This window comes from Micrasema longulum, unplaced genomic scaffold (genome assembly GCF_059751315.1).
Source record: "Micrasema longulum isolate JH-2025_06_02 unplaced genomic scaffold, ASM5975131v1 h1tg000808l, whole genome shotgun sequence".
Taxonomy (NCBI): Eukaryota; Metazoa; Arthropoda; class Insecta; order Trichoptera; family Brachycentridae; genus Micrasema; species Micrasema longulum.
Window position 1 is genome coordinate 1 of NW_028278000.1, and position 105392 is coordinate 105392.

At 30.3% G+C, this 105392-nt stretch overlaps 2 protein-coding genes across 2 annotated transcripts; both read left to right on the top strand.

The window, feature by feature from the left end:
- Positions 1 to 21595: 21595 nt before the first annotated feature.
- Positions 21596 to 86764, top strand: LOC148278931 (neuropeptide CCHamide-1 receptor-like; the record flags this gene model as incomplete). Its single annotated transcript, XM_088230692.1, has 4 exons — positions 21596 to 22033; positions 47274 to 47500; positions 72013 to 72143; positions 86576 to 86764. Coding segments are annotated over exons 1-4 (819 nt in total), but the record flags the coding sequence as incomplete, so codon positions are not given.
- Positions 55030 to 57868, top strand: LOC148278932 (uncharacterized). Its single transcript, XM_088230691.1, has 2 exons — positions 55030 to 55416; positions 55945 to 57868. Exons 1-2 carry the CDS (start codon positions 55168 to 55170, stop codon positions 57547 to 57549), a joined length of 1854 nt encoding a protein of 617 aa, XP_088086817.1. The 5' UTR covers positions 55030 to 55167; the 3' UTR covers positions 57550 to 57868.
- Positions 86765 to 105392: the final 18628 nt, after the last annotated feature.

The window sequence follows — 105392 nt, forward strand, 5'->3', positions numbered from 1 at the left end:
TATAATCCGTCAAAAAAGCGAAGAGAGGCTCGCGGGCTAAACAGTTTAGCCAAACCAAAATGTCCCGCTAGGCGTAGAATCCTCACAAAACCAAAATAAGCCTCTATTTCCATGTGATTTTGATTTTGGTTCCATATGGCATCAAAAAAATCGTGAGTATATTGACAAAAAGCTTAAACTCTCAAATCCCTGTTTTGAGAAATCGAGCATCTTAGTTTTGTTCCAAATTTCCTTTTTTATATCTTATTAAAATATAATAAGATGTAAAAGGCTCATTTAAGAACATGTTTAAAATTTTTCTGTTGCTTAAATTTATATTTAGTAAATATCAAGGTGTATAAAGCTTTTGGCCTGAATAAAATACCGGGTATACGAAATAACCTTAAATTTATTTTTTAAACTACAGATATATTAAATTTAATATGACTTAGTGTATTTTGCCAGTTTGTAGAGCGTTAAAAACTTTACAAAACGGCATCATTGAGTCAAATCCGTATATTTTCAAGTTAACGTTTTTTGCCAGTATACCTACGAAATTATCGGCTCAACCAGCTAGTTTGATATTGAACTACCCGCTCAATCGAGCGAGAATAAAATGATTATTGAATAATATATCTATTTTATTATGATACAATATTCTATCATATATTATCAGAGCCCAAGCAAATAAAAATACAGTTTTGTGTATGAAGTAGAACGAGAATGACTGTTATCGTCTCGATAAATGCTCCCGGGTAAAAGTCCTGAATAAGGAAATCAATCGAATGGAGATAATTTCACTTCTTTGTGTAGTGGTTGAGGCGTTCGCTTACTACTCTTGAGGTCATTAGTTCGATTCCTGCGAGGGTAGATGTGAAATATTTCAAAGATTTTTTACACTGCACTATTTTATTTCTCCTGGATTGGATTGGATTGCATTGCATCTGAAGGGTCAGACTGATCACCTTACCTCATGTTATAGATGATTGAACTGAACTGCATTTGGTTCAAAAAGTGCGCCACTGGGTGCTGAAAGGGAAAGTATGAAGATTACACTGTATGTATTTATTTGAGTAAAAAATAACAGTTTTTCCGTACAATGCATATAGAAAATAAGATTACATAGAAATTAAAATTGTAAATCAGTTAATAATATACATTTTCCACGGCGACGTAAGTTATTAACCAAGTACACTATAGGTAAAATAAAATCATTTTAAAAATTAAAAAATGTTAGAAATTGCAAATAAAACATACATATAATATGTATCAAAAAATAATACAGTAAAAAAACTATAAACATCTAAACTATATATATATAAAAGGGAATATTTGTATGTGTGTCCTCGATAGACTAAAAAACTAGTTGACCGATTTACGTGGGGTTTTTTGCAAAATAATGAGTTTTGCGCTTAACATGAGTTTTGCGGCGGCCTCCATGGTATAGTGGTCAAGAGGCTTGACTCACGCACGGAAGGTTCCGGGTTCGATTCCCGGTGAGAACACAAAAATTAAAAATTTGATTTTTCTCAAGCCTGGTTTTTCTGTAATGTAATTCACCACTGTAATTGGGCCTCCTGGCCTGTTGTGGTGCAAAAAAAATGAAATGAAATGAAATGAAACATATTTACAGTTCTGAATATCTTCAATTTGATAAGTAGAAAAAAGTTAGGAGCGTAAATGTTTTATTCATCACCAGGGTTGCATTCAATGAGAATGCATATACTTCAACATTGGAAGGATGTTGTTTTTTGGAATACAGTTTTTTTTTTTATTTAAATAGTTGCAAACAACAACAGTTTTTTGTGGATCCCAATCAGATTCTTTCCTTAAAATTCATTTAATTTTTACACTTATATGATTGATTGAATTGGCATTAACTTTGTGAAATAACATGAATAAATATATAATTAATAAAACACTTTGTTTTTTGACCACTTGAGTTTATTTCAATGCAGTACTATTTTCAAAAGACACTGTCCATCTACACGTGTTATTTGAAAAGACTGCTTGAAATAAACACAAATGATCTAAAAACAAAGTAATTTATTAATTATATATTTGATTTCAACACGTTTATTTATTTTTACTATACTGATTTTTGTTAATGCTAAAATAACACCAACTGACATTTATTGCATTTTTGAAAAATGCATTTCTACATAAAATACACCCTTGTTGGTGAGAATAGCAGAGTTCAACATTTGCAAAAATTATTTTTTGCTTGAAAATCAATTATGTAAAGTTTTGGAATTCAACCAAAAAACAAGTAGACAAAACAAGGTACCTAGACCTACTTACCAAGAAAAAGTTACAACTTCTTTTTTACTTTTATCCAAACGATTTTAACACGTTTTCACGACAAAATCAGAAATTTTGATTTCAAATTAAATGTCAAGCTCACGTCTAAACCGACTGGGGGGGTTAAAGAATGAAATCAGAAAATTTTATTCTAAAATAAAAATAACAAAATTGGTTCAGTTTTGAGGTGCGGAAAACGGGGCAACGAAACGCCGACTTAGTATATTTTAGTTTATTTTAGTATTTTCAGTATCTATAGATCTCTTTTGTATGAAAATGACAGAAAAACATTGTTTAAATACCTATTTATCAAAATTCTCAAACCACAGTTATAATGTAAATCAAACTTTCGATTGTGTTCATTTAATATTTATATGACCGATACTCAAATATACAAATAGCAAGGCATTGCCAGGTTCAGCATGTATTTAATTTATTTAAAAAAAAAGTTTAATAAATATTGTTGAAAATACAAAACATAAAAGTTATCAACCAAAAGTAATTTATTTTTGGAATTTTACATAAATAGATACTCAATTTAAAACGGATAAGTTAAATAAGTGAAAATTGCTTTGGGTCACAGAGACTTTATATTTTTACAATAGCTTCCAAGAATTTTAATAAGCAGCAGGTCAGGAAATACGCTTTAAAATTTTCTAAGAATTCGAGATCCTTTGGGAAATACTCAGGTATCTTAATTATAATTTTAGACACCCCACCAAAGTTTTCTAAATCAAACTGAAAAGTTATTATCTTTGACAACAAAATATTAAAGACTGAAGACAACGAAATGTTATATCAACAGAATTAATCAGTATTTCTAATTATTTACCTTTAAATCTGAGCTTTTGATATTGTTTTAATGAAAGATCTGAATTTTACCTAATTTATTTATCAAATTCAAAGATAGTTTTGTGTCTCGTCAAATACTAACGACGAGAATTTGTAATGGAAAGTTTAATATTATTTTAATAATAATCGTATAATGTACAACTTTGCCTACAATTTCAACGGGTTTGCGACGTGTTTCAGATGGTAAAATATTACGGAAATTTATAGTTTACTTACCGACGTGTTTTGTAGTCTGTTTGTCTATAGGTTTAAACTTAGTTAGAGATCCAATAAGGTTAAATATATGTGCCGTTTGTGTTTGTGACTAATAAAATTAATGAAAATGTGTGAAAATTCTACATAGAATAATAAAGTCACAATACATATTTATAACTGTCTCACAAAAGTTTTGAAATAAAAACTTTCTAATAGTTTTTCATCAAACAAATACGATAGCAAAAACTGAATGAATAATTAGATTGTTAAGAAAAAAATATATTTCAAACAAAAAATCATCATTTCATGTCTTAGTTGGAGCATTTGGTGATTTCAAAGAGTTTTCAGGCATCTCTGTCAGCTGCCAGCTTTTGTGCGTGCTTCCAAGTCAGGTTCGCGTCTCGTAGTTCAAACATGAACTGTCGACAAATAATTGGTATCTGACGTCCAAGACGTTGAAAACCTGATGCCTTGTGAAGTAGACAAGCGTGGTTTAAGCTCTTAAGAGCTATCCACTATTTGTGGTCTAACTAACCACAAACAACCATTAACAAAAAAATAGTGAAGACAATCTTCGTATCATTCCATCTCATTTTGCCCCACATAGTATTTCATCAGCGGGCCGTTCTGAAAGGCAGACGATGACTCGTTTTTATCCAGTGAAACTAAAGACCCGGAACTGACGTGGCAGGAAACAAAAGTGCTGGCTAGCAATATGGTCTCCTGGGGGCGTTTGGTGATGTCCATATGCTCCGTTTAGGAGCAGATGTGAAAAAAGTAGATACACTGTTTTACCAATCACTGCATCGACGAGCTCAAGTGGCTTCGTTCTAATCAGCGTATAAACTTTCAATCTCTCTCACTTCTTTATAATATTCTTCACAACCCCTGGGCTTCTAAGCATCTTACTGAGAAAATCAATTATCTTTCCGATCGTGGTCTTTCACTTCGCTCTTCTTAAGAGATCCATTCCTCGACAAAGCACATCATTTTTCATCAATTCTTTCTCTGTTCTGTTCAAGGTGCCAGACTTTGGAACGAGCTACTTGTTCATTTAAACAATGTACCTTCTCTGACCGCGTTCAAAAAACGCACGAAACATTACTTTGTATCATTAAGCCTCTAACCATCCTTCATTTTAATGTTTTTTTAAAGAATATTATTTTTATTCCTTTTTTTTCCAAGTTTCTCTTTCCCTTTTTTTCTTAACTCACCTGATTCAACATACTTTTATTTAAACCTTAATTGTGCAAGCCTTATTTCCCTATAAAAAAAACTAGTGTTATCTTTGATTCATTTGTTTTTTTCATGTCTGTATCTGTTGATATATATTTTGTTGTTGAGTGCAAATTTTTGAGAAAGATTTCGCTTTTAGCAATAAGTACTAATTATTTGTATTTGAAGTTTAATATAAAATAAACCAATCATGTATGTTTCAGATATAATTTTTGTTAATATATGAAAAATTCTGCTGAAAAAAATCGATATGGGGAACTCATGTGTGTCAGTTAAAATCAACGGTCAATATAACACGAGGCATAAAAAATAAATGGTACCCACGTTAAACTTAAAAAAACATCATAATCTTCATATATTTCAAAAGCATTGACAAACCTCGTTTAAAATGTAGACTATACCGTTTACTCCGTTTGCTAATATTAAGTCTGGAGTTTGATGATTTTTACTACTAAGCAAACTTTTTTGGATGGTCTTATGAGTATTTCCCAAAGAAATGGCTCAGCGCCACTTTAATGTGATTTTGACCAACAATGCCCCCTCAAGGATTTTCAGTGTCCAATGGGGAGGTAATAATTCATTTACCCACAAAAACCACCTCAGTTTTTATTCACGTACAACTCGAGGTAACAGGCACAAAATACCGAACAGTTTATAATTCTTCTAAAAAGTTAATATCAATATAGCACGTGCGTCAGTTGATTTTCAATCCAATAATAAGTTTAAACAAGCCTGCTAGCGGGTACAGCGGTCCGCTATTAGGGCCGACGTCAACACGAAATCGACAGGTCATCGCGAGTTGCTAGTGCTCTGGCTTTTTAAAATATTTTTATTTATTTTATTTAGTTCTATGATAAACATAGTCAAATATATATTTATAACACAATATTTACATCTATACTTATTGTAACATTATTTATCACTATTGTACATTTACTTTCTTAATTTACAATATTCAATCTGTTAATATTTACACTTATATTAACCTACGTATATTTACTATTAACAATATATATATAGTAGAGTGAGCCGATGATGTATGAAGTTTTTTATTTTTTTAGACACCAAAGTGAAAGGGGTCTAAAAAGTTGCATTTGAATCACATTGAACCTAAAAATTATTTAAAAAAATATTTCATACTTCTTTTGGACCTCAACCGAGATTTGAAGTTTATCAGTGTCTGAACATTTTGTAATTTATCTATATTGATAAAATTATTTTTTTGTTAGTAAAAATATAAATTAATCTCATTACAAATTCGAACACGTTTTACATCTACCGAAATGCAAAAAGTTTACACTCAGTGGAACTGATTCCGTTGAGCGCCTGGCTAATATTGACAAAAACAATGGCTCATTAAAACAATGTTACCCATTTATCAAAAAACAAAATGCAACTCACGCCCTTAGATGCTTATTTAATAAGGTTTATTGCACATTATAAAATTTAATCGTACTGATTTTCTTACCTAAATACGAAATGACAGCCGGTTTAGCGCAAAAAATCGACTTTTTCGAAAACTTCAAGCTGTGGTTGAGGGCCAAAAGTAGTATCGAATATTTTTTTTGAAATTTTTTTCATTCCAAGTAATCCAAAGGGCAACTTTTTAGACCCTTTTCATTTCAAAATTCAGAAAAAAATAGTAGGGCAGTTCTGGGACATTGGATTTGATTTCTTTTCTAGTGTTATTTTTTTAGATCCTCTTGTTGCATAGTTATGAAAGAACTCGTTTTTTTTAGTTTGTTTTAAAAATATTTAGGAACTATTCCTTCAATAATTTTGTCGATTTCATTAGCGAAATTGAATTTGATTTTTCGATCAATTGTCATAACATCTAGAAGTTGAATCATTTTTTTAACTTTTGTGCGTCTCTCACATCTTAACATTATCCTTATCGCTTTGTTTTGTATTATTTGGAGTCTCTTTAGATCTCCCTCTTTACTCAAATATAAAATACCGGAGCAATAATCAATGTGGGGAAGGATAATACTTTTAAATATCAGCAGAAAGGTTTTAAGGTCTAGTTTATTCCTTATCCTTACTAATAGGAATACCTTCTTTGCGATTTTCTTACTCGTATAGTCTGCATTTTTTGTAAAGGATAATTTAGAGTCAATCCAAACTTCTAGATATATTATGCCTTCAACATTCTCAAGAATCTCTCCATCTAATTCAACACTGTGATTGCTTTTGCGTTGTTTGTAAACAAGTTTCTTCTTTATCACTGTTTTGCTCATTGCCGAGCGTCGTAGACTCCTGGGATATCAGGCATTGATACATCTTCATTCCTCCTAGTATAAAATTCAAATTAAGGCCAACGTTTAGTGAGGACTCTATTTATAAGCCTATTTATAACCTATTGGGTAAGTCTATTTTGAAGGAGATCATATTATTTCTCGTGTACCTTCAACTGTGTCCGTTTCTGCTAGTTTATCCAAACTGTATATTTTGTGGATACGAGCTGAAGAGCATACACACTTGTCACAGACAAATCCCGTCTAGCTGATATAAATATATTAAAGAAAATTGCTACTTTAATGTTAAGTTTGAATTGGTTGGTAATGTTTAACCTTTAAGCGTACTTGAAGTACTTATGTAAAATATTTGTTGAGTTTCCTTTCAAGCTTAAGGATTGATAATGAAAAACGTGAGCGCTTCAAACAATTTTCAAAGACGCCTATAAATTATATTTGCTTTCATAAAATTTGTTTGCCTATTTCAGTGAAATTTAATTACTATCCAAATCATGGTTTCCCATGTGCTCAAGTAAAAATTCAAGAAATAGGGGCAAAAATTTAATCTTACATAATATTAAAGAAACCAGAATTTCAGCGATTTTAATTAACTACTGTTTTATTTTTTAAATAACATCTTACAAAGCATAGCAACGAGAAAAAAATAATTAAACTATAACGCGAGAACTTCACAACACGACAATAAAGAAAATATATTATATTTTAATATTATTTTGTTGGTTTTAATGATACCATTATTTTGGATATTTGATTATGTGTGATTCTTAATTTGTATAATTTATATTTAAAAAAATATTTCTGATTATCTTTTTTGCATTGTATTCTTTGGAATTGTATTATTTATTACATATACCTATTTTTCTAGATTGTTGTTCTATGTCATTATAATTTGGAAACGATACAGAAATTTAAAAAATGTATTTATGATTTGTAACATACTTGCAATCATAATAATTATTCTCCTGTTCGAACACAAATGGTGCATTAGCCATAAACTGCATTGGTACTCCAATTGCTTCATATCTTAATATTTATTAACAAAAAATATTAAGCCAAATATGTTAATATTATAAATTTTGGGAAAAGGCAGTTTTGCTGTTAATGTTAATAAAATAAAACAAAATAAAATATCATCACCACACAGCCATTCCTGTCTACTGATGAACATGAGCCTCTCTCATACTCCATAATCGTATGTCTCCGTGTTGCGATTTCTGTATCCAGTCACCAGCAATTCTCTTTATATTATCCGACCGTCGCATCGTGTGGGAGGTCTCCCCTACTTTTGCCTATACGAGGTCTCCACTCAACTACCCTCTCAGTCCATCTTTAGTTTTTCGATTTTGCAATATGTTGCGCAAATGACCGTTTAAACATAGCCAATCTTTAAACTACGTCCGTCATTCCAGACCTTTTACGTATCTCGGTGTTTTATCGGGTCAGAGAATTTTATATGTGGCATGGTTCTTTCATGTTTTCTCTCTCAACTTGGAGCTTCCTTATAGACAAGTGAGTGTGTTTCTGTTCTATATCTCAATACTGGAAGTAAAAATTGGTCATACATTCTGCATTTCAGACTTTGGGGAATGTCGCCGTAGAAAAACTTCTTCAGATTTCCATATTCTGCCCACCCAAGACTGATTCTCCTCTGAAGCTCAGCGGTCTAATTATCTCCCGAGAGCAAAATGTTGTGGCCGACATACTTAAATTCAATTAAGCCATCATTCATTGTAAAAAGCGTCTTATTCCCGATACCTTGATCATTATTTATTATGTAGTCTTACGCTGCCCATGGACCATCAAATGGTTTTTTATTCATTACTGTGATATAAAGATCACATAAAATAGTAACATATCCATAACTCCACGAAACCAAAAGACCTGTGCTGAGTTGGGATACAAAATAAACAAAATTGGAAACATACATATTAAAAAATTAAAAATTAAAATTATAACCCAAAAAATCCTTTAATTCCATCATTATATACACGATAGCATATTTTAAAATAAACAAATTTATACCTTGTCTAGCAGAAGTCTCTTGCAACGGTTTCTCCTGAAAATGGCTTTTGATGCAAAAAAATATAAATCAGGTGTCTTTATTGAAATAATAAAAATAATTCAATTTTTTTGTTTTATTTGTGGTTGTTTTGGATAAAACTTTTCTTATTTGATCTGAAGAGGAATAGTAAAAGGCATGAATTAAGAAATTGATATAATAAAGGAATCCACACGAAAATATTATTATTTTTGATTAGTTGTTCAATTAAGAAACTTCTGCAAGAAAAAACTTTCGGATTTTATCGTCTTCACTAAAATGAAAAAACGTTGGGGGTAAAACATCGTTTTTATTAAAGTATTATTCATACATTAATAAATAATACTTTCTCAGAAGATGTATATTTAAAAATATCGATGATAGCTTAAGAACTTTAAAATATCATGGGATAAGTAGAAACCAGCCTTCAATCCTAGACATCCTCTACATCACCACCAACCGACGGCCTGGCGTCTGAGATCTAGAAACAGTTTTATCAAAGCCACCTATCCTATTGAATCCTCATAACATGGATCCACATAAGGGTATCCTAGAAAGTGAACACTTACACTTCTTGCCATGAATCACCCTCAACAGACTACGGGTGGATGTTATACGATGTAAAAATGTCTCCAAAGGTGAGGGTACCTCTTTCGTGATGATAAATTGTGTGATTACGGCGCAACCCAGGACGACAGCCACCTACTGACATGCCTGCTTATGGCAGAAGGGGACCTAATTGTGCAAATGACATAGCGATATTCGTCACCGCATATTAGAGTGGCAAGATTTGATCTAACTGGATACGCTCAGTAAGTAAATAGGCATGGGATAAGTAATTTAAAAAAAATGTTTATCTCTAATAAAAAAAATCCTCAAAGTAAAAATGTAAAAAAGCAACAAAAAAAAACAGTCAATTATAAGAAGGTAAGTCTTTGCTATTTCAGTATCAAGTTTTCCCGATTTCCTTTTCGCAGTTAATGGTGCATATGGCAATGAATTGATATACCAACCACAGCGTACCTAGCTAATTTTTTTATTACATGAAGGCGAGATGATGGTTAGTGCCAGTCCAGGTACTAAGTATTACAGTGTAAAAAAACCTTATTAAAAAATATTTCATTCCAACTGTGTCGGGAACTGAACTCGATGACTCTTGCATGGAAAGCGGATGCCCAGATTATTAGATCACGAAGCGGAAAATTAAGCTCAAATGGCGTAAAAAAATTAAAACGCGAAATCGTTTTTTTTTTAATGATGGTTTAAGACTAAAATTCACCCTAACACTCAAAGTAAATAAATTCTACGAAAGAAAAATATTACGGAATTTATTTTTTAGTATTCTGAATATTTTAGAAGTTTCAAATAAAAAAAATTACATTTTTAAAAACGCAGATTGAAAGTTTATGAAGATTTACATTAAAAAAACATTTTTTGGAATAAATATTCATGAAAACATGGCGCATATATTTGTTTACATTACAAACTTATTTTTAACTGAAATTTTGTAAGCAAAATAACGTTTTAAGCTTTTTTGAATTGAGACAAATTAAGTCTCAAATACAAATTTAATGAGACATTATTATCAACATTTTTTCATCCAGTGGTGTACAGTGCTTTACATTATTGCATTATTTAATATGGTAAAAAATTAACATTTTTAATAAGCTGAGAGCATTTCTGCCCTTTAGGTAAATATCTCGTGTTTCATGTTTTACTGGATGCGGAATAGAAAATTATGTATCCTGAATATGATCAATCCATTTTAGATTTTTTTTTAATGTCGAACCTAAGACCTTTGATTCGTGATCACAACCCGATTACAAATGACATTGTAACAAAAAAATAACAATAAAATAACATGTAATATGAATTTCTCAAACCCTCAACCCTTATGTATTTCGAATCTCCCCGGTAAGTTTCATTTCACCGGGGACCAATGAAATTCAGTTAGATCAAAATTGAAATCAATTGGCTCCAAGAAACTAGTTTTCTTGAACGTAGACTGCTGGAAACTGATAATGTTATTTTATTTCTGAAGCGTGGGTAGTAAATTTGATTGAACAAGGTTTAAAAGGCCAACGGTCAGCGATGCTGAGCTGGAATATTGTCTGCAAAAATCATTCGATAAGAAAGAAAAACTTAATTAGGAATATGTCAAAATATGTATATATGATAGATTTAGAAATGTCTTTGTTTATTTATTATCATATTATATTACATACACAAAATTACAATTTATAAAAAGTTGCTTTGACTGCCTAACTAGGGTTATTTACCCCGTTCTAAGACAGTAAAAAGAATATTAAAAAATAGTAATCAATATATAGAAACAGTTATAAAGATAGTGGACAAAGTGAAAAACAAAGTAAAAAGGGGAGTAAAAACATGATAAAAAATGTTGTAAAAACATAGTAAAAATGTAATAAAAACATAGTAAAAATGTGGTTAAAAAACGAAGCAAAAACATAACAAAAACAAAGTAATAAATGTAGTGATAACATAGTAAAAAACATTAAAAATATATAAATATGTATTTTAAAATATTTTAAAACTCAATAAAATGCGAAAAAAAAACAGAATATATAGTAAGAAACATATTTAAAGTCATAGTAAAAAAAAATATGTATGTGTATAGTAAAAAGCATATTTATAAAAAACATCAAAATACCGAGTAGAAAGAGAGAAAAAAATAAAGTCAAAAATGTAATAAAAAAAATACATAGTAAAATACATTAACTAATACCTTGGCAAATAATTTTTTTTAGCGATACTACGCTTGCTTGATTATTGATTTTACTCACTTTTTTTTTCTTGCTCACTGAAACACTTTATTTACTTTGTTTGCTTGTCGGCATTTATTTTACTAACTTATATCTTTGCATTTTTTGTTATAATGCTTACTGTTTTTTTTGTTGACCTTCATTCTTATTATTTTCCTTTTACTTCAAATAACTTTTATTTTATATTTTCTAATTATTTATAAATTTTTTAATTTTAAAATCCATTTCACATATTTTTTCTGCATATTTTGTGTGTAATTTTGAAGTATGTAAGAATGTATTTTTTTCTTTTTTGTAAATGACCATTAGGCGTTAATGAGCAAAATAATAAATAAACACTTTAAATCCTTTTACAAAACAAATATTCACGCTTTAACAGTAGCAATATTAAAAAACTAAATCCGCTGTATGGTAGAAAATTCTGTCAATTTTCTCAGTATTTTTTAGTGTAACTGACGTTTTATAAAATATTTTTTTTGTTTATTTATTTATTATATATACAGATTAAGCCAACATCAACAGTTATAATATGACAAAACACAAACGCACGAAACTGGGAAAAAATAGCATAAAAATATGTAGCAAAGACAAACAAAGGCAATACAATATGGTAATTTATATATTCACACACACTATCAATATATAAGTCTTCGAGCTAACCTATGACAATCCATCCTTATCCCACACATTGTTAATTGCGGAGAGATCTACGAAAAGCCGAAAGATCTATCCCAAAGAACTTCAAGTTTTGTGATGCATTGACTAATCTACAGATTCTGGACATAGGGGCATAAAAAAAAGTTACACTCAGAAAATTAAAAAGACAGCTGATTTTGATTTCTGGTTACACGGTTAAGAACATGAAAAGAAATTAATTGCAACAGAGATGGGACTGTGATTTTTTTTATGTGACCAGGATTCTTTGTGATGAACATAAAAAAATTAAGAGGTTGATAAAATTTCTAATATATAAATTAAGGCTATAGTATCACAAAAAGTTAGGAAATCTTAAAAATAAATCTTTACTAATAAACAAAAATAGATAGATAAAAAGTTAGGATAATATCGTAGAAAACTTTATACGTAAAAGGCGATATACAATACTATAATGTATATTTCAAATTAACTACAATCTGTTACAATGTCATACTTATAAGCATATAAATGAAATGTAAAGTTTTTGATTCATTAGGTAACAAATATTCCGACTGTAAATTTAATACACTGCAATGATGATAATAATTATATATATTCCGAATCCAGATTTACCAGGAAATTTATCCTCCTCGGGAATTCACATCATTTTGAAGATATAGTCTAATTGCGAGATCAAACGTAGACGTATAAGCGTGTCTCATGGATTGCGGCTAATTTATTGTAGGTTAGGGTGCTCTAAGAGTACGCGGTTAAAAAGAGAACGCATAGATCATTAAAAAAAAACAAGAGTACCTAGCAAAACATTAATGTATTATTTTGTGAGTCCTTGCGAGTGTGTTCCATTCATAAAGATCTTAAAATAATAACAATATACTAACTTTAGGTCTTTATTTTTAAATAAGCCCATGTTCTTTTTTTAAAATTTCTAAAGCTTGTTAATTTTCCTAAATACCATTTCAAATGGTTTTTTATTGATTTATTGAGTCGTCAATATAAAGTAAACGACTGCATTCGAAAGTATATTTAACCAAATGGCACCACTCAAATTATTTCTGATTAAATAGGGTGGTTTGTAAGAGTGCGCATGATATGAATTTGCAAGAGTGCGCGTGCATTTTTGCAAACCATGAAAAATTATTTTTGAGGTTGAGTGTTTCATTTTTAAAACTGTTTTGAAATATCACGTGCTACGAATACCGATAAAAATACATGATATGGATTTTGTATTGAAATTAAGTTTCATTTTCCTTTCACTCAATAAGTTTTTTTTTAATTGAATGTTGCAGTTAAATGACTATACTGAAAATAAAATAAAAAAATGTTGTTTTTATTTCTGAATATATACACAAAACTAAAATGTGCGCACCTTCAGAGTACCCTACCCTACCTACAGATCAATACAAATATGGAAGCTTACATCATAAGTCTCAAATGATAAAGGAGGAAATTATAGTTTTGTGTTTTCTTCATTGAGGAAATAACACCATAAAGATGAAAGTATATATCTAATAAATACAGGGCTTGTATTCTATATTTTTATTTGGCCAAGTCATGCCATCACACCTTCACATCGATAAAGTGGTAATGTAATTTCAACATAATGTTATCACAAAGGGCAGGGAAAAATAATGTTATTTTGTCATGCGAATGGCGGTATTTATTTTAAAACAAATACCTAAATTAGTTGAGTATGTATTATTCTTGGCTTCTGTAGTGCAGTGGTTAAGACTCAGACAGAAGGTTTTGGGTTCAATTCCGAAGAACACAAAAAAATAAATGTGTTTTTTTTCAAGCCTGCGTGCTCTGTGCTGTAATTATAATAAGGCCTCCTACCTGGTGGTACAGTGGTTAAAACATTTATTATATAAATAAAAGACGAGTGATACTTTAATTCACAAATTTGGAATATCCAGTGACCGGTTTCATCGTTTTCGCGACATCTTCGAGACTGGTATCTTTATTAAGGAGTTTAATATATTTCTACAAAACAGAGATAAAGATAGATAATTCAAAGTTAAATAAACAAAGTTATTTTTATCCTTAAGATCAATAACTTTATTTAATTTACTTTCATATAACTTTGAATTATATATCCTTACCTCTGTTTTGTAGAAATACATTGAACTTCTTAATAAAGATACCAGTCTCGAAGATGTCGCGAAAGCGCTGAAACCGGTCACTGGATATTCCAAATTTGTGGATTAAAGCATCATTCGTCTTTTATTTATATAATAAATTACAATGAACTTCCATCAAGAATTTTCACTTACAAACTTAAATGTGTTAAAACATTTGACTTACGTAAAGATATAATTCAAATGTTTTAAAAAATCTGGTAAACCTGGTAAAAAATCTGGTATCAAAGGTTACCAGATTTTTTACCCGGCAATGCCAGTATTTTTTTTCTTGTTATTATTTTTTTTTACACCACAACAGGTCGGGAGGCCCAATTATATAAAAATTAAAGCGTAGAATACCAGGGTTGTGGAAAATCACGTTTGAATTTTTTGTATTCTCACTAGGAATCAATACCGGAATCTTCCATTAGTGAGTCTGGCAACTAACATGATCATATAAAATAATGGATTTATTGCCAAATGGCAACTTTTTCCAACCAACTGATGACTATGATTTCACTAAATAGAAGTATTATTATTTAGTAATTTAACTATTGTAATTTTTTATTTTTGTTTTATTGCTCAAAAAACTTATATTTTTTTAAGTACTTATGTTGAATTAATTTTTTTTATTATTATTATCTAGTTATACTCAACTGAACTGTGTTATATTTATATTACGTACATAAGATTTTCTCATAGTTATTGCTTTTTTTAATTAAGAAATGTTATGTTTCTTTTTAACTTTTTGTATTATATGTATAATAAATTGTTTAGTTTTAATTATTCTATTATTTCATTCTATGTACTACATGATTATTGTGCACCGCTGTGATTATTTCTGTAAATTATTTTTTTTTTGTAAAAGGTTCTATGAACCGTTGATGTATAAATAAATAAATAATATGAATTGTTTTTTTTGTAACATAATTTTATTATTCCGATTATTGTAAAATCTTGATAACTCCCGAAACGGTGGAATTCAGCATTGTCTATATACATTTAGACGTACTCATAATATTAATGTTTAAACTGACTAGTATGAGAAGTATTGAAATCGAATAATATTTGTAAGCCTTGCCTAGTAGGCGGAAAATTTTACCTAGTGGTGCAGTTTACATAGATTTTTGTTAAGTGGAAAGTAAGACAATGATCAATCTTACGTGTCAGGTGCCATGAGACAGTAAAATACCGCAATGCAAAACCACATTTCAATCCAATATTTCACGTCGGAGTCGCCGGGAATCGAACCAGCAACGCAGGCAAACACACTACCGCTACACTACGAGGAAGAATTATTTCAGGATTTTCGCCTAAATGTCAAACAGCACTAAGCGCACTTCAGCGGCGCTGCCGATTTGTGACGATGTTCTATAAAAGTTTAATGGTTTGGAACAAAGTTGGAAATGAAAATGAATTGTTTCGTATTGGAGGCGAGTGCAGCGTAGTGTTGTTTGTTTCATCCAAAACAGTGAAAGTAATATTTTACGTTGCCGCGACGTGCCGCTCAGTGCCGATCTAGTGCGGTTTAACCTTTAGAGTACCCAACGAGACAAAACCACTTTTATTTTCTTCCTTCACAACAGAATTTTTCATCCTCCTGGACACACAATTACTGTCTTAATTGTTAAAAATAATTCTGGTCCGATGAAGCGTAGCTAAAATTAAGTAACTAATTATTTGAATTATTTCAACACACAACAACAAAAAAAAGGTTTCATCATTGACGTGATTTTTAAAATGATATGAGCATTGATCTATTTTATTACAAAGTTAATAATATATTCAAAATCAAGTTAGTTGATTGTAGAGTTTAGCCATTGAGCATCTATCTGTATGAGTTTAAAGATTTGCACAGACGTTCAATTAGTATTGACGCAATTACTCGGGCAATTGAATAAGGGTCCGAGTTGAATTCACCAATTTTCTATTATGTTCCAATTAAAGTGGCTTTTATTAATATGAAACAAATATTTCATCATATACGCCTTTAAATGTTTTCATATTTTTTATACAGCTTAATTATCTACTGATGTATAATAAATAGCATTTTATCAGCGCGTAAACTTTCAATATCTCTCACTTCTTTAAAATATTCTTCACAACTCTTGCGCACCAAAATATCTTGCTGAAGATTTCATGTATCTTTCTTATCATGGGCTATCACTTCGCCCTTTTCAGGAGAGAACACTTTCCATTCCTCGTTATATTGATCATGCATTTACATTTTTTTTTTAAATTCCTTTTTTGTTCAAGGTGTCAGACTTTGGAATGAGCTACCTCTTCATTTTAAAAAGAACTGTGTATTTCATTATTCATTTTTATTCTAATATAAACAAAAATTAATAGTTAAAATGATACCTCTTATAATCAGTAGAACCTTAAGCTCCCTTAATTTCTAATTTAAAAATAAATAAATATTGCTCTTTTTTCCTCTGCCTGTCTCATTCCAACCCATTGCCTGATCCAACGTTCCTCATCATTTAAAGTTAATAAGATACTGTCTTTTTATTACGTTTTGTATGTACAAGCATTATTTTCCCATTGAAAAAAGCTGTTGTTTTTATTTAGTAAAATCTTTTCCCATACGTATTTTTTAATATTTTTTTTTTAGTATGTGGAAATTTTTTACTAATTGTTATTTTTACTTGCCTGTTTTTTTAATGGTTGGAAGGTATTAATTTTAGCAATCAGTCCACTAAGGCACTTATTTTTTGTACTTGAATATTCAAAAGGAAAAAAAAAGAATCAATAGGCTCCAAGAGCCATATGATTCAGCCTCCAAAAATAGCTTTGGTGGTGCTCAAAAATTAGGTTTGGAGATCATGCTTTTGCCGTAGTTGGGTCGTTGCCTGAAGCTTATTGCCTTAACACTCGAGAATCATCGCTCAGTCAGTCAGCTCAGATCTCTACTGGGATTCCACTTCTTTCATTATTTGTACCCTCAATTTCAAAGTCAGAAACTTTAAGACGTCGTGTTTGCTCAATAAGACCGTAAGTTTAAGTATAGAATTATAAAGCGCCCTTAAGGGGATTTTTCACAAAAATATTAAATAAATAATTATCGATTGTAAAAGGACTTCAAAAGGATTTAGCGCTAGCAACGGGTCTATTTAGTTGTACTTCATTGATTATACTAGAATGTATTGTTAAAATTTAAAGAAAATTAATGCATAAATGAAAGCCGTTCTGTTAACCTATAATCACAGTGAATATCGAAAATCCCCAGTATTTATATAAATCAACATGATTTAAAAAAAATATATATACCAATTTTTGTGTATAAAATTCTTTGAAAAAGAAAAGAAGTTGTTTTTGATAAAATAAAGTTAAAAAATTGCAAATCATAAGTTTAATATTTTTAAAACGATGAATTATTATACGACCCTAAAATATTCCATCGAACTAAAATAATTAATCATCACGTAACGGAAGAGTGATTTTTGACTGCCGACAAATGTGAATTTGATGTAAATCGCAAAAATAATATTCACCGCCTCTTAACCTTTCTGAGCTTGAACGTGAAAAAAATCCGCGAGTTCTTAAAGGGGGTACCAGGAATACCCCATCTAAAATCTTATAAATATGACTTTAAAAAAAGTCATTATGATTATCATGGTAGTGTTTATAAAACAAAATGTGTAGCAAAAGAGAGGGATATCATTTTTGAGAAGGGTATATGAAAGTCTAGGTATTAACAGGGCTTATGACTTGTCATTGGCTGATTTAAGTGACCACTTTACACACTATGTAAAATTCACCATGCTACAAATTTAGATCAAAATAACTATCCAGGGAGGAAATCCAGCCAGTCTGCAAACATTTGGAGATACTTTAAACATTGTTTTATAAAACTGTTTAATAGTATTTTTAGTTTTCGGTGAAAAACATTATTTTTTCATGAAATACTTTGCGAGCGGATGTTGTATGACATCGCGATGTGACACGTTGAGCATAACAGATCTAATGTCACACCACCCTCAAGTGTTGAGGTACAGCAGGATTTCGGATGGTAAATGCTTGTAAAATAAAAAAACCCGTTATCGGGATTTTCGTGGTTATGTCTGGAAGAAAGCCAAATAATCTAACCACTAATGTTAGTGACGCTTCTACTTTATTTACATTCAAGTCAAGATTGAAATGTCACTATATCAATATTTGAGTTGTTCTTTTATCTTTCTTCTTTCCTGACCATTCCCTCTCCTTTCTTCACAGTAAAGTGTTAATCTTTATACTCGTATATATATACTTTTTCTGTACGTGTGATGTCACCCACACTCCTCCTAAACGGCTTAATCGATTTACGTGCAGTTTTCAGAGAAATATAGATCTTTGCGCTGTGCGTTTTCGTAGATATTAAAATCTTCAATCGAATATGTAAAACAGAAGTTAGGAGCATAAATGGTTTATTCATCGATCTACCAGGGTTGCAATCGAGGAGAATGCATTTGAAAAAAATGGAAAGATGTTGTTTTTTTGTGTATAAAAAAGTTTGTTCTTAAATGTTCACAAACAGATTTTTTTTTGTGGATCTCAATCAGATTCTTTCCTTAAATTTTTAATAATTTTTACCCATTTATTTCTTTTGATTGGATTTTTGGTAACAATAAAATAATACTAAATTTAATACACTTTTAAAAATCGTATTCCTACATAAGTACACCCCTTTGTTGGTGAGACGACCGGAGTTTGACATTTGCAAAAAGAATGCCATATTTGAAAAAAAAAATATTTTATGTTTTTAAATTCAACCATAAACAAGTACCTTCTTAAATTCAATATTTTTTTAATATTGTAATTTTTTTAGTTTTGGAATTTAATCACAAACAAGTACTTCCAAAACGAAAATTGAGGTAAACAATAGTTTAATTTATTAACAAATTCGGTTAAACTATCGTTATACTATCAATTCGTTGTTTCACCCGCGTTTTTACTTGAGTGAAATATAACCACTGTTTTTTTTATTTCATATTGCAAAAATTGAATTTTATGTTGTATTTATTTTTTTAAATTTTTATAATAAAAAAATTTAAAAAAACTATTATTAAGTTCTCTAAAATTTTATTGTACTCCAACTAGCTAATGTAACCAGGTAATGGCAGGCAAACCAATGTTCGGGCAAGACAACGTCTGTCAGGTTCACTAGTTTTTCATATTTTTAAAAGTTAATCTTTGTTTTTTATTTTGTATTAAATTATAAAATTCAGTATGTCCATGTAGTTGCAATTTTCTCAAACTGAACGGTTCGGGTAGGTAGAAAGAAATTGCTTTAAGGCAATATGCCCGCCCCTATATGTATATGTATAAAAAATGTTTAATAAAATAAATTAATATAGCCACCATATAGTAAAAAGCACATGTTGAAACTGACCAACATATCGAAGAATAGTTTTACGATGAATTGTGACGGATGCTGTTTTCTCGGGGGCAAACAAAAGCAAAGACAAACGGGAATTAATATTGAAAAAATTAAAAGACAAATATTTTAATAATTTCGAAATATTTCTAACATTATGGGGTAAAATTATCCAAAAAACGAAATCAATATGAAGATAAACAAAATGTTTTTGAAAAAATATACTTTCTTCGATATCTCCTCACGTCCGGAAAGGTTAAAAAAAACAGTTGTGTTTGTGTTTGCGCGGCAGATTTATTTTATGCCAATTTCGCTTGTTCGGCGAAATGTAAATTATTGATTTCTTATCAGTCCTAAAAAATTTATAAAAATAAAGTCCATTTAGTGACTGTCAAAGTCCGTCGTTTGTTCACTTAGCGATGTCAATATATAAACAAAAGCTTAAACAGGGTATTTTTTCTAATTACTAATTTTCAATACGTAAAAAAAAAAATTTTACGATATTAAATTTTTTTCCGAGCAAAATCCATTTGAGAAGGAAGTGTAAGAATTTATAGGGCAATTGACCTGTCATTCACCAGTAGTGGATATTTTACAGTGAAAAAGTGATTTCGTCTTTCACTTTGCAATGGAGCAACCGATTGATGTGTTTTTCGCATAGAAATAGCTAATAAGGTAATTAGCGTCAAAAGCTACTTTACATCCCGACAAAATATCACTCCCTCAGTAAAACACCTATTGAAAAAATGAATTCATATCAAAACAGAAAAACAATGATACGTCTCCATAGACTAACAGAACGACGTTTTTTTTTATAGCAATACAATGCAATGCTCTTAGGTAATGAATAATAAAAAAAACGAAATACATAAAAAAATATTCAGAAAACTTTGCTTGTATTCCATAATTCTTCAACTGTGATTTCGATATCACCAATAAATAAAAACAAAAAAACCTAAACCACCTTACCCCCACCTGACCTTATCAATACTCCATTACTATTCTGTATAATTGTTTTGTGTAGTTTATATTTACACCTTATTCTGAATACCTGAAATTGGTGTTCTTATTGCCTTCACACTCAAAAACTCGTGTATGGCGTAAAAATGCAATGTTTCATTTATTTTATATTGAAGATATAATTCCACAGAGTAAATGCTTAAATAATAAAAATATGAAAAAAAAAAAACTAAAAAACGAATTACAATATTTAAGTTTGTCTAAATGTTCGTAGACAAAAGACTGGATTTCACCCCCTCGGGGGACATTAAGATTAACAAATTACAACAGGGATGGAGAATACCTTAAATAAGGGAATATGGAAGTCAAGGCATTTACAGGGCTTATGACCTGTCATTGGTTGGTTTAAGTGGCCACTTTACACACTGTGTAACATTCACCGTTTTGCCTATGTTTGACCATCCATATTTCTTCAATTCTTCCATTTGTTGATTTTAGTAAAGTTAAAGAGCTGAAACCTTTATTGTTGCGAAAAGATTCATCTGACTGAATTATTTAACATACTAGGCAACGCCTGAAAACAATTTTTCAATTTTTAAACTTCTTCTTGGACCAGTTGGTTTCATTACAATATTTGAGTTTGTCCAAATGTTCGTAGACAAAAGACTGGATTTCACCCCCTCGGGGGACATTAAGATTAACAAATTACAACAGGCATGGAGAATACCTTAAATAAGGGAATATAGAAGTCAAGGCATTAAGACAGGTCATAAGCCCTGTAAATGCCTTGACTTCCATATTCCCTTATTTAAGGTATTCTCCATCCCTGTTGTGATTTGTTAAAAAATGAATATTTTTTTTGTTTCAGATATGAAAGAGATTATCAAGAAAAGCAGAAAAATAGATACTTTTTGGAATGAATTTGTAAAAAACATAATTGAAAATGTAGCATAAACAATGAAAGGCACCATTCACCAACTTTTTAATCGATTGGTCCAGTAACATCATTGCCATTACTGTAATTCTGGCAAGATGGGTTATCAAAATGATATAACAATGGTGTTACAGAACCTGACTACAGGAATCGACTTAGACTTCAATATTTCAAAGACGATTGAATATGGCGAAGGATCAGGCAACTTCAGCGGACCAATGGTGGAAGATTATACTCCATATTACACGAGACCGGAGACGTATATTGTTCCTGTTGTGTTCGCCATCATATTTGTGGTCGGAGTTCTTGGTAACGGGACGCTGGTAATTGTCTTCATGAGGCACAGAGCTATGAGGAATGTGCCAAACACGTAAGTATTTTTAAATTTTTTACATGAAAACTACCAATTCTATAACAATAGTGTGTATTTCCTTTAAAAAACAGATCAGTTGGTTAAAAACGCTTATAAAGTGATATCAAAGATTTTGATGTACTGATAGCTGTATTTTTTATTTTCTTTATTTTAACTTTTATGATAACCTTGGACTACTACACCAGATATCCCTGAGATATTTTAAACAAATTTGATCAGAAGCGTTAATTGTAAGGCATTTTCTGGTTAAATTTTTTATTGAGTAATAAAAGCATGAAGACAAACGTAAAAAAAAAACGAAAATAAAAATAACGTATTTGTATTTAATAAATCTATCCAAAAACGAGCCATCATTAAGATATTGCAACAGATGTTTTCAATATAAAGGAAAGGGTCAAACATACTTGGCCCTATTAAAACTGAAAATAATCATTTCCTTTTCATAGAACGATTTTGTAACTCCCCTGGGAAATTTGCCGTTATGAAAAATAAATATTTTCTTTGAAATAAATATGGACTCATAAAGGGTCTGTGATATTTTTCCAAGATAAGTTTTGAGAATGTTTTTTTGCCAACAAAGGATAAAGCAAACTAATTTTCGTAAAACAAATTACTTAAAATATATCGAAAAAATGTTTTTTAAGGAAGAAAACTCTCTTTTAACTCTAAACAACTCAACAACAAAAAAATTTTCATTACCTGAAACAGATTAATTAATAATCCGTATTAAAGAATCTTGTGGGGGAGTTGCGGATTCCAGCTCAGATTTATAATGTTTGAACTCGAGTTAAGAATGATTCTTACTTTCTAGCACAAAAAATGATATAAAAACCTTCTCATTGCATATTTTTAAAATTATTTTCATAGAGAAATAACAAAAACAATAAAAAAAAACTTAAAATCTCAGTTTTGCATTTTAAAAACTAAGTTCAGGTGATGAGAATAAGCCATTCTCAACTCACCTTTGTAAAGTCTAGCCTATATAAACCGAAACTGTGTACTCGTACATCGTTACTGGAACAAGTGGCATTCAATGTTCCGATCCGCTGCCGCCAGCTGCAAAATAATGATGTGCCGTTTCTTGATCTATCGATCTATAATCATATCGCAAACTACTGCTGCATGAGCTTATGTCCCGATTATGTCGTATTGTAAACTTGAGACAGGATCTTATTTATTTTGGCGAAAGTCTTTAAGAATTAAAAAATCACCAAAACACACCTGATTTTGGCTGGAGGTCGTTATTATTTTTTGCCCTCGCTTAAATAAATTTTATTTTATTTTTGTTTTCTTTGAAACATACATATAAAAAAAAACATTGTTTTGATCTTAAATGGACTATACGTGTACATTTCGTAAGTAAATAACAACAATATTTGTTTTGTCAAAACCTTTTCCATTTTTGTTAAAATTATAACGTTTAATTTCTTTTTCCTACTCCCAAGGTGATTACAACTATTGGAAGCTGGTTTATGTAATAACTTACCATGCGGAATTAACTGTTTTGCGAATACTTTACAAATGTTTACATTTTCCCATTTTTATATTTTTGTGAAACGAAATAATTAATTTTGATTGTGTTCATTATTTTGTGAAGAACATTCAAGCAATATTATTCGTGATTTTAATGAAATTTCTAAAAATCTAATTATCAAAGGTCAATGAATTAAAATTCGCATTTTTAAGCATACCATAAAATTTAATTTTAATATACAGGTTGGCCGGAAAAGTGACATCCAAAGAATTGGTCTAATATTAAGGGGTATCTGAACCACCCCCATATATGTTCTGCAATTTTGCGTAGTTTTCGAGTTTTGACTTTTTTAACGAGTTTTTGAAAATTATCGAACGAAATATTTTTTTTTTTGTTTTATCGGGATATTTTTTTTGAAACTTATTATTTATAAATTCTACATTCACGCATTAGGTAACCAGCTTTGTAACGTTAATTACAAAAGTTTTGACCTTAAATGTAGAATATAAGATCAAGCTAGTCAAACTGAAATTTTCAACTTAAAATTAAAATTATAATATAATTAAAAAACGGTGATTAAGAAATTGCCTTTTTATAAAAAGGCAATTTCTTAATCACCGATCCAGTCGAAAATTGGTTAGGATACCCCTTAATATTAGACACCTATATTTACCTTTGGACGTCGCATCTCCGGCCACCCTGCATGTTGGGTAGGTATTATTAAATTTTATGGGAAATAAAAATATTTGGAGTTCCCCTTGATATTTCTAGTTTTTGCTTTTAAGTAAATCTTATAAGCTTAAATGGACTTTTAATGTATTATTTATATCAAACTACTCAAAAAAAAAACACAGCAGTTGAGAAAATATATCAATTTACCAATTTTCTGAATTGGAAATCCTTACGAAATATCTCAATCACGAGAATTTTGAAAAATAGAGCATTTCGCTAAAAGCAAATCCGATTGCGTTTAGTGAAAAATAAAGTCAAGGATTAACAAATATTAGAAGTCTTCTAATGTATAATATTCTCCCATGGTAAAAGCTTTCGGTATGTCTGGCCATTTAGTCCAGACAAAGAAGTTGTATTTTTTTTTAAGTATGTCCAAATTTTTGTAGACAAAGCAAGATTTTGCTCCCTTCAAAATTACTAAGATTTATTGCATCAGAGGGGGAAAAAAATAATGGGGAAATAAAACGTATAAGTTGTAATTTCATAATTTTTAATTTTGTTTTATGTATTAAGTGTTAACATAACAAGTGTTCATTTTTTTCTAATAAAGAGAACAAGAGGACACGATAAAAAAAAAATTAGTATTCAATAATTTATTCTCCATCAATAAATTTTAAATTTTTAAAATTTTTTATCAATAAATTTCATAAAGAGTAAATGATTTTGTAAAATTCTAAACATATCTACTATTACACATCTAGTTAATGTTATCACTGTAACTCTCCAAAAAAAGAGACTAACTCTTGTGCTTGGAGAGTGACTTACACTGTTTTAGTTATTTATTTATAAGAGTTTACATAATTTTAAATACGAATATATGAGAAAGAAAAGTAAAAACATAGGATATATAAAGAAAAAAACATAAAACAATGATATATTCATACTATTTAAAATTAAAAATTACTTTTCGATATATTATTTTTAATAGTTTTTAGTTCATTGGGAAGATTTTTATAATTTTTAACACCTTTGAAGGCAAACCTATTTTAACCATGACTTGTATGGAATCTAGGAATTTTAATATTATGTTGGTATCTGAGTGACTTATTTATGTCAAATTCTTTTATTTTTTCTTTTTTATAAATTTGTATGGTAAAATTTATTTTATAAAGAGTGTCTACTGCATACAGCAAGGTTCATAAACCTTAAATATTTTATTAAAACTTTCCGTATTGTATGTATTCCATTTTTTGTTTATCTTCATAATGATTGAATTTTTTCGCAGAATCCTACCCCATAGTATTGGAAATTGATCATGATTATTAAAATTATTTGCTAGCTAATTTACCCAATAATAATTCACATTCGTTCTTGCTATTCCCCCTTGCTATGCGTCTTGCTACTTGGTCGCTTATTTCTAGCAATAGTCACTCCCTATAATACAACCCCGCAAACACGTTGCGTGACTTTATATCAGTGTTTTTCAAAGTGCATCATCAAAAGAAGCACGATGCTATGTACATAGTATCCTTTTGCAACAGTATTTAACGAAAAAATGTATGAATTTGGCAGAAAACTAAAAAATTAATACAACACTTGAATAAAAAAAAACATTTTTTCAAAAAAACAAGTCGATCTTATAGCATTTATACCTGGTACCTTCCTCCGGAATTGAAGGATTTTTACGCGCTTAGGCTTGAAAAGGTTAAAAACGGCACTCTCGAAGCTTGTTTTTAAACGATTTGAATTTAATTTAAAATTAGCATTGTTTAAAAACATGTTAATTTTAAATTCAATTAAAATCATTTACTTAATGTTGTTGGAATTAAGGAACGTGTTTTATTTCCATGGAACCGTTTTTTTTGCTTCCTGAGTAAAGCACTTAAAAATTTTGACTGAAAAATAAATTGAATTAAAAATCCATTTGCTAAGACAAAATAACTTAACTCAGCAGATAAAACAACTTCCTTAGAACTCAAGATTGTCAATTAAAGAAACACAATACAACGCCTATTTTGTTTATGTTTCAATTAAAACAGCCTTATTCATAAGGGGTTTTAAAAAATAAAAGAATCGAAACGTAAATTGTTTTTAAAAATTCAGAACCAAATGAAAAAAATTAAATTTCAAATTTATATATTCAACTTAAAAGCACTGTTTTTTTCATTCACACATTCATAAAATACTCGTATTAATTTATTTATACCAATATATAATACAAATACATAGTTTAATGAAGAAAATGTGTGTATAATAGGTACATTCACTATAATTTTCTTTTTATTTATGGATGTAACCACTCCACTGGCCCACAGGCACGTTCCAGAGTATCAGTTTATTATTTATTTTATACACAATAGAACATACTTTCACATCAATTGTGATAAAATTCAAAAGAAATATAAAAAATATTTTGAAACATCCCTACATTCATAAAATGAGAAAGGTTTTTCAAGAAATTAAAATTATATTCTGATTTATAAAACTTATTCCTCAGCTTCCTGTCTAGTCTTTCAAGCAATCCATTTATGGACCCGAGTTTTGAAAACATTCTTTTCCATTTTACTTACCGGTATATACAGGATGTTCATTAAACCCTGTCACATCCGAAACCACGATGATCAGTACGAGCAAGAAGACATATTGCCACATTAGTATAAATTTTTAAAACGAAAATATTTACTGCTTTTTTAGTATAAAAAAACAAATGGTTTCTTACTTCTGCCGGGGAGAAACGGTGAGGGGAGAGGGGAAATCCGATACACTGCTAACAGCGCGGCCGCGCCCCCTCGCTTCTCCTCTGCAGAAGTAAGCAACCATTTGTTTTTTTATGTATATATTTTAAAAATTTGATTCATTGTAAAAATTCATTTTAATGTGCCAATATGTCTTCTTGCCCATACTGATTATCGTGGTTTCAGATGTGACACGGTTTAAAGAACACCCTATATAATATAAACATTAATATTATTAAGATGCTCTTTATTCTCTCATTTGTATCAATTTATTTCATATATAAAACCGATATTATTTTTAACATAAGTGACGAATAACTCATTTCACGCCCAACAAAAAATTCACGTATCACACCTTTGTTCACTTCGTTTCATCCGCTCCTCAATCCGTGCCTATTTCATCCTTATTATTCAGTTTTGGATAGTTATTTTACATAATATGTTGTCAGTATTTAATAATTGTCTATATAAAAGTAGGTTGTCAAATAAATTGTACATTCGATGGGCATATTGATTTAAAAATAGACCTTTCATGATTATTCACTTTCTGATGGTTATTTTTTGTTGTTAGTATTTACTAACCGTCAATATAAAGGTAAGTTGAACGATAAATTGTACATTTTTGATCGGCTATCATCTAATTCAAAAGGACATCCATCCTCTGTAACCCTAAGTACTGTTTATTACTTAATCGTATCATTAACTGTGTTATTTGACTTATTTTACACGTAAAAAATGTTTTGAGTTTTTCCGAATTCTTGTAGAGAAGAACTGGATTAAACCTCCTAGGGAGTTCTTAATATTAACATATTACAACAGAGATACAAGACACTTAAGAGCAGGGAATATAGACTTCTAGGCATCTATAGGGCTTATGACCTGTCGTTGGCTGGTTTTAGTGGCCGTTTTAGACACTGTGTAACATTCACCATTCTGCCTATATTTGAACATTTAAGTTCCTTCAGTTCCTTCAGTTCTTCCATCTGTTTATTTGTTTATTTTATTGTATTTGGGATTTTTACATCTTTTACATAAAACAATAAGTAGAAATATATTATCAATACTACAGCCAAAAAAGATCCACTGTAAATCTAATAATACATAATATATAAGAGAAAGAGTGTACGTATTTGTATGTGTGAGACGTGTGTATTCATGTGTGTGTATGTTAATGTGTGTGTGTGTTTGTGAATAAATGAGAAAGAGTGTGCATGTGCGTGTGTGAATGAATGAGGGAGATGGTGCGTGTGTGTGGGTGCCTAAGTATAAAAATATAAATAATTCTTGTATTGTTAAATATTGAAAAGCGTACAGGAAAGAGATTGGTTAGAAGTTTGATTATAAAAAAATATAATAGAAAAGTAATAATTTATATCTACTTTCGAAACCTTTCTGTAAATATTTAAGTCGAGAAATGTTGTAATTTTTTTTTAAAGTTTGGCAAATTTCTAAACCTTATTCTGAAAAAAAAACATTTTATTTTAAAATTTTATTGATACACACTGATTGAAAAATGTGCAACGAGTCCCATACAATACGGTAGGTAACCACAATATGCAGTGAAAACAATGTGACGTCGAAAATAAGACATGATAGGTATGACAGTACGCGTACGTTAATTCAAAACGAACAAATCTATGTATAAGCCTATCAAAGGGTGGATAACTCATGGTCTAAAAGTATCTGTAAGACACAAGGAAACTCTTTAAAAATTAACCTCTAGAAAATCAAATGACGAAAATTTACGCAAACATTTAAAAAAAAAAAAAAAACTTTCTTGTTTAATAAAGTATACAAAAGAAAACTATTAAAATAAAAATCTTGAATTGTCTGCAAATAATAGCAAAAATGTGTGGAATATCATAAATGAAATAATAGATAAAAAAACATGCAAAAATAATGAAATAAAGACAATTTTACATGAAGATTCTAAATTATATTCGAATGAATACCCACAACATGTTGCAAATATGTTTAATAAATACTTTTCGAACGTGAGAAGAAATCTTGCACAAGATATCTCATCAAAATCAAATAAAACTGATACAAATTCGTACACTAATAATGAACGCGGTAACTCTCCTAATATATTTTAAAGCACCACAGAGAGTGAAATAGAGGAAATTATCAATAGTACGAAAGGAGATTCATTTCCGGTTTCGACGGAATTTTTGCTAACACATTAAAGCACATTATTTATTAGATTAAGGTATATTTTAAAAATCAACAATTTAAAAATAGCTTATTAAACAATTGTACAATATTTGATACAATATGGTGTTGTAGGATAGGGTGGTGCATATGCTAATATATAAGACCCTCTTAAAACAGTACAAAGATTAATTATGGAACCCTCAACATTCAATACGAAAAGTCTATTAAACATATTTAAGGTTCACTCAGTAGACGCTCTTTATAAAATAAATTCCATTACACAAATTTGTGATGGAATTTATTTTATGAAGTAAAATTTGTTGATGTTTGTTAATTAAAAAAACTGAAACCTTTATTGATGTTTGCGAGATCAATCTGATAAATGTATTTCATTCACATACTAGGCAATGCTCAAAAATGATTTGTAATTTTCATACTTTTTCTCTTTAACTTCAACAGATGAAAGAATGAAAGGAATATAGATGTTCAAATATAGGCAGAAGGGTGAATGTTACACAGTGTGTAAAATGGCCACTTAACCAGCCAAAGACAGGACATTAGCCCTGTAGATGCTTAGACTCATATTTTCCCGTCTCTACAATATTCCCTATCTCTGTTGTAATATGTTTATATTATTTAAATTTATTTCAACAGAGAGGGAAAAAGTTTTCGAGAAGAAATTTGGAAGTCTAGGCATTTACAGGGCTTATGACCTGTCATTGGCTGGTTTAAGTGGCCACTTTACACACTGTGTAACATTCACCATTCTGCCCATGTTTGAACATCCACATTTCCTCAACTCTTCCATCTGTTGACTTTTGTGAAGTGAAAGAGCTGAAACCTTTATCACGTGGGTGAGATTCATCCGGCTGAACCAAATCACCTACTAGGCAACGCCCGGAAACAATTTTCCAATTTTTATACTTCTTCTTTCTAAGGTTTCAGCTCTTTCACTTCACAAAAGTCAATAGATGGAAGAGTTGAGGAAATGTGGATGTTCAAACATGGGCAGAATGGTGAATGTTACACAGTGTGTAAAGTGGCCACTTAAACCAGCCAATGACAGGTCATAAGCCCTGTAAATGCCTAGACTTCCAAATTTCTTCTCGAAAACTTTTTCCCTCTCTGTTGAAATAAATTTAAATATGAACAACTCCCTAGGGAGGAAATCCAGCCAGTCTGCAAGCATTAGGACATAATCAAACATTGTTGTTTATATTATGTTGAAGTTGTATATTTAAACTATACAGTAAGTATGTATATCTTTACAACCATTAACTAAGTCCATTGTCGTGCTATCATATTACTGTAACATGAGTTTCAGACATGTGTGTTTTTGTCCACCTCGATAAAATCGAAGGTTAAATCCAGGGTTCGAAAATATCATGATTTATATATACCCAAATGCGAAATTATCCAATACATATTTAAAACGTGATATTTATTTTGTATGAAGTAAAAGGAGAAAAGATATATAATAATACAGTTTAATAAAAATATTTATTCAATATTTATTAAACAAGTAAAATTACAAAGGATAAAACCAAATTAATCTCTTGTCAAGTTAACTATTGGAATATTATTAGATGACAGTGAATCACCACTGGTATCTGTCACCACCACGTATCACCACAAATACCTCAAATCAGTTTGTCTGGCTGGTCAAAGTATTAACAGAGGAATTCAAGTTTTAGTGCATTTTTGCATTTGTGCTTTTCTAAGGAAAGAACACTTTTCATTTATCGACATAGCACATCATTTTAAAGCTACTTTTTTCCGCTATTCCAAGCCTTTGGAATGAACAACCTTTTCAAATAAAAAATGCACTTTCCATAACCACCTTCATGAAACGCCTGAAACATTATTATATATCCTCAAAATCCTAAATTCCTAGAGTTTTTACTGTTTTTTTTTCTCAAGTGATTTTTTTTATCCCTTTTTCTTTCCTTGGTACCTCTTTTTCTCTACTTCCAAACTCATTATCTGATCCCACATTTTCCTTATCATTTAATACTTTTAACAAAGTGTATTTAAAAAAATTTAAATACAAATAATATGTGCAAGCCTTACCTCTCAATTAAAAAACTTCTTTTTAAAAAAGGTTTTTTTTTTAAATTTATTTTTTTAAAACTTCTTTTGATATATTTTTATGTTTTTTTAGTACAAAATTTTGACTAACCTCTTCTTTTGACCATTCTGTATTTTTAGTTGGCTGGAAGATATTGCGTTTAGCAATTAGTCCGTCAAAGTACTTATTGTTTGTACTTGATGTTTTAAATAAATAAATAAATATTATGATATTAATTGTGATGTACTTCATGATCCATATATATTACTTAAATATATTGGTCGGCCTCGTGGTGTGATAGTCATCGCATTTGCCTACCATGTAAGAGGTCTCGAGTTCGATTTCCGACATGGTTGATATAAAAAATTATTGAAAAGGGTGTTTTTAAACTAGATTATTTCGTACTCCCTAGATTGGTACTTGAAGCGTAAAACTGTTTACTTTACCTTCATGTAACAAAAATGATCAAGAAACGCTGCAATTGGTGTACCAATGCAGTGTCCTAAGCACCATTAGGTGCGGAAAGGGAATGATGATGAGACATACTTGTAAATCTTTTGAACCTTGGTTAAATCCGATACTTCAAATTTAAAACTTTATATTTTCATGTAGAAAATTCAATGTAAATAACGCTCCTCGCGTGATTAAAAATAACGTGATTTTAAAGCATTTCATCTTTCAAATAAGTTAGATAAAAATATAATTTAAGATATTTAATACGTCTCTGGTGTGGATTACGTATTTTGAAAATACAAACATCAAGTTTTTATGTTTGTCAAAAGTATTCATAATATATTATACATTTAAAATAATTGTCATCATTTTCATTTCGAGTTAACGCGAAAATTCCCTAGTTATTTTATACGTTTCTTTATAAAGGGAAAATGGTAAAAGAAGGTTTTAGCCAATTAAAGTGGGGTAATTTTATAATTTAACGGGTATTATGTACACTGCGAAATTTTTTATTTATTTATTTGTTTCTTAAGTTAGCTAATATTGCATAGTATATAAACTAATATTTGTACATCAATATTTATTTATATCATCTTACAGAACACATAATATTTATTTTTTAATTAATTCAAAGTCTTTTCATTCTTCATACATTCAGGCATCTCTTCATACATTTTCGAACCTTTGTACAATTTTGGGATTTTGTTTAAATGGCAGCCTTATTCTATCCTTATTTTAGTACTATACTTTTGAATTTTTTATCAAGCACTTTTTATTAATTCAGTATTTTGGAATTTGATTCTTTAAAAAAATAATTTAAAACGATCATATTAAATATCCGTCTCATTTTTATTGCTAGCCAATTGAATTTTCCTCTTCATTTTTCTATCTTATTATATTTTCATTTCTTGAGCACTATTTTCATGGCTCTATTTCGAAGTACTTCCATTTTTTTTTAAGTTTTCGTCATTGGCTATTAATAATTTTGTAGAGTGGTAATCTACATGTGGAAAAATAAAGTTTTATCCATGAATTCTGCAGTATTTCTTTCTTATTTTACTCTCAATCCACCTAAAAAGATATATCAGATTTAAACATATTGGAATTTGGAATGTGTTCAGTTGTTCGATGAGGAAGTTTATTTCCATAAATTTGTCTTACCTCTCCGGCTATGCCTATGCAAAAAAATATGTCAACCAGTTCGTTGAGACGTGAAGGAAACACAAATAAACTAAAAAACACACTTTCGCATTTATAATATTAATATGGATATTTTAAGACTTGATATAATCAAATATAACAAATCAATAATTATTTTAAGTATGTTCAAATATGTATTGACAAATACTGGTTTTAACCCTCAAGAGCATATATTGACAAATATTACCAACAATTAATGATATTGTGTTACGAATTCTATTAATTTCCCTAGGTAGAAAAAAAGCTTTAAATATGGTCCTAAAAATACAGAAATATCTTTAATGTTTCTATCTTTTGATTTTTGAGCAATAAAAGAGTTGAAAGTTTTTTGATGTGAGTGAGATTCATTTCAATTATTTCACCTCAACTCAAATCGAGAGCGTCTCTGTAGATAAAAAATATAAATAATGAAATATTTTAAGTTCCAGCTTAGTTAAATCAGTGTTATGAGCTTACTTGCTAAGTAACAAATCAAAGAGTGGAAGAATAAGCGTAATCGTATTACGTAATACATCAAAAATATGTCATTCACCAGAAAAGCCTCCCAAAGCTTTATGATGTGATATGACTGTAGTCAGTCAGTCGGCAAGCAAAACTAGGATAAAAAGGATACTTTTAATTTTATTGAAGATGTGACGGATTAAAAAAAGCACGTGTTTGGAAAAACAGCGGAATATTTTTGCTGAAACAATAGAATTGAAATTGAATATTTTATTTTATGAAGGGGAATTCCGTGAAAATACTTCAATGTGATATTTCAATCAGACATTTAATATACTTGCAGTACCTCCAGCAAAAATATAAAAATATTTCAATGAAACGGATTTTTTTTCCTATCCTTCAATAACTATTGTTTTAATTTTTTGTTGTAAGTTAGTTAAATAAATTCTCAAAAATCACTGAAACAATTAAAGTTCAATCCGGCATCAGTTAACATAAACGACTTTTTATAGCTTGTCGTAAAGCTAATTTTTTTTTTTATTCTTTGAAAATGCATTTAAAAAAAACACTTGATGGATCATTATGTATTAACTGTCACCAATTTAATATAGGAAAAAAGCTAGATTACGATCGACGCTTCATTCGCGTTCCATGCATCGAGGAAGCTGGTTGCCTTGTTCACTAAGTCCACGAAAGTTTTTAACGAAAAATCACATAATGGGTAATCATGGCAACAAAAAAGGAAAAATTGAAGCAAGCGGCTTTTGAGACTTTGAATCTATACTATTTTTTTTCATGTAGCGGCTATTTGCCGTGGGAGATTCGCGTAGCAGTGAAATACAATTAAAAAGAAGTGACTATAACACGAAGTTTGAAATTATTACTACATGTTATTTTATTCCTGAAAATGTTTTATTTAACTTACCTCAAGGTTAAACTTGTTTAGAAATCAAATGGCTTACATGAAATATTTTTGTGATAACTTCTTTATTTATTTTTTGTTTGATTTGATAAAGTTGTTTAATTTCGCCATAAATTTTTTTTCGCTACCTAAAAAAAAAATATAAATTCTAACCGTATATTTTCCCAAAGACACTTTATAATAGTTTTTTTTAACATCTAAATTCGATGCAACAGAGAGGGAAAACATTTTTTTACAGGGCTTATGACCCATCATTGGCTAGTTTAATTGGCCACTTTACGCACTGTGTATCATTCACCATTCTGCCTATGTTTTAACATCCACATTTTCTCAACTCTTCCAACTGTTGACTTTGTAACACACTTGAACAATTCGTTGGAAATTGCCCCAAAAACCGACATATTTGTGTATTAATAAAAACGCAAATACTTCCTTTTTTAAAAAAAAATAAAGTTACGCTTCTATTAATATACTAATCTAGTGTCTTATTACGCACGAAAAGGGAATAGTTTTGGTATTGATATTTATGTACGTTTCTACAGACTGTCATAATAAATTATTTAATCTTAATTAAATTACGTATTCGTAAAATACTATCATTATTAGGATTCCGTACGGAGTTTGGATGTGAATAATAATTTATTGAGGATATCAGCGTTAATTACAAGATATACGTAGAACTTGACTGTAGTGGGAGTTCGTAGGTTTACCGATAAAATGTCTTTAGGTTAAATATATTATTAAGCACCGTAACGAGCCACTTGACATAGTTTCTGTTACAAGCAAGACGTGGTGAGAAAAACGCAAGCTTATTCGAGGTTTAAAAAAAAACATTTTATTAATAAAACATACGTATACATGAAGTAGACATTGTACTCCCGGGCGTTATAAAAAAAACTCATTTGGAACTCATTTTTGTGACAATATATAATATCATGCATACTTAATACAATCCAAAATAGTAAGAAAACATGATAAAAAAAAACATAAAATACAGTACTTTACACTATCATATTTTAAAAGAAAAGGTCATATTTTTTAGTTGCTACACTTTCGGATTTGCCATTTGACTTTTCGTGTTTTAGTTCATTGGGCAGTTTAATTATATGACAGTTTAATTATATAATGTATTGGAATCCACAATACATTACTTATATTGACAGGCTGGAGAAAGTACAAAACAAATTTTTAAAACATTTGAATTTCCGATGCTCTCTTATATTTCCAAATCATGACTTATCTGGACGTTTTCACAAACTGATTAACCTCGAAAAAAGAAGAACATTAATAGACCTCACATTCCTCTATAAAATTATTAACAGTCTAGCTGATTCGTCCCAGATCCTAAATAAAATTCAAATTAACTGTCCATCACGTGCCCTACGAAATCACCCAACCTTTAGAATACCTAGTGTCAATACGAACTATTGCCAGAATTCGTTTTTACACAGATCGTGTTCCACTTTTAACAGCTTTTTTAACCATATAGATATATATCATACAGGATTACAATTATTTAAAAATAGTGTATTGAAAACTTTTGAATAAAACTCCGGTTGGTCCCTTTTTCTCTTATATCACTCAAATTACATACATTAATATTATTATTATAAATTAAATTTCTCTTTTGAAATTTTGTATTACTACTAAAATCGCTTTAATGAAATTTTATCGACTTCTCTTGGTTTAAAATCTTCTCCTTATATTGCTTTTTCAAATTTTAAATGATTACTTGCCATACTTGTTATTCATTCTTTATTTTTTCTTTTTTCTCTGCTGCCATTGGCATGTTTTTATATTTGTTATACTTTTAAACTACTTTTAATTACTAATATTATATATGTTAATAAAATCAATATATTGCTGCTCTTACTATAATGTGTCATTAATTTTGAAGATGTTTTTTAAATTGACCTAAATTTAAATTTACTGTCTTATATTTCACATAAAGATTCTTCTCATCGTTTCTTTGAATCCCTTAAAATAAATATGTGTTTATGTTTTTCCTTTTTTTAAAAAAATGTTATTACTATTTTATTTTATTTTTACATCTGAGCATGTTTTTCATTCTTTATTTCCATTCTTAATTCTTAATTACTCTTACAAATTTTCTTCATTTTTAATATTATTTCCATTTGTAAATACTCACTACAAACTACAAACCTTAAGATATATTTTTTTCACTTAAATTTAAATTTTTAAACAACTTTCATTTATGTTTTCTTTTTCCTTCTCTTTTTTATACTTTCATAATTAACATTAGATTTAATTGCTTTTTAATATGGAAACTTCACTGGTCCATTAGAATTAAGTCCAATTGTGTAAAATATTAAACTTTATAACTGTACTGTATGTTTCCTGAATAAAAGAAAATAAAAAATAAAAAAAAAATGTCGGAACGGCCAATATTTTCCAGAGACTTTTTGCCGAACTTTGTTGAGCGAAATTAAGATAAATGAATTTTTTTTTTACATGCAATTTTTTTCGATGTTGAATATTACATGGCATGTAAAGTGATTATAAAAACCACCAAATAATCGGTCACAAGCCCTGTAAATGCCTAATCTTTTACAACTCTTGAGTTTTTTTTCTCTATCTGTTAAATAGGGTTATGGTTGTAGCAATATCGCGGATTCAAGATTAAAAACTGAATTATTTGATGTGTATTACATTTTCTTCCGCAGTTTATTGACGACTTTTTATCAAATTTGATTGATCGTGTTGTGGTGCCGTAGCTAGTGTTGCGGACTCACGGATCATAGGTCCGAGGTTCGAACCGCACTCTACCATTAATTTGATTTGCATTTTTTAATAGTAAGTTATTTACAACTCATTGAAAATGTCCACCAGAATTGAAATATATGGATTAATTATAAGAACGCAAATATTTGTTTAAATCGACTTCATATCAATATCTGAACAACACGCAGCACTGTGCGTCCGCCTTACTAATATTTTTTTTTTGAGTTTGTCCAAATCTTTGTTCAGAAGAACTGAATTAAACCCCCTAGAGAGCTGTTAATTTTAACATATTACATGAGAGATGAAAATCATTTTTTATGACTGGAGTATTATTTGTCTTTATTTCCTTCACAAAAAATGTTCTTCATCTCTGTTTCCAGCTCACTCAGGGGGTTAAATCCTAATTTAAATTTTTGTAGACAAGGACTGGATTCAACTCCCTGGGGAGCTGTTAACATAAACGTATTACAACACAGATAAAGAACATTTAAGAGAAGGTAATATAGAAGTCTAGGCATCTACAGGGCTTATGACCTATCATTGGCTGGTTAAAGTGGCCACTTTACACACTGTGTCCTGTTGATGCCTAGACTTCTATATTACCTTCTCTTAAATGTTATTCTTCTCTGTTGTAATATGTCAAAATATTGTTGTTAAATCCACCAGGTCCAAGAATAATTACAAAAATTTTAACATATTTTCAGGCGTTGTCTAGTGTGTCGGTGAAATACTTAAATCAGATGAATCTCAGCCGCATCAAAAAAGGTTTCAGTTCTTTAACTTCACAATAGACGGAAGGAAAGAATTGAAGGAATATAATAAATAAATAAAAAAATATTGGAATATTGGTTTCCGTTGTCCTCTTCGCTATACTAGATTAAATTCCCTTTTTTATGTACCAACTTGTAAAAACAATTATACCTCGAATTCATTCATTAGACGCACCTGTAGAAATTATAACGGACTCAGTATTGATGTAGACATTTTTAACTGCACGTTGCATTTGTACAGAAAATTTCTTCATGGGGTCGATTATTTGGGATAGTTGCTGAATGTACATCTTGAGTGGTTTATGCTATGCATATGTGCCGCATGTAATGTATATGTTTGTGTATGTTTTATATGTGCGTTCATGTGTGTGCGTGGATGGCTCGGAGTGTACATTCGGTATTTTTATTTATTTTAATTTATTACCTCCATGGAAAACGCAAATGTCAACAATTATCTTTTTTTCACTTAAAATTCTTATTTATTTTTTATTTTTTGTCACATTTAATGTTTATATCTTTTTAATTTATGAAAACTTAATTGGTCTTTTTATGTTAAAAAATTGTTGTTTTTAATACTGATTTTGTATGACTGTATGTTTTCTAAATAAAATAAAATAAATAAATAAGTGTTCAAATATAGGCCAAACGGTGAATGTTACACAATACGTAAATTAGCCACTTAAACCAGCCAATGACATATCAAATGCCCTGTCGATGCTTAGATTTTATATTGCCACTAAAAGTGATGTTCATCTCTGTTGTAATATGGAAATACTATCATTAATAATAATAAAATTTATGTAATATCTGGCCACAGTCTTCAGCAATGGTCTCTAGGTCTAGACTAGTGTTTTAATACTTTCTAAGGTGTCCCGCAAGGCTCTAACCTGGGTCCATTGTTGTTCTCAATTTTTATTAATAATATTAAAAATGTAATTTTGAACTCGCGTTTTTTGTTATTTCCGGATGACTTAAAACTATTCTTAAAGGTGACAACTTCTGACGATTTTTGTATTTGCTAAGCAAATATATCTAATAAATCTGAATGGGGAAGGTGAAACAAACTTAGGTTTAATGTTTCCAAGTGTTCGGTCACGTCCTTCACTAGGGCCCAAAAAACTCTATTTTTTCGCTACAAAATGAATGACCAGAATCTAATACGAACATCGAATGTTTAAGATCTAAGCGTTCGATTTGTGAGCACCTTGACATTTCATGAACACATGGAGACTATCAGTAGTAATGATTTGTTCTGCGTACTGCCAGGGTTTTCGAAAATACCCGCGTACTGAGAACTCTTAACAAATCCTTGTTGTGAAGTAGACTCGAGAGTGGCTCGATGATTTGGGGGCCAAAATTCATTGTGAAATATTAAGGATTGGGGATTAAAAAATAAGTTATTGTTCAAATAAATGTTTTCAAGAATTTTTTAACCTTTCCTGATTTTTTTTTGGAATTTCTTGGATGGATGATTGATAACTTTAAAAGAAAAAGTTATTTTTGATCAACAAATTACAACAGGGATAGAAAACATTTAAAAAAAGGAAATATGGAAGTCTAGGCATTAACAAGGCTTATGACCAGTAATTTGCTGGTTTCAGTGGTCACTTTGTAACATTCACCGTCTTGCCTATGATCGGACATCCATATTTTTACAATTATTTAATCTGTTGATTTTAGTGAAGTTAAAGAGCTGAAACCTTTATTGTTATAAAGAGATTAAAAGAGATTATGCAACGACTGAAAACAATTTTCCAATTTTTCAACTTCTTATAGGACCAGTTCTTTTTTTATAATATCTTGAGCTAGTTCAAATGTTTGTAGACAATCGACTGGATTTTACTCACAAGAAAGTCAATAAGATTAAAAAATACAAGGGACATGGAGAATATTTAAGAAAACGAAATAGGAGTACAAAATTACTACATTTTTCAGCACATTAAATCAAAATGAGGTACGTTTACATTAAATAAAATACAGATATTTTATACATACACACCATATATTGCCATTTACACTCATACTTGATTAAAAAGTCAATCAATTAAAAATTTCAGAGAAAAAGTTATTAATTAAGCATGAATTGTCAGCATTGTTTAACTTAAACTAAATAATAATCAAACGAAAACATTGTTTTGAAAAAAAAATCCAATTGATTTTATTGGTAACAATCATAGTTTTGCAATTGGGTACTTTATATATTCATTATCATTGAGTTTAATCAATTAATAAACCGAATCATTTTTAACATAAATACGAGTATAATATCTCACTATGACAAAATCAACTTTTGCAAAACAATCTCATATCGTTAGATTCGCCATCAGACTCACAGTAACATTCATAAGTAATTACATCATCTTTGCGTAAACATTTTAAATTTGTCCGATTTTCGCACTTTGCAAATTCGATCCATTGTTTCCTTTGCAGCAAATTGGAATAAAAATCGCAGCAAATTGTGCAATATTAGTCTGGATCATTTTCCAAGTCACTTTTGCTTTCTTGTAATACTCGTCTTTTTCATTTTTCTTAAGTTATACCCTTTACTCAACCTTTTCATTTTCCATTTATTTTTTATTATTATGTTCCAGATTTTTTTTATTTTTAAACTTTTCTTCATCAAAAGCATTTTTTACCAGCGTATCTGTTTTAACTGCTGTCATTATAATTCGTCGCTTTAACATCGTCTACAATCTTGCTGGCATCAACTGAGATTTTTGGTCTTTATCTATTGGTAAATCTTTATTCAATGTTTTACAATTCTTCAGAAATCATTTGGTGTTCTTTATATTGAAGGATTTTCGCTGAACTGTGGAAACGTATTCTAGCAAGAGTGTTGTAATAAAATAACTTTATATACAACTATCTCGAAATGATTTCTGACGGTTTTCACTACAAATTGGTGAAAGCAATGTTACGAAAAAAAGATTCCCGTATTGCATAATTATAAAAGAACACATTTTATCATTTTTTTTGTTGATACCTAGAAATACAAGAAAACATTGCAGTGTAAAGCCACTCTTCAAACACTTATTTCATATTCATCTTGCTAGGAATAGAATCTGGGACCTCAAGCATCGTATGTGAAAAGTAAATAAATACTTTCCGAAGTCAAAAACATCTTTACAAAGAAACTTTATGGTTAATTAAATTAAAATGTAACCAAATCTATCACTCTAGAAAACACTTTTTAGCCCTTCAGTGTCTAAGGGTATATTAAGGGTCCCCAAAGTAGCATTTATTTTTCAATAACTTTTTTGTTCATCCAAAAAAGTCTAAATATTAAAGAAATATAAAGGGTTCTTCAATTGGCGCGAGTAGATTTTGACGGCCCGTGGCGGACACTTTGTTTTGATCATATCTGTCAAATATGTTGTTTATTATTCAGTTACTTATGCCAAATCACCATGGCAAGTCACACAATTGAACAGAACGTTCAAATAATAAAATTTTAAAATAAAAATGAGTGTTCGTTAGTGCAAACGTTGCGTGCATGGCGTTCATTTTACAGTAGACGCGGTGGCCTTTCACAGTCAACTCTTTGACGTTTGGTAGCCAAATTAGAGACGATTTGTTTAGTAATCAAATAACCAACACCCGTACGTTCAAGAAACGCACGATCGGCCGAGAACATCGCCGCTGTCCATGAAAATGTACAGCAGAACCCGTGGCAGTCAATTCCTTGCTGTGCGCAAGAATTCGGCCTTTTGTTGACTTCAACTTGGCGAATATTGTGTCGACACTTAGGCCTGTACCCGTACAAGATCCAACTGACCCAGGAGTTCATGACAATAGGGTGTAGGGTGCCTGGAAGAATGACTAGACAGGTGCCACCGTTTTGTAGCAACAATTCACGGACAGTGTATTCTTGTAATGCAGTATTAAATAGACTTCATGAACTCGGCAATAGTTATTCCCACGTATCTGATATATTTAGTGTAGGGTAGAGTTCCTATAGAACAAACTTTTTGAACTTTTTCAAAGATGCTGAATGGTAATTATATTTATTTATTCATGCATTTCATATGCAGTTTTTTGTTCACTTTGCCTAGTTGTGTGAAATAGTACTTATGATTTTCTTGTTGTTTTACTGTAGAATGTTTTATTATTTAAACTTTCTATTGAATATGCTGTATAATTTTTAGGTTATTTTTTTTAATATAAATCTTGTATAATTTTGGTTTGATTTTTTTTTATTTTTTATAAATCTTGTTTTTGAAAAAGAAGGAAAAAAATATTAAGCCAAATATGTTAATATTATTAATGTTTGTAAAGGGCAGATTTGCCGTTTATGCGTTTATTTTGTTAACTGGGTTTCGAATAGTTTGGAAGACGACCCCAATTTTTGCCGAAAAATAATGTTTAGTGGCAAGGCGCATTTTTGGATAAATGGCTGTGTCAACAAGCAAAATAGCCATATATGAGACGACACCAGCGTGAGGTTCACCAGCTGATAATGCATAGAAAAGTTACCATTTGGTGAGAATTTTGGGCCAGCGGCGTCATTGGTCCGTACTTTTTCAAAAACGACGTTGGTGAGGCGGTCACCGTCAATGGCGAGCGTTACAGAACGATGATAACCAATTTCTTATGGCCCAAATTGAATAATATGGACCTAGACAACATGTAGTTTCAGCAAGACGGCGCTACGTGCCGCACAGCGGACGCCACGATTGACATTCTGTATGAACGATTTAAGAGTAAGGTTATCTCTTGCAGGGGTAATCTGAATTGGCCACCAAGATCATGCAATTTGACTCCACTAGACTTTTTTTTTGGGTTTTTTAAAATAAAAGATCTATGCCAATAAACCTCAATTGACCGATGCCCTAAAGGTGAAAATAACACAGGCTATCGCTCAAACTCAGCCAGATCTACGCAGAAGAGTCATTGAAAATTGGACCACTCAGATCCGTGCCACCATAAAAAGCCGAGGCGGGCATTTAAACGATGTCATATTTCACTCTTAATGGCACATATGGGCCTTTCAAATAAAAAGTGATTTTGTTAATACCTCACACACAAGTTGTTCTATTTCATTTCAACTTATACCCGCCCTTATTGAAAAACCCTTAAGATGGAAGATAAGAAAAAATTTATCAAGTAGATCGAAAAAGAACCAAGCATGTCGTATCTGAACATCCAACGAAGTTTTAGAGATGAAACACAGTTCGGCAAGATGACTTCCTCAAACACCAACGCTCATACAAAATAAAATTCGTCTAGACAATTATTGCAGGATGCTTCTTGCTATCAAACCTCAAAATAATCAGGATTTTTTCAATCGTTATGTAACCATGGACAAAACAAAGGTCCGGCACTATGGCTCTAAGACTAAACTTCAAAACATGCAGTGAAAGCCAGCCGCTTAAGTTCGGGGTCCAAACGTTAATCGGTAAGGTCATGGCTTCAGTTTTCTGGGATGCCGCAGGACATTTGTTTTTTGACTACCTCTAGAAGGGAGTCACGGTAACGGCTAAGTTATATCGTGGGAAGCGATAAAAGAAAGAAAGAGGGGGAGCCTGGGAAAGGGCTGTTGTTCTTGGATAATGTTTGATATTTTATTCTTAGTGAGTAACATGTTCCAGTATTATATTTATGTTTGAGAAGAACCTCTAACTGGATGTACGTACTATTTATAATGCTTTGTTTACGTAATTTCTGTTTGTTTGCATAATAAAAACAAAATAATATTCAATACTTTTGAGTGATTGTTTGGTCATTTAAAACACGTTTGATAAAAAAAGATATTACCGTACTTTTTTTTCCGTTTTTTTGTCAATAAAATAAAATATTTTTACTAAAATATCGAAGGTCTTATGGTAATTTCATTCACAGTACACATGTCTTAGATGCCTAGTTCAAATATGAAATATAACTAATTATTTCGGAAACTTGTACAGAAGCTTATCTAATCCATAGCTTTTCACCATAATCCCTACGACCAACTTCCCAACTACCCAAATCCCGATAAATCCGGGTTCGGGTAAGCAAATATGGTGTATTTAACTGAAGTTATAACAAAATATATAATGAAGGTTTAGCCTTGCAAGGAAATATTTAAGAATGCCCTTGTTTAGTTGCTTTCAGCTTATTCCTTAAATACTATTTTAAGCTGGGTTCCGTATCATAAGTACCAATGATAAAATAAAGATGGAGTACATTTTTAAGAAAAGAAAACGAAAATATTTTCTTTTCGCAAAATGAAAAACATTTACGAGGCGGACTGGTTAAAAATCCAATTTTTTTAAATATAAGTCAAAACGTTTGACCAGTTTTACATAATTATAAAACATTTTAAACAAAAATAATTCGTCCATAAGTTTTTAATTAAAAAAAGGTTCTTATTTATTTTAAAAACTATGGTCCGCAGAAAAATTTGTGTTTGTGATATACTTGTAGGTATATCTGTTTATACCTACTTATTTTAAAAGTCGTTGTCCATGTTCATTATTGTTTCCTACTATATGTTGTCCAAGAACTAACATACATTATAGTCAGCATCAACTCCTGCATTAATGTCACGATAATTGAATATTTTTATTAAATTTATGTAATTTTATAATGAATCGTAAAATTCATCTTTTACATCGGGGTCAGAGTTAAATGTAGATCTTAAAAGATTGCAGAATTTATGTTAGTAAGTAAGTAAGAAGTGGTAAGCAAACAGCGGCTTACATCTCCCACCTTGCCTAATAGAGTCACCCATATGCGAAAAGAAAATTCTACGATTATTAACTTCAGCTTACAGCAGTACAACGGATCGTAAATACTAGAGTCGAAAATTGCAAGCGCAAACCGAAACCACCCGTTACTCGCTTGTTCTTAAACTAAAAACCAAACCAAAAATGTGAAATGCTTCTGTTCTATGCAACAAAGCTACAAAATTATTGCTCTGAGTCAGAACTGCCTGATAAGTTGAAACGATTGCAGAATGCCTTTATGCGATATATCTTTAATCTTTTCGAATTTGATCACATAACTGAATACTACACGCAACTACACTGGCTCAGTATCAAGCATAGAAGAAACATTCACATTCTATTACTTCTTCACAATATTTTGAATAATCCCACTTCACATGTTTATCTGAGAGAGCTCTTCCAACCTCATGGCATGGACTATCTCTTCGTTCTCATAACGAAAAAATCATTTTAATGCCAATTCACGGGCACAATTTTTTTGCCTCGTCTTTCACAGTTGTAGCTGCTTGATTATGGAATAATCTACCCACGAATGCCAGAGACTCTTTATTTAGAGACTTCTTTATTTACATTAAAATCAAGATTGAAATGTCACTATCTAAATATTTGAGTTTTTCCTTTTTTCGTCTTGATTCCTTCCCTTCCTCTCACACTTTCACAGTATTATGTGGATTTTTAGGTAATTTTTGTTTCAAATTTAGGATAAAACTCTGAGATTCTTTAAATACCTTGAATATGTATGTGTACTTGTAATTTTTTCAAACTTAATGGATTGGGTAAGTAGGAAGGAATTGCTTCAATGCAATTTATCCGCCTTTGTATTAATATAAAATGTTAAATGAATAGTATTGTAGCGCACGCACTTTTAAAAGTTTTAAGGTGTTTTGTGTTTTGACTCTTATTTTCAGTATCCATTCAGAAATTCCTACTCGCGATTCCAAACATTTCAGGAATAATTTTTAACAGCAAAGCCAATTCCGTGTTAACGCCTTCCTGGTGTAGGTTTTCCATACCAAATAATTGTATAACAGGATTCCTTGATCCATGAACAGGATTGATTGACCCCTGATCCATTAATACTAAATAAATGAGAATTAAAAAATGTGGTACTGGTGATGGGATATTATTGTCACCCCGCCAAAATATAATTGATAAAAAATATATGGATAAGGTACTAGGTTGAAACAAGGAACTCTTTAAATTTCAATCAAAGATTAATAGGATGTCTAAAGACATTGGATCAACACGAATTAAAGTAATTAAAAACACTTACATGCAATGAGTCCCTTCGACTGAAGAGTACTGTTTGCGACCGTCGACTCTGTTTGCGTTTTGTCAAGGAAGAAAGTTTAGAGAAAACGACATTGGGAGATGCGTTCACCACAGACAAAATCAAGAAGATTGGTTTAATTATTTTCTGTGACCAGTAGCAAATATTACCCGTTAAAATATCAATACATTTTTCAGTTTATATGTGAATACTTTACATCGTTATTTTGTAACATCTATATCTATACATGATGTGAAAACACACGATAAGCGTAAATTAACAATATTTTGATTATGTCTAAATGTTTTTAACCACGGCAGGATTTTACTTTTCTTACGGAGATATTAATCAACCTTTGTACATTAAAAAAATACTATAATTTATAAATATTCTTTGCGTTATAATACAATTCGTTCAATTAAAAACTCGTTTATTCGTTTACCCGTTACTGTGTAATTTTCACCATTCTGTCTATGCTCAAACATATTGATTTATTTGACACTTTATATACATATACAATATATATACATATAAGGGCGGGCTTATTGCCTTAAGGCAATTTCTTCATACCTACCCAAACCGTTCAGTTTGAGAAAATTAAAAATACATTGACATATTTAATCCTACAATTTTAAACAAAAATTAAAAACAAAGATTAACAAACAAATAAATATACATATAAAAAAAATTAACACAACACTATTAAGAGAGGAGAGGGGATGAGAAGGAAAGATGAAGGATAAGGGAATAATTTAAATATTTAGATAGTGACATTTCAATCTTGACTTAAATGTAAATAAAGAAGGGGCGTCTCTAATATTCGAGGGTAGATTATTCCACAATCGAGCGGCTACTACTGTGAAAAAGGAGGCAAGAAAATTAGAGCGATGACAGGGTATTAAAAGGGTTCTCTCGTTACTATAACGAAGAGATAGTCCCGGTTGTGAAAGAGGTCGGATGAGCTCTCTCAGATAAACAGGCGAAGTGGGATTATTAAAAATATTGTGAAGAAGTGATAGAATGTAAATGTTTCTTCTAGGCCTGATACTGAGCCAGTGTAGTTGCGTGCGATACATACATAGGTATTACTAGAAGTTGAAATCCAATACCTGTCTAAAAAAAATTGGATGAATTTTTAAAGCTTGTTGTTAGGTCAGCTCAATGCCTTTCATGCATTGTACACTGAAAACAGAGAGAATAAGAATTTCGTGAACTGTATGGAAATTGTTACTCACTTTAAAGTTCTTCCGATTGTTTCTTATATGGAGCACTTCACTATTGCTGCACCACGGATACCGGTATCGTGTAGATGATGATGAATTGTATAATTAAGCATGTTTATACAACACTCACTTCACTTTGTACGAAATATGCTGACGCAGGATATGATAAAGATTTATCAGAGTGACAACTTTTCCAATGTGACTTGCTCACAGGACGGTAAAAGAACAATTTTTTTAAATAGGAACGATTTGTATAGGAACGGGATATTAACAGTCCCATTTGAGTTGCCAGTCTGAAAAATATAAATTCAGTACGTAACAGCTTGTAGTTTAAACATTATTTTATACAAGTACTTTTAAAATAAAAAATAAATTGAAAATATTGTTGACTTTTTTTTTCTTCTTTTAGATACATCTTATCCTTGGCTCTCGCTGATTTGCTGGTCATCATCACATGCGTCCCTTTCACTTCTACTGTCTATACCGTGGAGTCGTGGCCATGGGGTGAATCACTGTGCGTCATTTCGGAAACCGCCAAGGACGTTTCGATAGGAGTTTCAGTCTTCACTCTCACAGCACTATCGGCAGATCGATTCTTCGCGATAGTGGATCCTCTTAGAAAACTACACACCTCAGGTGACTTTTTAAAATATTTTTTTCAGAATTCATCATAACTTGGCGTAGGGCACTGCAATGAAAAAAACTAGGGGAGCATAACACATAATACATAAGCATAACATATATTAAGCAAAAAAAAAACTCAAAAACGTTCTTAAATAATAAATGGTATTTTTAAATATTGAATACCGGTATAAGAAAATAATTAGTAGGTACGTAATTGTTTATTTTTGTTAAAAAATATCTGCCTCAAAACAGGTTGTACCTAATTAGGCAGACTGGACATAATCCAGAGAAATCTATTACCTAAGTAGCGATGTAGTATTAAAAAATTACAACAGGCATGGAGAACACCTTAAAGAAGGGAATATGGAAGTCTAGGCATTTACAGGGCTTATGACCTCTAATTGACTGGTTTAAATGGCCACTTTACACACTGTGTAACATTTACTATTTTTCCTTTGTTCGAACATCCTAATTTCTTCAATTCTTCTATTTGTTGATTTAAGTGAAGTTAAAGAGCTGAAACCTTTATTGTTGTGAAGAGATTCATCTGAGTGAATTATTTCACATACTAGGCAACGCCTGAAAACAATTTTCCAATTTTTAAACTTCTTCTTGGACCAGTTGGTTTCATCACAATATTTGAGTTTGTCCAAATGTTTGAAGACAAAAGGTTGGATTTCACCCACTCGGGAGTCAAGAAGATTAACAAATTGCAACAAGGATAGAGAACACCCTAACTAAGGGAATATGTTACACAGTGTGTAAAGTAAACTTAAACCAGCTAATGACAGATTGTAAGCCCTGTAAATGCCTAGACTTCCATATTCCCTTATTTAAGGTGTTTCCATCCCTGTTGTAATTTGTTAATATTAATGACTCCCGAGGGGGTGAAACCTAGTCTTTTGTCTACAAACATTTAGACAAACTCAAATATTGTAATGTTTGTAGTGGATAAAGAAATGAATTTTTTTGTTAATAAACTATAAGGCCATAAGATCTCTAAAATGAATTTGTGTAAGTTGGGTTTTCAATGCAGTATTTCTTTGTTTCTGGACTGGTACCTTACCTTTATGTAACATATGATCAATATACGCTGCATTTTGTGCCCCAATGTGGTGTTCTATGCACCATAGGGTGCGCAAGGGGCATGATGATGAAGATGAATATTCCGTCTTCTCGATTTTTCGAGAGGGATTATTTTCAAGGGGAATTAATTAGGTGACGTGCGTATTGAATCAACAAATTCTGTCTTAATTAATTCCTTGAGTAAAAAGCTGTGGAGATTTGATGCTAATCTTCTACCCAATTTATTCGTATTACCTGCGCGTCATCGGATCTCAAAGTGTCTGACGTCATTTACTAATTAAGGTGAGACAAAAACAACCGCTCACCCAAATGTTAACTTGATATAATCAAAAGACATCAATAAACAAAATCGTTCTTGTTTGTGTGTACAGTTAATATATCATGTTGTTTTGGTTAATTATTGGTTCTAACTCAACCTAAGGCTTCAGTCTCATAGAGTTGGAACTTCAAAAAATGTGAGATTAAGTACTGTGAATAAATTTAAGAAATTGGAACATGGTTCATTCAAACAAACACGTATCAAAAAATTGATTACAAATGAATACAATAGTTGAAAAAAACAAGGGAGAGGGTGTTTAAATTGTTGTTTGTTTATTCAGAAAAACAACAGCAATACAAAAAAATATTCACAACATTATAAAAAAAAACATGAAGTAAACAAAATCAGTTTTCCACATAAATACAATTATAAAAATCCAGTTCAGTTAGATATTAATTCATAGAAGTGCATGTGTGCAAGTTTTTTTGTGTGAGGATTATAAATGTAAAATGACGTAATTTTACCAAGAGTCGCGGTAAAACACCGTAATTTACGGTATTTCACGGTAATTTTCGGTAAGAAACGAACTTGACGTACTCACCTTCACTTTTCAAATACACTACAAAAACGAGTAGCTCTGTTTTAGGACACCTCACATTCCTGCAAAAACCAGGTGGTTGTCGAGATTTATCACAAGTATGGGACGTTCAGTTATTTGTGTTGTTCGTATGTTAATTGTAAATAAATTTAGCTTGTTTTTGATCGATGTTAACATTTTTTGATAGAAGACCCTTATACAGGAAAAAAAATAAAAATAAGGGAGAATAATTTTAATGGTTATCATTCTCGGACATACGAGTATGTATTGTAGGGTACGAAACTAATATTAACATTTCCCAGCATTCTCGGTTTTTTTCACTCTCGCAGGAATCTAATTTTGAAATATTTTTTTTATTAAGAAACCGAGTGGTTTTTATTACATTTTGGTAACAAAATATTTATGTACAAACCAAATAATTCAGAAAAGTCCAGAAGGAGCGTAGAATCATATTTGAATACATCGGAATGTGTCCAAAAATTTTGCCACTGTGCCCCGCTTTCGCCGCGCGCATTCGTGATGTCGCCGCGTAAAGTCGCACGATGGGAAAAAATATAATCATAACACAAATGTAAGGTAAAAAAAAAGCAATCTGTTAATTTCTCTAAAATTTTATTGTGCGCGTGGAAATATTGATTGGCACAACAGAGTAGATAAGTAAAGGGTCATTTAATAAGGGTAATTGAATAAATCAACTTTGAACATAAAATATAAAACAAATTTTATTTTACATAAAACGGAAATTTTTATATCATGTTAAATAATATTTGATGTTTTAAAGATAATGTCGGTGAAATGTCCACCACAAAGTTGTTTAATCCGAGGTCCAGTTTTCATTAGTTCTCTCATTAGATGAGTGAAGTAGGGTAAAAAAAAAATACCACCCCGGCAACACTAACGAAATGTCCATTTTGAATTCTTCGACAATCTGACAGATGAAAAAAATATTCAATTTTTATGTAATGTGTTTGCTACTTACACATTAATTTGGTAATTACACATAAAATGTGATTTCATACTATTTTTTTAAGACGCTAGCAGTATTTCTTCACTTTAAAAGGACACAACACGGCATAGTTGAATCCAAATTAGGTGTTTCGTACTGAGCGAAAGTCTGCGTCTACAAAGAAACTAATGGGTCAAAACGTAAAACTATTCATTTATGAGTAGTTTAGCCTTCTGTTTGATGCGCGTATGCGGTTTTTACCTATTCTTAATTCTATGGCACAAACAGTTGGTGGCCAAATTATTAGTTACACTATCGGTTTTCTTATTATTTGAGATTCAAGAACTCTTAAAGCACGTAAATTTGTTTTTTTTAGCCAAACATATGTTAATTTTTATCCTGGCAATACTTTTTAACATCGTTTCTTGTAGAAACACTGATTAGTAACGTAAAAATGAAGTTTGAGATCATTATTGGCCATTTTGTTGTGAAGCCTCAACCCATACATCAATCGTTGCAAGTTGAGGTTGTTGTAATTAATAGTTTATATTACAGTTGTCATTTTTTTAACATGGACTAAAAGAAATTCCTTAGTGAAAAAAAATTTCTTTAGTGTAATTCTGTATAAATAAGATGAAAGTAGGTTGAATGCTGTCGAAATGCGATCTCTCAGGCGAATGTGTGGTAAAACGATGTATGATAGGTGCACAAATGTCGAGATCCGTGAAGTGTGTAAGGCTGAGACATGCATTATTGACAGAATCAAGAAAGGGGTGCTGCGTTAGTTTGGACATGTAGAGCGAATGGACAGCGAAAGAATGACTTAAAGGATCTACGATGCAAATGTTGATGGATGCAGAAAACGAGGAAGACCGAGAAAGACATGGCACGATCAAGTCCATCAAATACTTGAAGATGGACATGTCAAAAGTAGGAATAATCGGCGTGCGTGCATAAGAAGATGTATGAATGTAGAGGAAGCGAGGTCTGTATGCCAAGATAGAGTGTTATGGCATTCTATCCTCTCTGCCTACCCCTACGGGGAAACGGCATGATGGTTTGTTGTTGTTGTTGTTGTTGTATAAATATAGTGTATTGAAGAACAAATATTTTGATCACACTAATGAAAAATGGGAAAACCCAAAGAAATTCGCCCAGAAAAGATTTCAGAATTTTTTGTTTTTTTTATTTCTCACTTAATATGACAATCAATTGAAAAAAGATTTGATTGATTGATAGAAAAATACTTCTAAAAAGTCTTACTTCTGTTCAATATACTTCATAGTCCTAGCGCTCCTACATACTTGCGCGAAAAATTTCAACGCTTATCAGTTCATGGATTACCTCTTCATTCTTATTCTCGAGGCACTATCTTAATACCCATCCACAATTCTTCTTTCTTCTCAAACTCATATAGTGTCCATGCGGCTCGACTGTGGAATCATCTCCCATCCACCATCAAAGATGTTACTACATTATCTTTGTTCCACAATTCTTCTTTCTTCTCAAACTCATATAGTGTCCATGCGGCTCGACTGTGGAATCATCTCCCATCCACCATCAAAGATGTTACTACATTATCTTTGTTTAAATCACGTCTGAAGAAACATCTCCTCTCTTTTCTAAATCTCCCCCCTTTCCCCTTTCCTCTTTTTTCCCTTTTCCCATTGAGTAATAGTTTTGATTTAAGGTAATTTATAAACAAATACGTTCATTTCTATTTTTATATATCTTTAGCTTTTTAATCTGTATTTTCTATGGAATATGTTCTGTAACTTGAATTGAAAAAATAAAAATAAATAAAAAATACTATTATTTTATTGGTTGGTTTGAAGAAATTGCCATTTGGCAATAAGCCCAACAATGTACAAATAACATTATGTACAAAAAGTCAAATAAATAAATGAACGAAAAATGCGTGACATTTATCTGAAACATAAGAAGAGTTATACGATAGTGTTGACGAGAATCTTTATTGAAATCTGAGTAACTATTTCTGCTAGAACAGGTAGACGATGTATTGTAGAAATGGAATTTAAATGGTGCAGAAACCAAAACTTAATCTGGATATAAAGTTACAACGTTTGGCATGGGCAAACCATCATCGACACGTAGCGGTTGAAGTCTTGTAAAATGTAAATATTCCGCTTTTGGTACCTAATTCTGGTATTTATAGTTTAAGAATTATATATTTAAAATTCTTTTGTCTCATTATGATAGAATTCTTTAAATATTTAGTTTTATTCAAGGCTCGCTTTTTAGATAAGTCTTACATCGAAATGATGATAGGAAAATTTGTTTGCTAGGCGAAGCTAGAACAAGAAATATAACTAAGACCGTGTCGTAGAGACTGTTAAACATCTTTCGTGGGAAATGGTATGGTCAGTTATCAGTGAGAGAGGTGCACGATGAAGCAATTAGTACAAAAAAGTATTGGTGAAAATATTGATTCCCCAGATCAATGAATGGTTTGCGAATCCTTCTGCACTCTTCAATGCACTTTTATGCATGATTTTCAGCTTCAATGTTATATCAGTAACAGTATTCCCAAAGATAAAAAAAAAACAAAGTCTTGCCATGGTCAGACAATTCATCGGATACAAATCCAATTAGAATTTCCGGAAGCTTCTAAAATGGTAAATCTTCAAAAAACTTGCCTAGAGCTCGAGTTGCAGTGGTGAACACGGGACACTTTAGACACAGAAACACCGAAAAAATCCCAAATTTTTAAGTAATGATAGTGGTCTAAACAACATAAATCAATCTAAAATTTATATTTTTTAACCATAAATATTTGCGATTTTATGATCTACCAAGAGAATTTCAATTTTGCTGGTCATTTACGATGAGTTGGAAATAACTCACTTCTAGGAAATCGGAACCAAGCTGTGGTAGAGCGGGGTGCAAACCCTAGGCATTTGTTTTTATTTTTATTCTTACAGGACTCACAAAGCCAATAAATATGGCGTGTCGGTGAATATCCTTTACATTAAAACATATATTATGATTTCATTATTTGTACAATAATAACTACTTATTTAACCACAAGGAGCAAGAAATTAAAAACAAAAATTTACTACAAGATATCGCAATTATAAGATAAAAAAAAATACAAAACAGGAATATGAAAATTTAAAATAGGAATGTGTACATAATAGGTATAAAGCCTTTTTAAGAATTTTTTTTTCTTTATACATGCATTTTCTATATTTCTATTCTATATATCTTTATAAAGATATTTATTTCATTTTATTCATACATAAACTCTAACATCTTTTGTCAAAAAATCGAACACAATTGGAACCACATATTTGAGTGTTAGTTTTCCATATTTGTTGCTTGTCTTTAGAATCTCTAAACCTTTATAATGTGTAAATCTTGTATTAAAAGAATGTCCCAATATATTTTTGAATTCACCGTTTTTTCTATGATTCAAAATGATACAGAACTACGAAATTCCTCGAACCGGCAGCGCCTTAGCATGTTTATATAGACATGTTACAACTCACTTTTTTTCTTCTCACTTCACTTTACTAATTTTTCTGTGTGTGATAGTTAAGTCACCCCATGCCTTGATACCATATCTTAGTATGGCCTCCACCAAGGAAAAAAAAAACAGTTCTCAATAAAAACTTAGGAATAAAAGATAACTTTTTCAAAGTACTAACTAAAGTCCGCAATCGATCGCAAAGGTTAGATATTTGACGATTCCACTTAAAATTTACATCTATGTATGAATATATTCCTAAATATTCATATTCACTTTAAAATTGAAAAATGTTGCAGTTACGTTGGGACGTTTTTGAGTTGTTAAAAAAATGTGCATAAATTAGTACCAAGAAATCTGTTAACATGACGCTTATAGCTTCCAGATTCTCGGAAAAGAAATCATTGTATTGAAGAACTTTTAAGTGTGAAATAATATTTAATTAATGTATTTGATGGGATTGCATAAAAAGCTAATTAGGCAATAACTTATATTTATAATAACAACGAGCTGAACCCGGCAATGCTTTGCTATTGCTAGATATGTGTTCAAACTCGTTATAGGTTAAACTAACAAAATCGAATGCGGTCAAAATACGATCTCTCAGGCGAATGTGTGGTAAAAATATGTAAGAGAGATACAAAAATGTTGAGATCCGTACATTATGTAAGGCTGAAATAAACATTATCAACAAAATCAAGAAAGGAGCTCTGCGTTGGTTTGGACATGTAAAGCAAATGAACAGCAAAAGATCGGCTAAAAGGGTCTACGATGCGAATATTGATGGATACAGAAATCGAGGAAGACCGCGAAAGACATGGCATGACCAAATTCAACAAATATATGGTAAAAGTCGGAATTATCGGCGCGCGTGCATGAGAAGATCGATAAATGTAGAGGAAGTGAGATCTGAATGCAAAGATAGAGTAATGTGGATTTCTATCCTCTCTGCCTACCCTTAGAGGAAACGGCGTGATATTTTGTTGTTGTTATTGTAAAAAAATCATTTTTAAAGTGCCATAATTCAGAGAGAAAATACGTGAATACGTTCGTATGAAGAAAAGTCGGACCGCGTTTCCTCTTAAGATTAAACATATTAAGTATACTTATAAAACTTAACTTAATATTTTTCAGTAAAAACCGTTTGGATAAACGAATACCAGAAACTTAAAAGGGTGTAAGTGCCATAAATAACGAAAATGATTTTATTTAAGAAATGGATAGTATGTGCCAAGGCCAATGTCCTACAGAAGGGTATAAATGCCATTGTAGTACAAATAATATTTTATAAAAAATTCTAAAGATGGCGTTGGTTGTAAGTACCAACATCTGTTTTCCTTTAAAAGGTGTTAAGTGCCATCGCCAGTCATATGCTATTTGTATCAAAATGGTTGACAATGAACCGGTCTCTGTGAATAGTGGTGGCGTTAAAAGACGTAAAAAGGGGGAAAAAAGTGCCCAAGTGGCCCGAAAGAAGCTAAAAGATTCTGGACAAGAATATTTTACATCCAATAGAAAGTTGATTCCTGCAAAACGACCCCCAAATCAAGAGGTTTGTACATTGTTTTAAATCTTCACCGGTTGTCTCTACTAGATAAAATGTCACTCATCATGCGCTAGGGATGTGCCAACCTGTAATTTTCTGCCAACCATGACATAGTTTAAATGGAGTATTTGTATTGAATTCAATTTTTTAAATCTCCCGGTCAGAGGTATTTGGGTGAAACTTTATTTTTACTTGTTTTTAGGAGAGCAAAAAAAAGAATTTAAAAATATATTTTTTATTATAAATTCGTTTAAAGATAATTAAACCTTAATAATTATATTTTCATGGATATTTTCGTAAATATTATTATTAATGTGTAAATAACTATGTTAACGGCATATCAGAAAATAAGTTACGCCCTAATGATTGCAACCGGGAGAAATTACTATATCATTATTACACTCCACCACATTTAGTTCCTCTAGTTTAGTTTCTACTGAGTGATAGATATTGACCCTAAGTCCCTAAGATACGCCCACGGTTGCGTACCTATATTATCTATGTTGCTTTCATTCACTTCATTTTTTATTTTAGTGTATCTGCAAATGCAGCTATAACTGCAAAGAAATACCTTTCGAACAAAAGATGTCATTGTTCACGGAATTCTATGCGTTAAAAAACAATGAAAAGCAATCTTCTTTTCTGATGGGATTAATCCATTTGACAGAAATTAAAAGAAGAAGGCATGGAACCTATGAATCTCCTGCTCTAAGTAGGCGACAATGCACCGCATATTATATGCTTCCAGATGGCAAGGGAAATGTTGTCGGTGTGTGCAAAGCAACGTTCATGAACATTTTTTCCCTTTCTCCAAAAAAGATTCAAGTACTACTCGATAAAAAGAAACAAGGACATACAACCTACTTGGAATCAAGAGGAAACATCAATAAGAAAAAACGAAAATATTCAGACGAAGATGAGGATGAAATTAAACAACATGTAAATATGTTTCCCAGACTTGTAAGTCATTATGGTCGAGCGAGATCAGAGAAAGAATACTTAAGTCCAGATTTAAATATACATCGTTTGTTTAAAGCATTTAAGATATCTTTTCCGGAGTCAAAAGTCACATATAAGTTCTACTCTAAAATTTTTGGAAAGGAGTTTCCGAATTTAAAATTTGGCCAGAAACGAACTGATACATGTGCAACGTGCGACCTCTATGTTGCTAAAATAAATGCCGATCCATCTAATAAAACAATACTGAAGAATCAACTTGAATTACACCATCGAAAAGCAGAAAAAGCAACAAAACAGATGTCACTTGATATAAAAAAATCACAGATGCCGAGTAGTAATATATGCACTGCCGCCATGGACTTGCAACAAGTTTTGCTGACACCAACTTTAACTCATGGGCCCATGTACTATTCGCGACAATTATCAAATTTCAATTTGGGTGTGCATATCGAAAATACCGGTGATGGGTATATGCTTATGTGGCATGAAGCTATTACAGGAAGAGGGGGAAATGCGATAGCATCCTGCATTTACAAAATGTTTTCTAATAATTTTATAAGAAAGGAGAATCTCATCATGTGGAGTGACAATTGTAGTGGACAAAATAAAAATAAAATGATGATATTTTTATGGGCATATCTTGTGTATAAAAAAGTTTTTACATCGATAGAGCATAAATTTTTAATGAGCGGGCATTCATTCCTTAGCTGCGACAGGGACTTTGCTTTAATCGAAAAAAGGAAACGAGTAACACATTCCATTGTTCCTGCAGATCTTGTTGATATGATGAAAAATACTCGTGACAAGCAGCCTTTTAATGTTATTTCAATGACATCACATGATTTCATGGATTTTAAATTGGCTGCCGAAACATTTTTGAATACTACCACAATGCAGATATCGAAGGCTCATCGCTTGAAATTCGTAAGTGATAATCCTTTCGTTGTCAAAATGAAAGAGACCCACAACTCTATGGAGCCCTGGAAAATTGTAAGATTATTGAAGAAGAACAAAAAGTTATCGGATTTAGATAATTATTTCTTACCCATGCTGAATTGCAAGAGCAAAATAACAGAAGATAAGAAAAAAGATCTCAAAAATCTAATACCTTACTTGCACACGGAAGAACATAAACAGTTTTATAATAGAATTTTAGATATACACGATGTTGGGTGCTAAATAGTAATTATACTGAATTATAAATACCATGGGAATTTTCATCGTCGTCACATCACTATTATAGATAGATGAAACAGTGGATGTACCTATTTCTTTATTCTCACTAAGGCACTAACACCTTTATTGCTTTAGAGAGCAGGGCACTTTGGCCCTTTTAAAAGAAACTAACAACGGTACATGAGACTTTCTTTTAAATTATTTGTTTTTTTGATTTTATACTTAGTTTAATATGTCTTTTTTATATATTTTTTACTAAACTACATTAAAATATGCTCTTTTGTTGATTTGGCATAAAAATAAAATAATGTTTTCTTTGAATTATTATGTGTATTTTTAATTTCCCGTCTGCTTTCCTTTTTTGTCCATGGCACATAGAGCCTTTTAAGTTTCTGGTATTCAAACGTAAAAAAGATGTTGTAACTTTTCGTTGGTAAGTAGGTACTTGTTTATGATTGAATTCCAAATCTAATAATAATAGATATTAAAATATTTAATTTAAGTAGGTACCCAAATACTTGTTTATGTTTGAGTTTCAAAACATAAAATAATTCATTATTTTCAAATGAAGATTTTTTTTAGCAAATGTTAAACTCTGCTCAGGTATGCACTTTAGTCAGGAATGCGATTTTCAAAAAATGTATAGAATGTCAGTTGATATTATTTTTTTTTAACCAAAAATCCAGTAAAAAGAAATAAATTAATAGAAATTCAATTAAATAATCTAACTGGCATCCATAAAAAAACTAATGTTGTTTGTAAACATTTAAAAACAAACTATTTTTTATGCACAAACAAATAACATCCATCCATTTTTTTGTATACGGATGGATAAAAAATGGATAAAAAAAACAGTTACGCTCCTAGCTTTTTTTCTACTTAATAAATTGAAGATTTTATGAATTATAAACCTAAATTTATGTAAAAACAGCACGTAAATCGGTCCGGTAGTTATTCAGTCCATCGAGGACAATCATTCGAATATTGCCTTATATATATATACATATATATATAGAGAATTTTTAGATTTGTATTAATTTTTTCGATACGTTACGTTAGTGAAAGTGTATCGAGTACTTTTATTTATTACTTTTATCAAAATGTAATACCTAATTAATGTACCTACAAAAATCTTTTGTTTTTAATCACTACAGCACACTAATTGTACAGAACGGTTGCAAAACACGACTCTTTCATTCTCAAGGCAGACAATTTAATATTTTTAAGTCGATGTAAAATTTAATAAAGAATACGGACAGCAGGTTCTTAAATCCAATTTGTTTATTGTTACTGTAACAAAAATCTATTCTAGATACAGAAAATAGGTTTATTTATTTATTACTTGAAATGATTCGTACAATTTTAGTTACTTGTGTTATTATTAAGAATAAGTTTATTCTCATGAGAAAAAGAATAATCATATTCCAAAAAAATAAATCTAGCGATTTTAAATAAAATAAACACTTCTTTTAGATTTTTTGTTCAAATATAGAATTTTTCAATAAAAATCCAATGAAGAATCAATTATTAAAGAGAAAAGCTGCTTGTTTTAAATTAAAGCGATGTGTAGGTGTAAAAATTTTACGCAAACGTTCTTGTTATGATTTTAGTATAAAAGATATTTCCAAGAATAATAAACATTACGATTTGATATCACGTATAACATTGTCGCGCACTTAACAAAAGCTTTTTGAACTGTCGAGAGGATTAATTTTTAAATTCAATTGAAATTTAAAATATTTATTCGTGTTTGATTTGATTGGATTAGATAAGTTTGCATTTTTTTGCGTCTGAGATTTTCCTACTGATTTCAAGTTATAAAAAGAGCTTCAAATTTATACACGGTTTTTCAGGGCCAGACTGCGAAACATCAGAGGAACATTCTTCAGGGTAGGCTTTGGAAAAAACCCAATATTTTTTTTCCAAAAAGACATCATAAAAAAAATATATCTATTGTTATCTCAAAAAGTAGTAAATCCTTAATTTATCGGACAAACTGTCCTTCCACAAACCCCTACCCCTCTCCTACCCAGCCACTTCCCTTGTCCGCGTCTGGTGCGTGTCACTTCGTTGGTCAAATACGTTTTTATCGTTTTCTTGTCGGGGAGGGGTAGGGGTTTGCGAAAAGGATGCTAGGCCAAGAAATGAAAGATTAACTTAATTTCGATGTAATAAGTTTTTTTTTTTTTTTCAAAAAAATTACGTTTAGGAAATTTTTCATTAGAATTTTTCTACAGCTTACCACGAGAAATGCTCTTCTGTAGTTTCACGGTCTGGCCCTGAAAAACCGTGTATAGTATGTATCTTAGACGAATGTGTGGAAAATCAATGTATGACAGGGTTACAAATGATGAAATCAGGCGAGAGTGTAAATCTGAGTCAAATATAATTGAGAAGATTAAGAAAGGGTCTCTAAGATGGTTTGGTCACGTAGAATGAATGGACGACAAAAGAATGGTAAAACAAGTATATATGGTGAAAATGAACGGTAACGTGAGACGAGGATGACCAAGAACGACGTGGCATGATCAGATAAACCAAAAGCTTAAGTCTGGTCATGTCCAAAGCAGACAGAACCGAAGGGCATGTATGGCAAGATGTATGAATGTGGAAGAAGCTAGGAATGTATGCCAGGATAGACGTGTGTGGCGGTCCATTCTCTCTGCCTACCCCTACGGGGAAATGGCGTGATGGTAGTAGTAGTAGTAGTAGTAGTATGTGTCTAATATTTCTTCTTTGACATCCAATTAGGATTTGTCAAAACTGTCTTCAAATAGAATTACTCCCGTGTTTGATCTTAGTTCAAATATGACATAAAATTTATATATTTTTTGTTTTGTCTACGGGTAAATAACATGCTTTAAATAAATGTACATGGATACCTAATTACTTTTTATAGTTTGTTAAACAAATTTTTTTTCAATATTATCTTACGAATAACGAATAACTTATTGTTCTGTGAATAATATTAAACTTCAAGTACTTTTTTATGTTCATTTTATTGGATTTGCTTGGTTAATATGCGTGTTTTAATTGTATTTATTTATTCAGATATACAAAGATTTAATTACATAATATAATAACGTTTTCCTAACTCCATAAGGCCAAATGTTGAGTTGGGATACAAAATAATGGAAAGTGAAAGCATATATATTATTAAATAATATAAAAATGAAATTGGATTCATAAACATATATTTTAATCAACACCTGGACCACGCGATTAATAGTAATGAATTGGCTTGTGGTCCTGTGACTAGTATCATAGGCTCACGAATCAAAGGTCTAAGGTTCGCACCCTACTTCAATCCCATTTCTAATTCACAACTCGTCGAAAATGGCCACTAAAATTGAAATATTTGGGTAAATCGTAAGAACTCAAATGTCTCTTTTTTATGTAAAAAAAATGTTTATAAATCTATGCGATGTCTCGCAGCAATCTCCTGCAAGAAAATACTTATAACATTTAAAAAAACTTTGACCAAAATCATGGTTGCTGGCGGTTTCATTGCGGATCCACCTAACTGATAAAACTATCCAAATTTAAAAATTGGAGAAAACAAATTAAAAAGCAGTTACAAGACATTTTTCGAGTTTTTTGACGGATCAAATCATTTAAATCTTTCATGGTTTCGTTTAAAAGTTGGCATGCATAAAAACAAAAAAAAAAAAAACAATTCTGATGAATACCACTAACTCCTAAATGTAACGAAATATTTGCATAAAACCGCTTATCGAATTTATCTATTGTATTATTTAACATTAGGAAAGCTCTAAAAATTATTGGTCCTTAATTCAATAATCAAACAGTCTTTTAATATATTCCATTATCCATGTTCACCCATGTCATGTTGTAATAGTCACCCTATACCTATTAAACTCACGCCCCTCCCTTCATCCCCTCTCACTCTTTTTTCAACTATTTCTCGCACAACATAAAATATTTTCATAACCTAATCAGCGCACGTAAGTGTTACTTATTAAACTGCATGGCATGTTGGTTTCATATTTTCGTGCGACAACTATGGTGAAGGTGAATAGTGGTAACACACAAATGTATACAAGAAAGTCATTTCCCTCCAAGATTGTCTTGATATGCAAGAAGATCTTGAAAACTTCTCTACTTACTGTGTAAAAAATCAGCTCATATTAAATCCGCTTAAATGCAAAAAAATATAGGAGAACTGTAATGCAATGTATTAAATCAAAAAGTCTCTTATATTACTTAGGTAAAATAATTGAAATAATCTGTTGGTATAATTAAATTTCATAACTTTTATATTATTCATTGAATTTAATTGAACTAGTCAATTTTTAGAAGAAATTATCTAGATGTACTTTTTTTTAAACTTATTTGCGCATGTTGTGTTCACATATAACTGATAAACAATATTCAAACATTGTGATTATAATACCAAAATAAATAAAATAAAATAAACTGAAATGGTTGTTAACATGTTCAAAATATAATGTTTTTTGTTTTTGTTTAATCTAACATTCAAACTGATTTTTCCCAGTGTAGTTGGTAATGTATTTATAGGGTTTTATCAATACACCGAAAATATTACCCTAAAATAAAGTAATAAATTGAGTAAACTATAATAAACCTTAGTTGCATGGTGTTGAAGATACAATAACATGATAATACATATAACTTTTCAAAGCCGTTATTTGAATTTATGAGAAAATTTGTAGAAGTAAAGGGCTTTCGCATATTTTAAGCGGGTCATTTCCCTTTTCTAAGTACTACAATAAGTTTTATCGTGTCTATTCGCCCGAATATTATTTATCTATTTTCTAATTCAATCATGACTTGAATACCAACTACTCTTATCTTGCTGAAACAATTTCATTCAATAATTGACTAAAACATACGCATTTAACTTTATAATTCGGAAATCACTTGATTAAGCTAGTCATACATCTTAGTGGAAGCAGAGATCCAAAATCTAAAACAGATTTGAAATGTGAGTACGTAATAATTATTAATCACCTTTTAATTATTATATTTTATTTTATCTTATTGGAAGGCCAACGGACATTTATAAATTTATAAAATACAATAAAGTCCAATTATAGGCTTACACATAATATTGTTATTGTAAATGTTGTCACATAAAAATAATACATTACACAAAATTAATAACTAATCATACACTACTTATAATATTACTAAAAATGTAAATGTAATACAGAGGTAACTATTTTATTATTTTTCAATGTTGTTTTTTGTTTAATAAAAAAGTTTCATTTCACGTTTAAAATCAACAATTATTTTTAATAGATACTAAAGTGAATAACTTCCTTATAATTTCTTAATTATTTTTTTTTTTTATTTTTTTTTTTATAAATTTCATAAATAGTACATGCTATTTTTTTTTCTGTGCAAATATACTTTTATACATCTAGTAAATGTTGTAACTGTAACTCTTTAAAAAAAGAGAATAACTCTTGTGCTTGGAAAGTGACTAACACTATTATAGTTATTTATTTGAGATTATTTAATTTTGAATCTACAAGTACATCAGAAAAAAAACAAAAAACAAAAGGGAAATAAAGAAAAACAGAAAATCATAAAAAAACAGAAATCCATGTATTGATAATAATAAATCTTTATTAACGATAATATATAATGTGATAAATACAAAAATAATAACAAAAGTGTACCTGGTTAAATGGCGAACTTATTGCTACTAGCAATTTCTACAGTCTAGCCAAAACTAAATAAAAAAATATAAAAAACTTATTAAAAAATAATTTATATTTAAAAACAAATTAATTAAAAAGTTAAGAAAACGCAAACAGTAAAAACATTATGCAAGATTATGGTGTCTTTTGCGTAAATTAATTATATTCAATACATTTAAAATTATTCAATTGCATCTTCCAATTATTAATTTATGGTAAAGAATGATAGTATCGATCTCCAAACACTCAATATGGCACCGATGATTGCATGCTTAAACTGTTTATTTTCTTTTGCAAGCCTTCCAGTTCTATTTTATAAGGCGTCTGGCACCTAGATACAACCTGGAAAATATAAATAAATTCACCCTTTCTATCACTCCATATAAGAAACAATGTTCCTAATTTTAGACAAAACTTTATATTAGGGTCGCCCAGATATCCCAAATTATGAACAAGATTCAAATATGTTTCTTGAAAACATCCACTTGAATTTAAATTCAGAACATAATGAAAACAAAAAATGACTTGAATTTTTTATTTGAAAACGGGTATTGGGGCATGAAACCGGGTGCGGATACAAAATGTGATGTCAAACTATGCCATTTACAACAATAAATTAATTACATTTTTAAAGTTAAAATGTCAACAAGTCCCAAGTCAAAAAATAATTTAAGCAGATACTTACATAAAACCTTTCTGGAAGTAGATATTAATGAAAAATTTTACTTGAATATTTTATCAGAGATCACTTCTACGATAAAAAATAATTCTAGAAAATTCGGAAAGACCTGCTTGATAAATTGAGGGAATTACTACATCCATTCATCGACGACATCATAAAAATAAATGGAAATCTCAATAAGGTCAGTGAAATGTCTAATGATTCTCTCATTAGAATATTATTTTGTCAATTAAAATTGAAACTTAATACGATCGAACAGTCAGCTAGAAATAATGACATTAAGATACAAATGGTACCCGAAAAGAACACTCAAAAATATACATTAGAAAATATTTATGACGCACGGTCTTCGTGTCTCTTAGAGAGTTATATTATAACCTGTAGTCGAATTCTACAAAAGGTAGATAATAGAACAATTTCATCTCACTTACATCTCCCAGGGAGAGTGACGTGATACTTGCAGCATTACGTCAATATAATAAGAAGTATACCAATAACTCTATGCATCACATCTAGAATTTACTGGAACACAGCCACTTTTTATCCAAGAGCATCTTTGACCTGAAAATAAAATATTTTTTCTACTGCTCAGTCTAAAGTGAAGTCTAACAATTAGAAGTGTCGCCGGACCAAAAATGGAAAGACATATTCGGCGAGAGGACTCGTCAGGCACTCGGATTATTCATATCACTCAAAACCTCGATAAACGCACCTAAGACAATTTTTCTTGCAATTAATCATAACATCGTAATTTTAATGGATCTATAAAAAAACATTAACCACTGTACAAACTTATTAAACTGTACAATTATTCTTTTTTTGCATCCGAATATATCTCATTGTTTATTTATGAACTATACTTTTAGTATATTTGAGGTTATATATTACATAATATATTTGGATCATAACGGATTATGCCGTAGTCGATTACGTACATACTATTCCCTATTTAATAACGCCTATCAATTTTAACAAATTAAATGAAATCTTTTCCGCGCAAACATTATCAATATGCATGTTTAATCTTAAACACACATTGACAATTGTTTTGACAGTCCGAACTAATAACTCATTCTAAGCCTCCGAGGACGACATGCATCTGTTCATAACAGTCACGAATGCAATTTAAAAAATGTGCACGTTTATGGTCTCTCAGTGTTACCATTCGCAGGTGGTAATAATATTTATATTTACTGTAAAATAAAACATGGTCGCTGTAATATTATGAACTGCCTGATAATGTATATAAGGAAATATAATTTCTCATATATTCAACTATTTTGGCTAAATATTTTCTTTTTTATCTTCTACTCTAAGCTAACAATCATGACTTTACATTTCAATGTCAATATTACCTGTTTAATGATCTCAGAAACTTGCATGCTTAAAACTGAATTTATTATTTTCAAATTTTATATGGTATTGGAATTTATTAATATTTTTATGCTTTAATCTGTATTAACGGGTATTGAAACTATATGCATACTGAGGCATTAAGTTCTATTTTTATCCGGCAGAAATTGTTATCTTAATTTCGTATTTATTAATGAGATTTGAAATTAGAAATAATTAACATTTTACAGAAATGCACAAAATTTAAAGATATGAATTGTCTATTTCAGCTATACCTAAATTACATAGGTTTAAATGCAATCCTTCAGTACTTTTATATACTGTTGCAACTCTCTAACAGTGCATTTAACATTATATTTTTAACTATGGTTGTAAGATAATGACTTATGTTTTATTACTTCCTATTTATTTGTTTCTAAAACCATCACCTTTAGTTCGGTAATTCTGAAATTCATGTTTTTTAAATTTGCAGGGCAATTACGGATTAAAACCAAATAACAAATATAAATATTTCTTGTTTATACTTGTTATTTTCATAATATTTTCTTTATTTGCCAATATGAAACAACAAATATTTTTAACGTATTTCATTAAATTTGAATTCACCGATGTCTTGTTTTTGGTCTAAATAGTACCAACACGAGTTACGTGTAGATTAAATCGACTTACGCATTGACTAACTTGTGTCTGTATTTATTTATATATTTATTTATATATTATATATATGGCCTAAGCCAATTACAACAGTTACATGAAGAAATATAAAAGCAAGAAACTGTACACAAAGAACATAAAACTATTAAGCAAAGACAAACAAGGGCAAAACAATAATGAGCTAAACCATGTCAATCCAACTTCATCCCACACTGTTTAGTCGCGAAGAGATCTACGAAAAGCCGGAAGATCTATCCCAAAGAATTCTAAGTCGTGTGATGAATTGACTAATCTACACATTCTGTAGATTGGGGCATTAAAACCAAAGTTGCTCTTAGAAGCTTTTATAAATAAATGATTTTGACTTCTGGTGACATGGTTGAGAACATGAAAAGTAATTGATTGCAACAGAGATGGGACATCATTAATAGAATTAAGTATTTCGAAAATGCATATAAGGTTCATCTCAGTTCTACGTCTCTCCAATGAAGACAGATTAAGCGATTGCTCTTTTTTAAAATAGGAATAATTACCCCTCTGTATTAGAATAATAGAGACTTTTTACGTTTTAATTTTCACTCAAAAAATCATATGTATTTATGGAAATGTATTTTAATTTGATGCTTTGCTCTGTCATGTCTTTGATATTCTTTCAAAACAGCAAAGGTCTTCGAAGCAACGTCAAGACATTTTTCCATAGCATATGTGATGTCGTACAACAGGCCTGGAGGCAGAATCACAGTGGTGAATTGTATCACGGAATACTCGGGTAACAGTCGGCAATAGCCGACTGTTGCCAGCTAATCATCACAGAAATGTTTTTCGTTCCCAAATCTTAAACAATTGTTCCGATTCTAACTTACGAAAACCATATTAAATCATTAGAAACTGTAAAAAATTTAAATTAAAAATAACGCTTCACAAAAATCAAATTTTTCTCTCTTTCCAATTGTTTCAAGAAGCTAAACTGTTAGACATAAGACATTAAGACTTTTATACATGAGAAGATATTGTTTTAAATATTTAAAATATATTTTAAGAAGAAATTTTTTTTTACAATTAATTCGAATAGATCAAGTAAAAGAATGAATTGTGTGTTAGAAATACCACATTGTAAAACGAGGTTCAAACTTTCAAAAATCCTTCTTTTACAAAACACGCACTATCCTGGATTCAAACTAAATATATAAACCCTTTTTTTTCTACGATATATTTTGTTGCCCTATATAAAAGGAATATTTTTTGTTTTTTATAATTTTTTATTTCCTTTTTAATTACTATAAAAAAACCATATTATTTTTTACAGAATATTTTATTTTCTCTTTCTTATGTTACACAAAAATACTATAAATGTCTATTTATTATAGGAGCAAAAATTCATTAACATTTTCTCGTTAACCCACGAACAGGCCATGCCTTTGTGGGATATTTTGTTTACTATTTTTACCATTAATCTGGATTTCATTGCTATGTAATTATCCTTTATTTTTTATTACTCTGTTTTACCTCTTATGTAAATGCTAAAAAAAAAACTAAAAAAAACAATTTAAAAAAAAATACAAATAATAAAATTAATAATCTGAATTATTGTCTTCAGCGTTAACACCTTTTTTGGTGTGTGCATGGGTGCCCTTCACTAATGTACAAAAAAGGTCAATTTACATATTTTGTACGAACTGTTTGTTTACCCAATAAAATGAATAAATAAATTTTAACAAACTTGGAAATTGGCGCTTTTGTATTGAATTTGAGTTCGAATAAAAAAATAATAAATATGGTATTTAAATCAGCGTGATTTAAGTAGTGGAATTGATTAATTATTACTAGTAATCCAGAATGGAGATTAAAACCCATGAATCGTGAATCCCTCGCCGGTACTAGCAAGGGATGAAATCAATAAATCCCATCATTTAGCTGTCATTTGCACGATTCGAAAACTTTATTATTGAATGCGGAGCGTCTAAGTATGAGACCCGAAGAATCGTTTTCTCAAGAACAGTGGAATAAACGATACAAAACATTACCTTACCGAAATGCATCATCGTTATTCCATGTTTACTCCATACACGAGGTGTTCATAAAGAGCATTCAGTTAAATAAAAATAATTATTCACGAATCATTATGTTAGGCGCCCTTGATGTATTTATTGCTATTCGAAAAAAATTAAAGTCAATTTAATATAAAATTGAAATAAAATTTTCAATAATATAATTGTTTATTTAAATGACCTAAGTCTGAGAAGTTTGAGTAGAAATAATTTTAAGTACTTAACTATAATGACAATGTAAATTATTTTGCTACAATTTTTTTTACTTAAATTTTAATTCAAATTAAAATGAATGGTTTTGTAAGCCCCCCTTGAAATACATAACAATTTGAAAATGTAAATGATATTTTTGTGTCAGTATGGCTCGCGAGATTTTTTTATTTTTCAAATAAAAATAAATGTTTAAGTTATTACGATTTACGCAAATATTTCATTTTGAGGGCTATTTCCAACGAGTTGTAAATAACTCACTATTAGAAAATGAACCACGGACCATTGGTCCGTGAGTCCGAGACACTAGCCACAGAACCACAACCCAATTTGATTATTAGTTTAATTTTAGACACCGTACGCCTGACACGTGCATGATATGTAGGTACATAAAATAAAAAAAATATGAACCAGTAGAAAAGGCTAACAAATTTCGATAGAATTAAACAACTACCTAATTTTTCAACGTTTTACGTAAATTTTCTTTCATATAAATATTGCTGATCTTACCGGAGTCAAACTCTGGGGGAAGTATAAAGCTGCGGGGTCAGAAAATCAAAGCTAATACGGGAAAAAATCATACAAAAATTGGAACCTTTTGAATACGTGTCACCATAGTGGACAGTGACAAGGTCTGCATTGATAGAAGAATAATAATTTAACTAATAGATATAGATTACTATGAAAAGACCGACCTGTCATTTTTATCCATAGTGTTGCCGTCGTATTTATTAAAAAAAAGAGTTTAACTACCTTTAGCAATATAGTGCCATATGCATTACTGTTCAGGGATAAGGAAAAGATGATACAAATATTACACGTGTTTTAAATTAGAATAGGGAAATATATTTTTCTTTCTCCATTTTTAATGTAAAAAAGGTCTTTGAAATATTGTCCAGTAAAAAAATTTTTTTTTGCTAATTATTAGAAGCATATCAAGTACTTTTAAATTTGTAAAATGGAATTGCCGCAAAAACGGTCATTCCATAGGCCACAACATCACAACTGTCAAGGTCAAACATGCTGCGTTTTTCTAGCGACGTATTTTTATTAAGCTCCTTTAAAAAAATATGTGTGAAAACATTTCTCCATAATTTCCATATTGATTTTGAAAATACAATGAAATATTCGTAGTATGTGATATTTCCCTATTCTTTTAACATTAAGGTGTAAAAGTATTTTAGAAGTGCGATTAAAGAACTGTGGAAATGCCGTTGGCTTGGAATAAAAAACATAAACTGCTGGATTAAGGTAGACAGCTGATATTTTTTTGTGGAACTTAATTTTTTTTTTATTTATTAATAAAACACTTTACCGCAAGCGTAACTGTCTTTACCAGGCTGTTGAGTTAATTAAATGTTAATAATGTACGTTTTTAACCAAAATAAAATAACGGAAGTTGGATCAACACAATTTTCACCCTTAACGTGAAAACATGTCAAATTTATTCCTTACTTGGCCCTAACAACTCGGATCATTATATTGGATATAAAAATAAATTGACATTTCAATATTTTGCTTTGTATTTCTCTTTCGACAAGCTTTATCTTTATTATCTTACTATTTTATAAATAATACCATATTCTCGTCTTTACTTGGCTCGAATAATTTAAGAAAACTTTGCTAAATCAGATTTATTATTTCATTTAAATAATTGGTATCATTAAGTTCGGCTATTAATATATATTTAAGAGTCTTATTTAAAAAATAATAATAAAAGGAATAAAATAAATCAATAAAACAGGCCAATCTTCTTTCGGTGAATGAGTCTACTTCTCAATTTAACTACTTCTTCTAACTGTTCATAAGGACAATAATAAAGTACTCACAAAATAAAACTGCTATCAAAAAGTTGATCACGATGTGCACGAGTTGATTGTGGAAACTTTTGACGAAATTCGGATTCATTAGCTAAATTTTCTGTTCTTTTATGCTTAATCTTTTAATCATAAGTCAAACTTCAAAACCTCAACTTTTTCACTTCAAAACAACTTTTTTATTTATAAGCTATGTTTGTGGCCGCTACCGCACCGCAGTTGATTGTAGGACACAAAATATCATCAAAATATTGAAATATAAATGTAAAAAAGCTTATAACTTTTTTTGAAAGTAGCAAAAAACGAATAAGAAGATTTTGAGTTCGCAATTCATAAAAATGACGCCATTTTAAAGTCAGTAAATAGTTTTTAAACATCAACTAACATATTTGTTTGAATAAAGCTAAAACTGTGCGTCTAGGTAAAATAAACTAGGTAAAAAAATAATTTAAAAGTCTCCATGTTCCACGGTTAAATTACGGGTATTTTGCTACGCTTTTTTTTGGCAAAATTACGTAATTTTACATCCATAAATGCACCACATCACGAAAATATAAGAAAACTGTAAACATGATCATGATTTTTAAACTTTTTGATTATCGGTCTTGACTCACTTTTTGCTTGGTATTCGTTTGATTTGTCTGTTGATTACGAGTCGTATGCATAGATTCAAGTTTTAACTCCACGTATCCTGCATTTTATCTTATTTTGATGGTCAGAAAGTATTGTTTCACAGACTTTAACGCGACGTGGTTTTCGAAAAAGTTCAGTCTTTTTGGCACCAAACGAGATTTAACTCTTTTCATACACAAAACAACTTTCAAAATGGTCTGAACTGATCCAAATGAAATGTAAACAGTATCAACGAAGTCTTTAATTGTCACCACATCAAATCTAGATTTCTTTGAAGTGTCGTTCATCAGTTGATGTGCGATTTTTGTCTTCAACGATTTTTCTGCCTTTTTTGATTTGTTTAAACTACTTTTCAACATTTTTTGTGACATAATCGGTCACTTAAAGCCATCTGCAACATTTTCAACGTTTCTGGAGCAGAAATTTCACTCCACAAACAAAATTAAATCTAACTTTTTTGCTCAACAAAATCAGACATTGTAAAAATCGTTAAATAATCTTTTTGTTTTTCATAAAACAGGTGCGTAACTTTTGAACAAATGAAGGATATTGACATGAAACAGGTGTCAGTGACAGTACAACCAACCTTAAAACAATAAAGTTTGCCGGCGTATTTTCAAACACAAATTTCCCTTTATTTTGATCACAGGTTTGTCATTTAAATAAATATAAGTGCGGTGAAATATCGAATATTAAGAAAAAAATCCTCAAATATGTCTAAACTTGCTGATCGCTAACTTAACCTACATGAAAAAGGTTTCAACTCTTTTACTTCAGAATAGTCAACACACGGAAGAGTTGAAGAAATTTCGATATTTAAACATGGGCAGAATGGTGAATGTTACACAATGCGTAAAGAGGCCACTGAAACCAGCTAATGATAGCTAATAAGCCCTGTAAATGCCCTTTCAATCTCTAAAAATGTTTTCCCTCTCCGTTGCAACAAATTTTGATTTGAATAATACCCTATGGAGGAAATCCTGCATTACTACAAACATTTAGGATAATATTAATTACTAAATTGTACTTTGATAAAGAAGGTCGTGTAGCTCTGAAACCGGTGGATAATTAAATAAATATGAAGTGATTAAAAGCACTGTGGTTTTATTTAAATTTAAATATATTTTTTAATATTTTGTTTTTAATATTTAGTCCCATGGAAATGGGACTTTAGTCTCAAATAATGTACAATGAACTCATGTATGTAAATAAATAAATAAATAAATGCTGTGAAAAAACAACAATTCAAATGAGTAATTCATGTCAACCTTGTCCGGAAGAGATGATTGGTTTATTTTACTAATTTCTATCAATCCAACAATTATATTTATTAGAAAATGAAAAAAATACTTTGTAACTTCATTAATTGCTGTTTTTTTCAGGGGGCGGTAAGAGAGCTACTCGGATTACCATAATGGCGGCTGTATTAATTTGGTTACTGGCCATGATTTGTGCTGCTCCGGCTGCTGCTGGTTCTTATCTCCGAGTTTTCCAAGTGAATCCTACTACGCAAGTAAGGCAATACTAATATTTAACAATTATAATTAAATAAATTGTTTATTTATTTATTTTATTAGGTAAACAAACAGTATGTACACAAATATTGCCAATTCATTTCATTTAATTATTTTTTTTTTGCATCTAGCCAATATAATAAATGTAAAAGAAACGAAATGAAAATATATGTACATAATTATAAAGTTAAATATCTGCTTCTTTCAAAATTTAAATAACTCATAATATCAGTCTTGGTAAATATATTGTTATATTGGTCGCATATTCTATAGTCCTTAGAATGTAACATGATTAGAATGACAGTTGTCAGAAAAAGTGACGACATAACTTTGTAGTAACGTCAAAGCAGTTATTTATATTGACACACGAAAAATCATTTGTATCTGGCGGGTTAATTTATTTTTTTAATACAATGCTTGAAACATAAATCAAGATTAATAAATAAAATCAGCTTTAAAACTAAAATAAACCTAATTATTGACGACGTTCTTACAAGGTTACATCATTTTGCAAAAACGCTAGAGATGGACAAATTGATCGAATAAAAAAATAATTCATTTGATGTTGTTCATGAAAAAAGTATGAATGTCTCATTTTTTGAATAATTGTGTTAAACACACTATAAAACTATAACACTATAAAAGGCTTGTTTTTGCGTTTTTTATCTCAGCTTTTGGAAACAGAGTTTCGTGATTGCATGAAATAACTGATAAAATCGATTTGATCAGTGATCAGTAATTTCCCATCGCTAATAAAATTAGTTTGACAGCTGTCATTCTAATCAAGCTATATTTTAAAGACTATAGGTACTCGTATTACAATATTTGAGTTTGTCCAAATGTTCGCAGACAAAATACTGGATTTCACTCCCTCGGGAGTCATTAAGATTAACAAATTACAACAGGGAGGAGAATACCTTAAATAAGGAAATATGGACGTCAAGGCATTTACAGAGCTTATGATCTGTCATTGGCTGGTTAAAGTGGCCACTTTACACACTGTGTAACATTCACCATTTTGCCTATGTTTGAACATCCATATTTCTTCAATTCTTTCATCTGTTGATTTTAGTGAAGTTAAAGCGCTGAATCCTTTTTTGTTGTGTAGAGATTCATCTGACTGAATTATTTCACATACTAGGTAACACCTGAAAACAAATGTTCAATTTTAAAACTTCTTCTTGGACCAGTTGGTTTCATTACAATATTTGAGTTTGTCCAAATGTTCGCAGACAAAAGACTGGATTTCACTCCCTCGGGAGTCATTAAGATTAACAAATTACAACAGGGATGGAGAGTACCTTAAATAAGGGAATATGGAAGTCAAGGCATTTACATGGCTGGTTTAAGTGGCCACTTTACACACTGTGTAACATGCACCATTTTGCCTCAAGAAAAATTGCCAAAGATGTTCATATTAAACTCCATTTTCTGTAGGTATATTTTGAAAAAAAACTTTTAATATCAAATGATGATAAATTGTACTCATAATATAATAAACAAATGGTTTTTGACTTCTTCAAATGAGGTATTCAACATCAGTTAGGTTAGATTAATTGCTTAGACAGGGTATAAAAACTATTACAAATGATGTTATCTATTTGAAGGGTCTTTTCAGGTCTGTTCTTTAGAATAGGCAAGAAAATACGATGGTATTTTTTTTGCAACGTCACATACATTTTCAAAAGAGGTTTTAAATAGGCATATTTTGAATTAACCGAAAATGTTGCTTTTCGCGCTCTATAGGACAAACGGCGCGTATGACGTTTTTGCGCGTACGAAATATTAGAAGCGCATTCTGATGGCCAGAGGGTGTGACGTCAAAATGACGTGCTTATTTTTAAACCTGAAAATCATAAATTAAAACTTACTTTAAATACATTAATAGTTACATCATAAGAATCGTAAAAATCAGCATTATAAATTTATGATATTTTTAACTTTATTGCCGACTAAAATACCCTACTGTGTATCAGGTACATTATGTTGAAAAACGTGTAATATATAAACTTTTTTTGAAGAAAGAAATAATAATCAATTAAACATCTAATACCATTTGTGTCGTAATTTAAATAAAAATACATTAAAGGCAAAAAAGGTTAACCATAAAAAAATATTGACAGGAATAGACAGAATAGTGATTGTTACACAGTAGCGAGTTAGTGCCTGATCAATAGCTCTGTCCCGTCCATATGCCATTCTCAAAAGGGCTTTTATCTTTTATAAAATAAACATTATTTATATATTAACTTAAATTCAACTCATGATCAGATGTCCGAGGTTCTTACTAAATTTTATCGTTCTGATTTACATTTTTAGGATATTTATATATATTTATTAATTTATTTTTTTCTTCTTGTTTTGCACCACAGCAGGAAGCCAAATTACAGTGGTTTAAGTGGTACAGAACGGTCCCAAAATAAAAATGTTTTTTAAAAATTTTTAGCACACAAATTCACTTGAAAAATATTTTAATATAACAATATATCAATTTTGACTTCATTCACTATTTCAACCTTCGAGGTTAAGTATCAAAATTTTGTCTGTACATCACTTTACGGTTCTGTTTTCTACTAGACTAAAAACTTTCGAAAATAAGGCCTCACAGATTTTTCTTTGAGATACAAAGTAATAATTTGGGTCAGTGAAACAAAACGATATTTTTCTCTATTTCAAAAGGTTTTGTTGCTGTTTATTTCCGGCAAAAGCTTTCCACATCGTTACAAGATAGTATTTTTTAGTCAAATACCGACCGAAGCAAATGCCTTCCGTAATTCTTGTAGATCGTATCAAAGTAAAATATGTGACTGCGGTGTAACCAGTAAAACTGGTGAAAAGATTTTATTTTTTACTTATCTAAACAAAGGGCAATAATATAAAATCTAAAAATAGCACACAATAAAAAAATTACTATCCATAATAAGAAATGAAATAAAGATTGATTGTGCTCAATATTGAATCCTTAAAAAGAAATCAAGTGTCATAATAGATCATAACATGAAATTTCATTATCATAAAGATGTAATTTAGATTTTAATTCATCAACATGGTGACCTTGCTATAATGTTCATGTTTATAATATAGAAAACATTCAACGTAAATTTCTACGATAAATAAACTACAAACTAAACATTCGAATTCAAAATGTGAATTATGACTATTTATTAACACTGCTTAACCTAACAACACTTTCTGAAAGAAGAACTATTAATGATCTCATTGTACTGTATAAAATTGTAAACTCTCTTTTTGACGCACCAAAAATACTTGAATTGATTAATTTTAGAGTACCTGCTGTCAACACTTGGAGTACTTTATTGTTTCATTGCTCCAGTACTTCTTCCAACCAACAAAACAATTCATTGATACCGAGACTGCATAGGTTGGGTAACACTTTTGAAACGGCTGCAGACATTCTGTCCAATTCTTTACCATCTTATAAGTCCACAATATCAAGTTTATTTGCAGCTGCTCATCAAACTATTATTGAAAATTCAATTGCATAAATTAAAAAAATACATACTTGTTTATTTTTATAACCTAAAACTTGTTTTTTTATTTTTTACTATTATATCAAATTGCACTGTAGTATTGGCAAATACGCATTTCATAGAAACATATTTTTATTTCTTATTTTTTCGTGATAATATATGCTTGCTTGTTTATTAATTTAACTTAAAAATGTCTTTCTTGCTTACCGTAACACTTTATTTATTGTTTGCCTTACAGAATTTATTTCATAAGCTTATATCTTTGCGTTTTTTGTTTATATGCTTACTGTTTTTTCTTGCATACCTTTGTTATTATTGTTTTTTTTTTTTACTTTGTAAAACTTTTTATCATATCCTTTTTAACTAATTTCACATTTTTTTTCTGTTTATTATTTAGAATGTTAGCATGTTTTTCTTTTTTTTTTTAAAAAAATGCCTTTTGGGCGTTAATGAACAAAAAAAAATAAATATAAAGAATTAAAAAAAAAAGAAAATGCAAATACAAATATATAGGATTAAGAAACATATTAAATAAAGACAGGATAAGAAGTATACCATTCCTCTTTTCACTTATTACTCCAGTATGGGGCTGTTTGATGGGAGGGGAGCATAAAATAACATAATGAACCCATTAAAATAAGTACAGAGAACAATTTATAAAGTAATGTTAATAATAAGATAAACTTTCTCAACGAAAAAACTTTTATGATATAATTACTTTTATTTAAACATAAGTTACAAATTGCAAATACTTAGTACACTTCCACTTATTTATTTGACCAATTAGGGTTTTCCTCTCTAACGAGCAAATTCAGGCTGGTAAGTATTAAACAGTGTAAGGATCATTTATAAAAAAAATATTTTATCTGAAATGTATTTAAAAAAATAAAAAATATTATTTTAAGTGTCTTACATTTGAAAAATTAGTCAAAAGAGTTCCATACGTAATATTTTAATGAAACAGAGTGGGACAAATTATTGAAAACATGTGTTGGCGGTTTACGAGTACTGTAAGGGAGGATTCTATTCTATGGAAATATTTATTGTTTTATTGCAATGTACAGGGTCAAACTAAGGGGGATATTAAGTGTGAGTTTTTAAATTATATCTGCTGATTTATTAAAATTCTATCGCTATTATTTTTTATTCCATTTATTTCTAAAATTTTAAATCAACTTTGGACCTTAATGTTCTAGGCGTAAAATTATATTTTTTTTTGATTCGTTTAAATCATGTTATGATTCATTTAAATGCAATGCGTAGTTTGATATATCGTTATCCAATCTATGTGAAGATAAATACTCATTTACTGTGTCAACTAATTGCTCTTTTCAATTTCACAAAGGACTTTTAGTCCCGTGGAGTTGGAACTTATGTCTCAAATAATGTGTAATAAACTGCTTTTAAGTAATAAACCAAAATAAATAAATATAATGTCCATGCGGCTTGAATGTAGAATCATCTCCCATTTACTATAAAAGATGTTACTTGAGGATTTCTGTTAAAATCACGTCTGAAAAAACATCTCCTTTATCTTCCTTAATCTTTCCTTCTTTTTTCTTTCGTCTTTATTCCCCATTTCCATTTAGTAATAGTTTTGATATTAGGTAAATTATAAACAAATTCAATTGTTTTTATTTTTGTAAATCTCCCATTTTTTAGTTTATTTTCTATTGAATATATTTTGTAACTTGAATAATATATATATATATATATATATATTTATATTTTAAAAGATAAATAATTGACTTCTTACTATTTACTCAAATATTTAAATTTTCAGACCATTTACTAAAATTCGTAAACAACTTGTGTTGGAAAAATGGAAATCAAGTTGTGGTAGAGTAAGATTTGAACCTCGGACCATGAGCTCGTGGTCTACAATACTACCACGGGACCACGACCCGGTTCGAAATATATAAATAAAACTTTTATTTTACCGGTTGGTTGGAAAATATTGCCATTTGGTAATAAGCCCGACAATGTTCAATTTACATTAAGGACAAAAAACGAAGTTTGGCACGTAATTTCATTTTAAAATTTTATAAATAATTTTACAAAAATAAGAACATTTGTTCATTTATATCCTTTTATAGGATGAAATGTCAATAAACGCTTTATTACCGCGACGATTTTTCTTCAATTTTGTTATCTAAGGGGGCGTTTTTACAGGTTTTCGTCTAACAAATTGGTGTATTTAAAACTTTTATGCAATACATATAAAGAGCACAGTAGAAAAAGGTACTATTTTTTATGTTTCACTTGTTTTGTTTGGAAAAATGTTAGCTATTTTTGAAATTTATGAATATTTATCGTGCTTATTAAGCCACGTCTTGTCTACTTTTAAAACTTTATTACTTCAACTCACTGTCTTTTATATCATGAATAATCATCAAGCACAAGTTTTCAATGATTTTTGATTTTGATATATATCGATGATATGCTCAAACGCGAGCACTTAGTTAAATGGCAGGAGTACGATTTGAAGCGAGAAAGCAGAGTTTGGTGTTCCCGCCTCATTACCCCAGCTCGTATTTTGACGAAATAACAACAACAACAACAACAAACCATCACGCCGTTTCCCCATAGGGGTAGGCAGAGAGGATAGAGCGCCATAACACTCTATTTTGGCATACAGACCTCGCTTCCTCTACATTCTTACATCTTGTCATGCACGCACGCCGATTATTCCTACTTTTGACATGTCCATCTTCAAGTATTTGATGGACTTGATCGTGCCATGTCTCTTTCGGTCTTCCTTGTTTTTTGCATTCATCAACATTTGCATTGTAGATCTTTTCAGCTGTTCTTTCGCTGTTCATTCGCTCTACATGTCCAAACCAACGCAGCACCCCTTTCTTGATTCTGTCAATAATGCGTGTCTCAGCCTTACACACTTCACGGATCTCGACATTTGTGCACCTATCATACATCATTTTACCACACATTTGCCTGAAGGATCACATTTCGACAGCATTCAACCTACTTTCATCATTATTTTTCCAATTCCGTACTTCGCTCCCATACATAAGAGTTGGAACTAGAACTCCGTTGTGAACTGCTAGTTTAGCCTCCTGCGATATAAAGGCGTATTTTATTAGATGAAGTCATTCATACAAAAAAAATATTTTTTCATACAGAAATATTAGTACTTATCACTGAATAGGCAATCTCATATATCTGTGCTAACTAAAAAAAAAAAAGATTTTTTAATTTCAAAGCCAAATTGGAGACTAAAAACTTCGTTCAATCCGAATATTTTTTGTACACGTAGTTTTAACTCCATTTGGTACCATTTTTTTGCTTTTAAAATTGCGAAATCTAAATAAAAACAAAATCTATTTGTTCAAGTCTAGATTTTAACAAAAATTAAGATAGACTGGATTTTGTCATGAAATAGTAATTATTTATATAATTTTCTTTAGTTTTATTTTATTTCAATTGTACCTGTATATTTTATTTTTATTTATTAATAACATTGTACATACAGTTATTAGGGACAGAGGCACAGTTTATAGCGACACAATCAGGAACGACTCATGCCTGTGAAATACATAATGCATAATACAGAAATGGATTTACCATGGTTAAATGGACTTAATAAGTCGTAATAAAATAATTATAATAAATGCATTCGTCCTACCTTGTTATGAAGTAATCCTTAATTATTTTTATTTATTAACCATGTGAGTACTCATTTTATCACTCAAGAGATCATATCTTCTAATAATTGGTCAGGTAGGCTGACAATCCACTTTAAGCATATATTTTTTCTCCTTGGGTTTTTGCGGCAGGTAGTTAAATACTTTAGGTCTAATAAACATAGCTGCGTTGACTGTAGACTGATACGTATTTGAGTGCTCTAAGATGTACATTTTTTAATGATGTTCTCTTTATTCTTAAAAAGTTGTATTTAGTATTTACTTTGAAAATCTGAAATAATTTTTATGAATGGAGCTGGTTAGTAAGTAAAACTCCGTATTTAACAATAAAACACAAGAAAAGATAAAAACATTTTACAAATATACATAGATTTTCTTTCTAGAAACCAAAAGTTGAGAAAATAATAAGTTGATAATTTAAAGCGTCTTCAACGATAACTGCGCAAATATAGCGAGCAGCTTTGACAATTTTGTTCCCCCGATTGATCTTAAACAGAAAGAGGAGTCAAAAATGCTCACTTTCGTCTACTTGACATTCTATTTGATGGCCTGTAATATAATAAAAAAATACATCGTAAAAGCAAACATGATATCTTGTAAGACATAAACAAATCTTTCAAATAACGTAAAACGTTTACAATTTTTTTAACTATTGGTTCTCATTTTTAAAATACAACTTATAACAACTATTTTTATATGCACTTCAAGGTACCTGGACGAATGACTCAAGTACCTCCGTTTAGTTGCAACAATTCACGTACCGTATACTCATATAATGCTATTCTGAATCGACTCCATGTTCTCGGCAATAACTATTCCGACGTTGCTGATATTTTTCATTTAAAGTAAAGCTTATATAAATTAACGCTATTTTATCTTTTCAAAGATGATGAACGGTAATTTACATTTTTTAGATTATAGTGCTTTCTATGTTTACTTTTGTATGGGTCCTATTGTGTACCATATTTACGTGTTAACTTTAATTGTCATTATAATAATTATTTTTATTAAAAAAAAATTTTTTTTTGATACAAAATTGATTTTACTGTATTTAATATTATATTATATTATATTTTGTACCAAAAAATATAAAATATAAATAAAAATAAAAAATATACAAAAAATATTTTCCTTTTAAAATTTTATTTGCACACATTGTTAATTATTTTTATATCTAAATATGTTTTTTTAATACAAAACTGCTGTGTTAAATATTTAGTATTTATGTAAAATAATACTTTTATTTTTAATTTTTAAGTTTTTCACATTATATTGAGATGTTTATATTATTTTAAGGTAAAAGGCACTGCGTGCCGTGTATGTTAATAAATAAATAAATATATCCATGTGAGTGTTGCTAGTAATTTGATAATGTTCAAAAAATAAATAAACAAAACAGCAAAAAAAATGTAACATATTCATGGACATAAATTCAAAATATTCGTTTTAATGGCCAATTATTTAAATAAATTTATATACTAAAATATTCAGTAAAATTTAAATTCTTGAAGGAAAAATCATAAGGACCTTGAGGCCCACTTAATTCTATTTCATTTTCATTGCAATTTTCATCATAAAACTGAAAGCCTGTAATTTTATTCCGGGAAATGTCAAGCTTTGTCTTACGTTATTTACTTCAAAATAATTTAATTTAACTTTTCCCTCTGCGTTTAATTTTGATGGATCATTTTATACACATATAAATACTTGTAACTTAACAAAATTTACTCCACAATAATTTTAGTAGATCTAAGTGTTTGCAATCTAGAAGGTCTACCAAAATTGAAATGAATTTTAGGAAAGATGGAAAACATTTTTTCAAATGTAATATACGAGTCAAGGCATTTCCAGATCTTATGGCCTGTCATATGCTAGTTTAGATGAATACTTAAACGCTAAGTAATATTCCGAATTCCGCTTTTTTATTTATACGTATATATCCATACTAATATAACAAATGCAAAGGTGTGTTTGTTTGTTGGTTCATTTTTCCTTCACGTTGCAACGGAGAGATCGATAGACGTGATTTTTTATATAGGGATAATCGGAGAGCTGAACACTCTTTTACTGTAAAAATGAACTATTTTAAAAACGAAATAACGATGTTACGTCTCATAGATAAACGGATCGTCGTATTTTATGCATTGCGATAGTTCGAGGACATAAAAGAAAAAAAAATTCTGCATAGAATTATTACTGACGATGAAAAATAGATACTATTTGAGAATCCTAAATGCAAAATGTCGTGGCTTTCACTTGGAAAATCATTAGATGGCATGGTCAAATCACTTCGGAAGGCAGAAGACAATGCTCTGCTCTTGGTGGGACCAGAAAGTATTCGTGAACTATAAGCTGCTTGAAACGAGTGAAACTATCAATCAGCATCACTATCAACAACAACTTATCAATTTTAATCGTGCATTGCTCAAAAAATGGCCACAATGGGACATGAAATACAAACTAGTGATATTGTGGCACGGCATCAAAACACTAAAATAAGATCTGCTCAACAAGATATTGCAGTGTATAACTATCTTTCACAGCAATAATTCTCGTCCACCCTGCCAGGAATAGAACCTATGACCTCAAGCATGGAAGGCGAACACGCTGAGCACTTAACTTCAAGGCGGACTTATCTCCACTTTATTTTGAGGATTTTGCAGGATTCTGGTTATATTTCTCAAGCAGAACTTTATTATTTATCAGCCTGGACACAGAAAAATACAAGACTAATTGAAAGTAAATTTTAGGCAAGTCAAAAGTTATTTTCGTTAACTGTGAAAGCGAATATTACTTTTCTGAAATAAAATGGTTTCTGCTTGTACGAGTATATGGCAATAATAAAGTTCGCTCCGAACCCAAAATATATTTATGTATTTAATACTGGTTTGAAACAAAGTTTGAATTATATTTATACAATGTTTTCGAATCACTGATTGTTAAATACGAAGGTCTTAGTGTTCATATGGCTTGTGGCCTGACATCGATTGGTTTAAAGTTACACTCAACATTCTACGTATGATCAACAATGTTTTGAGTATATTTGTAGACTGGCTGGATTATTTAGATCTAAATTTCTTGAAACAGATAGGAAAATCATTTATGAGAAGAGCACACGGAAGTCTAGGCATTTACAGGTCTTATGATCTGTCACTGTCTGATTTATGTGGTCACTTTACACATTGTTAAACACTCACCATTATGCCTATGTTTAAACACCCGCACTTCTCACCATTATGCCTATGTTTAAACACCCGCAGAGTTATAGACTTTTGTGAAGTAAAATTTCTGATTCATCCGGCTGAGCAATTTCCCCTACTAGGCAATGCCTAAAAACAATCATTTTTTACTTGCATGCTGTAAAAATCACTGACTTTTTGTATTTTACTTACCTACACTTAAATAATACCTACTGATTACTTTTTTTTTGCCAAAAACTGGTAAAATTAAAAAAAATATTCAATTATGGACCTACTTATTTTTTCGTATTACTAAATTTTTACTTATTTCTATCAACAAAGCATAATTTGGTTCGATACTTAAAAAAAACTGTTTATTAGACACATCATATTTATTCAACATTCAAATTATTTTTTTTAATAAAACGCTTAAACTGAAATTTTTACCTGTCATATAAAAGCCCTATGGGCGTACAAAATAAACCAAATTAATATATTGTAAGTCCTTGGATTGGCACTTAAAGTGGAAGACTAATCATCCTACCCTTAAATAACAAAAAGCAAGATACGCTGGGGCTGGTATTCAAATACAGTGTCTTATGCATTATTTAGTGCGGAAAGAGAATGATAATATCAAGATCTAATTATTTAATTGATGGGGTTGATATTAAAATAAATTAATGGACATACTAGGCAACGCCTAAAAATACTTTTTAAATATATCATTATTTATGTTCGAAGCATTACCTTTTTTGGTCAAGCATTGAAATGAATGTTAGTAAATATTAGTATTCAACCACTTACCGACTTTTCATGTCTACCGGTTTCGAGACGTTCCGAAAACTTTTTATCATAAAACCAACTTATAAATTAGCATTATTTATTATTCAAACAGTAAACAATCTAAATATTTTTCGGCCTTAATTCACAATTAAAAACTCATTAGAACAACTAGTGGACACTTTTTATCGTCTGATTATCCCCAAAAATGCCAAACTAATATCTTTTGACGTAGTAAACTTGTTCACAAATGTTGATGTAGCTGCTTAAAAAAAAATGTTAAAGATATTTTTAATTAATCGGATTAACCGGAATCCATGCCAAATAATTTAAGCAGACTATTTAATATATGCTTAAACTAAAATTACTTTCAATTTAATAATGAGTATTATAATCAGGCCTTGGGTTTGGCCATGGTCTAGCCCATAAGTTCTTTGGTGGCAGGTATATTTTTAGATAACATTAAAAACAACATTTTCGAAACTAAAAACATTTTACCAAAAATTATTTTCTTATGGAAGAGATATGTCAATGATGTTTTTTTGTGTTTGGGATGGAAAAGAACGCCAGTTAAACGCTTTTCTAAAATGTATCAATACTTTTGACGAAAAAATGAAATTTGTTTTAGATATTTAAAAAGATAATTTATTTATTTATTTATTTATTAATGAAATCATACAGTCTTTATATAAAACAAGGAACAAATTAACAATTTTAAAAAGTAAGACCAATTACAGATTTCACACTAATGAATGCAGGAGGAGAGGGGAAAAATAATTTTATTCTAAAAAAGTAAAAATAAAATATTACATAAAAAGTTCATATAAAGGAGAAGACATTGTAAAGCTACTTTACTTTCCTCCCTCTCTCTCTGCTTCCATGAACATTTCAATTTAATTGTAAAAAAAAAAATCACAACTAACAATAAATTATTCGATGCAGGTAGTAGATGTAGGTAAGTATAAATTAAGAGTTGAAATCAAATGATTAAAATTAAAAGTAAAAGTTAAAATTAAAATGAAAAGTTTAAATTAAAAGTTAAAATTAAGAATTAAAATTAAAAAGTTAAAATTGAAAGACAAAATTAAGAATCAAATTAAAAGTTAAAAGTCAAGCAGGAGATAAATTTAAAATGTCTTTAACTAATCTGATAAAAATATGGTATTTACAATGTAGTATGTCGATGTCACTAAAACTGTCATTATAGGTAATCTGTATTCTTCGTAGAGTGCTATTTTTTAAATAATTAGTCATTGAGTTAGGTTTTCATCTGGTCTCTTTAGATTTGACATAACAATCAAAATCAATATAATTAAATTTAACATATTATATTGGAAATCAACGTGCACAGATACTGTCATTGATAATTCATACAACCATCCAATTCCTCGCGAACATGCCGCCTTCCATTCGATGTTACACTAATTGATAAGTGTTCCTTTATCTAAAGGTGATTTTGAAATTGACATCATAAAGCAAATTGCAATAAATAACGGAAACCCTGCAAAATTAATTGATACCCTTTTCAAAGGAAAACCAAAACAAAAATCAGTCAATAAATTCTTATATCCTTCTGTAAATTCAAACAAAGATAAAGACATTTTGAAATGGAGAAAAATTCTCTATGTAAGTAATTCCTAAACTAAAATTACAAAATTATTGTCAAAAAATATTAAACCTGCCTTTCATACTAAAAACATCATCGGAAAATTACTAAAAAATTGAAAAGGTAAAAATAATATATTGAACAATTTAAGAGTGTACCAATTAAAATGCAATACGCGTCCATAAAAGTTTACTGGGAAAACGTCACGTAGCTTTAATATTTGCATTAAAAAAATATGAGATGTTTAGATAATAATAATTTTTCAGAGTTTGCCAATCATCTTTTAAATTCAAATCACGATTTTGATAAGGATACAGGAGTTAAAATTTTACACTCCAATGATAAAAGGGGACTTTAATTGAACAACATGGATGTATTACACATTAAAAAAACATTAAAAAAATAATATTCCAGTAATAAATAATGAAATATCTTTTTGATATAGACAACTTTTTTATTTAAAAATTTACCAATCGTGTAACATTCAACCTATTAGCTCCCCATTTTCCTCATCCCCACCACCACACATTCTGCAACATATCGCTGAATATAATTAATCTAATTTTACTGCATGTTCGGACATGGTAGTGTTTGCATTCCCTTTAACTCCGAATGTAATTTATGTATTTTTTCATAAATACTATGTATACTTTGGTGATGGTAAAGGTGAAAGTGTATTGTAGTGTTTTCATGTTGGTGTAGTGAGTGTTCTGACAAAGAGACGGGTGCGTCTCGAAACTGGTAGACTATAAAAGTCGGTAAGTGGTTAAATACTAATATTATTTAACATAAATACTTTTTATACTTCACAGTTGCTCACTTGAAAAATGTAAAGCGTTAAATCAAAAGGGGTTTAGAATATATTGAACAATAATTTATGTGATTTTTATATAATTGTATATTGTTTTTTTTTCACCACAACAGGCCAAGAGGCCTTATTTCTTGTGTTCTTGTGATGTCACACTAGTTTAAATACAACACAAGACTTTATATACTGTATCTCTCTTATTTTTTTAAATGATAAAATTGCATTTTTTATAATCTCAAATGCAAATTTGTATAAATATGCGGAATATTGATTAAAAAAAATATTTATCCTCGCTATGCGAAGAAAAAATGTAACGCCAATAAAGAAATAAATACGAATGAGAGAGAGAACGAAGACAGAACTCATAACAAGAAAGACAGATACGCTGTTCTGTGGCCGGTGTTTGTTTGAAAGAGATTCTTTTTATTATTATAAATTATGTAAAAGAAATTATTGAACACCTCGTTACTTTTATTTTTTTTTGATATCTGGACATCAGAATATTTCGTCTTTTACTTGAGGTTATACGATGTTACATCACCACGCGCAAAGGATTCACCTTTAAATAAAAACACGTCGGTTGACATGTAAAACTCATTAAGTACAGGTTTACAGTAAAGTGACTTCGTGTCAATAAGCTCAATATTTATCATGAACCTCTTGCATGGAAAAAAGTCCCAATGGACCGAAATAAGTGTTCATGATGGTAAAATTTCTCTCACTTACCGTAAATCTTTATTCAACGAGTTTCACTGGTCAACTGACGAACAGTGGCGAATTACAGCACGCGAAACCTCGGTTTAAGAGAAGTCACATTTAATGTTCGGGATCTCACCGGGAATTGAACTTGATTGTTTTACATACATATACCAATTACCAATAGGCATTTTTAATATTTTTTTCAGTTTTTGGCGTGCTACCCCTTTCCTGAAAAGTGGGGTCCGGACTACCCCCGTCTTATGGTCCTACTACGCTTCCTCCTGTACTACGCTCTACCGCTGGCTGTGATCGGTGTGTTCTATGCGCTAATGGCCCGCAGCCTAGTGCTTAGCGCACGCAACGTACCGGGCGAATTAAGAGGAGCTCAGAGACAAGTAAGCAAAATATTATAATTTGAATATAACGCAAGTATTTTTTTGCTACATTTGAAATTCTGATTGAATATTTTTCACTACAAAAAATAGCATCTATCTCCGTCATTTAAACGATCAATTTCTTGACAGAAAAGTAAGAAGTAGAGCACACATAAGAGTATCCTTATATAAGTTCTAATAATTATAATATTGTATAAACATAAACATCATTTGTTAATAGTTTGACAAATATGTTTAAAATTGAAGTCTGATTTTTTATATAATAAGAATGAACCTTTGCCAAATTTATTATTATACAATTGTATTTGATTTTGAAACGGTTCATCTTTTTTTTAAATTAACGTATTTATTTTATTTATTAAAATGAATTATAAAAATGCAAAAACTAGCAAAAAAGATATAAAAAATTTTGATGTGGACAATATTTATGATAAAAAAAACAGATTCTTTAAAATGTAAATTTTGTCTTAAAACTTGAAAGTTATCTTTAATAAGGCAGTGTAGGTGTCTTACCAGCAAAAAACAAAGTATATGTACGCATACTTTTACCACTTGTTAAACGTATGTGTAACTAAATGTTAATCGTCATAATCAATATGTAAATATATAACCATAAATAAAAAAAGAGGTAAGCCTCATTTTTCTAATGACATGTATCTCAAAGATGGATATTCCTTGGAATACAGCATAAGTCAAAAGGGTTTTTATTCCTATTTTGAAATAGATTCACCTCTCAATCTGTCTTTATTGGAAAAACGTGAAACTGAGATGGATCTCGTATGCATTTTCAAAATACTTAATGCTATAAGTGATGTCCCATTTCTGTTGTAATAAATTTCTTTTCATGTTCCCAACCGCGTCACCAGAAGTCAAATTTTGATATTTATCAAATTTTCTAAGAGGAACTTTTGTTTCTAAACCCCAATGTCCAAAACGTGTAGATTAGTCGATTCGCCACTCAACTTGGAATTCTTTGGATAGACTTTCTGGTTTTCGTAGATCTCTTCGCCATTAAAACAGTGTGGGGTGAAAATGGATTAAAATGAGTTATCTAGAACTCTTTCGTGTTTTTGAATATATTGTATATCATTATTTTATTGCCCTCGTTTGTCTTTGATACATAGTTTTGTTTTTTTTTCCGTTCAGTTTCTCGTTTATATGTTTCTAACTGTTGTAATTGGCTTAGGCAGTACAAATTATAGATAAATAAATACATCGATAGAAAATACTTCAAAATATAATATTTGGTATAAAAAAAAAGATTAAAGTTTCATACAAAATTACTGATTCATGAAGTTTTTATTGGCTCTCTTGAAGTTATCATTAATTGACCAAACGTAGATTCTTTATTCCTTAGTCTCTTTTGAGTTAAATTAAATGGTTACATTTTTGGTGTTAGCATAAATCGTGACAGTTTTTTTCCAAATAAAGGGAGAGCAAGATGACGTTACAAAAAAAACAAATAAGTCAATAATGTATTTTCTTTCATTATTCTATAATACAAGAAAATAGTCTATAATGTGTTCTTCATTATTTTACAAAAAATGAGTCAAAAACTTTCAAAAAACACTTTTACCGTACACTGCGCAAATATCGCGAGCAGCGTTAGTAGCTTTATTTCCTCGATTGAACTGAAACATAAGGTGCCGAAGAAGCTCACTTTCGTCTACTTTACATTAAATTTTAAAGGCTTCCAATCAAATAAAATAATATTATGTAACCAAAAAGCAAACACGATATCTCATGGAACCGAATATTTTTTATTGAATGACGTATAACCTTTACCATTTTGTTTTACAACTTATATTTCGTGGGTTGACAGGTAAAACCCATTAACTACAAATGTATAGTATAGTGACTTTATGTCACTAACATCTATATTTTTTACCAATCTCTTGCATGAAAATTCACTTAGTCTATTATACATTCGAAACAGCGGCTGAGAATTTCATTTATCCATTCTTTTTTTTCCCTTTATACACAAATAATATTAATATGAATAATGTGACCTCACTGGGGTTACCCGTGCACTTAACAATATACTTTGTTTTAATAGTTGTTTAATTTCACTCACTACGGTTTCTCTAGAGATTGTTTAAAAATATAGAACCTTACAATATAAAGCAATTTTATGATAAATTTGTAACTATTCAATAGATTTTATTTGTCAACCAACAATAAAAAAAATAAAAAAATGTAATGACCTCATACAAAACAGATGTTTTTTTTAAACTTGTTTTGCCGAATCTAGAAAAATGACAAAATAAAATTTATTTGTCTTAAAATGCGTTAATCAACCCTTATTAGACAGTAAAAGTTTAATAAACCTGAGAGAATATTTATTTTAACTCCCTATTTTTTTTTTATATACAGTATATGCAACAATTATGAATAATTTTAAAACGTTCCGGAATGCATTGTTTTGAGCTAATTATTAATGTCGATATAAAGCTGACTTTTTCATGCATTTTTCTGTTTTCTTATGATATATATATATTTTTAAATAAAAGAGAAATACTCGATATCCTATCTTTAACTTCAATATAAAATTTTTTAGACAATTTTCAATGAGTCGTAAATAACTTGGAGTAATAAAAATCGAGTTGTGGTAGAGTTGGATTTGAACCTCGGACCTTTGGCCCGCTAGTCTACAATACTACCATGGGAGCTTAACCCGGATGTGTATTATTATTATCTTAAACTCTTTTTGAAATTATTTTTCAAATATTTTAAATATGTGTATATATTATAATCTTACTGACATTTATTTATCATTAAATTGTTATTTTCAACTTAACTATGTTATATTTATGTTTAGAACATAAGATTTTCTCATGGTTATTGTTATCCTTTATTTTGAGATGTTATGTTTCTTTTTTAATTTTTGTTTTTTGTATTATATGTTCACTAATTTTTTTAGTTTTAATTATTCTGTTATTTCATACTATGTACTACATGTTTATTGTGCACTGCTGTGATTATTTCTGAAAATTATTATTTTTTGTAAAAGGTTTATTGAACCGTTGATGTATAAATAAATAAATACCACCATTCAGTGGTTACTACAATTTTTTTGTATTTTTAAAAAATATTTACAATTTGCAACAAGGCGTTCGCAGCATTTTATAGAATCACATCCTCCAGCAAGATGTGACTCACTGCGACTCTACTGACAGTTCCGGCAACACTACTGATTAGTCCAACTCGTTAGTGTCCACGTCGCGAACCCTGGGCATTGGGATCACACTCAGAACGGTGTGGTTACAGCAGATAACGAGACGATGAATGGCGAGTTTCTAGCGCCTCAAAACCAAAACCAACCAGCTTAGGGAAGGTAACCCGACCAACCACTCTGGTCATCTCTTCCCAGGAATCACTACGGCGAGTACATCAATAAACAGTCGTCCTGGCTGCGAAATATAAAAAGTAGCTCAAGACAGATACATAATATGCTTTCGCTGTAGTATTCGCCAACGTCGGGGAGCCCCGGCAAGGCACTAGAAAAGGAAGAAGAAGAATTTACAATTTGCTTTTTAATTTTTCTTATCTACTCTATATACCTACTGTTTTTCATAATGTCTTTTTTTAAACGTATTTTTAAACCTAACTATTAATGTTTCATTAAATATATATTTTTTTATTTTTTATAGCACAAAGTTTGATTTTATATTTTGCATTTCAGTATACTTTTTTGGTTTTTTACATATCTTAATCAAAAAACAATTGCTTTGTTGTTCATTTTTTTAATAATTGCTACGTTTGTACTTACCTGTATTATTTTTGGATACTGATCCCGATCACTAGACTACGCAGTTTTTATCAGGTCATGGTAAATTTAATAAAAAAATATTTGTTTTTAATATTGTTGAATCCCCTTGGTGCTGTTGTGGATATCCTAACCAACTTTCTGAACACATCCTGTGGTCTTGTCCTTTTCCTCCTCTTTATGATTACTGAATGGAGCTTCTCGCTACGATCCGTGGCCCTGTTATATGTCCTGTCAGATATACAGATCTGGAGGCTTTCAAAAAGAATTTCAAGGCTTTTAAAAAGTTTTTTAATAATTTCGGCTAATTGATCATGTCCAATCAATTTAATCCCAGTCAGTGAAGAATTCAATTCCCTCTTTTCTCAATCTAATGAAGTACATATTATCTACGTCTGGATTATTTTCTTTCAGCACAAAGATGCTAAGGCTACCAGATTACAGAGAGTTCCTTCTGGCAGCTTTTCTTGTTTGACAACGAGCAAATTTTCCGTGTATGTGGGCACCGCCAAGGATACTTATGTCCTCAGATGCGGTGTGCGCTATGTGGTGGGCAAGCTGTATAATTTTTGTAAATACCCCTCGGGCGTTTTGTAAAATAAATTAAATTAAAAACAAAATAATTAAGTAAGTCAAAATATATAAAAATAAATCAAAACTAATTATTTTAAAATATACAGTCGGCAGCTCATAATATAAACTAATATAACAAGCATATTGATTTAATTAATTCAAAATTACTACTGTGTTATTTGAAATTCATGCTAATATACACATAATATTATTTGTTAACAATTGACGTTTATACAACATTAGTTATGAAAATTGACATTGTTTGAATTAATTTATATAAATTTGAATACGAATCTATTAAATTACGAAACAACGTAGTTTCGCTAACTTGATTTTAACGTAAGTTCTCGACAATTTGTTTTAATTTGTAATTCATTATTAAGTTCACAGAATACAAACTAAAGATGTTTTTGGAGGGTAAGATTCCAAAATGATTAATCATTTTACACAAAAAAGACAGAATAAATGCACATTAGAAGGTTTATTGCTAAAACAATATATTCCATCCAACCAGAAACAAACTGGTGAAAGTAGTTGTTTGTATTTTTCGAATAGATAATATTTTCTGATTGCAGCCATATTTATTGCACAGAAAGAGCTTGTACGCATTCATAGATACATTCATAAAAATATTTATTAATGATGTGAAAAGGAGTACATTGAATGTGGGCAAGTAAGGGGTTTAAAAGAAGATCGGAAAAAGACCCAGAAAAGAAATAGAATATGTATAAAGGAAACTTTGAACGTACCTATGCAGAAAGCAACCAGTTCACAATTTTGAAAAAATGAGATATTGGTGTTATCGGGTTCAGTCAGGGAAAATTTTTGTTTTGTTATAAACAGCCAGATCATTTTCGCATAAAAACATGTTATAATTACCTTTTAAAAACAGCGTCGATCATAAAAACGCCATTTCTCAATTTGCAGAAAACACCCACAGCACTAGAAACTGCCTGATGACCTTAAAAATGAAATGTCGAGTGGTAAATCTCAAAGACCAGAAATGAAGACCTATTTCTTGAATCTTTTTGAAAGTGATAGTTTTTAGCTCAGTTTCTGTGAATAGTCTATATATTGTGTTTTAGGTTTAAATGTTTTTCTTTTCTTTTTTTAATATTAAGTTCACAGAATGTTTAAATGTTTTTATTTTCTTTTTTAATATTAATTTCACAGAATGTTTAAATGTTTTTCTTTTCTTTTTTAATATTAAGTTCACAGATTGTTTGAATGTTTTTATTTTCTTCTTTAATATTAAGTTCACAGATTGTTTAAATGTTTTCTTTCCTTTTTTAATATTAAGTTCATAGATTGTTAAAATTTGTTTAAATTTTTATTGTTTAAATGTATACTATGTATTGTTACAAGAAATATACTATTTTTTTTATGTACCGTCCCAAATGAGTTTTCTCGTACAGCTCCTGGGAATATAATATCATGATATTCATGTCTTATATGTTTTATTATAAATAAAAATAAAAAAAAATAAAAAAAAACATCTGATGATACTGAACAAATCATTAAAACTGGTCAAACACATAATAAGATTCTTGTTTATAATTTTAAAAAAACTAATGTATTTATTGTTTGTTATTCGTAAAAGTGAAAAACATTCCAACTGTTGTGTAGATTTTATTATTCACTCCTTTTACAAAGGTGCTATTATCTCAGTTTGACTTTTCTATGGCTGGCTGCTTTTTGCAGAAAAACGTTCAATTAGAGTTCTAAAGATATCGATGATATAATGTTTCAAGCCGTTTTTTAATGGCCACAAAGAAGGTTCATTATTATATAAAGAGGTAGCTATTTCTAAAGTCTGGAATCTTGAACAGACAAGGAATTTTTGAAGAATGATGTGGTATGTCTCGGAACGGAAAGTGTTTTCTCCTGAAAAGAGTGAAGCAATATACCATGACCAGAAAGGAACTTTAATTAAGTTCTCAGAAAGATATTTTAGTTTTAGGTTATAAAGAACTGAAATCGAAGCTTTATTTGTGATAAAAAAACAAAGCGAATGGTTTGGTTTTGTAGACTCTCTAGACTCTAGAGAATCAATAAATTTAAGACTGGCGTCAAGAAACAAATATTACTAAATGTTATTTAATATTTGTATACAACCACTTACCGACTTTCCTGTGTCCACCGGTTTCGAGACGTACCCGTCTCTTTGTCAGGACGTCAATTAAACCAACACGCAAAACTTACTATACACCTTCACCAAAGTTGTTGCACAAGAATATAAAACACAAAAAATTATTTTGGTCTTATATTTTTGTTCAACAACTATGACGAAGGTATAAAATGTTGAAGGTATAATAAGTTGATGTTCTGACAAAGAGACGAGTACGTCTCAAAACCGGTTGACATGAAAAAGTCGGTAAGTGGTTATATACAAATATTAAATAACATTTACAAATATTTAGCAAACATTTAAAAAAATGTTAGACTTCAAAGTTAATGCTTTAAATATTATAAATAACAAACATTGATATAGCATAGAGAACACAAAAGGATAGATTGAGATACATTTTTCTTGCTATGTTTGGAAGAAAGTCTTTTCAATGAATTGTAGAGAACTTTTGATTTTTTTCTCAACCTCATCTTCCTATGTAATTAATTGTTCTGTTCTTGTGTTTTTAAAACTAAAAAAAATGATATAAATATTAGCAAGTAACAGTTAGTTATTATTACTTGAGAATTCAGCCCTTCGGGCTTCATATAACTGTCCCCCGGTGCCTCGTTTTATCGCCCCATGAGCTCAGTTATCGGTTTATCGCGCCTCTGCAAATTAGGATCTCAGGCACCTAGAGGTATCTTCCTTTTGTGCTATTTCTATTTAAAATTTAATAGCGAATAATCTGTAATTTAAAATAATAGTGGAAAACTGATCAACCTGATGCACTTGTGAAAATAGACTAATTGTTAATACGAAATATTTGAAAATAAATGCCTCAACTCTGGTGTCATATTTATGCACCACTTTTTTCGAGGTGTCCTGTAAAGAGTTAATTGGATCTCAAATGTACTATGTTAGTTATCCTGAAAACGAAATTAAAATCAATTCATGAATCTAGGTGCTATATAAATTATTCATAATAATAATAAAAGCTACATGTGTTATTAAGAATGAAATGATTTTTTCGCAATGTATTTAAATAAATTATGAATGACAGGAATTGTGATTATGGTCATAAACCAGTCTCTCTTTGTTGCAACTAATTTATATTAAAATTGGGTAACAGGCTAGTTGGATTCATCCACCAATAGGAGAGGATCCTCTTTCTGAATATAATTTCATTATTCAGAAAAAGAAAATGTTACAATTTTGATACAAGATATTGAAAAATGATAGAAAGATAATACGGTTGCATAAATTTTATACATATTTAACTTACTGAGATTTTAATTTCCATTCCCACTTCTTGTTAGAAGATTTTTTGATTTCTGTTTCCTTTTGCTGCACTCCAGAGACCCAGTATTTCATCAATTTCGTCTTTCTCCTCCAGCTCAATGTCTAAAATGTCGTCTTCTAACAGTAGAGCGATTTCAACATTTCGACTTGTATTCATCAGTAAATTGTAAAAAACACACATGAAATATCACACTTTTTAATCATTTCTGAATAAAATAAATATAAGATTTAGCATTATTCCTGCAAAAATTGAAGACATTTGAATGCCAATAAAAATGAACCATCAGTCATTCTAGCAAAAAAACTACAGTTTTGAACGAACATTGTATTTCACTCTAAAATTCTAGTAAATAAATATGTAATAGCTTATATTATTTAAAGAATACGCTTTAAGGCAACGGAATAAATATAAATTGTACAAAAAAACGATAATTTACGTTAAATAGTGCAAATAACAACGGAAAAATTTGGGTGCTCTAACTAATGTCGATCTGTCAAAATTTGAATGTTGTTTTAAGTGAGACTACGAATTGCAACCTAGCGGAAAAAAATTGACGCCATAGATTTTTTTTTTGCAAATAGAAAACAAAGATCCGACATTATTACTTTATTCATTATGGGGAAATAAAATCGCAAAGTTGGTGTTCGTTTGAACATGTTGTAACGGTCAGTGTAGGTTGAAATGAATTATTTGGTCCCAGGTGGGCGACATTATAGAGATAGATTATCAAAAATCAATTAAAAAAAAATTAAGATTAAGAAGAATAATGCAGATAACCAAATAAAGTATCTACAAACACTTACCATTCACCAGTTTCGCTCAATCGGCAAGAACATGAGAAATCTCCAAAAGAATAAGATTATGTTGTATAAATTTAATTTTATGAACGGAATCAAAAACGTTATATATAAAATACCTTACTGTAAAATGGAACAAATATGACTTAAATATCTGGATTTTATGAAATAAACAACTCGTTAGTGAAATACAACATTTTAATAAAAGAAGCAATTCTCTACAAATGTACCAAGATTAGTTCATATAAATATTCAGAATTCTGCCTAGCTAATATAAGTAAGTGGTTGACAATAAATTTATCTAAGAAATAAATATTCGTAACAATAATAATGATAAGTGAAATAGATTCTTGATTGTTTTCTTCTCTAGAAATGATATGAAATAATGTTGATTTTACAAAATAAAATCCGCAGATGGAACTCGATTTACGATGTCTTCGGTTGATGTATTTTTATTCGTGGTTGGCTAAGTTGATGATTTCCCAGAAGATTATTTGTCGACATTTTAATTCAGTAAATGATCGTCTATTTCCTTGCATTTGTAAATTTGTGTCTCATGATATTGAAGAAAACTTTAAAATGCGACACCTACTTTTCCAGGTATTTACAAATAAACTTCGTAATAATTAGTGATCCATTCAAATCATGGAGTAATTATACTACATTGTAAAATCTTTATCATCGGACAAAAAAGATAAAAGGTGGAGTAAATAAAATAGAATAAGGTGAAAAAATGGAAAAAGATAGAAAAAGGTAGAGAAAAAGGGAACCTGTATAAAATACAATCTCATTAGAATATGATATCTCTCTCTACAAGAATTTCGGTAATAAATTTAAAAAAAATAGGCTTACGTTACGTTGAACGTTCCCTTTCTTGAAGGACTACATTTTTGAAATGTGCGATCGCCTCTCTTTGAGTCTTTGCGCGACAATTGGACTGTTCGTCTCAAGTTTTCAAATGGAAAGAAATCTACTTCTAATGCACGGATATCGTATGGATGAGTTACTGCCGCGGCCGTCAGATGGCGCTAAATCAGGCAACTTAGAATTATCCAGTACTAAAATACTTTTAAAACGGGGTACGTTGGACTTGTTTTTTACAACGTTACAATATATCCGGTCTCAAAGGGTTAACAAGATCCCCGCCAGTTTAAAAAAAGAGTAAAAAAGTAAGATTTTTTCTTATTTGGTCTCAGGTTTGTGATGTATTTTTCAAAACTTTTTTTTACATTCTCTCTATCCCACCTACTGAAATACCTCTAAAAATAATAATAATCTAATATGGCTTAGCGGGTTATCCGTTTTTAATAGAAAATAACATCATTATTTATTTAAACGAATGTATTTTATATATTCTTAACTTTAGATATTTATTTAAGATAAGCAGTATTTAATTAAATAAATTCCTGGTAATTTAAGGAAATGAAAATATTTCCACTAATCTTCTAGGCAGGAAAAATAAATTCCCCAGATTCGATATCATATACGCATATTATGGTAAGATGGTTGTCGGAAAGGTCTGCTCTTAATTTAATGAATGTTATTGACATAGTGGAAAGAGTCAAGAGACGTTTTGCCAATATACCTCATGCTTATTGTATGTATTCATTGTTATACATGTACTGAAATAAAATATCATTGGCTAACATGAGGAAAAGAAATTCAATTTTGGATATGAACTTTCTTTATAAAATTGTATGTAATCCAATTGTCCTCAAATAGTTGGAAACATTTTGTATCGAGTCCCTGTCCGTAGAATTCACTATTTTGTACTCTTTGACATTCCACCCTCACTGACTAATTACATAAAAAATAACACTCTAAGAAGAATACAGGCTACCTACTACCACAGTGACAGTTTAAGTGACAGACATATTGCATTAAAAATACAACAGTTTTATCAAGTATCTTAAAGATATTTTAAATAAATTTTGATTGAAAACGTTGGATTACACTGTCCTCTTCATTGTAGTAGACTAAATTCACTTTTCCACGTACCTAAGTGCAAAATTAATAACCCACAGAATTCATTATTAAGACGTGTCTTTACATACTATAATAATTATTTCCAAAAAATAGACATCTCTAGTAGTAGCATGCATGCATAATAAATATATATTAAATTATATATCTATACTTTAACTCATAACTTGTGTTTTTTTTATTGTATTTATGTTTTTTTTATAAGTAGATATGTACGTAATTTATGATAACTGAATAACTGGTCGATATTATTAAAAATTGTATTAAATTAAAATTAAATTGTAAAAAGCGTATTTAAATACGCTTGTATTCGTATTTTTCTACGACTGTATGTTATCTAAAGAATAAATAAAATTTTATTTTCACCTACGTCTAATTTTCTAATAATTGTATCACTTTATTATTTATTTTTTTAGCATCCTAGAAAGCCCATAGGCTCAATATAAAATCAAATTATTGAACAGACAAATAACAGTTTAAAATGAAAAATTTGGTATTTTGTATTTATGTAATTAGATTTCTTATTTTGAATTGTTTCGCTCATCACAAAACGTCAAGAGCACAGATACGTCTAGAATTCGTTACAAACAATGTCTTTGTTATTTCCTTTTTAGCGCCATGTTGTTTGAAACGTGAAATGAGAAGCTATCATTTCGTACCATCAAAACATTTTATAACATTTATTTATGCTAGCTTTAAATTTTTTCGTTTTTGTAGACAAATACAAACCTTGCATTTGAACAGATAAAATATTTTTATCAAGGTATATTTATTTATGCTTTATTAACATTTTAAGAACTAATATATACTGATAATGGATATCTGAGGAAGCATTATGATGTTTTATTAAATCATTATCGTCATAAGTTCATGCTAGCACCTTAGTTGGAGCAAACGAGTCTATTATAAAGTGTCCACAAAAAGTATTTTCATTCGGTATAATTTCATAGCGATTGAATGATATTACTCAAACACTTAATAAAATAAGAGATTAATTGAAAGCAGCCAACATAGAAAAGTGAAACTGAGATAATAGCACCTTTATGAAACGAATGAATAATCAAATCTTCACAACAGTTGGAATGTTTTTGACTTTGACAGATGATAAACAAGGAATACATTAGTTTTTTTATAAAACAAACAAGAAAATATTTTGAGTTTGACCGAATTTCGAAAACAAGGACTGGATTCAACTCTCTGGGGAGCTGTTAATATTAACATATTATAACAGAGATGAAGAACATTTTAGAGAAGGTAATATAGATGTGAAGTTAAGAGATGAAACCTTTATTTATGCGGGGTGAGATTCGTGTTATTGAATTATTTTACCTACATACTAGGCTTTAACTTCACAAACATCAACAGACGAAAGATTTGAAAGGATATAGATGTTCAAATATGGGTAGAATAGTGAATGTTACATAGTGTGTAAAGTGGCCACTTAAACCAGCCAATTACAAGTCATAAGTCCTTTAGATGCCTAGACTTCTATATTAACTACAAAAAATAATTTAATTATGTATTTGACCAGTTTTAATAGTTTTTACAGTACCGTCAGATTTTTCAAGTGCTGTGGGTGATTTTTGCAAATTGATAAATGCCGTTTTCGTGATCAACACTATTTTTTAAGAAGGTGATTATTAGAGTTTTTTGTGTGGAAAGCGGTCTGACTGTTTTTAGCAAAACATATGATTAACTTTACCGCACCCGAAAACACCAGTATCTCAATTTTTCTAAATTGTAGACTGTGGCTGCTTTCTGCATAACTACGTTCAGTTGGAGAGAAGGCAAACTGTCAATCGATCAAATTTGAATTAGACATTATTTTTTTCTGGATGTTGGTGAAGCCGGTGAGCAAAATGAAAGATCCATTTACGGTTTGACCTAAACATTCCTTACTTTGTGATAATCACAGTCGATAAAGTAGATTGTCTGATCTTTTATTAAAATCTGGTGTGGTCAGAGCCGAGTATTGACTACGGTGTTTAAGAAGTACAGAAATAAAATAGATAGCACACCGTTCGTTTTAATTTTGGGTTTGCCAGGGAGAAACCGATGTAGTTAGAGCGCAGAGAATTACAATTGTCACAATATGTCCCACCCTCAGGTCGGTAACATAGTTTTACAGACATTAGGTTTTGGACATCAAGGCTCAAAGTGTTACAAACTTATTTTTATTCATTTATACTTTTACAATGTTTGTATTTTTTTTTAACAGAATAATTTTCTCTCACTGGGGTGTCCCGTGCCGAGGGAAACATTTTACAATAAGTGAAACATGCCTTAAATTAGTTATTTAACATAGTTAATATAATAACAAAATAAAAACGTAATTAATCTTATTAACCTAATTATCATCTTAAACACAATAAGCAATATAAACTAAAATAATAATAAAAAAACAAAACAAATTCACATAGATATGTGGTCCAAATTTCATAAACAGGACACAAATTTTTACCTATTTGGCTTGATCCTCTTATCGATCCGCGCACATCCCACCTCCACTATCCATTTCTAAATAGCAATTTTATACTGTGAGTACTTGTTTATTGTCCTTATTTACAATGGAAGTAGATTGTGTACTTAAACCGACTAGTAGGCCAATCTTCTTTGATCAAAGGCTGTTTTAATTTAATTTATTTTTTGCAGCATCAGGGTGGAGTATCTAGTAACTTTTGTATTTGTGAAATGAGTTATGGAAGGTAGAGAATATTTTTTTGTGTGCGTACAGTAACATAACTTTTACATAAAGTTGTTTTACAGATGTTGCATTAATATTTACAAATATTCCGAGGGAGCTAGTTCTGATTGGGACTCTCAAGTTATTTTTTATTAAAGCTTTTTGTGCAGTGTGTCACACACAAAACACGGGTTTTTTTTTAATGGTTTTTTTAACCCATGCATGCGGAATGCCTATTGAGATTATCATCGGTGCTTGGAGATCCCTGGATCATTTTTTTATATAATTACTGCGACATTAGCAAACCCTTGTTCCCAATGTTTTTGTTAGGAAAAGATAGACATTCCTTGAAATTAAATTGTCTTTTTTAGGATGAAATCCAAAGGATTTTAAAAAAGAACGGCGCAAAGACGCAGTCTTGACTAATTTCTGTGGCGACGTAAAATCGATAAAAAGGAAACACATAAATACAGTGAATAAAATAGTCTACCATGTAAATGTTCCCTGATAACTTAAAAAAAATTGACAGCGTTATAGACAGTTAATGATCTGTTAAAAGCGTGATCAAAAGTATAGATATTAGTAATACCTTTTCTACAACACAACATTTTTATGTGGATTTACAGCAAAGAGATCGGCATTGACTTATTTCTAGAATTATTGTATTTTTTAATTTTATTTATTACATATACGCCCTTAGCTAATTAAAACAGTTATATAAAGAAACACATGTACTAGAAACTAAACAAAAAGAACACAAAATATGTAGCAATGACAATCAAGGGAAATAAAACAATGGTAAACAATATATTTTAAATCACGATCAACATTTAAGACTTTGAGCTAACCCATGCCAATTCATCTTTATCAAACACTGTGTTGATGGCAAAGAGATCTACAAAAAGCCAGAAGATCTATCCCAAATAATACAATTTGGGATATTGGGGCATAAAAACAAACGTCACTTTTCGAAGATGGAAATGGATGGAAAAATAATTTCATTATTTGTAATGTTTTTTGTGTACACTCGTGGAAAAAATAGAATTATTTTAATGAAAACTATTTTTCTACGAGTTTACACCAAAAAAATAAAAAAATATGTAAATATTCTTCAACTAGAGACTATATTAAGTATTTTAGAATTCATAATAATGCTGTTTAAAGTAGCCTCCAGTCTCTTTGTCGGCAACCGATTCTCCAAAATGTTTTAACAAATCGCAAGCGTTGAACAACCTTTCAATTTTGTTATTCAGTATTTTAAAAACATTTTAATATCCTTTTTGCGATAAATTTGCAAGCACAAGAAACAATGTAAGTGTCTCGTAAATTTTATTTATGTTCATTCATAAAATGTCAAATGTCTATTTGGGGTAATAAGGCTCGTACCTTAGATCTCCAGATTAAATTTGATTTGTTCAGCTCTTTGTTAATCTGAAGGAAGAGTTTGGATAATAAGACTGCTTGAGAATCCATTAACTTGAATTCATTTAGCAATCGTATTTATATAAATGAAAATAATGGCCTTTACTAAGAATGCGATAAATTAATTTAATGTGAAATTTTTAGTTTTTACCTTACAAAAGAAATTGCGTATGTAATAAGGAGGAAGCGATTAGCACTGACACGGATTACGTTACGGTTTTGATACTGTTATTTTATTTTTTTAAATAATTTAAACTTGTTACGTTAAGGATTAAGTTAAGTAAAAAAAGAGCTAAGCGACTTCAACTTTTTCGTTATACGTTGTTTTCAACATTTTGGCTGAGCATCTGTTAGCCATTCAATCGAAAGTCGGCATTTAATGAACAGTCTAGCCGCCAACGTAAGTGTTTGATTGAACTATTTGGCGTCGAAACATCTATAGTAATTAAAACACTGGTCGAAAGTGATTTTGTCACATGAACTATTATTGCTAACTCTTAAGTCATTTTTTTGGCTTACTCCGAATCTGTTTTCCAAATTTATTCAGCACGTAGGGTTTTTGAGAAAAATGCGTTTGAATTATGAAATTTTTAGAAATTATGTAAGTAGATAATAACATTAAAATATTTACGAAACATATTGTGTTGCCTCAAAAGAAGGTACCGCCAATTGCCTTTACCTCTGCAGCCCGTCACCTACTACCAAGATTCAAGATATACGTCTTCCGAAATTATTGGCGTTAATTTTATTCGTTTAATATTCTATAACATATCTCGGTCATTTTATTGTATTTTATTTTTTCTTTTGTAAATAGTTTTCAAAACTTATGTAAATACCGAATTCCTTTTATTAATGAAGTTTGAAGCTATAAAATTTCCTTATTGGTGACCAACACAACTGGTGGCTAGACTTCCATATTCCCTTCTCAAAAATGTTTCCTCTCTCTGTTGCAAAAAAATGTGTACCATATTTACGTGTATACTTATTTTTAATTTACTTTAATTGTTATTATTATTACTATTTTTTTGATATTTTTTTTGGAGACATAAAATATATTTTTTTGTATTTTATGAACCTATATTTTGTACCTATTGAAGAAAAAAAATATATTTCCCTTTTAAAATTTTATCTGCACACATTGTTTATTTTTAAAAAAAATCTAAATATGTTCTTTATACGAAACTGCCGTGTTATAGTATTTATGTAACATAATACTTTTCAATTTTGATTTTTATGTTTTTCATATTATATTGAAGTGTTTATATTATTTTATATATGTATCTTTGTAAGGTAAAAGGCACTGTGTGCCGTGTATATTAAATATCAAAAAATAAATTACAGTTCAAATAATTTTCTTATATTATCAAATATTTTATACAACTGCCAGATTTAATTCAGCTTTCAGAGGTTTAGCCCAAACGGGCATTTACATTTTTTTTATAACTAGTTTCAACCGATACTAAGCGCATGCGTGGAACTTATCCTGACCTGTTGAGAAGGAGTTAACCCTATTATAAATTAGCTGGTGCTGTGTACGCTTCGCGGTGCTTGTTTGAAATGCTGAATAAAATTTCAAATCCTCCCACTTGAGATAAGGTTTACGGAGAACATGTTGTGACAGGTGATACAATGGTAAGGAGATGGGTGAGACAGTTCAATGAAGGTCGTGATAATGTGTACGATGACTAAAGAAGTGCGCTTCCCCTTTTATGAAGAGGGTGGCACTCTTTTTTGAAGAGGGAATACAAAAGCATGTATCGCACTATGACAAGTGTCTACAAAATAATGAGTAATGTAGAAAAATAGTTTAAAGTTTTATATTTTATATATTTTGTTTACCTGCTATGTAATTGAGACCTTGACAGTATCCGACATCTTTATTATTATGCGCATAGGCGACTAGCACATTGAACAGGTGGGCTTGGTGATTGGCTGTTTTGTTAAAGTATATGTTGTCAGGAAAGGTGCGAGGTAAATCCGTTTTTACAATGTCCACTAACTCCTTTTCAAAGGGGGCGTCGAGGAGCCTTTCATACAAGTCAGGGGACTGTTCTCTTATTAAACTGGCCCCAGAAACCAGCATCCACACAGTACTGCGATGCCCACCTGGAAAAAAATAGGCATAATAAATAAATAGAGGACGAGTGATACTTAACACTATGTTTGTTTTTTTGGGTGATACTGCGTGTGTTGGATTTGTTCTGACGTTTCGGCTACCATTGCAGGAGCCATCTTCAAAGTAAACTGTGTGTTTTGTAGAAAAAAAGTATGTGTTTATGTACCAGATGAGCCTCACTCACATCGATAAAGATTTCAGCTCTTTTACTTTACAAATTTCAATAAATGGATGAGTCGAGGAAATACGGATGTTTAAAAGTAGTCTGAATGGTAAATAATACGCAGTAAATGTAAACAAACAAACAAACAAACAAACCATCACGCCGTTTCCCCGTAAGGGTAGGCAGAGAGGATAGAACGCCACAACACTCTATCTTTGCATACAGATCTCGCTTCCTCTACATTCATACATCTTCTCATGCACGCGCGCCGATTATTCCGACTTTTGACATGTCCATCTTTAAGTATTTGTTGGATTTGGTCATGCCATGTCTTTCTCGGTCTTCCTCTATTTCTGCATCCATCAACATTCGCATTGTAAATATTCTTAGCCGTTCTCTCGCTGTCCATTCGTTCTACATGTCCAAACCAGCGCAGAGCTCCTTTTCTTGATTTTGTCGATAATGCTTGTCTCAGCCTTACATAATGTACGGATCTCAACATTTGTGCATCTATCGTACATAGTTTTACCACACATTCGCCTGAGAGATCGCATTTCGACAGCATTCAGCTTACTTTCATCCCTGTTTTTCCAAGTCCATACTTCGCTCCCATACATCAGGGATGGGACCAGGACTCCGTTGTGAACTGCCAATTTTGCCTCTTGTGACAACCATTTATTTGCCAAGGTCGATTTAAGTGCACCGTTCACTCTGTTCCCGGCACTCACCCTCCTTTCAATATCTTTCTCAGTCATTCCATCCCTAGTGAACATACTTCCCAGATACACAAATTCCTCTACTTGTTTTAGTATAACTCCATTCACAGTGATTTCACATTTAGTCATACTTTCATTTCTTTCAAAAACCATCACATTCGATTTATCGACATTCATCAACAAATCGCTTCTCTTGCATACATCGTAGACCTTTGTTACCAAGAATTGCAGTTCCTCTTTGTTGTTAGCAAGGAGTACAGCATCGTCAGCATACAAAAGACAATTGACTTTTAAATCACCCATTTTTGCTCCCATTCTTAAGCCTTTCAGTTCTTTCATGCAGTTATCGATATACACGTTGAACAGCCATGGTGACATAACACATCCCTGCTTCACTCCTTTATGAATGTCAAACCACGATGTGTATGATCCATTTACCCTAACACATGCTGTGCTGTCTTTATACAGAGAAGCAATAGCACGTGTTAGATTTCCGCTTACTCCGTACTCCGATAACACCTTCCATAATTTTTCTCTGTCAACTCTATCAAACGCTTTTTGCAGATCGACAAATGCGCAGAAAAGCTTTTGGTTTTTAGCAAGAAATTTTTCTGTCATGTTTCGTAAAGCAAATATTTGATCCATACATCCTCTTCCATTCATAAAACCGCTCTGAATATCCCACACTCTATCCTTTGTAACTTTTCTTACTCTATCAATCAGTATTCTTCCATACATTTTGCCAACAGTGCTCAAAAGGCTGATTGCTCTATAATTTCCGCATTCTACTCTTGAACCTTTTCCCTTGTATAGAGGCATAACAACAGCCCTTCTCCAGTCTGGAGGAGTGTATTCCTCCTCTAAACATCGGTTGAAAAGTTTGTGCAGCCATACAAAAATTATTTCACCGCCCGCCTTTATGAATTCTGTAGCAACATTATCAAAACCTTGCGCTTTTCCATTCTTCATATATTTGGCAGCAATTCTTATTTCTTCCAT

Excerpts from the sequence above, each read along its gene's own strand:
- LOC148278932 (XM_088230691.1), top strand. The coding sequence starts at position 55,168 with ATGGCGTTGGTTGTAAGTACCAACATCTGTTTTCCTTTAAAAGGTGTT. Across the intron at positions 55,417-55,944 it reads AACGACCCCCAAATCAAGAG|TGTATCTGCAAATGCAGCTA; the intron begins GTTTGTACATTG and ends TTTTTATTTTAG.